Source organism: Athene noctua, chromosome 6 (assembly GCF_965140245.1).
Source record: "Athene noctua chromosome 6, bAthNoc1.hap1.1, whole genome shotgun sequence".
Taxonomy (NCBI): Eukaryota; Metazoa; Chordata; class Aves; order Strigiformes; family Strigidae; genus Athene; species Athene noctua.
The window spans coordinates 35,032,548-35,165,631 of record NC_134042.1 but is presented as its reverse complement, the minus strand read 5'-3'; the positions used below and the strand labels follow the sequence as shown (position 1 = coordinate 35,165,631).

The following is a 133,084-nucleotide window of genomic DNA, read 5'->3' as shown; positions in this document are numbered from 1 at the left end:
ACACTGTACAGAAGTACCTTGCACAGGTGAAGGGCACATGACACTTGTTTGCTCAGTGACACACAATTGCATTAAGGTTGCTTAAAATGCTGACATTACATCTGGGTGTTTGGCTCAGGGATCATATGAGTCATGCCACAGTTAAATTGGACTGAGAAGAGTTGAGGAGTTTTTAAGAAAAAGTCTCAGGTGCAGGTAAACAGGACTCTGCCAGAACTGCAGAATGATGAGACATTGAACTGTACCGATGCCCACCAAGAAGCCAAATGGGTGATCAGGGAGATACTGCACATGGACCATGGGGCCACTATTGGAATAAGAGCCACAAAATAAAGAGCGTGTTACCTTTTCTGAGAGATTTATATTAATTTGGTTCTCTGTAATGGTAATTTGCTACTGACAATAGCTTTCTCATATCTTCCAGACAGTTGTTGCACTGAGACCATCAACAGTAAAGAATCTTTGTCCTTCATTAACTTCTTATGCAAGCTTTAATTAGCCCACAGATCCTAGTAATAATAGTCTCAGGAGACTGATGTCTGAATGTACCAATAACCTCTGCAGTGAGCTGTACCATCCATCAGCAAATCCAGGAAAGTAAACTGATGTAAAAGTTTATACCAAGATCCCTTTTCCTCCTTCACAAGACAGTTGGAAAAGGGATTGAGGAAGCCTGTTTTCATTTTCCAGGCTCATCTTTTCCTTCACTAGCTTTTAATCACTATGAAACTTAGTTATTAATGTATTTGAAGTCAGACTCCGGCTATTTAGTTCTTTTGAGACAACATCGAGCACAAAAGATGCACTGTCTCCTCCTGCCTGTTTCTGTTACTGCTGTTACTGTGGTAATACTGTGCTGGAACCTGTGGTGTTGAGCACTATTAAACACTGACCATCAAAGCAGCATGCCCATAGCAGCTAGACAGCTGGTGAGATACACCCAGAGAGCAGAGTACAGGGACCATGGAAGCAGCACTACTCAGTATGACAAGAACTGATTCTAGCAGATGAGCAGTCCCAACTCCTAGACTGATAGCCCTGGTCCTTGGAAGATGCTTTGTTTGCCTTCATTACTGCATCTGCAAATTGGCCACTGAAGCTGCTGGAGCCCTGTGCAGATGCTGTGCTCTTCCCACAGGAAGCACATCTGAAAATCAGGTCTTCTGAATGCACAAAAATGCAGAAAATCTCCCCAATCTCCCCATGACCTTTAAATGGCACATTGTTTGTCAGGTAGCTGAAGGAAATGTTTCCTTGGAGTGGGATGAAGAGAGTGCTAAGTGTGTTTATTTTCTGTAACCATACACTTGGGTAGGTGTCTTAGCCCACAGTGCCAGTTTTCCAGCAGTCTCCCACGCCTCAAGGCATCCCTCCTGTAGTCAGAAAACCTGCCAGTATGTAGGTTCTAGAAAAGGAGTCCAGCAGTGTTCAGCAAACTAATCCTCCCAACCTGCAGGTATCATTTATATTATAGTGGCTGTTAGATGTCATAAACTTGGAAGAGCACCACCTTATGCTCTGAACTGTGGATGTACGCGTGATCCTTTATGCCAGCTCTCCTATTTCTAAAACTCTCATCAGATCACAAGTTAAAAATACTTGAAGTACCATGGCCTGTCTAATCGTCTGTGTGAGAAGCGAGTTCTCTGTTAGCACCACGCAACAATGAAATCTGCAGTGTCCTTATTTTAGTGTGCTTTCTGGTTCTCTGTAATACAGACACTAATGAACTGTAACCTGGGAAACCACTGAAAGTCTGTTGGCTTAGTGCATGTGAGAAGTTTGGCTAGATTAAGGTGTCTTTCAGAAAGGAAGCTGAAGAGATGTTTACCCCCCACAACCTCATGGTCTTAAGACTGTTCTTTTAAACTAGCAAAGTTTCTTGAAATTCATGGAGTTAAGTTTGTTGATTGTTTGTGGGTTGTTGTTTTTTTTTTTTTCCTACCTGCAATGAAACAACAACAAATGTCCGGAAGTGAAAGAATCTCTAGTTACCAAAATAACTTGTGAAAAGTGGGAAAAATGTATTTGCAAGACTGGGGTAAATAATATTTTGCACTTTGAGAATGGGATCATCATGCACAGATTTCTAAGCACTGCATATGTATCAGTTAAACCTCATACTATCCAATTAACATTACCCTTGCCTTATACAGGTAGCTGAATGACAGGGAGGGTAGAGGAGGGTAGGACATTCACTCAAACTCACACCATGAACTGGACTTGGACTAAGACTAAAAGTCCCAGACCTCTCCTTCTGGACCTCTGTCCATAAAAATGCTGCCCTCCTTCTGTAGCACTTCAGTAGCACTTCTCCACAAACACTTCTGCCCACTCAGCTCTCTCTCACCTTGGTCCTACTCAACACAGGTGCTTTCTGTAGGCACACTTGCCAGGAAACCTCTCTGGTTTGGACAAACTCTGCCTTTGATCCCTCTCCTCTCCCACTGTCTCATTCCAGCAATCAGCTGGAGAAGAAAATAAAGGGATAACAGGTGATGGTGGTGGCAGGAAAGTGCAAGGGCTTTGCTGTGACAACTCCCACAAAACATCTGCTGTCTACTGTGGCTGTCTGAGCTCATGCTCTTAGGACAGCAGCCCCTCTCTGCGTGGAACAAGATTTCACCAGATGCCGGTTCCTGCTTAAACACACCCAGCAGAACCTGGTGTACCAGGAAAAAGAGGGTGATGGAGGAAAAAAGTATGGCAGCACAGTACTCACTGGGATGTACGATTTAAAGCACAGGTCAAGAAGCAGCTCTGAACCAGTCTTCTCCACTGCAACCTGCCAGTTCCTGCTGACCACACTTTTCTTCATAGCTTTGCTTCAGTGACTTCTGATTCTCTCCTCCCTCCCTAATTGTTCCTCCTTTGCATCCTCTGCAGAAGCAGCCACCTGAGCACCCTTCCCAGAGCTGCACCCTTCATTGTCTACTCTCCATCAATAGTTGTTCCCTGGTAATCTCTCCAGTTACAAGCCAACTTGCTGTCTGTGTATAGGTATTTGGCAGATCTATGGCTCTACTCCATCTGAGCCGGTCTTTCACTTGCATGCAAATCTGTCTCTGTGGTATTTCCTTATACATATGTAATCTCTAACACAAAGTCAACAGGGCTACAGTCTGTCCCACCATGTCCCCTTCCTCTTCTCTAGCTCAGTTGGGATAACACTGCCATCTTCTCACCCCTGCCACTCTCTGTGTCTCATCTTCTGTCCCCATATCCAGGCAACATCTCAGCCTGACAGGTTGTTTTTATCAGTATCCCTGCTATCTACTTGTCTTGTTCAAAATCCTTCTATAAAATAATTTCCCTGTGCTGCTCCCTGGGTCCTTCACTTTCTTCTTCTCTCGCATTGCATATATGTTTTTTTCTTTCTCATTTTTTTCACTCCCCGCTCTTCAACCCTCCAGCCCATCCTCGCTCTTGTCTTGCAGCCATTCTCCCAGGGATCTAAACATGCTTCTAATCAGGCTGTGTGTCAGGAATTACTGATTCAGAGCCCTAACATGCATCATCTTTCTTTATCTTGTCCCTCACACAAGATAGATGCTCTATGAAGTTCCACAGACATGCTTATTTGCACTTTCAAATATTCCTTAAATTCTCTTTTGCCATTGTCACCAAAATGCTACCAGCCAGCTAGGCAACTGCTAGCTGGAGCCCCCTATCTCTGATACTAATAGATCCCGCATATTGCCATTTAGCTGTCTACATCCTGATGGAATGTCTTAGATGGCAAGCTTGGGGTGAGAGGCAGAATTTGCCTTTAAGTTCTGCGTTTGCAGCATACCTACTACACTGGGAACCGAGTCCATCATTCCTGAGTCTTTGGTGTTAAGGTGGAAATTACAGTAGCAGAATTGCCATAGGGAAAGCAAGCCTCAGGACTGACAACAGAGCAGTGGCATCCTGCCTTCCCTTCTTGCTGTTCATCCCTCACTATTCATTTCAGTACCTCTGTGATTCCGCACCTGCACATGTGCAGCCAGTGGAGCAGTATAAATTGTCACCATCTAGAAGTCTCCTAATTATAAGAGTAACATCACATGGCTTTCTGCCAGCCAAATAGTTGTAAGCTCTTCATATAGAAGAAGCTTTCACTTGAACTTAGCCGCCACAATCCAATTTGCTCAATTTCAGCAAGGTTTAAATTGTTCTTCCTGCTCTTTCTACACTAACAGCCTCAGAAGAGTATGTTAAGAAGATGTAGGAAAAGTGTCTGAGAGAGACTTTCAATTGGACATGTTAAAATCTTCCCCTCTTTGCCCCTAAAAATGTCCTGCCAAGAGAAAATTACTAGTTGCAGACACGTGTTTCTGTCATATCTATCAGCAACCAAGCTAAGCTGATTTGCAACCTTGGACGCTAACCATCACTCTACTTTCAGGTTGCTGAGGACTTGATATATAAACATGCTGGAAAGCTAGGATGCTCCCAAAATAGAATATGCTTTAGGATTCAGCATAGTTAAAGCAGAACATTAAGGTGAGAAAGCAAAGAGTTGATATCATATTTACAGTGGAGTGTAACAGCACGCTCCAAAGTCACCTGAATGTTGTATAAGAGAAGATCTCTTGTATTTATTGAAGACGAGGGGGTGGAGGGCGAGACAGAACTGAGTTAACTGGTTGTGCAAAGGACAGGAAAAAGATGTGCATTTTCCCCAGTTTGAAAGCTGTGCTATAGATATTAAATGGCTTCCTGAGCCTAAGCAGTCTTTATGTGTAATGAATATTTTCCTTTGATGTTTTTTCAGAACAAATAGTCAAGGCGCTGACCACTGTAAACCTCTTAAATTTCAAGTGCTATTTTTATGGCCTCTTTATGTTTGGAGTAACCTCACTTAAAGGATTACAGGGGTTACTTCATGTCTTTGTAGCCAAAGGCATTCTGGTAAAGATCAGATTGATCTGAAGTCGTTACCTTTAGCTTTGGTTGTTAATCATTCCCAAGACCTTTGTTCTTTGATTGTCACTAGGGAATCTTAAATGCAGGGTATGTTACTTAGAACCTGGTTTATCAGCAAGATGTTCATTATCAAATACAAGAAACATATCCCTGATATTATTAGGAAAAGTACCTGAAAGTAAATTTAAAACAATAGTTTTCACCTGATGATTCCCACAATGTTTTGCTGGTTTGGCTTTAGTGTTTGCAACTGTTTGATAGTAGAGGTATTTAAAAGGGAAGGCAAGTAGAGGGCTCTATTTTAGAAGGGATGAATGCTCTCTAAATAAAAGAATTCACAGTCCAGATTGAAGCATTTAGACAAACTAAACTCAAATGAACAGGTTAATATATTTGCCAGATAGAAATGATGCAGACACTTGCTGCTTTTGTATTAAATAGCATATCACAGCTGATCACTAGCAAACAGAAAACATGGTAGTGATTGATTTCTTGTACTAAATTGATCTTGATTGATCTTGTACTAAAGCTCTATACACCTTTTCAATGTAAAATGTAAAATTATGCAGAGTGTACTTTGAAAAGCACAGTCCAAGTGCCATGTCATGAGACTTTTAATAAAGAACTAATTAGTGTCTGTGTACAGTTCTGCCCTCTGTGAGACTGTGCCACAGTACCCTATTGTACCTGGGCCTGTTCAGTCATCAGCTGTCTGATATTCACCTTTTGCTGAATGCTTCAACCTTTTACTTTTGAAGAAGGATGCAAGATACCCAGTGCTGTTCTCATGTTGCCCAAGCCAAGGTGTGCATCCAGAGGAAGTCGTGGGTGGCAAAGGATGAGCATGATTATATAACATGTAATCTGGCACCCAGAAATGCTCATGTTCATCTGCCAAATCTATTTGTAGGCATTCTTCTTCTTGTGGGTGCTTCCTTCCATCCTAAGGGTCTCAGGTAAATTATTCCTTTAATACACTCCAGTTCAAACTGTTTGATCTGGGAAAAGAATTACACCAAGAAATTGCTCTCATATATTAAGTTATCTAGAGCAAAGATGCTCAATATTAGATTTGAATCAAATGACAAGTTCATCCTCTGCCTTCACATCCCATTACAAGAAAAGGTCACGGAATTACAGAATCACAGAATGGTTCAGGTTGGAAAGGACCTCTGGAGATCATCTGGTCTAACCCTCCTCTCAAGCAGAGCCACCTAGAGCTGGTTGCCCAGGACCATGTCTAGATGGCTTTTGAATATCTCCAAGGATGACGACTCCACAACCTCTCTGGGCAACCTGTGCCAGTGCTCAGTCACCCTCATAGCAAAAAAGTGTTTCCTGAGGTTCGGAGGGAACCTCCTGTGTTTCAGTTTGTGTCCGTTGCCTCTGGTCCTGTCACTGGGCACCACTGAAAAGAGCCTGGCTCCCTCTTATTTTACATCCTCCCTTCAGATATTTATACACATCGATAAGGTCCCCCCCGAGCCTTTTCAAGGCTAAACTGTCCCTGCGCCCTCAACCTCTCCTCATGGAAGAGATGCCCTAGTCCCTTAGTCATCTTAGTGGCCCTTCATTGGACTTTCTCCAGTACATGCATGTCTGTCTTACTGGGAAGCCAACAGCTGGGCATAGCACTGCATGCGTGGCCTCACCAGTGCTGAGTAGAGGGGAAGGATCACCTCCCTGGACCTGCTGGCAATACTTTGCCTAATATAGCCCCGGATACCGTCAGCCCTTTTGCTGCAAGGGCACATTGCTGGCTGCTATTCAACTTGGTGTTCCCCAGGACCTCCAGGTCCTTTTCTTCCAAGCTGCTTTTCAGCTGGGTGGCCCCCAGCATATATTGGTGCATGGGGTTGTTCCTCCCCAGGTGCAGGACCTTGCACTTCTTGTTGAACTGGATGAGGTTCCTGTAAGCCACCTTCTCCAGCCTGTCAAGGTCCCTCTGGATGACAGCATGACCCTCTGGTATATCAGCCACTCTTCCCAGTTTTGCTGAGGGTATACTCTGCCCCATCAGCCTCATTAATGATGTTAAATGGGATTGGACCCAATGCTGACCTCTTGGGTAAACCACCAGTTACTGGTCTCCAGCTTTGTTCCACTGATCACCACACTCTGGGCCAATTTTCAATCCACCTCACTGTCTACTTATTCAGCCCATACTTCATCAGCTTTTCTATGTTGATCTTCTGGGAAACAGTGTCAACAGCTGAAGCCAAGGTAGACAATATCCACTGCTCCTAACAATCATCTACCAATACAGTCATTTATTTCATAATAGAAGGTTATCAGGTTGCTCAAGCATGACTGCTCCCAATCACCTTCTTTCAGAGCAGCCTACCTATGGGATTAAAAACTATAACAACAGTATCAACATCCATCAGCAGCTTCTCAAATCTTGTCCAAGCTCAATTCAATTTTCCTTCAAAAGTATCAATAAAACACATTCCTTCATTAAGTATAGCTGGATCAGGCCCTTTAGCAAAGATGCTTCCTTTTCTTGCATTCAGTTCTGTTGTTACATCTTCCATGCCATTGCTATGTTTTCCACAAGACCCTTGTGAGCTATTCTAGTCTCAATGGCAAATATTTAACGAGAACATTTCTAAGCAGTCTTTCATTTGCTTAAGAGACTGTACCTTGGGTCAGTATATATTTTAGGTGGGTTTATCACCCAAGAGATGGAAGGGTTCCAGACTCATAGTTAAATATGTAATTAGGCAACTCTTAAAGCATGGTTATCCTTAATTCACCTTGGGGGTAAGGGATAGTTCTTAAATAAGAAGTGTTTTGAAGTCTGTAGCATTAAGATCGAGAGGTAGAAATAGGGTCTTTACAACCTATACCTTCAAAGGGACTGAACTCTGTGGGTTATTTATATACTTTTTTTGAAATATGATCTCTACGTAATGAACAAAAATCTCATTTTACAAGGCACTTGCTTCTTGTGTGGGTCTGAGATGTTTGTGCAATGGAAACATATACATGTCATGATAAGCTTTTCAGAAATCCCTGCTGGTAACATGAAGCAGTTGGGACTTCTACCTCATTGGCAAAGCAATCCACAGACTCAACATTAACATTCACTTTCTGAGAGCTAACCTTACTGGCAGCTCACCACAGAAACCAAATAAGTCCAGGTGAATGTAAACTCTTAACAATTTACTTCTGAGAAATGGACTTAGTCTGTCCTTGACCCAACTACAGCTATTACAGTGGTAGCTATTACTACCACTCTGATTTGTGGTTTTATCTTGCTGCTCATCTATTTAGTAGTATCTGAATGTCTTACAAAATATGCAAACACTAACAAAGTCCTGAGTGAATTTAAAACTCCCACTGACAGCATTTAGAACACTTCTCTGGCCTCCTTCGAGGACACAATGCTGGCTGCTCACTGCTCAAGAACCAAAATAATTTACTGCCTTTAAGTTTGAGTACAAGCTCTGTAGATCATTATAATCAGTCTCGAGTGTCCACCCAAACCATGTGAGAACACATAATAAGGACATTTTCTACCAGGTTTTTGTCAGATTTTATAATTTTAGAACTATTAAAATAGTGCCTTTGTACCAAAGATATCTGAGGCCTAATAAACACGGTTCTGATTTTAAAAAGACCAGAAGAAAAGTTTTCTTGTCTTTTAACTCACTGCTGAGGTCAGTAATTAGTCAGGTGTGAGACCTGAAGGAGTTTTGATAGTGCTTTTCTGTAGGGGATTCTGAGGCCATGCAATAAAAATGCTTGTTATTTTTACATAAATTTTTACATATGTAACCAGGATATATACACTGGTGCAATATTTGCATTGGCTATGGCAAAGTGAATCTCTTTGCAGAGCTGCCAGTGTCCTGCATGACTGGCTAATCTGAATGGTGGCTACAGCAGATGATGGTCTTCTGATGCTTCAGCTTTGTCTTGTGGATTTATTTTGTTCTTCCCTCCTCTTCTACCCTGCTCCTCTTTGCAGACTTGTGCATGTCAGAAATAGCCTTTGGGAGAGAACAGGCAGAAGCAGTCAGCAAAGGCTGATTCCCATGTTGAAGCTAATGCTAATGCAAGTGCCAGTCATTGCCTTCTTGCCTGGCATTCCAGATCAGCTGCACAATTTGAACAGTAAATTAAGTTGTTGAACTGTGGTCTGCCTTCCTCACAGCAGCCTCCTCTGGAGGAACAGTATCTTGTCCTAACTGGTCTGCAAAAAGGTAAAGTTTGGTGCCTGGAACATAGTTAACAACAGAAGCTTGGAGATAACTGGAGCTCTTTGTTTTAAAGCATAGGAGGAGTTCCAGAAATGTGGCCCTGGTATGTGGAAACCCCCAGGAAGTAAATGACCTGAGCACATGAACAAACTGACTGCTTGATTTTGGACTGGGCAGTGGTAAGTGAAAATCGTAATAAACACAAATGTTCCACAATGGATACCAAGAACTGGGTAATATATGCTTAGAATAGAAGTGAGTAAAATTCCGCTTAGTCTGCTGTTTACCCTCAGCTCCAGGAAAGTCTCTAGGGTGTAATTATTCAGGCCTTTCTTGTGTGAGCTGAATAGACTAAAGCTGCTCACACTCCCAGAGTGGGCGAAGATACCTGCATCTCTGCAGGGCAGGCCCTGTACTGCCCAGAGACTGAATGGGGCAGGGGCCAGGGGAAGCTGAGACACGCAGCACAGAGCAGGGCCAGCAAGCCCGCTCCGATAGCCACAGAGACTTGGCTTAACACTTTTTATTTAGTCAAAGCAATGCCTTTGCTGCTTATTAAATTGGTTAGAATTGATTGCTTTTACACAAAGTTATTGCTTTGATCTTAGGCTCAATACAAAGGAAATGAAAGAGGGAAACTGTTACTGTGAGATAAAATGAAACATTGGGCTCAATGAAAATGTGAAGGCTTCTTTTTTCTTGATGTTTGATTAGGGGTAACGTTTCAAATGAAGGTTCACACATAAACAGTTCATTGAGATTCTGTAAGATAGCCACTGTATCTCTTTAAATAATGAATTTAAATCTTGTTAGCTCTGCACTATCCAGGTCCTCAGTCTGTGTTTACAAGGTGGCACTGAAGAACAGAGAGACGGTCCCTGGTTTCGTCTACTGTAAGCAGTATGAGAACCAATGATTCCCCCACACCTCAATTCAAAACCCATTAGCTCTGCTTAGGTAGATGGGACTGCAGTACAGCCGTACACCCACACGGCCTTACTCTGCCTCTGATTCACCAAGTCCTCCCTATGGGCAGCCACATAGGAGTTCTCTGCTGCAGGTTTCCCATCTGTACTTTGGGGTAAAAGCATTTCCTTGTGTGGTGAGAATTAAATCACTGACATCCAAAAATAGCATTTAAGAGCTAATACAAATGATCTTTTTAACATATGAATAAAATTAGGGAGAAATTTATGTATACATATGTAATTAGTACATGGTTAGAAGGTGGACAGCATTGTCACAGGCTTCATATTATAGACGCAATTCCAGTCTCTAGAGGCCTCACTCTGCCATTTGATGCATATTTTCTGTTACAGCCTGAGGAGCAGTAAACATCATCCACAAGCTTCATGTGGATGTGTCAAAGAAATTTTCCGTCAACTGACACATGCAGATCAATAACAGAAGTTTTCAACCAAACAAGAGATGGAGAAGATGGAAGAGAAATATTACTCACATATGAATCAAATCTGTGTTTCCATAAGATAGCTGTAACTAACGCTCTGAGTATCAACTAAATATGCAGTGGGTCTAAGTTATATGCAGGCAAGGTACAGGCCAACAAAATAGATATAATTAAAGTATTTCAGCTGTGAAGTTTGAGTTCCAGCCTACTTCTGCCTTTCAGGATAATTCAACTTAAACAAAAGTATTCACCAAGTTAATGTCACAAAGGTTTCATTTTTCTCCCAAATTAGAAGAGAACAGAACACCCGTCTGAGCTACCATTTCAGAAGGGATGTGTTTGCTGATCCTTATGTAGCAACACATGCGCCTGATCAGAGTCAAGCAAAAGGGCATGATGACCCCAGAACAGGTACTTTTGCCATCAGGACAGGTTAGGGTGTAGGAAATATGACTGGATTAATTGGAAAAAATTAGCTGCATTACTGAGCACTGCACATTCCCAGAGGGAGGGATCAAGCCATACACAAAACCCAAGAACAAAGTTTTTAGTCAGATACATTACTGCTGAGAAAGTGATAGCAGAGATGGACCAACTGCTTGTGCTCATCTGATCAGTCACCAGTGACTGATCACCAGTGGCTGAAAAGTAATGTTGTTTGTGCCGGTTTTCACCCAATCTCTTTGGGTTTTTATGTAGAGAGAGACATCACTGCTGAAAGAACAGAAAACTCAATACTTTAAAATATATTTTATGAATTTTGTTAGTATCTGAATAATTGATGATTGCTAAAAAGACAACTTCAAAAATTAGTCTGAATAGGCTATAAGTAGCACCTGAGACTCTGGTTATTTATTCCAGTGATATCTGTTTTACTTCCAGCTCTTCATCACTCAGAGGAAACTCACAGAAAACATACACTTACTACTTCAACAAATGGTCTACAGTCGACAACTAAACTAGACTTAGGAACTTGGAACTAAGACATGAAGAAGTTAAAAAATCACCCAAAAACCCAAAACAAGCCTGCAAACAGCACAAGACTATATCCTCACCAGGCTTGGCTTCACAGCTGATCAAAGAAAGATGAATGGACTAAATGTATACCATGGGCAAACAGTCCAGTCACAAGAGGAGCCAGTTTGGCATAAACCGGTTCTACAGTTGTATTTTAAATGCTCTCCAAGGATGCTACCTCTAGTGGATTAGCCTTGGCCAGTGGTGACACTCCCACCCAGCTGCTCACTCTCCACCCTCATGCCTTCAACAGGATGGGGCAGAAAACAGGAAAAAAATAATTTAACAAAAAAGCTCATATGTTGAGATAAAGACAGGAAAGTAATTTAATAGTTACTGTCATGGGAAAACCAGATTTGAATTGGGGTAAGAAAGGGAAAATGGGCACAAAAATGGTCAAAAGGGATGGAACATCTCTCCAATGAATAAAGGCTGAGAGAGTTGGGGTTGTTCAGCCTGGAGAAGGCTCCAGGGAGACCTTATAGGAGCCTTTCAGTATATAAAAGGGGGTTTATAAGAAAGATGGAGAAAGGCTTTTTACCAGGACCTCTAGTGACAGGGCAAAGGGCAACAGTTTTAAACTAAAAGAGGGTAGATTTAGATTGGATATAAAGAAAAATTTTTTATTATAAGGTAGATAAGACACTGGAACAAGTTGTCCAAAGAAATTGTGGCTCCCCCCTCCCTGGTGGTGTTCAAGATCAGTTTGGATGGGACTTTGAGCAAACTGATCTAGTAGAAGGTGTCCCTGCCCATGACAGGGGGGTTGAACTAGACTATCTTTAAAGGTCCCTTCCAACCCAAACCACTCTGTGATTCTATGATTCTAAATTACCTAACTTGTTGCCAGTTAAAATAGATATTTAATTACTGATTTAGGTAGTGAGAAACAGAGACAGACATTAAACCAACACCCTTCTTGCCCCCTTTTCCAGACTCAACTTTACTGCTCCACTCTAGACCCTTCCCCTCACCCCGAACAGCACAGAGGAGTTTCTCTCTGCTGCTTCTTCCTTATCACACTTTTCCTCTCCCCAGCTTGGGTTACAGTGGTGGATATCTACTCCAGCACCATAGACCACCTTCTCCAACCTTGGTGTTCTGTTTACTGCTCCTTACACTTTTTGTTCCCTCCTCTTCTCTCTGGCATTTTTTGCCCTTTCTTAAATATGCTTTCACAAGGTGCCACCAGCCTGGCTGATGGGCTGAGCTGCGTTCTGCTGTGGGTCCATTTAAGAGCTGACTGGAACCAGCTGTGTCTAGCACAGGCACAGCCTCAGACTCTGCTCACAGAGGCCACTCATGCACCCACCACCTACCTCCTAGTATAAAAACCTTGCTATTTACATCCAATACACAACCAGAACAAGCCTCTGAGCAATCTGGTTTTCACAGCAGCACCATACGTGCTGCTATGAAGAAAATCAGCTCCATCCCAGCCAGACCCAGTACAGCCTGTCACATAAGCAAAGCTATTTTCCTGCTTGGGCCTACCAAAAGTAACTTTTGAAGGTATCTATCTGAAGGCAGTAACAGATGTAGAAAACTATGGAGGTTAGAAACTCCAAGGTTAAATCCCAGCCCTGATGATTGGGAACTGGGCAACAAATTGGCTTTGGTCCTTTCTGGGTCTTGTTCCTACATCACTCTGTATATGGAGTGCTAGTCATTACTGGATCTTTGTACAAATGGAATAAAACATCAGACAGTGGCATTTGCTTGCCCAGCAAAGGTTAGGGCAGAGGCTCTTGCAGGTAAGGCTCAAAAATGGTGACAGAACTGAGCAGGGAAAATAGATGAGTTTTGCTCAGCCTCATCCAGTGCATGCTGCACTGGTGGAAGGTAACCACCTAAACCCCCTGGTCCTCCCTAGGCCTCCCACTGGCAGGCTGCACTGCTGAAGCAGGTGGCTTTGGTACAATATTTTATCTACAGATGGGCTGTGTCTGCGTTACATAGGTAACCCTAATGTCCTATGAAAATGTCTGCTTGTTACAGTCCTTTCTGGCTTCCTTTGGGAGCTTGGAAAACTTTTAGCAATTAGTAAAACAAGTTCCCTAGAGCAGAAGGATGTGAATGTGCAAAATTCTAACTAAAAATTAATTTTAATTCTTCTTCGCAGGTGAAATGGATGGCTATCACTTTCTGTGCTCCTGGAGGATGCATTTCTGAAAAGAAGATAATTTTCTGAATTGTCTTAAAGGTTTGAAATAAATTGCTCCGTTTCAGGGTTTATTATAGTCTTGAGGCTCAGTAGGAAGTTGCTAGAACATTTGAGCAATTCTGATTAAAAATTTGAGTGAGCCTAGTGGAATTCAGATTCCAAATGAAAGTCACATAAACATTACTCTCCCTCAGCTTTTATGAAACAAGCAAAATAAGGGCATTGGCTTTTGCTTTGACATTACGGACTGCATTCAGAGGGAATGAACTGCTGCTCTATCTAGGCAATGAAGAGAGCAAGAAACATCCAAAGAGTGATTTGCTGAGCCTATCACTGGGCTGAGCAGAAATTCTTCTAGAGTCAGCTAAAAGATAATACTCAGCACAGAAATACAGGTGCGATCAAGGCTGTCTCGTATGGCCCTTCCCACTTGGTTCCCTTTAGATGAATGCTACATGCAAGGGAAGAAAAGGACAAGCCCGCCAGTACAAAACTAGAACAAAGAAAAGGCTTGCTCAGCATGTGGGCAAACAACCATATCCCCAAGTTGTAATCTAGTTCTTCTCATCAGTGGTTCCCTTCTGCAAGCATGATCACCCACTGTTGTATTTTGCAGACAAGGAAATGGAGTTACAAAGTTAAACTAGTTAAAGAAGGAACTTCACCACTGCCCAGCATTGCAAGGGCAAAGCCAGGAGCAAAGCATTAGCATTCAGTGACTTGCTGACAGGGCCTAACTCTGCATTCATTAGTTGGTAAGTCTCCATAATTATGAGCTGTTAGAGCCTAAGGCTAGTGGCTTACTACTGAAAATTTCAGACTTAAACCTCTTAGTGAGCCTCATGAAATACAGCCATTGGGTTTTGATAGGTTGTTCATGTCTGGTTTATTTGCAAGATCTGCCACCTGAGATTTCCTGTTAACTCCCCACACTGCAGACACACATACCCAACTCCTGCCAGTATTACCAGGTATACCTGAGCTTAGTGCACGAGCCTCTGACTTCACTAGCTGGTTTCAAAACACTGCAAATCTGAAGCAGTACATTATTTTTTCCCCTCTACTTTTATTGCACCACTTATATCTAGGTTCTAAAAATAACAATAGAAAACAGTAACCATTTGTTGCTAGTCAGTAACTACAGTTGTAAGGAGAACAAACCACAGAATTTACAGAGTACATGTCTAACCAAAAAGTACTTCCCATTTTCTATTTCTGTGGGGAAAAAGTCTTGCAGAGTTGCATGAAGGAAAATTATCAGAAATAACTGCCTTTTTTCTTTTTGGTATTTTGGGAGAGGCAGATATTCACACCTGTGGTCAAGTTCATTCATCCTAGCTTTGTTTTAGCTTTCAGTGACAGAGCTTGGAGAAGTGTTAAATGTGCAGAAGTTCCCACTGGGCACAAATTCTGCTGCATTTAACTCTGGTACCTAATAGTGTCAGGGAAAAAAAGAAGCCAAAACAGGCTTAGGCTGCCAACTTTCCCCAGAAGACCCAGCACAAAGGGGAGAGACATTCATCCAAGTGGAGTTGTCTACCTGATTTCAGGGTGTGTTTTGCTTCACTAAGATCTTTTAGACACCTAAAATAGGACATATGAATCATGTCACTTTTGCCCTAGACTATGGGCTGGAGACCTGGACAACTAGCACAGGTAAATCCCAACAGGCAATGGCTGTTTCAGCTTTCCCTTCACAGCATCGCTTTTTGTCTGCACCATCAGCTTGCATAAATCCCAAAATGACATTACTGTTGACTCAAAGAAGAGCCTTTGGCTAGTGCCTCTGTGCTGCAGATGGCTCTTCCCTATTGGTCTTAAACACCAGGAGCTTCCTCAGCTCCAGGTCTTACAGTCAGCACCCCCTGTCACCTGCCCTTTCCCCACAGAAGTACCTGACTCCAGCCCTCCAGGCTCCCTGCCTATATCTGTACTGCTAAATAACAACAGGACCAAGACTGAGGCCAAGTGACCCACAGTGGATCACATCCATGCTGCATAGACTTGGCCCTGCATGTCCTCTGGGGCCCATGTAATGTGTTGAGGCCTTAAGACATTAGTGGGACAGGGGATGGTGTTTAACTGAAAACGCCTGAAATCATGGGACTTAAATACACCATGTGATTTCAGCAGAGTGATAATTTTATAGCAAGTGCATGTGGAATATAATGCCATGTGGCATGGCATAAGGGCAAACAGGAGTGTTTGAGGAAGCAAGGCTTGCTGAGTGTGTCAGGGGACTGAGGAGGGAGTCAGATGCTGCACAGTGTCTTCCATCCTGCCTGTGAGGCATGGCCTCAGGAGCATCATCTCCCCTTAGCCACACAGACTGCCAACTGGCATAGCCCAGCCATGGCAGAGAGTAACCTGCCAACTAAGTGATATGGATAATTACTGTCTTAAGATCACTAATTACTAGCCACTAATTACTGGCTTAAGATCACTACTAGATATTGTTTTATTTAACTACATGGACACGTAGTCTTATACCCAAACACTTTCCTGGAAAAGGGCTGTATCTCATCAAGAGAGGGACTACCCCTAAAAGTGCAGATAACCTTGCTGTCCAAGAGCCCAAATCTCATGGATATTTTTTCCATTACTTTCTCCCTCCCTCAACTTCCTATCAGAAAAAAGTGGACAGCAGCAAAGCAGGGATGGGACGATTGATTCACTGCAGTCCATAGAGCATGGAAAGGGCAATAAGAGTCAGGAAAAAGCCTGTCCAGAAAACACTCCTACTGCTTTCAGAGGGGACTCAAAGAGCACACAGGAAATACTGCTCCAAACATTACTGTGAGTAACAAGAGCAGCCTCCAACACACAAAATTGGGTCCTGCGCTCTGTGATTCTGTTTTTAACCCTACTACAGATGCACAAAGGGCATGAGGCAGTAACCTGGATTCATCCCACCACACTTCAGACACGTAACTTGAGTAAAACAAGTTAGAAGCTCAGCAACCCTGGCTTCTACTGCTAATGAAGAGAAATGAGGCACAACTTTGTAAGACCCACCCAAAACCTCAATTAGATTAGTCATCTACAGTGGAGAATAATAAATCTAGAAGTGAAGGACTGATTTTGCAATTGAAATTATCTTTTCAGGTTGTTTTTCTGGGAAGGGTCATAGCTGAATGATGCAGAGGCAGCAAGCAGCATGCTGTACATAGCCCTACAAAGGAAACAGGCAGCAGCGAGGCTATTTAAAAAAAGTAAAGAAATTTATTACATTTTTTTTCCAGGAAAAATGTAAAAGGCAATCACAGAAAAGCAAGTGAAAGTTTCTTACACAATCCCTTTTTCCACAATCTGAAAAACTATTAGCGATTACAGGCAAGGAAGGCATTTACAAAACCCAGTGCTGTCTCTGTTAAAAAAAGCAGAAGTTACTGAATAGTGTTTGCAGAAAGTTTTGAGCCGTTCTTTATTTAAGAACAGGCCCACCTCAAAGCAAGGCTAAGTAGGTTGCTCTGTTGCAGGTCGTCACAGATTTCTTCACCTGGTGTCACTTATAAAAAGACCGAAAGAGGGTATTGGTATTAACTGAATAATATATGTGGATGTTCCCTGTCATCTTTTTGATACTGTTCTTACAAAAAGGTTTCTAGAAAACAACAGAAATCTTTTCAGAGGCCATCTTCACTCAAATGGGGCATTGACTAGCTCATGGCTGTGAGAACTATTAGTGACACACAATGTTTTGGGTGCAATGGCTTTTTAGGTTTTTCTTTTTCTCTGAATGCTCTCAACAGATTTGTGATGGATTAAAGAAATTATTTAAAAGATGATGGGGAAGAAGAATAAAACAATTACTTTCATTATCATAAATAATCTATCATTTGTTAGAAAAAATATCAAGCTACTAAATTTGTTTCAGAATTTATGGAAATGTCTTCAGGGTCTGTTAAAGGCTCTGTTCATCTATTCAAAGATTAGCTGCAGAAAATGTCCTTGTTTGAGATCAGCGATGCAAGACCTTCATCAACAGTGACGTCACAACTCAAGAAAGACAGGATTGTGTTTCTAGACAGCATTAGCTAAATGTGTCCTTTCACTCTAAATCACATATTTGATGAAAATACAAACATTAATATAAATTTCTCACTAAAGACTGAAGCTGACCTCATGGCTCTCTTACTCAGTTCCCCTACACTGGATCCTGGCTGCCAGTACCTGTGCACAGCTCCAGGAACACAAAGAAGTTGCAAACTTGTTTCAAGAAGCAGGTACACATTGTCTCTGCATGAAGAAACCTTCAGGTAGTGTTGAGAAGACAAACTCTCTGTGTGCTGTTAATGCCCAAGGCACACGCCCTGTAGGGAGAAAGAGCTTGCAGAAGGGCCCTGAGGAGATCAAACCAGCGTAAGCGTGCTGCTGGGAGGAATCACGAGCCAGGCCCAGTCAGAGCAGCGCGAAGGCTGCTGTAACACTTTCTGCGAGAACAGCAACACCCTGGGAATTACAAAAGCTGTGCTGGGCTCTCTTTATGCATGCTAGATTCCTCTATCAAGTACAACTCAGCCTGATGCCCAGGCCTTAGGTTTTTATCCTCTTAGGAAGCCTTGCTTTCTTACCTATAGAGGCACAGCACTTGCAGCGCTAGCTATATACAGCACAGGAGTGATGCTTTGGTAACATGCAAAGCTGCCACATGCCAGGAACTATCAAGACAAAAATATTCAGTGAAAAACCTGCAACCTTCAGAAATGCTGAAGGAAGGTCATTTGCAGCATCACTGCAATTTATGTTCAGTCCGATCTGAGGCCTCAGACCAGCTGCAGTACTGAGTACAAAGATTGAGGCTGGCCCAAAATTTTCTTTCAAAACATTTTTAAACAGCCAGTATACAATTTATAGGAAAGATTTATCTGATCTCAAGAGAAACTAGTGCATGTTTCAGCCAAATACTTTTCTGAGTAAAGCTCTTTTAAAAAAATATATTTTTCTTTGGAAAGCCAAAATATAGATAACTAGTGAAAAACTGACAGTTTCCTGGAGATCAGTTGCTGAAAATTAAAAAACCCATTGATTTTTATGAATATTATTTTTAATTAGCATCTTCCATGGAGGGAAAAGAAATTCTCACCATGTCTAAGTTGGCATTTTACCCAGCAGCCTTCTGGTCCTGTTCTTCCCCACTATAGCCCCTCTTTCTCTTCTCCTTCAACAGCTAAGATTGTCACATAAACTTGTAGAGTAGAGACCAGTAAGAGACTTAAGTGGGGGCTTTCCTCTGAGAAGCCATGTGTGACCAAAAGTAATACTGAAAATAGCAATAATAATGGGAAAAGAAAGAAAAATACTTGCTTTGGTCCATATTTCTCACATGCCTCTCTTAGCAGTCACTGCGCTAAACTTTCCTAGGCCATGTATCTATTTGCAGCTATAAACATTGCAGCTCCCCAGGTTCCTGGTGCATATATGTAGCTTCCATTTCTGTAATTACCATTTGCAGGATCTGTGAAGGCATTCTGGCACAGCTTCATCACTCAAAAGTGTAAGTACAGGGAACTTCAAGTACTTTTCAAGGATTCAAACAGTGAAAACTATAGGAAATAGGAAGGATTAAAAAATCTGCAACAGTCTAGTTAGCGGAGTCTAAAATATGCAGAAAGTTAAAAAGTGCCAGTGGGGCTAAATATTGTTCAAATGACAAAACACATGTAGAGCTACTTAACATAGTTTGGAGAACTACACCGATATTGGAAGAGCAATATAATAAAATACAACATGATCTTTTTACCTATGTTTCACGTGGATGAACAAGCAGATGGCTTATGAAACATCACACAAATCTCATGAGCTTTCAAGTGGTTAGTCTCTCTTTCAGCAGCATCTGCAGTATCACATCCTGACTGACGTCAGGTCCCCAGGGGCATGCCATTCCTTGATCCTTCTTTAGTAAAGCATCTTCCATCTGATACCAAACTGTAAAAGAAATGTGAACACTTTCCCAGTGAAGAGGAAAAATATTTGCTCATGACCTGGGTCTTGAAAAATTAAACCAAATCAATCCACCAAACCAAGCCCCCTCCCTCAAGAACAGGGTAAAAGACATGCAGGGTTAAAGACTGTTCCTGTTGAAAGCATTATGAGTTAGATCCATGGTATTGGAGACTACCCCCAGACAGTGATATTGAGGAGGGATAAAGCTCTAAAGCATAGCATCAGAGCAGTAACGTTTGGTACTACCTTCCCCACAGAATTCATTACCCAAGGTCCAAGACAAAGCTTAGCCATGAACATATTAATGATAATTTTTTCAGCAAGATTTTATCACCCTCCTTTTCCAAAGTCTTCATTTTTTTTCAATTGTCACTTTCTCTATCAAGGAGTGGAATAAAACCCAAAACTATCCTTTTCTGTCACTTAGAAAATAACTATATCTTTGAATGTACTTTTATTTAATTCTCATATATAGCACTACTAGAAGAATTACCTAGCTTAGTATTGGGAAGGTACTGTATTAAACTGCAAAGTGTTATTAAATCCACCCAATAGCAACAGTGGGATGAAATTCAGCAGTTCCCATTTCCAGTGGCAGAATGTCAAATGGAAACAAGCCAGCAAAGATCAAAGCTCATTTATGGTGATGAGGTTCCAGTTAAAGGATGTTGATGCTCAGCAGTGACGTGGCCTGGAAAGGTTTATGCAGCCACTCAGAACATAACTGAAGAAGACAGATAGCAAGCAGGGACTAGCAGGGGCTTTGGGGCACTGAAATTAATTTCCTTTACTTGATCATATGAGAATCAGGAGACCATCCTGTGACTTGTGAGCCAGATACACCACCCATCACTGAAAAATAGCAAACAATAATTCAGATCAACAAAAAACTGACTGAATCTGTATGTTTGAAAGTAATTGCTCACATGTTAGAGGGAACACACACACAAAGGACAGACTTGGAATAGCAAAGGTGAAAAAACAGAATTGCAAACTGCTGTTTAGCCCCTAGACTAAACACTTCTCAGTCACCAATATTATTGATAAATATTTTGACAGATCTTCAGTACAATAAATTTCAAAGGGGAGATAGCAAGCCCCTGTCATAAATATCAGATCAGCCAGAGCTCACAAATAAGGTAGCAGAGTCATTAAGTGATACTATAGGAAGCCAATGGATCCATTTCTGCACTCTTTGACAGCAATGGCAGAGCTGAGAGATTCCAACAACTGATTTTCGTGGGCACAAGAGGAGAGGTCCCTTGGTTGATCTGTACTGGGAACACTGCTCTAACCCTCCTTCCCCTTCTCTGTTTTCCTAGTAGAGGGAAAAAGGTGCAAAAGATTAAAAAAAAAAAAAAAGTCAAGCAGATATAACTGGATCCAGAGTGGAGGCTGGTGATGAGAACCTGCCGACAGAGGAGTTTTAAGACATCTATTAAAAAGGAGAGGAGGAGGCTAACAGAGAAGTAAAAGGAAGTTTGAGGTGTGAAAATTTCCATGTCTGTGTATTTATGTAGATTATATTAGCAGAATCTAAAAGGAAAGAGTGGAAGCTGGAAATTTCCGCACACATTTCAGAATATTGCACATTCCCAAACATTATACTGCGTGTGAGGTTTTGACACCTTTAGCATCTCTAGCAGGAAGGAAGTTTGCCACAAGTATTGGAATCTGCTGAAGATCCAGTCAACTGACTAAGAGCAAATGACAGCTGGTTTTCTTATTAAACATTATGTAAAACGTTAACACATAGGCCTGCCATGTTAAATCCTCCCTCGGGATACTTGGCCTCACATGTAAGCCTAAAGCAGCTTTTGCTGGAAGCAAATGAAGTTAGCAAATCTATCCTGCAACTATGTCCAGAAGCTAAAACACTAATGAGGCTCCAGCAGACATTGCAATCAGCTACAGCAATCATCTGGCTGCTTGGCCCCTCTTCCATTCAGGATATGTTTCAGCTGTAATAAATTTATGTGATTGGGAAAAAGGTGTCAGGGAAAGCTCAAGGGACTTGTCTGCAGCAGCATGTTTTCTGAAGGAAGAATCCTCCTGCACTGGTGATACAGCAAGGCGGTAGTATTGGGCTGCTTCCCATCACGCACAGGTCTCAAGCTGGCAGAGGAGGAGAGGGAAAGGGATAGCAATCCTAGGTGCTCAGAGGGTGAAAACAGCACTAGGAAACCCACCACACTGGAGAGGAAGAAAGTAGGAAGAATATCCCTGCTCATTCTTCAGAGTAGAGAAAAATACAGAGAGGTTAAAGCCAGGCATCAAGGGAGAGAACAGCAATGGAGGCACTGGGGAGGAAGGCACAGGTCTCTTCTGGGGAACACCCATAAACGGTCAGGACAACCTGCCCCAGACAACCTAGCACAAGCCTGTGGGGTCTCCAGTCATTCCTTTGACAAGTAGGGGGAATCTTACACCTATTCCTCCTTTGTTGCAACAGTGTTTATGTGGGGTCACAAACACTAGCCGCAGAGGTGGAAGAGAGGCTCACTACCCCCATCTGAAATCCCCATCTTAAACCGTAACAGTAAGAATATTAACTTGTGTATTTTTCATCAGCAGATCTCAAAACTTTTTACGGAAGGAAAATAACCACTTATTCTCAGTTCACAGATACAGGCATGAATTGGTAAGAGACTTTCTTAAAGCCAGACAGCAAGTGATGAGACAGTAGGAGAGCCCCGTTTGGGGACTGCCAGGCCTCCTTCCTCTTCAACAAGGGAGGAGACCACAACTCAAGAAAAGGCCCCCTCTTCTTCCACTTCTGTTCATATGACAGGTTGCATATTGGAAGTGGCCAAATGTAGCAATAGCAGAGCCAAATTAAGCACAAATTGGTTTTGATATCAAGGATACACCTTTTGCAGAGAACTCATACTACCGCTTCAGTGACCAAACATTTGAATGGAGTGGAACCAATTGGCAGTTGTCATGTGTTATTTGCAAGTGAATACACCAGATCTTTTACTGCACTGAGAAAACAAATAATCAGACCCCAAAATTCATGTACTTTCCCTTTAGAAAGAGCCACATTGTGTTGTTACATCAGCAATTGAAATATGACAGGGTGCTTGTGTTTATACTCAGAGAAGTCATATACAGATTCCATCTGTTCAACATTTGGAGCAAATTTGCAGTGATTACTCAGGCTGAAAATTGCTTTGGAGTTTTGTCTGCTGTTGTTTTATTTGAAATAAATCACTGATGTGGTGCCTCACTTCTGAACACAGACACGCATGTCAAGGCCAGAGGACAGCAGCTGAACTTTGGCTGTTCTGATTTGCAAGACATTCAGGTGTTGTTGACACTCACAGGGTAGTTTTCTCACAGGCTCTGGAGAGCTACTGCTGAGGTGAGGAATTAATTTCCTGGAGTTTTGTCTCTGTAAACGAAAACTCATTCCACTTTGGACAAAGTCCATCCCATATCATGGACTCTGGGACAGAGCCGTCATCAGTGAATGTCACATCAGAGTTGCAGCTGCATTGCTAAAAGTGGTTGCCCAGTAGCATGATAGAGGTATCAGCTAAACTAAGGTGCAGATGATCCCCAGCCATTCAAGCTCATCGGATCCAGATTTATATCCAAGCTTTGAAGCAGCAACCTCTCTCTGAACAGGACATAGCCAAGACTCTGGAGCTCAACAATATCAAGGAGAATTAAGAATCTTTGGCGTTCGCTCTGGCTTTGCTGATTGGGCTCTAAATCAGAGCAATAGAGAGATGAATTTCAAACTCGATCCTTGATATGGCCAAAGAGGAAACCACAAAGGAGAAAAACTAATTTCAGTCATTCAAACGTAGTTGAATATGCTCAGCTGCAACTTCAGGGAAAAATTAGAGAGAGGAAGAATTGAGATGATTGGATTTTGAGACAGAAACAACTCCTATTAAAGTACCAGATGTTCTACAGTAGTCACAAATAATAAGGGTTAAGCCCTATATCACCATTATCTAAACCTCCAGAATCATTGACTGATGGGAGGCTTTTTATGTGAAGGTAGGCTATTCTTCCAACTCTGCCTAGCTTGTGAGGTTGAGTGGAGTAAAGCAAGATTACTAGCTACCCCAGCTAACAAATTAATAGGATGAGAGAGCGAAAGCATGTGTTGCTCTGAGAATCAGGCTAACTATGTAGGTGGCAAAGAGATGGGAAATGGGTTGGAGGGAGTCAGCATGCATTAGAGCCCCTGCTCCTCTACAAAACTTGTTGACAATGGTACTGCAGCTAGGCAGCTTTGGAAGATGAACAGCTTGGCTGGTGGAAAAACCTGTTCTCTGGCCACCCACGCCATGGAAACTAGCAAGCAGTTGGCTTCAGATGGATAAAAGGTTATTCTGATGGATGAAATACACTCAACAATTAAGGGTAAAGTGGCAAAGTTAGGCATCGACTGAGCCCTAGCTAACACCCAGTGACTGCAGCATGACTTGTGAGACACTGACACCATGACACCATCTGTTTATGATTTATGCTGAACAGACTGCATATAGAAACAGATGGGAGGTGTCAGCTTTGATCAGAATTGTTATGCCGGTGATTCCGCAGCACGTTATATAGCCGAGAGCCTTTCTTTCCCACATACTTCTATAAAGAGAAAGGTATTCAAAGGAGCTCCATGTTACTCAGGGAATTATTCTTACTGAATACCCACTGGACAGAGTCCTAATGTTACACAGCTGGGACAGATCTTTATTATTGTACCAGATATGTTCAAGACAGTCACTTTGTCAAGTCAATGTTCCTAAAATAAGGTCCCAAAGTGTCTTTTTTGGGCTAGATCTCAAGGTCAAATCAGAAACGTTCTGAGACTGTGTTCAAGTTTGTTATGAATCTCAGGCACCACTCTCCTTTAGCACTGCCATGCTTGTTACTTCAATTCTCAACATTAGAAGGTTTCCTTTTAAAATTAAGTCATGAAAGCATAAAGTTAATTTTAAGTTTTTGTGACTTTAGAAAAAGCTGATAAATGTAATTCAGATTCAAAACAACAGAAATGCCCATTGGAAGATACCCCTGGACAGCTCTTGTCTAATCTCACTTGAAGTAGGATCATTTCCAACACTGAAACAGGTCAGCCATGGCTTTGTCTAGCTGGGGCTTGAAAGCCTTCAAATTTGGAGATAGCACAACCTCCCTGGACAGCACATTCAGAAGCCAAAATGCCGATATAAAAGAACCCAAATCATGTATTTGCCAAGCCCGATTTATGATTTTTAACATAAACACCTGGCATGGATACCTTCAAGAAGAATTTTCTAGCATAGATAATAGAACATAAGGCAAATTTTCTGTTATCACTGTCTATGGACTTTCCTGAAATCACACAGTTATTAGGAGACTCAAGTCAATAAATGTTTGATCAAAAAGAATGCTACATATGAAGGCAACTGTTAAAAACTAAACCAATTAAAAACTTGAGTATCATTTTTGTTGGAGTACAGAGGCTTTTTAATATTTCCAGTTAGCTAAACTGGAAAGCCACTGTTGTGAGAGGCTTTCAGTCAGTTCTCAGAAGTCTGGCAGACTTTTTTAACCCGATTTTCCAGAGGTGTTCTCCAGCAGCAGTGTGTTCAAAACTAATCTCACTTAAATAGCAGTTAACTATGTCCTGAAACAAACAGGGCATAAAACTACTGTGAGAAACCACACCAGTGGGCAGTACAGTGCAATAGTCTGCCATTGCTTTCCTAGTTTCTGATCAGGATTTTAATGGGTGAAAATAAGGTACAAATGTCACTGAGTGTCATGGGGCAGAACAGAAGCCCCCCATGTCCGCTCACACACTTACAAATCTGGGGTACTCCTACCACACCCAGTGGCACTGAATTTAGGTAAAATGAGCACAGGAGTAGGACAAGCCCTCTCATCCTATTTCCACTGATCTCTGAGAAGGTAAAATGTGGATATCAGTGTCTGAAACACTACACACCTTTTTGCCAGTCAGTGTAAACCAGTTTTCTCAAATGCCAAGGGACTCAGTTTATCACAAATTTTCCCAGACCCAGGGGGAAAAAACCCACTATAATTCCCAAATGCTAGTGGCTTCCCACAGTTTTCACTGCCTCACCTACCTGGTGAGGACTTATACTGAAAAATCACCTGCCAGATCAATCACATTAACTTGCCAGGGCAAGAACCAATTTTACTCAGTAAAGATGCAGAGCACAGGCTGGCCTGAAGGCACATGGATAAAATGGGAGCTGGGTCTGGTGGGGAACAACACTCAGTGAAACTGGCGAGGAGCTGATTTCTCAGGAGTCACCACAGTGAATGGTTTGCAACTCGGGACAGAGCCATGGGAAGCAGCTACTGACAGTTTCCCTGTATGTTTAGGGCAGAGAAGGAAGGCTGTGGCCTTTGGACAGGTGCCCTCCCTTTCTGCTGCTTCTGTTCTCAGTGCTGCTGCTGGATTGCTTCTCCCCTGCTCAGCCACCGGACTGGTTGTGCTGGCAAGCTTAGAAAAGAGTTACCCTTCAGTGATCTCACAGACACTCTTGAGATAGCTGGGTATGCACCCCGTTGGCAAGGGGGAGCAAAGCACCCTCCCATTCCTCCAGCATCATCCAGTTCTCTCAGTTCAGCTTTGCTGGGCCTATATGCAAGCATATAGACATAGCACAGTCCCTAGACACCCAACACAAGGATGGACAGAATTATGCTGCAAGAACTTTTCCCAGACTCATCTACACTTTACAGGTATCTTGCAGCGAGGTCAGCAGAGCAGGAACCTGACAGGGAGGGGTTTTAAACCTGGCTAAGTGTTCAAGTAGAGGGGAAATGCTTTCATTTCTTAACTTTCCCTTAAAATAATGTGCACGATCTGCTCTGGGAACACCTACCCAGTGAAAATCCCTCTGGAGGCTGCCTGCCAAAGCCTGTGAAAATCCCTTCTGGGAGCTGTGTCCGCTATTTCAGACACAGTCTGCTCATAGGAACATAAGTCTGCTGTCCTCACTGTTGAAGATTATTTGAGCTGGATTTAACGTGCCTAGGCACATCATTCTTAACTTGGCTCAGACAACCACCTGCTACTTCACGTGCATTTGTTGCTCAGTACAGATCTCTTAATAGAGTCACCCATCCTGCTGATAGCAAGCTGCACACTTACCTTTTCCCCGTTACCTAACAGTCTATGCATATAACTGGTGCTAGTGAAGAAGCCATTGCTCTCTGATCCGCCAGAGTATTTTACCTTGGGATCCTCTCCAGTTGCAGTATTATTTCAACACATCAGATCTGGGGTAGAGAATACCTGACATTTAGAAAAGAAAGTAATAGAGTATGGCACAACTACCTAAAAACATAATAGAGATGACACTTAGGGAAACTTAACAACATCTGCAGAAAGTTAGCTGAGTATCTCTACAGTTTACAAGAGAGTAGGTTTCTTTTACTGAACCTCTGTCTGGAAGTCCACACCAGAGACAAATTGTCTCCTGTGTTTCATTAGGGGGTCAAAAACACCTGAAGAAGGATTCTGAATTCTATAGGATATCTCTCTCCATTACTGTAATTCTTATAGTAAAGCAGTGAGGTGGGGGAGCAGAAATAAAACCCGTATTTTAGCACTTCTGCTGGCAACTTATTGAATTGTTTAAAACCAAAGGAATCCCTACATTTTTTTGGGACGTCAGAACATTGGCACACACAGACCTTTGTAAGATTTGGCATAAGACGACACTGTTTTCACTGGTACCCAGAGTACTGCATGCTGCCAGCCACTCCAAGCACACTGCCATTTCAACATCCTGCTGGCACCAACTCCACCTGCTGGGAATAACCTAACCCAGCTAAATTCAAGTTTCCTGAATGCAATTAGAGAACTCGAGTCTACTAACACCCTTGGCTATTCCTCAATATTATCTCCCAGAATCAACGAGTTCCTGGTGCTTTAAGGTTTCGTATCTTCCTGAATGAACTGAGCAGAAGTCAATCCTTGTTCTAATGCACCGTTTAACACTCTGTTCTTTATCCTTCACCTCTGTATCCATGTATATCAGAAAAATAAAAAAATGTGTCAAAAATATAAAGTTTATCCTATGGTCTCAGTTTTTAGATGATTTTAAACACAGAATCAATTCAAGCTCATTTAGTTTATCTAGTTTGATATAAATTAGATTAAATAATCGCAACAACTGGTTATTTGTAGCTCTCAGCCAAGGCTCCAGGAACACATTACAAGCATTAGGCATAATAATTCATGTTCACAATTCCCTGCTAAGGAATGATCAGGTACCCACACTACTATCACCTTCAGTACAAGTACTCAGCACAGAGGATTCCACATGATTATTCCAGTTCCGAATCCACTATTTATAAGGCTCAGAACTCTGAGTTGAAGCAAGCCTTCACAAGATATTTAGCTTCAGTTTGAAATTCCACCCAGTGGGGATACTACCCTGTCAACTACTATTACACTCAATTGTTAATTACCTTCACCGTTAACGTTTTGCATCTTACCTCCAGTGTAATTTCATTTCCAAGAGATGATGGCCTATTATCATCCCTTCAGCTGCCAAGCAAAGCACACTCTATTAGTGGAAGTGTCACAATGTGGATGTTTATCAGCTGAATAAATTATCACTTAACCTTCCCTTTAAGCTAGCCATATTTTTATCAGACTTGCATTCCTATTTTCCAATTGATAAAGAGAAAAAAGGGATATGGCTGAAATCTAAAAAAGGCAAGAGCAGAGTCAAGCATACCTTGCAGGATCTTGATACTCAAACCTCTGTCCCTGATACTAGTTTCTTCTAAGATCAAACAAACTGACATTTCTGCTTCTCTCCCAGTACTATTTAACAGCAACAGAACAAGTTGGTACGTGCTGGAAATTCCGAGCATACAGAGTGCAAGATGGTAGAAGAATACATCCATTATAAAAAAAAAAAAATTAAAAAGCTAGGAAACTGTTCACTCAGATGAACTAACACAAAGGTATATTGTGATTCAAAGGATAAGAAATAATAATAATGAATTTTACTGAATATTATTGTCAAATCAAATTTAATTATTTGTAGAAACAATGCTTTGATTCATCCGAGAATCAGCAGTAACATCTGCTGATTTAAATCATCCAGTGTGCTGAATCCACCATTTTCTAGGTGTGCTACAACATATTTGCTGAAATCAAACACATTCAATAATCGAAGTGTCTGGAAAATACCTAATTTTTTGTTCTGAGCTTTTCAAAATACCTTGAATGAACACTCAATGTTCACAGTTAAAATCAGACACAGGAAAGTTCATGTAATGCTGTGTTACTTAGTTCATGAAATTGCTGGCACTTTTCCTAATAATTTGGCTAACTGATTTTCCTAGTATATTTTTTTTGCAATAGACAGATTAAACTCATACTCTGAAGATACCATCAGAACACCTTCATTAGCATTCTGTATGATTCAGTTTTTCTTGTCACTATATACCACTGCAGTAGCTATGATGGCCTAACAACATCAGTGGTAAAATTTATTGGTAAAAGCAGAATTTTTTATTAGAAAACATGATGTATTTATAACAAAAAAGTTTATATTTTCAAAAGATATCACAATCTAATAAAAGAGCTGCTCTCTTTCTACCAAATTTTCAAAATGTCTTTAGTCAGTTTTTGATGATTCAAGTATCACAAAATTTCTTGCAAACATATTCCCCTCAGAACATTTCTACCTCTGTTTACATCAAACTTTGCCTTCAAAATGATATGCAAGTTCCTCTAATCTTATACTACCCTCAATGTGTTATGTTTCCTAGAAGATATAGGCTTTAAGTTTGACTCAATATTAGGAACGTTTATCTGCAGCTGTAGTGCTCTTTCATCAATGCTCAAGTTGTCACCCATTTACTATGTGAATGGAATGACTAGGGTTTTTTTTAATTTAAAAAACCCCCAAACAAACAAGCAAGCATGAAGTCACCAAGAGCAGCTTTAAAAATAAATTTCATTTTGATTAGTCTGTCACTTTTGGAAAGGCATTTCAGCTTTATGAAGGTGTGTCAGGTAATAATCTCAGATGTGGCAATCAACAGCAAGAACAACATTGATGCAGCACCTCACATATGCAGCAAAAGGGCTTTTTGGATTTTGTTCCAACAACTAAAATCTTCAGCCTTTTGCAGGAGCTGAACTGCTGTGTGGGTGAGCTCAGGACACAAAAGACTCAACAGCTGAAAGTGCACTTGAGTAAGATCTTCAACGAGCTTCTACAGGTTTCACATCAAGTCAGGACTATCCAGTTTATGGTTTCAGTGAGACTACTGTAGCAACACCTGCCATAGTGAAGTCTGTATTGCATCTCTTTCAGTGGGGGCATGAAATAATTATGTACACTGCTGGGACTTCTTCTGTCTCTGGAGTTTTATCAATACTGAGAAAATGTTGACAATTTGGTAATGAACTATTATCATTTGGGGAAAATGAGAGAGATATTGAAAGTAAACATCTGGCAAATGGAATTAAACATTCTCTTACCACACATTATACGTGCTCAAATCACTCAGAGTATCTGCTGCAGACCTGCTGCTCAGCATACATGTTTCCATCATGGGTTACAAATAGCATATATTAGCATTTATTCTGATGCAACTCTGATAACTCCTCTGAAATTATCTGCTTACCAGCCACTGCAATACTGCATCACATGTATGTCAAAATCCTAACATCCTGTGGCACTGGACATTTTTTCCTCCATACTTTTAAGCTCAAAATCCTTTCTCCTCTCTGCAATGCTCACCTAGTGACTTCCTTTTACAACTCCAGCACCAACTCCGCCCCCTAGAAAAGGGCCAAGATCTCGAACGTAATGAGTCATACTTCATGCCTGTGGAAGTTCTGTCATATTATTCATACCCTACCTACTAAAATCAGTCTGCAACAATGTATGAGGACGTAAGAACAGGCATTCATTGAAAAGACTTTAAAGCATCTATTTTTGCACCTGAGTATCAGATCAAATTCTTTCATACCATAAAGATAAAATTTTGCAGTCCTTCTCAAAGTTATGTTTATCAACTTCTGCTAGTTAAGTTGGAAAGGTATATGTAATTTTTTCAAACTGCTTTTTGCCAAGCAATGTGCTCAGTGAGTTTTAAGTTGGTTTATTCATGGAACTATCAAAGAAGTGAGTGGATACTTCATAAATTCTTAAAATCTCTCAAACAAACAATATAGAACAGAAAGCAGCAGATTTACATTTTTTTTCCCCTCCCATTTTTTGGAGGTAACCTACCTGATAATAAGCTTCCTTTAAACGTTAAAAGGTTATGTAATTCACTAACCAGCAAGGACTAAGCAGGATAAAACCAGACACTAATGATGGTTTGTTTGGGATTAATGATAAGAATTAGATTAGTTGAGGGCTTCCTGTATCTGCAGGGTTTCCCATCTCCCAACAAAAACTACAACTGCAAAAGACTAGTGCCACCTTTGGATGAAAATTAGTATTAGATCTCTCAGTCAGTCTGATCTGTTCCCTACAGACTGCTTTTTTTATTAGATATTTTGTCACACTCTCAGAAAGTTTAGTAAGATTTAATCTGAAAAGCCTTTTCTCCTTCTCTCCCTCACCTTCCTTCTTCCTTTTGCCTCCCATTCAACTTCAATTTTTAAGCAATAGAGTCCTTCCCTCTCCTCAGTGTTCACATGTTACCTCATCTCTTTGGAGTTCATCCTTGGAAAAGTATCAGAAAGTCTCCTATTCATCATCATAATATTTGATTAAGACCCATTTGTAAGCTATTTCTACAAGTTGTTAAGCATTTGAGGGGAAAAAAAAGGGGGGAGAAAAATTAGTGAAACTTTTAACCTAAGTTACGTAAAAGTTTACCTAAAAAACTTGGGGTAGGGAGGTGGAACATTTTCCAACATAGCCATTGCTCAGAGACTGACTGGTCACCAGTCTGATCATGAGATGGTGAGTGCACTTTTGCAGCACTTTGCCCCTACCCTCTTTCCTTCACCTTTAAACTGTCTTTACCTTGACCCAGGCATTTTGTTGCTTTGTTCTTATTATTCTTTTCCCCACCCCACTGGGGGAGGTGGTGAATAAGCAGCTGTGTGGGTGTTTAACTGCTGGCAGGGGTCAGCCCACCACACCAGGATTTTGAAAATTTCTGTCTCTGAGATAGGCACACAGAAGCATGCAGTCTCTTATTTCTTAAGGCAAAATGGTATAGCATTACTGACAATCAAATCTACATTCATGTTTGGTATTAACAAAGAGCAGACTGTAAGCTAAAATCCCGGAAAGAGGCAAATGATACCCTTTGCTAATTGGCTTTGGTTTTCCATCTCCATGTGGGTTTTATAATTACATGTAAGCTTCATTTCATTTCAAGGGCTCTGCTTTTATTTCCAGCAGTAGCACTTTCATTTCTAACAGTAGCACTTTTCTGTTTTTATTGGATGATCCCCTGGAGACCTTACATTATGAAAAAAAAAAAAAAGTGATCAACCAAACGCTTCGCCTCATATGTTCAGGCATACTTCTACAGCAAAATGAAACAGATGCCATTTAATCTACCACACACAGAGGCCAAGTGACAACATGAGAAAGATAGTCTGGAGTAAGTCAAATCAAAAGAAAGGCCTTTTCTTGATGATTTCCCAGTGCAACCAATTAAGTTCACTCCCTGCATACTACATGGTCTTGTTTTTCAATTTTTCATTTCTTTTTTTCCTAACAATTTCCCTTATCCCCTTAGGGATGGACAAGTGCCTGCCTTCTGATGAGGAAATGCTCTGACATCAATGCCCCTGTATGGCCATCCTAGTTTTAAAGCCTCTGCAAAGCTGAGGAAAGTTTGGCCAGCTGACTTTCTTTGCTCTCTACAAGTATCACCTACCACTTTAAGAGAAAATTCAGGCTCATCTGTAAAAAAATTCTTTCACACATCAACACATAATTGAAGTGATATCACTAATACCATGTGAGACACCACGTAACAATTTACTGGGGAAAGGGCTCATGTTCCCAGTTCTTATTACTGTTCTTCATCTCATCTACATGTTTGGCTCTAACATGAGTTGCAGTGAGATGTCTGCTCTGTCAGAGGCTATCCCTTTGAACTCAAACCTAATTTTAGTTCCCTGCTATAACAAGAGGAATCAGGGACAACAGTTATAGTCTAACCTTACTGTAACTCATCCATGTGGGTCCGCAGTGAACAATTCACTACATAGTCACTGTAATGAGGTTTGATAACTTGCTCCATCAGAATGAATACCTGATTTTAAAGTCTTGTGGAAAGAAAAGTAAGCAAAGAAATTAAGAGAGAAAACAATCCATTTACATGCTAAAAAAATAAAAAATCCACTTGTATACCATCATTATATTCACTTTGATCAGGCTAATTTTCATAAATAATTTTTTTTCTGTGATCATTATAAGCAGTTATATTTATGCTGCACTACCAATCTGCTGGTCTGTGAAGGCCACAGCTACACAATTTAATGCACGAGTGCCTATAACTCACCACTTGAGTCTAGGTCAGGTGACTATTAGGACAGCATATGCCAGAAGATTCCTGGAAGTCCTAACACACTGGGAAGATTTACAGAGTAGCTAGAAATCACATCTTGTATAACAGCATCTCTTGTATAACAGCATCTCTTCATCATGTTTTATTTATGTTAAAGTCAGTCAAGGAAGTGTATGTGCAACTCTCCTACTAACTCTTATGTCCCCCATTTCTATCCAAACAAATTCAGTATACATCCCAGAAGAACTTTGGATCTGCATGTCTGTGTATATTGAATAAAATGAAAGGAAAAAACAAAAGTAGATAAAAAACACAAAAACAAACAAAAAAAATGCTGCTCTCTCCTCAGTCCAAGCCCTGTTTCTCAGCTCATCTGAGACGTAAAGCCACCTTTGCACTTCCACCAACCCAAGGCCATATGAGCCCAGATTATACCCCAAGATAAAAATGAAGTTGAACAGCTTGAGACCGTGAAAGCTAGATTAAACCATTTAACATGTACTTCATCCCTGTTCTGCCAACATAAATGCAGCAGCAAGCAGGCCCTTTCTGTCAATACAACCCATTTATTTTATCACTAACCCAACCACAGGTCTGCAGTTCCTGTCCAGTTTGCTTACATTAAAGCTGACATTCACTCATACATCTTGATTACACCCAGCTTTAGTATCATGGTGGGACATACTCAGTGACTGACACCTGACCACATTAGTATTTACAGCAGCATGGACTATCATTAGTTGTTACCTTTATAACTGCAGCCAACTAGTCTTAAAAGCAATTACCTTGTACCCAAGTCAGAATTTTAATGCTGAACACAAAACTCAGCAGAGGGTGGAAAATGCAGCCAAAAAGCTGAGCAAACATTTGGCCAGAGGATCCAGCCCTGGCCTCCCAGACTTGCTAGTTTGAAACTTCAACTTCAGCAACAGAGAAAAACATCTGTAGATTCTCATCAGGTAATTCACCAGAGTATGTAGCTCACAACCCACAGACAATACTCTACTAGACATACAATATCTCAAGCCTAAGCATACACAATACCAAAATCATGAGCTTGTGACCGTATCACAGTATCAAAATTTCTGTATTACCTTGCCCAAAAAGCTCAACACCAGCCTCCCTAGCTAGGATGCTAATATAGGCAGAAGATAGTAGGCGGTCAGTGGGTCTTACCCCTCTTTTCTCTCCCTGACCGGGTAGAATTCTTCCCTTTCTTCAGCAGACTGCTAGAACTGATGCGACTGCTCTGCGATGAGAAAAGGTAAAGGAGGAATTTTGTTCCGACTGGGGGTGGGGGAGACTCTGTCACAGCCAGCACCATCTCACCTTGCAGTCCCCCTAGGACAGGCCCTGGCTTTCCAGCAGCCAGATTAATACCTCCCACCCCACATAAACAAACTCTCTCCCCTATCCACCACCCCAGGAAACCATTAGGCCTTTGTCCAACAAGTTTAATAATAGTAAAGCTGCAAAGGGTACAATACCAAAGACAAGCATCAGTACCACAAAAGAAGCAAGAGGTGTGTAGCTAAATATATTCCAATGTTTAACAATACAGTAGGCAATGCAATTCTAAAAGTCAGTAAGACACACTGTAATACAAATTTACACAGAAACACACCCTTATGTCTCAGGCTGTAAGCACTAGCTGAGAAAAAAAGATCTTTCTCTTGCAACTCTATCAGAAATCCAATGTCTCCCAAAACTTCAGTGCTACTTCTCAACTCTCGATGCTTTGTTCTGTTTACCCCAGACAGGATCACTCCATGTGCCTCCTCCAGAGCACATGGTGCACCGCAACACTCAGCTCAACAAGAGCAAAGAGAAAGTCACGACTGACACCATAAAGATGTTTGTTCCACATATGGTTGCAGCTCATACTTTGTCTGTTCCTAAATGACAAGTTTATCTGTCGCTTTGAAGCCAGCTGTCTCATGCCTGCCTAACCATACCACAAGCAACACAACTAACCCATCAGCAGTTTGGTTCCAAGAAATTCCACATTCCACGTAATTTACTTATTTGGTGAAAATACATACACTGAATAAGTATTTTTAAAGTGTCCATAGCAAACTGGATGTTTGATGAGGTCTGTAACACTGCTTATCAATCACTAATGGCTGACACCACTTTGAAAATTTACACAAGCCTGTAATTGACCCTCACACTCACCAGGTCAGTGGGTCTGAAGGGACCATCTCCAGGTGAGCAGTCATAGGCCCATCACAGGCAGAACAGACTGGGGACTCGGGGATGTTTTCTTAGTGTAATTTATTGCCAGTTAACACCAACTTCTTAACACTAATGGGGGGGGGGGGGGGGGGGGGGGGAGTGGAAGAGCATAAACACACCCATGAACACCTTTCTAGTCTCAAATTCTGGGTCAACAGCCACCTATGGTCAGCCTGGTCGGCCCATACCAACTCCCTGTTGAGGTGACAGACAAGGTGGATGGTGTGGTAACAGCCTTGCCTGCTGCTCTTCTTACTGTTTTTCCATTGCCACTGAACAGCTTTTGTGTCCCCAACCCAATGGTGCATTCACAGCCACTGTCCCTCTAGGGGATCCCCATCCTGGTGTGGGGTGCCCACATCCAATGTCCCTTGGGGGATGCCTCCTCTGGGGTGGGTCACCTTCTTCCAAGAGCAGTCATCCCCTCAGCATGGTGTCTCCAGTACCTCACAGCTGCCACTCTCGCTCAGACGTGTCAGTGCTGATGGCCATGGGCTTCCCACACTGGTGGAAGCCGGCTGGCACTGGCACGGGGCAGGTGATGGCTGCCTCCCCGCCAGGGCAGCCTGCAGCCCCCGCTGCCCAAACATTGCCCATTGCCATGCAGCAACAAGCTGCTCTGCATCACGCAGCTTAAAAGGGTTAGAGCCAAACTACTAAAAAAACAATAATCTCAGTCCACCCTTGCTCTTACACCACTGGATATGTCAAAATATTGAAATAATACTAAAATAGCACAGCACTAATACTTCAGCAGTCTTTGACATGCAATTGTGGAAAATCCTCTTGATTTACTTTGGATTTGTTTATCTGTTCAAGATTAGGAATATTTTCCCCCCTTGCAGATTTCCAATTCTTTTAGCATATATATCAAAACTGGACTGCTACTGCTATGCAAATTGTTTAATTCAGGTTTCTTTTTATAGCTGCTTTTGTTTCAGAGCCTTGCATAACTTGCTAAGGAACTCATGCTTTAAAAATATACATACTGAAAACAAAATAGCATTTTCTGCAGGACATTTCAAATACCTGTACAGAGGGGAGTTAAAGAAAAAATTATCATTACCCTTTTAAGTGGGGTATCAGTAGAGGCTTTTTAAGTTACTTGAAGACTATAGTGGAGGAGTTTGCTCAAACACAGCATGCAATTTCAAACACAAAAGTATCATTGGTTCTATTTATATATTTTCAAAAAAAAAAAAAAAGACTTTTTTCTGAGCACAGACATGCATATATCCTGCTTCTCCAAAGAAGCTTCTTTATGACCACAATGAGCTGCACCATTGATGTCCTGCTTTGAACTTCAAAGCTCCAGCCTCAGACCACCGAGGCACAACACGTGCCCTGAGCCCACAGGCACAGGCTTTGCGTTACAATGCTGTGGGTACTGCAGCACAGAACCTGAAACTGAGGAGATGAACGTGACAGGCAAGACATCACACCCAGACACGGCATACAGACAAATGAGTTGGATCTGTATGACAAAAGACTGTTCTTCGCTAACATTAGCCCATTAGCTAATTTTTATTTCTGGCCAACTGTAGGATTGGTATCACAACTGCCCTTTTTTTTTTCTTTTTGAATCAAAATTACTTTCACTTGCACTCGTTTATATTGGGATTTCTTTTGAAACACAGGAAAAGCACAGAGAAGGTGTTTGCACCGAAATTATTCAGTTACTTTCATCTGACTAGCAAAAGAACGTACTTTTCATCTCTGAACTACAATGCTTTCTACCATATTCTTTAATGACATAGCTAGTAGTAACTAGCAAAGAGGATACTGAAATTAGTTATTTCTACAGCTACTGGATATAATGAAGAAACATTCAAAAAATCTAGAACCTCCTTGATATTTTATCATTCAAAATGGCAAAAGAAGATTCCACACTTTCATTAGGAATGCCGTGTTCTGAAAAGAGTGCTGGTTTTAACCAGTTCTGCACATCAAATTTCACCAGAAGTCATGGAAAACAAGACAGTTTTTTCCTCAGTTATGTTCTTCAAGGCATTAAAGACTTTATGGTTCAAACACTGCATGACAGTCTTTGTAACTTCTACAGATTTTGTGACTAGATTTTTGGGATGTTTATTCCATGAATTGCACTGGTTTAATCAGACAGCAAGGTTAAACAAGCAGCAATGCAGAGGCAGACAACTTCCATTAGACTAATATCCTATTTCTTGACTGAAGAATTCAAATTGGGAACAGCCTTGCCCTACACAGGCATCCATACCTCCCTGAAGAACAGCAACTTCTCTCTCAATAAACAGCCAATACACCACAAGTGTTACAAGATAACCCCCAAGCTTTCTGAGCTACTGATACTCTACACCCTAATTTAGGCTAGATTTCAGAACTGCCACTTCCACAAACTGAAAAGTTTAGAAAAGTGGAAACAATAAAGCATTGTTGGTTGAGTAAAAGAGTTCACAGAAAACACAAAAAAAGCAGAGCTGCTGAGCATCCTAAAGGAACCAAAGAGATGTCTGAAAAAGCCAGAATGTATGGAACTGTAATCTGCAGTAAGAAATTCAAGTGTGTTGCTTTAACATACTCTTCTCTTGAGCTTATTCCCCCTACTAAAAAGAACCCAACAACATTTAAGTCAACCAACCATCCATCCACTGTATCCACAAGTGAACTCCCCCTAAGGGGAAAAAAATGCACAAAGAACTCAGGAGACCTGGTGCAGCTGATACCAAGGGAAAAATCTCAGGTTCTCATGTTCTGAATTACATCCTCCAGTTTCCATAGGCAGCATGGGAACACTAGGCTCCTATTCACCTAAATGACAAACCTGGTGTTAGTAAAACTAACTGCTCTTCTCACAGACTGTAGCAGAGCAAAGAGTGGAAGACTTGTACAGATTCAGTGTAGAAAAAAGACCCTGTGCTTAAGAAAACAGTTATGCTGAAGCACAGACTTACACACATAAATCATAAATAGGGTGAAGCTGAAGATCCAGAAAGTAATTCTTAGGCATATTCCACAGAAGTATAATTAGATGACCAAGTAGGAATCTGCCTGTCTTCACCACTTGCTTCTTTTCCCCCTTGTCTTCGCTGAAGCACACCATTTTGTCAGCATAGATATATATGCAATCAGACTAGACATTAAAGGTGCCTTGCTAGCTAAATCTCAGCTGCTTGCATAGAGTCCTAAGCTAGTTATCAACTCCAGGGCTACAAATTTGCTAGACAACGATAAAAGAGAGCCTGGAGTCAAAGCCAAGCAGGTGACTTGACAGTTTTCAAAATTATGTAAATAATGCTGTACTTCAGTAGTTGCCAGTCACACAAAGGAAGCCAAAGCTCTCTGCAATAAGAAGTGTGCTGGAAATGCTGATAGGAGAGAGACTTTATACTTGTACATACATCAGCAAGCAGCAGACTTTAAAAATGCAATACCCTGTTCAGAGATTTCCATGCATCTGCCCTTTTAGAGCCACAATACGCAGAATATGTGGCAGAGCGCTTGCAATAAGAAATCAAGGCTTACAGAATCATACATTTAGGAAATTAGTATTGTTTTAAATACAGTTTTAGAAAGCTCAAAGGATTTTTAAAAAAGTCAGTATCATAATGAAAAGTCATTGAATACCAGGAATATTTAGGAGCCCAACTATAAAAATTCCCTTTAATATCAGATTTCATAGAATTATATAACATGCCATTGAACTATCTAATGAATTATTAAGCAGTAGAACAGTATGATCAATACAATAAAACAATAAGCAGAAATAAATATTGTTCGGTCCAACAAGTTACACACAAAGCTGTGTATTCAAAACCTTACACACCAATGCTTTGACCAGTGGCAGTGAATGAAGTGCTGCATGTATTAAAAGCTTATGAATAGACAAGAAATAAGAGTCTTGTAACCTTGTTGTTGGTGTCAACCCAGTATCAGCTAATAAGGCATAAGCTGCCAGGAATACTGTGCTGTTTTGGGCTGGGCTAGAGTTAATTTTCTTCCTAGTAGCTAGTATGGGGTTACATTTTGGATTTGTGCTGAAAATAGCGTGGATAATACAGGCATGTTTTAGTTACTGCTGAGCAGTGCTGACAGAGTCAAGGCTTTTTCTGCTTCCCACCCCACCAGAGAGTAGCCTGGGGGTGCACAGCCAGGACAGCTGACCCCCAACTGACCAAAGGGATATCCCAGACCCTGTGGTGTCATGCTCAGCATATAAAGCTGGGGGAAGAAGGAGGAAGGGGGTGGATGTTCAGAGTAATGGTGTTTGTCTTCCCAAGTAACTGCTACTTGTGATGGATCCCTGCTTTCCTGGAGATGGCTGAGCACCTGCCTGTCCATGGGAAGTGGTGAATGAATCCTTTGTTTTACTTTGCTTGCATGCATAGCTTTTGCTTTATCTATTAAACTGTCTTATCTCAACCCATGAGTTTTCTCACTTTTACTCTTCCAATTCTCTCCCCCATCCCAGCAGAGGGGAGTGAGCAAGCAGCTGTGTGGGGCTTAGTTGCTGGCTGGGCTTAAACCATGACAAATACCCATGATTTACCTTCAGAGCTCTATTCCATTCATGCTATCAATACCAAGCCTCATTCTAGCTTCACTCACCATGAGACTGTACAAAATTTAACTTTTAACCCTGGTGCCCCTAACCCTGTCCTTAGCCATAACCTAAAGTATAAATCAAATATGCTAAACCACCCAGTACAGAACATTCCATAGACCACTGGCAGCCATCAAACCTAGACCTGCAAACCCTGCTGCATGATCCATAAAGAAATCTAACTCTTTCTGATGCCATTCATAATCCTAACCTAATCTTATACTGGAGAAAAACATACCATTCTTTTCTTCTGACATGATAGGTTTACAGACACTGCCAGTAAAACTCTCCAGTTCCCCTCCCAAATCTTAAACTCATGCCTAATTCTATGGGGAACAGTTGACATCTATAACGCTCTCAAGCAAAGCAGAACATCCTCTCCCAGAATGGTCATCACCGTTCTGGTTCTTTCTTCTTACCTTCCATGTTGCCTAAAGCTCTTTCTTCACTCCTTCCATACATTATTTCCAAACCAAGAAATATCAAGGCAGATATCCTTCCCCTGTGTCAAGGAGATGGTTAGTTTCTTTAGGCAGCTCAACTTTAAAGTATTTCCCTATAGCTAGAAAGGTTATTTTAGAAAAAGTTCAAAATTGTTAGATCACATATTCTAACAAGCAAAGGAAAATTCTATTCACAGATCAAATAATTAACTTTATAATTTGGAAGCTATTTCTTTCTTACAAAACAATCAGCTAAACAGTCCTGCAAATGTAGGAGTAGAATTACCAGAAGTGTGAAGCACTCAAGTTATATACCTAAGAGTACAGAACTATTGACTAATATATATACAGCTCACACAGTGCAGTCTCTAGCTGGTTTTGAGATCATGCACACAGGCATTAGAAAAATAACCTTCAATTTTGTATTTTAAAAAAACTGCATAAATTACCCATTTCTGTATATCTGCTTAAAGGCATTCATTTTTATATACAAATAGCAGCTAGACTACTAGTAAAACATTCCATCTTTCCAACCAGTTCCTTGAACACAAAGCTGATGACTTCATTCACTATATTCTAACACCTCACTTACCAATGCAGTCTTTTTAAAGCTGGCTTTTCACAACAAGCTATCAGTTATGACATAAAACTTATGCACATACGAAATTAAGACCAGGTGTCTCAACAGACCAAAGACAATGCACAATGCTGCAGGAAATAGTTACTAATATATCATGGCATGACTTTATGGCTTTTTCACAATAAAGTTGTTAAAACAGTAAGAAGAGGCTACACAGAATGAACAAACAGGTGCAGTTTTTCAGGATGAGGCTGTCATGCAGGTATTCTACATCTATTCTGTTTGGAAGGTATGGACTACATACATGATTTTGACTTTTTCCAGTTTAACATTTCTTTTTCTTTTTGCCTGTCCCTATAAGAACCAGAAGAATTTAACATAAGTTAATATTTTAACAGTCCCCTCCCCAACCAATGGGAGCCATAGACTATGGGCTACTCAAACCCCATTTTAAGAAGTCAAGAATTAATGAAAACAATGGCCAAAAGTAATTAAAATCCTATTTCACACAAGAACAAAAGTAATATTTTGACACTTCTGGGAGAGAAATCAGAACTATGAACAGTTGTTACTGAATTTCTATGATGATAGATAGTACAGTCTTCTATGATAGATACAACAATGTTAACTATTCCAAGTTATCGATACACAGGAACACAAAAGCTGCACTGAAGAACTGTTGCCATCAACTCCATGAGGAAGCAGATTAGGATCATGGTTTGCAATAGCAGAGTGGTTTTTGACTGCAACAGAAACTAAATTTAGATCCAGTTACATAAAAAATACTAATAGCCTTAACACTTTTAATCAGCATAAGAGGTTTAGAGATACACAAATGATTTAAAGTCTGTTGACTAGTTTTATACTGCATTTGCAATATTGTGCATTAGTAAAATCAGGGAGATTATAAAAGAAATACTGAAGCATAATAAAATTACATAAAACATGAAAAGCAGGCTATACAGAGTGACTCCAAACTTGGTATTAATAGAAATATTATCAGAATACATCAAGAACATAATTTCTGTATAAATTTCTGCAGCATGGGGCCAAACCTACTCAGGTAATGCAACACTAGTACCTGGTAGGTTCAGAAAACAGGTTGGATTCTTTATAAATGCAGTATTAACTCGTGTGGTCCTACAAAGGGCAAAAACCAACACACTATCTTCATACTGTTGCACATCGCTGATCCATGACTAGTACAACAGCACAAAGCAATCTGGCAGACTTTCAAATGCCAGGTCTGGCATGGTGACGGGCAATATGCTCTGCCAGCTGTGCAACTCCTTCAGGAGCTGCAAAACAGCAAAAAAATAATTCCCTGATGATTTTTAAAGATAGTTCATTATTATGGCTTACAGAGCACCTGCCAATAATTCATGAAGTATTGATCACATCATGCTCAGGGTTTTTTCTCCATAGCAGCTAAACAAGTTTCCTGAAAACAACAGAAGACACCACAATATTGTCCTAATGCAATTAATTACTTGGATAAGCCAAAACTGTTGCCCCAAGCATGTAGTAAAATTGCTAAATAGGCGACAGTGTTATCATATGTCCCACCTCCCACTTTTTTATGTGTTGTATACCACGAAAAAGTTTTCAGGTTCACACCTGGAAGCATATGCAACTGGTCAGCTAGCTAAATGTGGGTAATTTTATTTTTTTTTTCTTGCACAATGTCATCAAAAAGTATTCCTTAAACGCCTGTTTCTATCACTGTGTACTAGCAGGTACAGAAATTAAACAGCTGACCGTTAGTCCTACTGAATTTTAGTGACGATTAAGTTCTATCCACATTCCCTTCTTTTAAGGATCTTCCAAAATCCTCTTGTACAATTTTTCTGTACAATTGAGTGTTACTACTGAAAAGTCATACTACCTACCCCCTTCAGAATTATTCCTGAGAAACACTGATAGTAACAGCTGAGATAAGCATACTATAAAACTTAACCAGATGTATTTAAAAGAGGGAAAAGAAAAAAAAGAAAAAAAAAAGACTAACTTCAAAGCAATTACTGTAAATTATACCTTAAGGCAAGTATTATCCCTGATACCTGGTCAGACACTTCTGAAGCCAACTCTTCCAAAACCTGGAGAGGAAGCAGGAGTTCCTCCACATTAGATCAACTGCAATGGTTTTACATAGAACTAGCACTTCAAAAGACCCCAAACAATAAAAGGCTAGCTTTCGATTTCTAAGCTATTTAACATTTTTTCTTCACATGAACTCATTCTCAGTGATCTAAGCTGGCTTGCTCTAGATTGGAGTTCTTGTTCTGATTTACACAGCTGTAAAGCAGTCTAGAAAATAACTGTGCTCTGCATCACATTATGGTTTAGAACTGGTGGGACAACTAAACCAGACTCCTTGCAGACAAGGCAACTGAATTAAGCAGCAAGTCTAAGAAGGTATCAGTGAAACCACCAGCTTGAGAAACTAATCACTCCAAGTGTTGTTGCTTAATAATTGTGTTGCTAAGAGTTCATTCTTCCTCACTGACACCTAAATACGCCTATAAACTGATTAGCCACAAAGGAAAAAACAATTTTGGTTGTACCTAAAAAAATTCTTTAATACATTGGAGATGGAACAGTTACTTAGCTGCAAAAGTTCTGACAATGTTACTTGACATTAAATATTATGTTTTCTACATATTTTCCACATTCTTAAATACCAGCAAGGGCACCATAGCCACTATCACATGATAAACTCTTTCCATTGATTTCCCCGTGTAATTTTACAAGAACTGGTATTAACCTTGGGATGAGTTGGACAGAAAGTTTGTGGGGTTTTTTTTTGGTTTTTTTTTTTTTTAACCAGAATTACCATCATTGAAAATTTCTTTAGAACTGTTTGTCCTAAGTACCTTCTAGGGAATTTTTAAGCACTTCAGAAAAACTGCACTGAAAATGAGAAATATTCAAGAAAAGTTTACACAACTGAAAGAATTTGCTTGTTATCAAAATTTGTGAATACCAGATTGCAGTAACAAACTATACTTTTTGGCAGATGCTTAGCTCATTATCATTCAGCTGCTGAACCAAAGATCCAGCTTGCATCACCGAAGAGGATTATGTAACAACAGGCAGGTTATTACTGCTTATAGCTCATATTGTTGCTTCTTCATAGTGCTTTGAGTTTCTATGTATCCTTTTCCAGGGAAACAGCTACAGGCCTTATTAGAAGTTTTACACAAAAATACAGTTTTTTCCTTTTTTTTTTTTTTTACTTCCTATCAAAGTGGTAATATATAATCTATAATCTATAATCTATCAAGACAACTAAAATTCAAAGTGCACTGCATGAAACAGTCTAGCTCTTCCACATCTTTGTATCTTCCATATTTATCAAACTTCCATATTCTCACTACGCGTAAGAAAACACAACTGTCAGTTAACAGGTATTTTAAATACTACTACTATATTTCTCTTCTACCACTGTAAGCAAGGATTACTGAGCTGAAAGGAGTTATCAGTTCACTTACCACTGAACTGCAACCACTCTTCAGAACTTCTTTGCCAGAAACACTAAGACACCTTTTAGGACAAGGAATTAAGAAATTTACTAATGTAATTAAAGTAATTTAGGTTGATCCAAAACAACACACACTCTCATCCCTTGGTTAATACTGGTCAAGCAGCGTGATGTACACTAACAGTTCACAACATGTACTGCTTATGATGCAGGGGAGACACAATTTTAGACCACCCAAAACATTAAATGTTTTCCCTGCTGGCAAACTTCTTAGATTATTTTCTACAAATGCTTGTGTTATTATAATGGAAGCTTTCAACTTCACTAGAAGGAATAAAAGCACTCTTTTTTATAAGATGAATTCCACTCACATCAACTTTGGCTAACTACCCAGTTCTGTACTTGCAGGAAACAAGCCACATAACAGAGTCCCATTTAGAAAATAAAATCTAGGAATGCAAACTTTGATCTGTTTCATATCACTTTTCCAATCAGAAAGTGTCTCAGAGAAGATAAGACTTAAGACTAAAGTATTTTTAAAAATAAATTTCAACAGGCAATTTTAAAGATTCTTTAATCTAGTGTCATTATCCTGCTTTGAACTACCATCGGTTCCTCATAGTTTTCAGATGAAGACCTAAAATTCTGTTTACTGGCCACATTTCTTTAAGATATTTGACTGCAAGTTCATCTTCCCCAGCACCACCTTTCTAAAACTATGAAAACATCTGTAAAAGCCATAAAACAGAATATTATGGAACATTGAGATCCTTACAGTAAAGATTTCTTTAGCTAAAGTGTCCAAAAATTTTAGTGGTGTATGTGTTTTCCCCAGACAGTACCTTCCCCTTTCCCAACTGAAATGTATCAATACGTGTCATGCTTTATTGAAGAAATCTTGATTCACCACCATGTAAATGGTTTGGAGTACAATAATCTATAACAGTTATTTAGATCAGGGATGGTAGGGTGTCTCTTTGCTTGTTTATTCCAAATGAATGGTGTTTAACTGCAATTAAAAGCTAGTACAGACACAGAATTCCTACCTTCCCAAGAAAGTATTTTACCAGCAAATAGGCCTCAAATGCTCCCAGGAGACTGTTACTCTGACTTGAACATAGGGCATACTACCATTCCATTAACAGTGTTATTTCGAGAAGTGGATCTGGTTAAGTCTAAATATTGTTCAGGGAAGAAGAGGAAAGATTTCCAGCTTCACCTCACCTCCAGTACATACTGTCAAAGTAAAATGACTAAAAATGAGACTGTTACCCACATAAAGTTATTTAACTTCAGGGTAAAGCTACGTTTAGACAATGGGACCAGCTTAATTCTAGAATTTTTTTTTTTATTATTTAAGTACAGAGTTGTTCTTCTACACTCCCTTACTCTTTTGAAACATGTCTTCATATTCTACTACACAGGCACAGAAAGTAGAGAATACAAAAGCTAGGGTTTACCCACAAATACTTTGGGGGTGGGGGAAGGCAAGTTCCCGACTTTCCTGTGTCTCTACACCCCTTTAGCTCTTCTTAGTTGAGGAATCTGAATTATCCAAGACCCGTAGGAGGAAATGTTTTTAAATGGTCAGCAACTAGGTTTGACTTGAAGTTAATGTTCTTGCCCTCAAGAGCAATAGAGCAAAGAGTAAGAAATGGTACTCCTTATCAAATTTGTACTGCTAATGGAGAAAATGCAAAGTCAGACAATACAGTTTACAGTCCATGGCAGCACTGACATTTTGTGGAGGTAAAGGGAAATGAATCTTTCGTTTCAGATACAAACAAGAACCAGATTAGTAATGCTGAAAATTACACAGAGAAGTTCAATTACTGTTTAAAGCTAACCACAGCTAAGAACAAAAAACCCAACCACCCCTGCCCTTCTCCAACAAACCTCTAATAAAAACAAACAATAATTTATCAGAGAACTGATAGCAGACTAAGCAAAATTAATGGGAATTTGCTTCATTCCACATTGTTTACAGGTAATGAATGCATAGCCAAGGAGCACACCTGCCCCACAGCGCAGCTGCTGCCTGTTTACTACAGATGTTCCACATCCCCCTTCATCCCTCTCACTACCAGAACTGACCACAAACTCAGGCTTCCCCCAGTCCCAGCACTCAGACAACTCCTATCACTTTGCACATCAGCTTTCTAGGTCTGATTTCAAGCCACAGTAATGCTGAATGCACTACAAAAGAACAGTTAGATGCTTTGCTTATACTTGAGCCTTTTCCTTTATGATGGCACTAATTTTGGGTTCTCTTTTTTAATCAGAACACAGGAACTAAGTGATTAATTAGTGACATTAAACTTCTGTTACATTTAGCTGAATTTGCATCAATAGGTTAAAAAAACACCCAACAAATCTAATAGAAAGATTTATGATCACACTGTCTTGTTTTTACCCCTTTCTTTAAAAATAGTACTGTTTTTGTTTGACTTCCTATGGGATTTCATCTTTATTTTTATATTTAATGCAGGCATGTGTGATCTCTGTCCACCCAAGGCCCTCAAGTTAGAAGTCCTAAGGCCAATATGATTATGTACAAAGTAACTCATTTTATAAAACTTCATTAGTATCAGCAACAATAGCAATACAGTAGTATTCACCAACAAGCATCCAGTATCATATAGATTTACATAGCATCACTACAAAACCAGAGCATTTCTATGCAGCTGTCTGCCAATATAATGGAAAATAAACATTTTTCTATACTGTTAAAAAACCCCCAATGTGTTGAGCCATTCAGCCATTCGTAGCCAAGATTTTCTTTGTGTAACAAAATACATTCTCACTTAGCATTTTCAATTTTTTTTTACACTTTTAGTATATAGTTCTAGCAGGTTTTGGTTTTTAACACGGTCTTCAGTTTTAAGTTACTATTTTAAACAGAATAAATAATCTGAAGATCAGATAGAAAACTATTTGTCAAGAATGAATTGCAAAGTAAATTATCTTTCCATTGACAGCCCACAGGGCTATTTTTTCCACTTTTTGAAAAGGTTTTATTTAAACATACACACAGAGAGCACATATTACATTGCTGTTGTATGTAAAAACAAGCAAGCAACCCTCCACTGCCAAAGCTGGTGGTTCATATGTGGACAGGAAAAAAAAAGATTAAATAAACTCTCAAGAGGCCCTTTGTTTGCATAAATTAATTTGAGAAATTAAGATGTCCAAAACTGTGCTAATCTTCACCTAAAAAGTAAAATCAATTCCTAGCATCAGCAGCTACAATAAGTCCCATTGTCAACTAGAATGAAAAATGGCACAAAACATGCAACTAGAATGAAAGATGGCACAAAAGCACAAAATGAACTCAAATTTCAAGACAAGATCTTCCTGAACTTAGCTCATGGCACTCTGGACAGAGAAACGCATGGATAATGGCTTTAGACTTTGAAAGTATTAAAATCAGAACTCAGGAGAGATTTTTATAGTTGGCATAATTTTGCAAAAGCTAGAAGTTACAAATTCTGTAAATTACTATAGAAGTTACTCTGAAGCACACAATTACTGGATTTTAAACTGCCTGTCAATATTATCCAGTCTTCTTGGAGTACCTTTCCAAAGTAATTTTTTGATCCTGCAGATTAATACTTTATATAGAATATGAAATGCTGTTCTGGAACAAATCAGTAAGATGAAGCAGATACAACGTTAACATGCAGTCAGATTAACACTGGGGGAAAGTTTAGGTAGTCTAGCTTTAAGTGCACTATTAAAAATGTACTTTAACTAACTTCCATTGCAAAAAAAAAAAAAAAAGGCTCAATACTGTTCCCTAAGTAGAAGTTATTTAAAAAAAACCCCATACAACCCAAACCCAAACAGAACAAAACCAAAGAAGCCCACAATTCTCTATCTAATCTTATTTTAGAACAGAATCATGACTTTTATATACTTGTACTCTTTGGCAGGGAATCTATGAAACCAAAACATGTCCTGACAAATTGAGCCTTTCCTGAGAAGGGTTCATAGTCACTAATTAATTCACAAAGTATTATGTAGGAGACAGCAAGTCATAATGGTTTGAAAGTCAACAACATGGAATGTACCAACATATTTATGAAGAATGACAATAGCAGTTATTTACATGTTCAGGGTAGTTAATTGTTCTTTATGAATTGGGTTTCCCCTGTATAAATTAGAAAACTACAAAAAGTCAAAATTGGGAGGAATTCCCATTGTCTTTAAAAGTTCAAGTAAATCCATCTTTGCAGCACTCTTCTTAGACAATAGCGTATTGCTCATATAAAAGGTCTCTTATCCTATAGAAGTCCTGACAGAGACAGCCTTCCAATCCAATGCGCCCTGTTTCAGTCTGAAACAAAAGACATGTTTCAATTTGTTATCTTTACACTAATGAGAAAATTTAGAATATTATTTACCAAAGAGTTTAAGACACAGAACACCTACCCTGCGAACAGCCACCAGATTGTTGCATACAAGCACTCCTCCTACAAACTCAGCTTGTATACCTTCTCGCAAGAGAACTTGCTTGAAGTCAGACAGTCTTGGCTCATTCATAAACACAGACTGATGTCCAAGAACCTTTAAATGATACAGACAATTTGAACACTTCTGCTACTTAATACGTTCCATTTTTCCAAAGATCTCATCACTGTGCTGGCAGCAGTGTGGCCTAAACTACAGGACTATAAATGAGAAGATTGGTTCTATTTCTGTTTACCTGCACCAAGACATTTCAGGATAGGAAGGCCTTAGAAGTCATCTGTCAAGTAAAGGACAAGTTTTATTGAAAATAAATGGAAAGCTGCCATTGGAGATCCCTCTTCCAAGCCATGTTATGCCAGGGACAGAGCTGCAGTAAGCTGTACTGCTGATTAGTACATAGTTCTATAACAGCTGTCATGAATCTGAACAGACTTTAGAGTTGTCTCCACATTTATCTAGGTCCTAGAACAGACTACATTTAGGACTGTGCAACAGTATCTTAAAAAGCAATTCTGGGACTGGAAGGCATTGTAATCATTCAATGAAAAGATAAAATAATATCTACTTACATGCAAATTATTTTTAGAGTAAAGATGAATTTATAGAAAAAGATTAATGAACTCTCAAATCACTGCTATAGAAGTAGAGATGTATAAATTTCAAAGATCTATATCTCGAGTATATGAAGTATTTTCCATAGCATCAACAAAACATAACAAAATCCAAGACTGACTAAACACCAACTAATTTCCAAACCTGCAAGTACTAACTACAAATATGAAACGTACTAACTAAAATCTTATCTTCATAAATAGATAGTACTGTATGCTAGGCACTGTTAGTGGATGCAAGATCATTCTTGCTAAAAGCATAAAATCTAAACAAAGAACAGTACCAGATTTAACAAAGAGAAAACCAAATCTGAAAATCAGTTTCAGTTAGGCTTTCTTTAAAGTAAGATAAGAGTATCAACCTCTAAGCACTAGAAAAAGACAAATGAATACAGAACTCTTAAAAAACGATGTCCAGATCAGCATAATTTCTGTACCTCATGAGGTGGCAGAGGTTCCAAAGTAGGAATGATCTCACTCTCCTCACACATCTCCTTGTCATCATCACCGAAGAGGCTTTTCATGGCCTTCTGTTGTGCAATAACACTAGAGTCTGAAGAAGGCACATCCACTTGCATCTCTAAGTCTTCATCTTCCCTCAGCTCTCCCTCTTCCAAAATAACTCCAGTATCCACTTTTGAAACCCGCATGTCCAGAACACCATCTATCCACGCCAGCTCAGCATCCTTGGCTTTACAGAACTGAAGGGAGCTGACAAGAGAATCTTTTAACCTGACCTGGGTTGCACAAAAATAAAAGCACTATTAGTTCGATGGAAAACACAAAGATCTTACTTCAGGCTTTAAAAATTATCAGTTTTCCTTTCACTGTCTCTCCACATAGGTTTGATTCCTACTCTTTTGGGGAAGGCAAGGAGGGAATTGGTATCAGCAAGGCAAGATGTTCTATACTTTCAAAACATAATTTGTATAACCCTCATGTCACTACTCAACCTAAAAAGCAGCAGAGATCAGGGGTTTTTTGCCTTGCTAAAAATAAAAAAAGAATCTATATGACTACAAACTTGAGTTAAACTTACAGCCAGTGTAATCAATTCCTTTTAAAACATCAGAAAGCCTTTTTGCAGCCAAGGAGTTCCTCAGTTGGCCTTAGTAAATTTAAGGAAAATTTTTATAGACACATTTAAGTTACTGAACAGGAGTTCCAAATTTCAACCCTCCACAAAAACTGTAACTAATATTTTACTGTAAGAAGGGAGTCGTAAACACCGTTTTCAAAGTGGCCATAACATTACCTTATCCTGATTCCTCTGGTGCATCCCAGGACTTTAACCCATTAAATAAAGCCCTACTCTGGAAGACTGTTATCCAGATGAGATTGTGCATGACCCCCACAGCAGAATCAAGGCTGCAACTGTATGAAGGATACTGCAACCAAGTATCCACTTGCAGCACTTTCCACTCAAAAGACACTGGGATTCTAAAGTCCCACGCACATCTATTATTATATTTTCTAATTCAGTGTCTCCAGTGTACTTCACCTGTTCAGAAAGCTTCAAACAGAAAAACAAACTGAAGCTATGCAGTAGCCTGAATCTCCCCCTTATACTAAAAAAAAAAAATTGAAATTCAATACCATTACAATTCGATTCAGATATTTTGTGAAAAAAAAAATCATAATTGTGTCATTTCTTAAAACACTAACAATCCTCATATCTTAAAAAAAACCCACACAAAACCCCCAAAACCAAAAATCCCAACAGCCAACAAACTAAACACTGAAAACACTGCTGCTTTAAGACTTTCAGAACTTTATCATTTTGAATAACAAGAACTTTCCACCTCCTACAGGGTAGCAGATTTTTCTCTGGAAAGAAGCAAGAGTACTTCTTTCAACAATTCTACTGATGTTTTGCTATTAGATTTAAAATGACAGAAGGAATATAGGACTAATGCCTGAAGTGCATTTGAGAGACTTTCCTCTGAACAACTTCAAAAGTTGAATTGGAACCACACACAATTTTCACATACTTCACATAAGTTATTCAAGTTTTCTTATTTAGAGCTTAACCACGAAATTACATGCAATATGTTAACACAGTGCAACACATCATAACCTCACTTTCCAAGAGCCATCACGTTAACTTTTTTTTGGGGGGTAGGGGTATATTGTTTATTTATTTTTAATATTAACTTGCTCCTAACTTTACATGTTCATTCTCAGGTACTACATAGGTACAAAGGATCTTTTTTTTTTTTTTCACCCATCCGTGCTCTCTAAGGCTCCCTTTTAGATTCCAAAAAGAATCCCAAATCACAAGTAGCATACAGTGGTACTCTAAATATAGGCATTATAAATCTATTAAGATCTGAGTAAAGGAAACTGATGCTCCTATGGACACGAATGTCACTTTTTGTACTACAGGTAAAAACACTGATCTCATGTTTAAGCTTTAAATATTTCTTATGAATAACCATAAGAAGAATGCTTACCCAGAAGACAGAAAAACGCTACTAATGTCTTTCTCACACAAAACCAGTGTATGCATAGGTAGTATTGTCTCTCCTCTCCCAAAGAATGGAGGGCCAGATTAGAGTGCCAACACAGCTCTACTACAGTTCACAGCAGTTACATTCCAGTACCTTACCTGGTAAATGTGAGTTTCACTGGTTGCATCTACAGTTTCATGCAGTTTTGGCATGTAAACTTTAATATCTTTTCCACCAAAAGCTCTGCAACATTCCGCAAGGTCCTGACTGGCCTCAGGTGGTCCATGGACAATGATCAATTGTCTTGGCTTCATTTGGTTAATAATTTTTTTAATTGAGTCCCCATCTGAGCGTCCTTCATAGTCAATGTATGTAACTCTGGCTCTAAGTTTGAATAAAACCCACAAGAATAACATTTTTTTTAGTTTAAAATATTAAACTTTTGAGTGCTCCATTTAAAAATTGAAAATTTTGAAATAATTCTACATCAGCAAAAGCTGTCAGCACAATGTATATTGTGGTTCAGTGAAACACAGAACTATCAAATATCAGCATATACATGCAACGCTATAAATTCCCAAAATTCACTTACACAGTTATCCAAAACATGAGCTAAGCATATCTGAATAAGTTGTTCTTTTAACAAAATACATGTACATTTGGGTATCTATGCTAACATATTATTGCATTGTTTGTTCTTTCACTTGTCTCCATCAGGGAACAAATTATGAATTTCTTAAGAGTGGCGAACCATAAGATTCTGTACTGTGCTCCCAGAAAGGCTAGTAAAATGCTAACTTAGATAGCTGGGGGGGGGGGAGGAAAGGGAAAAAAAAAAAGGGAAAAAAAAAAAAAAATCAAGCCCTTTCCCAGTTTCTTAATTCCAAGCTATCCCTTTACACAATTTGCACCATACCTATACCACCATCCTAGCAGAACTGACAAGAACAAGTCCACTCACTTTATTTCCATGGATTCTGTTGCAGAAATACATTTGGTAGGAACATCTGATAAATCCTGGTCCATAGGCTCTTCTCCATTTGTCAAACCAGATTCTAATTTGCTTTTTTCTTCTTCTGTTGCTTGAAGCTCTGGAACTAGAAAATCCTCAGGTCTAAAGAATGAAAGGCAGTTTGCTTTTAATAGTCTTACTGAAAAAACAAAGCACTACATAATATAAAAACAGGCAATGTTGACTATTACTGAGATGTTTCATAATTGTTACTGCCAACAATTTTATTACACTTGCCTTCAATGTTTCCATATTTGAACAGAGCTCATTTAGAAAATGTCACCTTCCTAACTGAAAAAAAGAACTTTGTCTCGGGAAATACTAGCAAATTAAGGTCCTATACAGATAGGACAAACATCACTAGGATTTTTCTAGGATGACCAATGTTCTACCCCCTCATTAAAAGTTTATCAAAATTATGTGTAATTTAAAGCAGAAAAAAAGTCAGATTAAAAATAAGTCTGGCATGAAACCACATCCTAAGAGGTGTGAACACAGGCCAAGGATCAGCATTTTGCATCTTCAATCCTATCATAAGCTTCCTGTGAGCCTTAGTGCAAACTGTCCTAACTGTTCAAAAGTTACAGCAGTTGGAAGAGTATATAACAGTTGTGCAAGAGACAGAATGATCGTTTTTATTTTTCTATTCTTGAATTATTTCATAGCTACTACATGCAAATATGCATTACCACCACATACTTAATAATCTCGCCATATTCATCCCACTTAATTCTTTCTTCAGGGGCTGGAAACATTGGATAAGATTTCTTTGCCTGTTTGAAGAAGCTTCCTTTTCGGCTTCCTTCACCTTTCATCATCAAATCATGTTTGGTCTTATGTACAGTTGGCTGATCAATATCCTCTTCAGCATCACTCTCATCACTGGAATCAATATCTGCCCTGAAATGACATTCAAAAAAAACTAGCACTTCCTTTTATTCTTCAAGTTTAATGTTACATAAACACACTGAATGGAAAATAACAGTTGACATAACACTAAGCAACAACAAGGGCAGTTTATGTATCTGAGAAAGAGCTCACAGTCAAATAGCAGATGAAACAGGTCTATGATAACAACAGATTAAAAGACAGACATTCCCAATTTCTCAGTGTCCTCAGATAAATCTATCAAAACTATGATTTTCATTTATCCCTGTAAATGGTTGAAGCAGCAGAATGATCACAGAGAATTTCAACTCCGAGCATAACAGCAGAATGCAAGAGCAGCCAATATACTCACTCTTTAGACTGTTCTAACTTCTTAGCTGCTTCTTTCTTTAACTTCTCCTTTTCTAGGTATTCTTCAAGTTCTTTTCCTTCCAATTTGACACGTTTTCTCAACTGCAGATAGAAATAAAATGAATGTTATTAGCTGATGTGATTTAAATACTTTTCCTGTATGCTGCTGACAAGAATATTTGTGTTTAAGTACCAAGGTTAAGTACAAGTTCTATGTCACATACAAGACAAGATTATGCAAACATATCCCCATGACAATGTTACCAATTAGTAGAGTCTAAACAGCATTTCTAAAAGTATTTGTAAAGCCAATTGATTTTAATATTTCTTAAAAAATCATCACAAAATACCTCTCCAATAAATGAATGCAAATACTCTGAGATGAGCAGCATTTTTTTTTCATTTTTGTGTCACTAACATCAAACCAAGAAAACCTGGAAAAGTCATCCTAGGAGGCAAAACAATGGTAAGTTTTGTTTCTTGTTTTCTGAAAATCAAATTGTAGTATAGGTCACTTAGACTATTACTAGAATTCAGATTTACTCACATACTGTAATTCAATGCTTCCAATCCAATCTAAAACTAAAATAAAGCTGCATCAGGATTGAAATTATCACTGTGATCACAGTGGACTCCCATAAATTAACAATGCTTGCCAGAGAGAAGTAGACACAGGTATATAAATTATTGAAAATAATTTAAAAGCATGAATAACAATTGTGTTTTAATTCCTAGCTTTCTCTTATGTTTCTAATTCTGGCAGGATATATTATACTAATTCGACCTGATTCTCCTCTCATCTAAAACCAGAGTATTTTCCAGCAAGAACAATCCATTATATATTGCAATCTGTATGCCACTCACAAGCAGAATTTCTTCTATTATAACAAAATCACAAAAGAAAGCATTGTCAAAAGATAAGTATTTAAAAGCAACTTCATGCTCATCTCTGTGGAGTACTAATTTTGCCACAATACCAAAAAGCTTTCTGTAGTTCCTAACGTGAGATCTATTTTTATGTAAGTTTATTCACAATTGGTTAAACATGCAACCTACCATTTTCAGATGTCCCTCTGCTGCTAGAAGTGCTTTCAGTAGATCAAAAAGGAAACTAAGTTGACATTCTCCCAAATGGCCCACAATAAAAAAAAACCAACACTTTGAGATATATAGATGACTCTTACCTCAATATCTATAACTTTTTCAGAAGGATTATCAATCAGGAACCGTGCTAATGTTCCAGGTGTAGTGCGGTAAGTTAAAATTATAGAGTTTTTGGAATCCTGGCACCATTGAATGAAAAGATCTCTAGAAAACCCACACTCTAAGTCAGGTTGACTGGCAAGAACAACTTTCGGACTAGGCACTCGAGCCAGATCAGACAGACTATGACATAAGGAGAGATGGCGGAACTGGAAAGGATTGTTTCTCTTGTCTTCAAAGCACCTCATCAACTTGTCACTCATCCATTCAACCTAAAACATGTATTAAGAAAGTTATCTGTAAGAAAACAATTTCTATAATAACGTACAAATCTGATATGAAATATAGGATGCAATACACGTGATTACATCAATGTTTCTTAGCAAGTGTAGAAATAATGCTGAGCGTAACCAACAGAAACAAGTAGTTTAAGTCCTCTTTTTTTAACAACTATAAACCATGCTAACATGTGGGAGACATCGGCCTGTCAGCCTTACACAGCCTCTGAGAAACAGGTAGGCTTTGAAGAAAAACAGGCCTTGAAAGATAGATAAGAAGCTGCTGAGTTGTGCCAAGGCGGCAGGGAAAAACAACAGACAGCTGCAACACTGAACTGTGGAAAAGTACTAAACTGTGAGAAGTTACCACCGCGTGAACAAGAAAGTGACTGGTCTGCACAGTGCGTGTTAGAGTGGTCTTATGCTGATAGGAGAAAAGGTTGATAGCTATCTAATTGCTGATTTGCTAATTATGAAGAGCTTTGGTGAGAGCCTAAGTATGTACTATTGTAATAATAAAGGGTCTTTCCTTCTGTACTTCAATGAAGAGTCCATGCCTCAGTTGCCACACTAACAGGTGATAAAAACAGAAATTACTATCAAAAAACATGCCCATAGCCATGACTGGACTGTGTGTTACTTGATTGAAAGATCTGAGACACAAACATGCACCATACGGTAAGGACAATACCCAGTATTTAGCCATTTTTTACTGTTAAAAAGAAAAACAAGATCCTTTTGCATACATGTTCCATCACCCTCTTCATAATTGCATTTTAAAATCCAAACCAACCTGTGATTTAGAGAACTCCACTACATTGTAGCTGACGTTATTCAGAAGCGCTAGAGAGTAGACTCCTAATCCTGCATCTTTTGTTCTCCAGATCTGATCAAGAAGTTGAGCAAGTTCCAGAACTCTGCCTGCTGTATCCACGGCTATCAGTACATTTCCATCACCTCGTAACGTCTCCAAAACATTAGCTAAGAATTAAAAACAAACCAAAAAATCAACTTACACTTTGAACTAAAAAGAGAATGTTCATGTCTTGTTTTTTTTTTAAACTTCAAAAAAGATCCCAAACCACATTTCCACCAAAATTAGTTTTCTTGGTAGCTCTGAAGATCTCACTGCCCTGATACGACTTTTTCTTTCTTTCTCTTTATTTAAAAAAGAAACAAAAATCACACACCCCCCCTCCCAAACAGTGAAATGGCATTTAAAAACGCATGTGCTGAGGAAGGTAATTTAAAAATCCCTTAAGAGATTAACTGATACGGGGTAAAATACACTGCTTTCAAATATGGTTCATTGTTTACAGGAAAATATTTAATCCATAGGATCAGTACCATCAGAAAAGAGTAATTTAAAATTTGTTAAATTTTAGTAAAGGTTCTTAGTTTGGATGCTGATCAATTTCTCATAGAAAAACAATTTACTGTGGCTAATACAATACATTACTGCTACTTTCAAGCCCAAACAGAATACATACTCAGTAGCTGTTCATCCCTTTGCTTCCTCCTGGGTTGTACATAAGTAGCATTAAATGAATCTGTAATAAGCAATGAAGGCCTGCTCAACATTTCCAAGGAACATCCATTCAGATGGCTGCGGAAAAAAGGCAAAAATCTCACTTTTCGCATTTCTATTTTATAAGAAAAAAATGTAACAGCAAGTTTCCAAATGTTTGCATGTACAGAAATCAAACCCCTTAGCAGCTGAATATTTTCTGCTTCAAACTTACAAATAAAACCGAGGGGAGAGAAGATACCCAGAGCTAATGCTTGTTTCAAATTAATTAATCTGAATGCAAGTGAAATTAGAAGTCTTAGAGCTGGAAAGGCATTGCTACTTCCATACCTGCTTATCACACACTATATGATGCACACCTAAAAAAAAAAGTATTTTGCTATGTTGAACTTACATCTCCCTCTTGTGGTTGAAATCAACGGCATAAACAATTTCTTCCTCTCCATCCTTGACAATCTTCCAAATTGTGCCTCCTATCATGTGGCCAGCTGGCAATGGTGTGATCGACAAACCATGCCCTTTGCCTACAAAAGTTTTCAATATTTTAGTTATGTTATATGTATTCAAACCCATTACTCTGCAAAAGAGATAGTAATTCTAAACAAATGAATGCCCAAATTATTACTGGGGAAAAAAACCCACAAATGAAGTATGACAAATCAGTAACCTATCTGTCCTTCCCATCTAACCAGTTACTTCAAAGTATTTTGCAATTCACTTCTATTTTGCCTCCAAAAGAAGAAAGTGATCACTTCTTCCCTCCACCTCCCACTAGTACTCAGAGGCACTGCAAAGCTGCTGTAACTATAAACCTAAACGACAGTAAATTATATAACAAACATCACATGAAAGCAAGTACACTGGCTAAAGGTAAACCCCTCTCTCTGGGGCAACACAAAATGTTTAGTATGTCATTCATCGTCCAGGTATTTCCAAAACCACACATAAATTACACAAACTGGAAGTTTTCCCGAATGGCAAACATGCAAATCAAATAATAACAGGAAAGGTGTTCATGTGCTGCAGTCATGGGTGATGGATCTTTTCAGCAACCGGTGCCTTTTTTTTTAATGCACTGTTGTTCCTCATCATTGGTGCTAGCCTGTACCTTTGTCAGAGCAAAACTAGACCACCCATGACCATTACTCACTGACTTTGCTGTATGCCACTAACCTGAACAGAAACACACAGCTTTTAATTATTAAAACATACATTATCTTTCTAAATGCACCCAGCAATTCTTTTAGAACATGAAAAAAGTAGGGTGTTTTAAAACTGCTCACTAAAATTACTTTTAACATGCAAAAGGCAACACAGACATAGCTTTGCTTTGCTACAAATATCTTGAAAAAGTATCAGCAGCCTTTCAAGGATGTTATCCCACTTCTATTTTCAAAATTACAGGGCAAGTATTTTGGGAAGTAGCATTCAGGAACTGGGAGATACTGCACCTCAGAGACAAGCTGCTGGTGATCAGCTTGGATGTGTTTTTGTTGAAGAACAGTGTTTCCATTTCATTCTAACCTTTAAATTCAACAAGAGTGAAAAACTGCTGATTCTCCGGATGCCACAGTACCTAGCAATAAGCTACACTGAGTATCATTCAGTCAGTGAAGACCACCTTATTAAATCACCCACATGCTGTAACTTAATCTCTGCAACCTATCCACACTCTAGAAAGCTTTCCTTTGTGTTACCAGCTACTGAAGAGTTCTGAGGTACCTACCACTAGGCATGGGTAAGTAAATGCTTTGGAGAGACACGAGCAAATTCCAAAAAAAGTTACAAAAACACAAAAGAGAAACAAATGTCTAAATATGCTTTGGCATGACCTCCCCCTCATTAAGCAGAAATTCTACCCATTTCCACGTATAATTACTGAGTAAAACATTCAGCTGATACAAGGCTACTGAATTTAGCCCTGCAAAATGCACAAAATTTACTCCCTTTCAAAAAAGTTACTTTTAATTACTCTGTTGCCTTTCACTGAAAGTCATTTATTGAAACTCTGGTGACAACTTTACCTTTCAAGTTCACAATTTGAGAAAACTTCAGCTGTTGTATCTTATCAAAGGCTGCATCTACATCATCCAATGTAAAGAGCGTGAAATCTTCAGTATTATGGCGGGACTAAAACAAAAGTACAGAGCATTCAAGAACCTGAGCACTCTACTGTATCAGAGATACTGTGTATGAAAGTATCAACTTAAATATACCTGGTAGAGATCATACATAAACATCTGTCCCATTTTATATACAGGAATAGTTGCGTAAATGGCACAATTCAACCCCATTTTTCCAACTGCATATGGAAGAGCACCAAGGTGTAGAGGGTCAGGATGAGAAAGAAGAACAGCATCAACTTGGTGTACATGTCTACAAAAAGAGAGGCAACAGAAGTTGGTGAAAATACAGAGTATACAGCACCATACAGAACTATTATGGCTATTTTGAGAATATATACACAGTCTGAATGCCAAACAAGAAAACTTAAGTCCTTCCAGGTTTAGAACAAAGTTTTTAAAATCATAATTAAAAGTTACAATTATTTCCAAACATTCAAGTACTTAAAAATGCAAGTCACATCAGGAAACATAATTTCAAGGTCTGGGAGACATAGGTTTTGCATCAAATTCCTAATTAGGAAGACCTTAATATATACTTGGACACCAGAAAGTACATTAACTGAGCGGCCAAAAATGTAATTGCCAGTGCTACAAATTGTTTATACATCTAAAAACCTTAAACAGACTACAACTTTTCTTCTGATGAGAAGGACTAAGTAGTAGGACCAAAGACACAACAATCCCTAAATACTTAAAACACAAAAAGTCAAATATATCATTTAAGAAAAGCAGCACATAAATTTTGGAGGTTTTATTCCTTTTAAAAACAGAAGGTTTTTTTCTTCTTAAGTACTGCATAAAATAAGAACTAATGCTAAAAAGCTACTACCTATGCTAACTGAAAAACTTGAGGGCAGAAAACATACGCAACAAGCTAAAATACAAGTTAGGTTGAAAACTTTTTGTTCCCTCACACAGGAACTGGGGCACACACGTTTTTCTTGATGGCTATTATTAAAAAAGGGATCTCACCTAATTGCTTCTCAGATAAGACACTCGACAAATTTTAGAAGTTATCCATAGAACATAATAATCCTCAGTTAAAAGACTTCAAACACTACAAAAGTGTGTCAATGCCAGAAAAGTCAATCTATAAAAATAGCATCACAAAGCTGCGTTTCTTTCAGGAATTTCCATGTTTCAGTCCTAACCTTGTAATTAATGCTTGCATCAGCAAAGCTCCTTACTAAAAACCTGCAGATGTTCAGTATTAAAGTCTAGACAGGTCTATTTCTTTGCAGGGCTAGGATAACTAACAGAAGCTGTTTTCCTGACTGATAGTCTATTCAACTTGAAACAAGAAGCAGTTGAACCACTTTGCATCCAGCCTACATACACTAAGGATTCTTTCACTTAAAACTTAGTTAACATTAGTTTAGAGCCAAGGTCAGTCTCCCACAAACTGTACTCTAGGTCATGTTTATAAAAAAAGCAAAACATCCAAGCCAAAATAAACATGGAACAGTTTTGAGAATTACAGTTAATAGATGTAATTCATTAGACTCACAAGAAAAAAATCCAAATTTTTACTAGAAATGTTTCAGGAGCATAGTTCCCTTCATATAAAACATACTTCAAGCAACAACAGAGTATAATTTTTGATTTAACACCACCATACACATATCGTTGCACAGTATTTTGAAAACTTTCATAAAAGGACAAGACCTATTAAAAAAAAGTGTACAAACTGAACTACTTACTTTCTCAGAGAATCAATAATATCCATAGAAAAGTTTTCATCCCAACCACAATCCAAAAGAAAGCGAAACTCATCTACTTGCAACAGATAGCAAAGGGCAGATTCCTCCTGCACCCCTGAAAGCGTAGTCAACTTGATAATCGATGTCATTTTCCTCTCCACGTGTTTAATCTTCAACAGTACTAATCTGAATGAGGGATTAAAATGTTTCATTTACTATTTCAAAGGAAAAGTCTATTAATTTAGATCTAACCATACATTTCTAAGAATACACAGGGTAACGGTTGTGAATACTGTTCAATACGGCTACCGAGTATCAGTTAAGTCTCAGATAATAACTTTTGATGGTTGTAGGTCTTTCGTTGTTAGGAAAACGGGTTTCTATATAGTTTAAAAAAAATCACTAGGAGCAGTGCAGTTAAAGGCAGCTCCGAACCGGGGGCGCATCCAGGGACATAGCGCTAAGAGGGCGGCGACCCCTCAAGCCCAGCGAGCGCCTGAGCGCAGCTCAGCTCAGCACGGGGCGGGGCGGGCCGGCGGCCCCGCACGGAGGCGCCGGGCCCCTCCGCCGAGACAGCGGCCATGCTCGGATGAGCTGAGCCTCGCCCCGCCGGCCGGGCCCGGTGTTAACGGGGAGAGTCCCGCGCCCACCCGAGTCCCGAGAAGAAAAGGAGGAAGAGAGGGGCGAGCTCGGCGAGGACAAACCGATCGCTTCACGCCTCAGCACCGGGCCGGGCCCGGCTCCCCCCGGGGCAGAGGGGGACACCGGGCAGCGAGCGCTGGCGCTGCCCCCCGAAGAGCGCCGCCGCTCCCGCTACCTGCCTCACGGGCCGCCACGCGCCGGCCTCCCTCAAGCCCCCCGGGCCGCGCGCCCGCCACCCCCGCCCCGCGCAGCGCCCTCCACCATCTTGCGGGAGGCGGGGAGGAGGAGGAGCAGGAGGAGGAGGGAAGGTGAAAGGGTAACGGGCGGCACCACCGCGGGGCCGCCGGGGGTGAGGGCCCGCCCCCCCTTTTCCTGCGCAGCCGGTGGGCTCGTCCGGCCTGTTCGCGGCGCCCGGTGCCCTTGGTGTGGCCGCTGCGCGGGGCCCGGCGGCGGCGAGGAGCGGTAACGGTGGGGGCTCGCGCGGGGGGCGGGAGCAGCCGAGAGGGCGTTTCCGTGGTACCGGCGTTACCCTTCCCCGGGAGTGCCTCGCCCTATCCCCTAGCCCTTCGGCCGGGACACGGGGCCGGGGGACCGGGCGCGAGCGCCCCTCAGCCGCGGGGCTTTATGGCGCTCTCGCCCCTGCGGGCACGGCCGTGCGGAGGACGGGCGGGGGTCCCAGGCAGGCCGGGGGCAGCCTTTCTCCGCGCCCGGCGGAGCCGGGACGCTGGCAGGGCCCTCCCGTGGGTCGGTACGCTGAGGGCCGGCCGGAGCCGCCACGGCGTCCGGGAGAGGACAGCGCCTCCCGCCGCGCCCCTCGCCCCGCCTCAGGTGTGTGGTGAGCCGCCGGCCCGCCGCGGCTGTCAGGGGAACGGCGCTGTTGGTGGCTGTCCTCTCATTTCTTTGTAGTTTCGAGCTCGCAGCTATATGACTTCCTTGGTGTCTCATACGGCTCCAGCAAGATGCTAATCCGGAAGGCTTTGGTTCCGTCGGAAAAAACTCGCTGGATTTTTGAAATGTCCTTTCTTCCTTAGCTCTCAGTTCCCCGCTGATCGTACATCTTTCAGTCTTGTTATAGATAATAAAGCATCCATCTACTGGAGTTAAGGTTACAAATGCATTTGTAATGTTTTGCAGAACAGCGAACTTCTGTATTGGGTTACTTTATGGGTAAATTACTCTAGAACATTTAAACAGAACTATTTCACCAGGAGTATCTTAAAAGAGATGCTCTGTTTCCCTCCCATTTTAGGATAATTTCCCAGAGCCAGGAGTTAGTTAGGATTATTGCTAGGAAACCTGTGTATGGATTTGAGAACATTCATGTGTCTCATAGTGTTTAATGGCCCTTACGTTTATTATGGGGTTGTAGGATCCTAGTAAGTGAAGTTAAAGGTGCCAGATGTGCAACAGTTTCCATGTACATATTTATCAGTAACTCTTATCTGTTACGCTCTTCTTTCTAGCAGCCATGGTGAATTTCGCCCAAGCTGTGCGCGATCACTGGGTTCACATCCTTGTTCCCTTAGGATTTGTGATTGGATGCTATTTGGACAGAAAGAATGATGAAAAACTATCTGCCTTCAGAAACAAGAGCTTATTATATAGAAGGTCTGCTTTGTGATTCTTCTTAATATATATATACTTATTTTGCAAAGTGCTGCTCTGTTCTTTTCGAGAGTCTTAAGTATGCAAAAAAAATCAGTAATGTTGTCAAAATGTTAAAGGGAAGAAAGCCTTTAAAATTTCAGCAGGCATTCATGAAGGGATTTAGGTCACTAATGCCATCTGAAAATTGGATCTTTAGGAGCAATTTTAGTCATGAAAGAAAGGATCATTAATTGCTGTCAAGTTCTTAGTCATGAAATGTGGAAACCATTATTTTACCTCTCCAGAATTTCAGCAGGAAACAGTGTCTTTGAATTTGAATTTTCAGCTTTTCAGTGGTTTACAGCAAACTTCTGCCTTAAATTTAAAATGAACATAGAACTTTTTAACTAAATACTTTTATAAATCTGTGTAACTTAAAAATAACCAAGTTTTTGAAAATAAACGCAACATTTACATTGGCAACTGCTCTATCTTCACTGAAGGACGTGATTATATACAGTGATCAGTTTGGGCTTTCTGGCTGACTTCTCAGGGAGAGTTTAGATAATTTAATGCATTGCATTGCTTCATGACAGTTCTTCTAATTCCATATTAGACCATAGGGTTAACGAAACAACAGAAAAAAAGAATCATGTTGCATAGGATGGACTGATAGTAGGAATGTTATTATCAGCTTGCAGGTGGATATTTTTTTACTCTGGTCTCACCTAAATTAATTCTGAGAAAGAAGATAAGCTTCCGATATCATCCACCCCACTGTTACATTAGTACTTTTCTTACTGCCGTTGCTGGTGAAGTTGGACTGGTATTCAGCATATTGCAAAAATACCCTCTGCTTTCACACTTAGTTCTCTTCCCACTAAAATAATGAGGGTTTGATTTTAAAAGAAGTAGAATTTTTCCTTTTGGATTCCATTACGTAAAAAGTCTGTTAAGTCCTTAGAGGTCAGCTGTTTTGTGCTTCCATTTAAATGAATGGGAGTTACGAAGACAAAATCCCTTGAAGCTTTGGACAGAGAAGAGGAAGCTTATCAGTATTGAAAGATTTTTAACTGACAATGATTGCAAGGAAAGTTAAATTTATATTTAAGTCTCAAAATTAAGGTATTGTAGAATAAATAATTACATTTATTAGTTATTATTTTACAAAAATTACCCTAATTTTACTTTCCTCTATTTTTTCTTTCCACACAGAGAGTTGAAGCCTGGTGAAGAAACTACATGGAAATAAAGGCTGCTGATAAAATGGAAAATACTCTCATTTAGTTCATCTTATCTCACATGTTGAAAGAATAGGGTTATGGTTTTTATCTTGAGAAAATATGTGAAGCTGCAGAAAAGGACAACAGCAGTTAATCAGTGCTAGTTTAATTTCCAGTCTTACTTTTTGGAAGATGATTTTATTACATGACTAATACATGTCCAGGAATGCCATTAGTCCCTAAGTGTTGAGGAACTTTTGTCTCCAGAAGTCATATTCTGGAGGGGGGAGGAAGAATTATGTAATAAAGAAAAACTATGCAAAAATAATTTATGTTGTATCTGTATGTGTGGAATTGATGTATTTAAAGCTGATGTATGAAGTAGCCTTCAAAGCAGTACTTAACATAGACCCCAAACGTGGTCGATGGTGGTTGTATTTTTTAACGGAATCTGAGTAAGTTTCTTTCCAGGTTTCCTCTGTAGATTTGTCCGGCGCGGCAGCAAGCAGAGTCCTGTGGCGCGGGGACGCGGTGGGAGAGCCGGAGGGTGGCAGGGACGGGCAGCTGGTGAGGACAGGAGGGGAACGGGCGCTGCTGGACGCTGGCCGCGCTCTATGATGTAGAGGCCTTTCCGAGGGAACGGGCAATCGCGTTGCTCCAGAGTCGGTGCCGTTAAGGTGGGAAGGGCGGCCGGGCCGTCCGTTTGTTCCGCGCCCTGCGCGGCGCTCGCGGAGGCTGGCGGCGGGTCGCGCTGGCGGCCTCCGCCCCGGCGGCCTCCGCGCCGGCAGGGGGCGCCGTCACGGCGGCCAGCCCTCGCGCCGGCCTCCTGCGGGCGGCCTGGCCACGCGGGCGGCCTGCGCGGATTGGCTCCGGCGGGTCCTCGAGCAAGGGGAGGTTTGATTGGCGGGGAGGTCACGTGAGGCGGAGGCTGCTGGCCTCCGATAATAAACATGGAGTCGATCTTTCACGAGCGGGTGAGTGACGGGCTGGGTTTCGCTTCTTGTGGCGGCTGGCCGGTGGAGGAGGAGGAGGAGGAGGAGGAGGAGGAAAATTGGGTCGTCGGTTGGCCGTCCGGGCCAGGAGTGCGTTTCCTGAGGAGCTGGCCGGAGCAGCGGCCGGCTCTCCCGTCCCTGCGCTGGTCCCGAGGCAGCCCCCTGTCCCCCCGGGGAACGCTTAGCCCGTGCCCTGCTCGGCCGGGACGCGCTGCCTCTCCCCGGCATCGTTCCGGTGGCAGGATGAGGCAGCGGCTCGGCTTCCTCTGCTTTGGGGGTGTCCTGGGGCCCTCTCGCTCGGCGATGCCGGTGCCTGTGGCCCGGCCCAGCTCGGCTCTGCGAGGCCTGCGGGCTCTGCGGGGAAAGGGAGCGTTACTGGGGATCAGAGGGTCAGGGCTGAGCCTCAGCGTTTGCTCTCGCACGGTGACTGCTTTTCTTGGGCCTTTAGGAATAGACCTCGAGGATGAGAAGGCGCAAGCTGCAGCTGCTTGTCTTTCCTGAAAGAGAACTCGCACGGCTGAGAAATGAGCATGAGCAGCGGCAGGGCAGGGCTGTTTCTGTGCGCTCAGGCCGACTAGGCTGGGGTGGTGTAACGAGTAGGGGAAGGGGGAGCTGTTAAGGAAATCCTAATTCGTGTACTGTGCTTCTGTGTGCTCAACTGTGTTTCCTGTTTTGGAGAACAAATGTTTCTATGAACTACTGTGACTTATCCAGGTTCCCGAATATGAGATATTTATACCTTAATGCTAATCTTTAATTGTCTTTTAGAATTGTCTTGTTTTATGTACTTTCATGCAATGTCTCTGCACTTATGTTAAGATAACACTAGTTTTTATACAATTCTTGTTGGTTTAATTAGCAAATAAAGCAAGATAGCTGTATATAACTTTTTTTAAAAAAGAGTTACTGTTCTGAAATCCATAGAACTTGACGAGTGTTTTTTCAAACCAGGTTTGGGTTGTAAAACTTGGCAAGCGTTGTAGTGTTAAACAGCTGTTTCTTAGAGGAGGAGTGTTGGATTTCGGCCATTATGCTACAGTGACCTTGAGTTCCAGTCTAGATTCGAAAATTAGTTCAAAACAAGTGTACATTTCTCTTATCTGGCCTAGCCTATCACATACTACATGATAACTTTTTTTATTACTAAGTTGCTTTCTAGTTAAGTAACAAAATTTGGATGAAATTAAAGTGACAGCTTTTTATTTCAGATGTTCCAATAAAAAGGCATGAAAAACATGGTATTTATGAAAGAAATTTAACAAAACAAAGACTGAAGCCATGTGACATTCTTAACAGGAGAATGACAGTTGCAGAAAGTAGGGCTTAGGGAGACACTATCTTGGAAGTTGGTCCTTTCTTTGGTAAGATACAAGTGGTTGAAAACACTGAAAACAGGGCAGCAGTTTATATCAGGATAGCTTTCAACAAGGAGATTTCAGAATGTGGAATGATGCAGGATTCTCTGCCCCCCCCCCCCCCCTTAAATTGTTGTCTGTTAAAAACTGTAAGATCAGTTTTCTCTTCTGCATTTTGCACTTAATATGTACAAATTTTGCATATGAAAAGTAGTGGTTATTACTTTAAGATAAAACTGTACAAACACAGAAAGGTCATTTTAGTGAAGTTAAGATTTAAGCATGTAATACAGCTAATTTTCAAAAGTATTTTAATATCTCTTTGTTTCTAAATTAGTTTCATGTAATTCTGATGGAGAAACCTGTGATTCTTGAGCAGGTTCTTCTGTTATAGTTTTATCATGTGAACAGCAGCAGGGATGTGGTCCCAAAGGGACAGGAGCTGGCGTTTAGTCTTGAGTTTCTTGTCGTGGGAAGGACATGAGCTGGAGGAGGCTTCTGGATTCCTTTGAACCTGGCTGTACAGCCAGTCTAGCTTTAATAACTCATTGCTCAATTGAGTGATGAAGCCCTAGGAAGATTCTGTAATCTGGGGTAAAGGGAATTTTTGAGACTCCTCCTGTAAAGGAGATCATGGGAGACTTGAGTGTATGATTTGTATGAGGATTTCATAGAAGTTTAAAGAATATTCCACCAAGGCATGCTCTTGTATTAGTTTCTGTGGGTTTGGCAGGAGGGAGGTGTGCTCTTTATTGTTGTTGAAGAGTTTTAGTTTTAATAGAATGCATTCACATTAGAGTTCTTAATGTAAATAAAAATGAGGACTGATTAAAACAAAAAAGCAGGATTTTAAGACTGATGTTGATCTTGTCTTGCACTTGCAATTTGGCTATTTGTGAAGAAACATTGCTTTCCATGAGGAACTAATTTGGTTGTTTTGATTTTTATATTTTTTTTTAGATATTTTTAAAGTTCTGCTACAAAATCATGACTGACACTTATAGTTTACTCATTTTTAATTTGGATTGACAGTCTAAAAATGCATATCTAATATGCTGGATATGTTTTCCATTTAAATGGTTTATTAACACAAAATAGTTTCATTGTTTAGTATCCTGAATATTTTGTCATCTCATCATTGTCATCAAGATTTTAGAACCAGTAGTATTAGCTTCTTTTACTTAGTTCCTATACACAAATTTCATGTGGAAAATCACTTTCTCGGCAATAAACAAGTCATTTATAACCTGAACTGAGTAACCTAAAATGTAGATGTATATTTTTAATCTCTCCAGAGTCCCAATGGTCTGCTTTTCTTTAGCCACATGTGGAGAGCAGATTACCAATGGCCATACCTGGCAGGGAAGAAAAGCTAAAAAAGAACTAGAGCAGAAAACATTTTTACTTGGAAGTAGAGATCTAAACCATTTCATTTTCATGTGGTAGTGATTTGGAAGAGGACAGAATCCATTTTCCTGATGGTTGTGGAGTCGTGTGATTTGAACAGGCCACTGGCAATATTTACAGTGTTTTCAAAAATAATATTTTTACATGACATTTATTTCCATTGAGGAAATGAAGTAGTATGTGTGTTGGCTTTTCTTCCCCATCAAATGGATGGGAGGGTTGTATTCTGTAACTTACAGTGTAATACATCTGAACAATATATGGCATTCTGGGTGAGTGGGGAGGGCAGGAAGTTTGCCAGAATGAAATGGTTGAGTTATTTTACACAGTAAAACATTAACATGATTTTTTGTTGTTGTTGTCTTTGATATTTTTTTCTCTTCCAATGTTAGCAAGAAGGCTCATTGTGTGCTCAGCACTGTCTGAATAATTTACTACAAGGGGAATACTTTAGCCCTGTTGAGTTATCCTCTATTGCACAGCAATTGGATGAGGAAGAAAGAATGAGAATGGCAGAGGGAGGAGTGTCTAGTGAAGAATATAGAACATTTTTACAGGTAAAATCATCTTAATTGAGGTTGCTTGATGTTTGTCTGAAATCTAATATTGTATAGCACAGACCTGCTATTGCATAGCTAGAGAAGGTTAATTTCCTAATGCTAAAACTTAAATTTGTAGGCCTTTTCACACATCTTAAATTTGGCATTTTCAGATGTTACTAGTTGCTTCATAATACTGCAAAAAAGTAGTAACATTTCAGATGTTACTAGTTGCTTCATAATACTATAAAAAGCTACATTATCTTCATTTTACAGGTAGGAAGGTTAGGCATGGTGAGGAGGAGGATCAGCAGTTTGCCTTTTGTTTTTGTAAGTCAGTGGCAGAGATAGGAACAGAAGTTCACATCCCTGTCTGTCCTTTAAGCACTAAGCATTTTTCATGTAAAGGTTTGACTTCTTAATTAATAAGCTTATTTGGGCACTGTAGCCTTACAGACTGGGACATAATGAGTTGTTGCTTTAAATATGTGCAGCTGTATTTATTTTCAAAACTGAATTATTTCTGACCTTTTATGCTTACACCATTTTTTCCCTTTTCTCCCTCCCATTCTCACACTGAGCAGCAGCCTTCTGTAAATATGGATGATAGTGGATTCTTCTCAATTCAAGTAAGCATGGCTCTTATACTGACAGAATTTATTTATGCACTGTATGTTCTCTCATTTAAATGGCATCAAGCTTTTTTCATCTAAGTTTCCAGTTTATACCTTTAATGGGGTTAAGTGCTGAACTTTTAAATCTTTGGAGCATTTTGCATTAAGAGCAGTGACTTGCAGTTCTTCAGTTCATGGGCCCTTAAACACATAGTAGAAGCATGGACTCCTGAACTGTGAAATGACACCTGCTGGCAATAAGCTTGATTTCTAAATTGCTTCTTCTCAGCACTTCAGGTATAGATCTTAGCTCCCTAGACTACAGGTGAAAAAGCAGACTTGAGATTGTTTTCTCAAATTATAGACTGTAAATCCCTTGGCAGTGGTTACAGGGTTATCTCAGTGATCTGCAGAATGGAAAAAGCTGCAATATCTGCATTCCAGTTTTTGTAACACTCCAGACACTTTAGAAATGTTTTTTTCTTTTTATTTTTTAACATAACGGAGAAGTAATTAATAATAAATACCTAAACCAGAACAACAACAAAAGGTATTGAACACCAAATTGGGGCTTGTGTATATACTAAAGCTGTAGGTAATGCTTTGCACCTTTGACTGTCTCCCAAGCTTTCAGAGGTGCTCATCAGTGTTCCAGAATCCCTCGAGAGCCTCTCTTCCTGTGGCAGGACAGGGCTGTTTTTCTATTCAGTGAAAAAATATTAACAGTTTGGCATTTCTTGTGTCCCTGATTGTGCTGCTTTGATATTGAAGCTGAAAAAAATTCTTCCTCATGTTCTACTAGTTTTGTCCTGTCATTGCTTTGCTTGCTACATAGTTGGCTTGCTGAAAGGAAGATGAACTGTTAATTTAAAACTTTATACCATTATTTCAGATAGCTTTAAAGGGTTATTAAAAAGAGTGTGTGCTAATGTACCTGACTGATCCTGTGACCATCCAGTAGCTACTGTGGGGAAGGATGACATTGTATTTGTGGGGGAAGGGAGGGCAGAGCGGTACATTGAGAGCAGAGATGACAGTTTGTGAAGTGTCTGTGGGAGGTGAAGTTACAGCTTTGTCTGGGGGAGTAATCTTATTAACACATCTCAGTTAAATCCTAATTTTGTTACTTCCCCTTAGATATGGTGTGTGTGTTATGTTTGCATGTAGATTCATGACAGCTGCATTTTGAATAATGTGATTCCTAGGTTTACTAGCCATGTTTTGAAATCACAAGTTTTATGAAAACAGTGTAATTGTTTATAGCAGCTAAGATGGTTGCATTGCTTAAATTTAGATTTGACTATTTTGACTCATGAAAAGTGCTATTTTTTGACAGGTTATAAGCAATGCCTTGAAAGTTTGGGGTTTAGAACTAATCCTCTTCAACAGCCCAGAGTATCAGAGGCTTGGGATCGACCCTATGTAAGATGTTTTTTTCGTAGCACCCTGCTTTCATTTTACAGAAAAATAATGCTCTTAATCTGTGATTTAAACATTTCTTTAAAATTACTATTTCAAGCTCTGTTGCATTCTGATATTTTTATTATCCCCTCTGTTTTAATTTTTTTCCTGTCGGGGCTGTTTATGAGCAACTGTCCTCTGTGCCTTCATGATATCTTAGTATCTGTGGCATCACAAATATATGGAGATTTCAGTAATGTTGACAACTTCCTAAATGTTATAAAAGCAGTATGAGTACTCTGTAACATCAACAGTTGTATTGCTGAAATTTTATTATATAAGGTTAAATTAGTGGTAGCAAAGAACTTAAAAATTAATATGCACTCCAATATTAGAGTATTTAATTTTATCTATACCTTTTGTTTTTCTTTTTACAGAAATGAAAAATCATTTATTTGTAATTATAAGGAACACTGGTTTACAGTTCGAAAGTTAGGAAAACAGGTGACATTGTCTTTTTTTATTTAAAAATTGACTTCAGAATGGGGGTGGAGGAGTGGTTGCGAGCAGACCATGTGTTGGCCTTTTGCAAGCTTTTGCTGCAGTTTGCTTTAATAATATCCCATATTAAAAAAAAACACAAACAAACAACAACTAAATGTTTGTTCTATCACAGAAATGCCAGACAGCTTTTTATGAATGTTAGCCTGGGGAAAGACCCTAGGATCAATTCCCTAGTGAACCTGGCCTTGGAAGCTGCAGCTCTGGTAGAGTCTGTGTGACGTCTTAAGCTCTTTTCTTTCTTTTCTGCATGAAAAATAGCAGAAAAATTGTACAGGGGGGTGCAGAGGGGTGGGAGTCCTAGAGAAGGATTAAGATCCCTATAGAATGCAAATTTATTTTAATGCATTAAATTATTTACATTGTAAAAATAATTTTGCTCATTTAAATGGACCATAGGTATAGAAAAAAGTTCAAATTTCAAATGTGTTAATATTTATGATTGCTAGTTTTGAAGAGTGTCCATCAGGATAAGATTGGGGAAAGTAGAATCACAAGCTTGCACTATTTTAGAAAACTTTCTGAAAGTTGTATTACAAGCAGGAAATAGTTATTAAAGGTAAGGGATGGCTATACAAGTATATGGTGTGTATATATATATATAATAACTCAAGTCACATCCATGTCTCTTGTAACACCATTGCAGTGTTTTATTTCAGTAGCCAATTATTGTTTTGGATCATACTGCATAAACTTTTATAAACATAAAGTGGTTTGGTGGTTTTCAGGGTTTTTTTGGTCATAGAAAATGTTCATTAAATAAGTGTTTAGATTCTACAGTAGTGGACAGGAGTCTCTTTTACACCAGTTGCAAAATGAATCAAACAGGGTTATCTATGTTGTCATCCAGATTTAAAAAAAAAAAAAAAAAATAATTTCCCCTGCGAGAAAACAAACTAAACTCTGTTGTTCTGCTTTAGTTTAAAAGTATGGCTAATGTTTACAGGCAATTTTTTTTATGTTTGATACTGAAAAGGCTGAATAGTCTCTTAAAAGTACAGGAATGTTCCTTATTATATGTTGAGTGAAATTTTGTGAGATAGCATTCTATCCCAAAATGTTCTAAGTTGAAGGGGGATTGTCTTTTGTCTGTACACATGGCTTTTAACCACATGAAGACAACACTAGGTGTCTGTTATCTAGGGAGTAATGAGAAGATAGACAAAATTTGACTTAGAATTGACCTGCTTTTCTTCTGTTAAAGCAAAATTACCAACCTTCCTCCTCTGTATTCCCTTTTAAAAGTTTGTCTGTAATCTGCCATATTTGTTTATGTAACTTTATATTCCCTGCTCCTGCACTGTTGGTCCACTTACCCTTGCCTAGTGGCAAAGGGTGTTTTTGACAAATTAAATGACTGAATGACAGAATGGTAGATAGTCACCTGTATTCCAGGTGAATTACAGCATGGGCCCGACTGCAGATATATGATTGCATATATGGAAGTTTGGGTAGATAAATGCATTTTTGTGAGAATGGAGATAGAATTCTCCTGCTATCTGAAATGGTGCTTCCTGGTTAAAATTGGGTAATACTTAATGAGTACGGTATAAAAAAGGTTCTTCATATTGATTACAATATATATGGGGACTTAAAGGTATAATATTTTGTCTTCCATGTTGAATATATTTTATCTCTAGAAAAAGTGTTATAAATGACTAGTTGTCTTCAGGGGACTAGAAGTGATCTGTGTGTATTTATCTCAAGTGTCCCCTATTGCAGTATTATGCTGTAATATCAGCATATTCAATTGGAGTTAACTTTTCTTAATTTTTAAATTTTAAAAATTATTTCAGAGGGAAGTAAACAATAGTTTTCAGCATCACCAGCTATTAAATGAAGAATGTTTAATGAAAGATTTTCATGGAAAGAATTCAAGTTCTGTTTCTTAATTTATGAAGGGTTTCTTCCTTCATTAGTATCTGAACAGATTTAAAACTAGATCAAGCAAAATTTTAGAATCATGTCTGAAATAAATCAAAATATAATGGTAGAAGAATTATCTGTTTTAATCTGTTTGCCTGGTACTAGTGCTCAGTAATGGGAGAGAGCAGCAGTAATTTCCCTACTCCACATCTGTTAGCTGAAGAGTATTTGAAGGGTAACCTTTAGCAGTATAGGTATTGTGCTTCAAAAGAGTTCTAATTTGATAATTTATTTTACTAGATTTATTCAGATATTCCATCATAGAAAATTACCACAATGTACAGAAATGGATTACCAAGTAATCTTTATGCTAATTTGTTCTCTCAAACCTTTTTTTTCTTAATTACAGTGGTTTAACTTGAACTCTCTCTTGATGGGTCCAGAACTAATATCAGATACATATCTTGCACTTTTCTTGGCTCAATTACAACAGGAAGGTAATAGTAACTTGCAGATGTTAAATCTCATTAATTAAAAGTAGGTAATAATCATTATTTATTAGAACTTATGTATTCAGTTAACTACCCTCAGTTTTATGATTGAAATAGTGAAATAATCCAAGTCCTTATAATGAAAGGTAGAGCCTTACATTGTAATAAATTGCACATCCTTGTGTTCCATACGGTGTGCATTTTAGAGTGTTTGTGCATGCACCTTAATGCTGTAGACTTACGATTTCTTTTTCTCAGGTTATTCCATATTTGTAGTAAAAGGTGACCTGCCAGACTGTGAGGCTGATCAGCTTTTGCAGATGATTCGGGTACAGCAGATGCAGCGACCAAAACTAATTGGAGAAGAGACAGCACAGTCAAGAGATCAGAGGTAAGGTAAATAGAGATTTTGTTTTAATAATGGTCAATATGATCTGTTTCCATGAGTAATGCCTACATGGAGACAACCCCCTTAAGTAATTATAAGTACCTTCAGTGCAGTACACTTATTACCATTGCACACAGTAAAAACAAGTTGGTGGAATACAAATGCTGTATTTTTAAGTGGGCAAAATCTGCCTTAATAGGCAATCTTTCCATGTGCATAAGCACTGTATAGTGCAGAATTTTAAGTTCATGACCACAATATTTTTCTAATTAGAGTAAAATGGGTTAGCAAATCTTATCAAACTGTGGTTAATAGTAATCAATCTATAATTAAGATTGTCTTGTGCATTCTGTCATAAGTAAAAAAAAAAAAGAAACTAGTATCTGAATTCTGCATCATATAAATCACACATCATTCCCTTTTGGAGTAATTTCACTGTAAATTTTGTGGTGCTGCTCTGTTGTGATGCATCCTGCTAATATAAAACATTCTTGAAAGCATATGAAGTACTATTACTGCAATAATTTTATCATGTTTTCGTAGTGAATAAGTTGCATACTGATAAAAAGGCTTAAGGCTTTTCAGATTAATTCATTATTATTTCTTCCTCTCTGTAAAGGTATACTGGAGTTGTAAATTGATGGAATGAAAACAAACTATTTGGCAGTAATATGGAAAGTGTGTATAGTTTACAGAGAATCTGTGGCTCTAGTGTGGTCATCAAAGCTTCCTAAAAAGGAGACCACATGCACTATTTTCTGCTGGTATAAGTGTTTAAACAGCACCAGGCTTGAACAAGATATATTATTGCTCTTTCTAGACTTACTGGTTTTGAAGTTTTTCACATTGAACAGTTTCTTATCGACATGTGCATGGGTTTAGAGTTGCAGTATTTTCATTTTTTACAGCTGCAAGCTCTGTCTCGTAGAAATGAAAATATTTGTTTATATAGCAGATTTTTCACAACAGAAATGTTTTTTCCAAAGTTAAAAAAAGAGTAGAGTTAAATCAGGAGAAGATATTTACTTCAGATCTTAGAGTAAAAGTTAATACCATTGCAGTCTGAATTCTGCCATAAATGTATGAATTTCACAGACTACCCAGAAGTGATGTGGACCAAGCAATAGAAGTTAACCATCCTTTTGATGGAACAGGCATGTTAGATGAAGATGAAGAGAATTTTCAGAGAGCCCTGGCTCTAAGTAGGCAGGAAATTGATATGGAAGATGAAGAAGCTGATCTTCGCAGAGCCATTCAACTCAGCATGCAAGGTACAGTGCTCATTTAAATTTCTCTTACAGTGTTCATGTTGCTTATGCTTTGGTCTGAAATCAGTTTCAGTCAGACACTTTTTCCAGCATGTGTCAACCTCTAAAAGATGGGCTTTGATTCGTAGAAGGACAATCCAGAACTCCCTGTAGCTATCTCCTTTCTGCTTTTTGAAAAGTTGTAACTTTCCTGTTAGCATTGATCATTAGCAAGCAAGAAAATTGGCAAAGGGTGGCAGGAGGGAAGGGAAACAGTCATAAGGTGAGGAGAGATAGTATCAAGTGAAGTTAGCCTATGTGCTTAGTTCTCTGACAAGTCCCTTTCTTCCTCTCCAGTTTGAAGACATTTTCTTAAGCTATATTTAATTTACTGACTTCATTTTACTGTAATTAGTAGGATATGGCATGTTCTGGTTTTAGGTAGTCGTCGAAGTGAGTTCTCGGACTCATTACCACAGAACGTTCCTCAGTTGCCTCACACCAGTCAGACAGACTCCCTTTCTTCAGAAGAACTGCGAAGGAGAAGACAAGCATATTTTGAAAAGTAAAGTAGTTGATAGAAAACTGCACGTGGAAGTACATGTCATATTTTTCAGTGCTTTTGGGGTGTGGATGAGTTTCTGGCTGAGCTCCAGCTTAACTCTTCTCTCTTGACAGGTTTTCCTAACAGTACCTGAATTTTGCTATTCCCAGGTGGTTCCTACGAAGAAGCCTGTAAATAAGAGGGGATCTGTTAGTAATGCAACATCAGACTTACGAAGAAAGAAAACATATATGTTCTAGAAGTATTTAAAATTAAAACCTCTTAAATTTCTGTAATTACTTTCCAGAAGAAAAGTATTTTATCTCCAAGACTTAGCTGCTGGTAATGATGCCTCTAATGTGCATCACATGAAAGCATTTTATCTTATGTTGCTGTTCTGGAGCACCTTCTTAATATACTGTTGGGGTATTGTAGCTTTTCCTTATCTCTGTCTCCTAGTGATGGAGGAAATAAAGACCAGGGAGAAATGCTGTGGATGGGAGGAGTTAGACTTTGCATGAGAGGATAAGAATGCAAAACATCCGAATTCTGTGAAAACAGTAATGTGGCTTGGAGTATAATGTTGGGAAGATAGGTGTCTGAAGGTTAGCAGGGTGATGTGATTGAGATTTTAGGTGCAGAGGTGTTACTGTACCAAACAGCTTCTACTTCGCACTCTTGCCCTTCCTTACAATGAAATAAACGATACAGATCTCATACTGATGTTGATCTTACTCTCTTACAAATTTATAACACTTTCAGGCAGCAACAACAGCTACAGCAGCAAGATCAGATCCCGAACCTACATGATAAGCCAACTCTAAGCTCAAGCACTCCAGAAGCTGACCCAGGTGTTTTTTTAAACTTCCTTTCAGCACTGAAATATTTGGTTTTTCCAGCTTTGTATTGTGCTGTTTCCTAACTTGCCTTGTCTGCCTATTTCCTCACTCCAGTAGCCATTTGGCCATTGCTCTCTTTGGCAATGAAGGAAAGGATGACTTTCTTGAAAAGCCTGTTCTGCTTTGAACGTCAGTATCTTCTTTCAAAGTGAAGAGCATTAATATTAGACCATTTTAGTTATGGCTTTTCTTTTTGTTATTTTTGTTTGGCTTGAGCATTATAAATTGTAATCTTAGGGATTTGTACCAACAATTTGTTTTCTAAATGACTTTTAAAATTGTATGACAGTGTAATAAACTTGGAGTAATAGCTGCCAAAATTACTGGAACCAGTTTTCAGTAGAGCATAAGCTTGTAGGTCTTGCCAGTATTAGGTATTGGTGATCCAAAATGAATGTATATTACTTGTTATAAAGTCACTGTTGTGAATGGAAAGCAAAGTGCAAAATGTTCACTGATTTTTAAAAACCAAAAACCCAATTTTGGGTGTGGGGTGGAAATGAGACAAAAGAAACATTGAAAGCATTTACCTACAGTTGAGAACTAGCTTTGTGCCTTTATTACAACTTATATGCATTTATTTTCTTTAGGAGGTGATATGAGTGAAGAAGATATGCTTCAAGCAGCCATGAATATGTCTCTGGAATCTGTTAGAAATCACTTGAACACAGAAGAGGAGAAATGACATATCTTCTTTTGTTTTTTCTTCTCTTATTGTCAAAACACTAAGTCTTCATTATAATTTTACTGTGTGGATGTTGCACAAGCAGGGTTCATTTCAGAGTTCTGGAAGCAGGAATGAGGGGGGGCTGGATGTCAGGGTTTAGAGGGAATCTGCAAATACAAAAAAAGATTGCACTAATTTAGAAAACTACTACAGAACATTTGTTCATAAGAGTAGCTGCGTTAAAATTAAACTATTCACTTGAACAAAGTTTAGACACGTGTAGCAGCTGTACCTTGCAATTAAAAAGCGATTTTATATTGTTTTGAATTCCATAGAAAATACAGAAGGTGCTGACAAGAGCATCAAATGATTTCCTTCAGTACTAATGGAAAAGTAGATACAAGTAATAAGTTGTACTCATAAATGACTAAATTCTTTATAAGAAATCACTTAAAATGGGAAAAGGAATTCTGTTTATCTTAGATAATTTATTTTGTGATTGTTTGTTCTGAATTACTTAATAACAACTTTTTGATCCTGCTGTCCACTTTTGAAATGACCCATTCTGCAGGAGAAACATGAATCCATAAATTTCATACTTTGCAATTAAAGAGAAAATCTTCAGTGTATTGTTGATTCTAATGAATCTTTTGAAGATTCTGAATCTTTCAGTGACTTCTGACACTTTCTGGTTTTGCTTTCAGTTCCAACTCTAAAATTTTCAGATCCATGTTTAAAGTAGGATTTTTGCATTGCCTTTTGGCAGATAACTCGCTGCTTTTGATTTTTTTAAATTTGTTTTCTTGTGCTCTTTCTAGTTATGCCACACATTACTGTAAAAGCAGCATATAATCAGTTGAGTTAAACAGGTTTTCTTTTCTACCTCTTCTGGAGTCTTTTTACTTCTTCAAGCCCAACCCTACATTCTGGTCTTTCACTATGAGAGAGCTGTAACTGAGTAGGAGAAAGGAGGAGGGGATTTAGGTGCCATAAAGTCAGTGCCACACACATAAGGTGCATTCCTGCAGTCTGAAATGACCCCTTGTGCAAATAGCTCCTTTAAGAATGAATATTTATGTATGTGTGGATGTTCTTTCTGAAGTGCTTTTTATGAGTGTCTGTCAGAATGTTGCAGCTTTTTCAGGAATGGCCTTTATTCATGCACCTTACAATTTTTTACCATGCTGTTTCTGATCCTGAGAAAATTGGGGAGCAAAGTATGTGAGATGTCTTACAACCAATAGCATAAGCTATTTGCTTTGATATCCAGGATGAATGTGTAACAGGGTGACCAAGCCTAACTTTCAGCTTCAGTGCAAGAATTGAGATGTTTCATTTTCCTAAATGGTGCTTGAAATACAAATTCTGTTTACATATAAATTATATGGAAATATGTTATAGATATAGGGTATGTAAGCTGTTGTCCACTTAATGCATTAACAGTTAGCACAGGCACTCTAAGAATCTTTTGAAGATAACCCCAAGTTTCTTTATCAAAATATTCTGAAGTTATTTCATTGCACAATAGAAACATTTAATTAAAATTAGCATGAAATGAATGGTAGCTAGATGGAAATACACATTCAGCATTACCTAGTACTGTACATGAAAGGGCTTTTACCTCTCAGTAAAGATTTGTTTACAGCAATGGTTTCTTGATATAGTGTAGTATATTATTAGATTATACATAATTGGGCTAAATTCTGTTTTCCTTACCTGTGTACTGAATTTCCACCAATGTCACCACTACTGGTATGTGTAAGACAGTATGGATTTTGACATGAAACAGCACTATTTTTAAAAACTGATTTTAAATTTTGTCTTTTTTAAATAATCCTGTCATGCACACATTATAATTAATATTTGTAATGTCTCTAATACAGCTAAACAGTGGCTTAAAAAGTCCATATGTGCATATGCCATTTTGAAATGCTGTGTTTTTCAGGATATAAATTTCTGCTTTCAGTTAAAAATTTATATGAAACTGAAAACAGGAAAGGAATCTCTAAAGCACTGAATTATTTCTTTGCTCATCTGTAAATTATCCACAGCTTTAATTTCCCTTATTTTGTTGTGCCATAAACTGATTCTGAAATAAGACTCATTTTTATAAGTAGGTATAGGCTGGCAATTTGATACCAGTACTTGGAACTTGGACCTTTTATCGTCTATTATAAGAATATAATAAAAATGTATTATTTCTATAGCTATATAGTGTAGCAGCCCTATGTTAAAAAAAAAATGCCTAGCTCATTGAATTGCGTTAACTGTAACCCATGACAATTACATGTTTTTATCATCACTAAAGCATGGAGGTTTGCATTTGAACTTCCACGTGAGTCTGTAAGTTACTTCATCACCCAAGTGTTTTAATATGTAAGGAATATAAAGTAACAGTGCCTGAAAAGCACAAATGTGTCAGTCATCACAGGGCTAACCTTATTCCTTTCTCTGTAGAAACATTGTCGCTTTACAAATACCAATTTGATTTTCAGAGGAATGTCAAGTTTAATGAAATAGGCATATCTGCCTAGTCAAGCAGTTAAGAGGTAGCAATTTAAGCTACGTATGTTAATTGCACCAAAGGGAAAGACTAATGCTAATTGCTGACAGTACATAGTTTATAACCCAGACCTAAAGTTCAAAACGTGTGGACCTGACAAGCTGTCAATAAAAAACTGATCTCATTTTTTGTTGTGCATTCTTTCAGCGATAAACAGTTTTCAACGTGGCTGAACTATGCTCATTAAGGCATTTTCTAATTTAGAGCCTATTTCTAGTGTTATCTAGTCTGTCAAACTGAAGGGTTTTTTTCCCACGTTGTAGCTTTAGGCCAAAGTCCACTGTAAAGGAGTAATTACAGTATGATATTTGAGGGAATTCCAGACTTATTCATCCAATAGATTTTTACAGTCTTCCTCACAGTGTGCAGTCCGTGTGATGTAATTTGTGTTTTTCTGCCTATAGAAATCAAAGGGTAGGGGGATTGAGGGATATTTACATTAAATATCTTCAAAAATTAGTTCTGTATGTATAATTCTGTAAACTGCTTTCATGGTCTTGTAATGAGGGCAGGAATAAATCTTGTAGTGCAGTCATGCTTGATTAGGCACAGCAGATAAAAATATGAGCTATTCAAATGCTTACATTTTTCTGGGCTTGAAACTAATCTGATACAATACTGTCTTACTTTCCAACATTTGGGCTCCTTGTGCCATTAAACTTCAGCAAGTTTAAATGTAATTTTCAGCTAAGGTACCTACTGTTTTTCATACTTTGCAGACTACTTACAAAGGATCAATACAAAGTTAAATCTCCAATGTGTTTTAATGTTGGTCTGTTGTTTCTATTACAAATCTATAAAATTGTGAGTTTAAAATGGGTTTTGTACGTGTGTAGTAAACAGTTTTATCTCAAATACTATCATTTGCAAGCTTCTTTGTTTAATCACAGAACTGACAATTAGGCTGTTAAAAATGAACCAGAATGTGTTACAATTCTAAAATGTCTGTGAAATTTTCTAGAATTTAGTTGTTGTTTCAAATAATGATGAAAATGTACAAATGGTGGCCTTCTTACTGAGAAATACAGGGAATTGGATTGTAGAACTGTGGAACTTGTAGTTACAAAGAAGTATTGTACAATTCATGTTATCAGTATGTACTTTTAAAGGAATTGGAAAAAAAATCCAAAGAAAAGAATCGAAGTAGGAATTTTTTTAACAACTTAAATATAAAATCATGTTGCTCACTTGATAAACCATTGCTGTCTTGCCTAAAACAAACTTAATTTCTGGGAAATCTTCATAGTTACTCACAAGAAAGTCTGAACAGGTAATGCATATATACCCATTCCCCACATACACATGATAAGTCATTCAAGAACAGTGCTCGATACATTCAAAGTGGCCTGGTCCAAATATTCATTTCTCTAGTTTCAAATTACTAGCTGCTTTGTGTTGTGTCCCGGTTTGCATCTTAAAAGCATGAGCTGTTCTGCAATAAACTTTTTTTAACCTGCATATGCTCATTTTGCCTTATTTGCATTTCAGACATGGAGGGAATGCTTTAGTATTTCACCTGCCATAGTCACTTCTTTCCCCAACTACAGTTCTTCAGAATGTTAAAGTACATGTGACTTTTCAACTGCTTTTACCAAATCAAAATGTTTCTACCTTATTTTCTTGGTTAAGAAAAGCAAATAATTGTTACTACACTTTTTTTAAAATCCCTTCCCCCAGTATAGCCACTGTGTGAATTCAGGTGTTTGAACAGAAAGGGATGTAATAGTTAAATGCCACTGTGCAAAAAGAAAAAAAAAAAAAAGGATAAAAACCTTGATATTGTCTTTAAAGCATGGAAGCATTGATAAAATTTTATTTTTTGCTACATGAAACCTTGTGTACAAAACAGTATAGAGTTGGGATTTTGTAAGGGAATAATTTTTTTCATTTCTTGCTTAAATAGTTGTGTATTTTAGAAATAATTTTCAGTAATAGATTTTTTTGTCTTGAGACTGCTTTCAGTATCATGTCTTTAGCTCTGGATTCCTATATAATTTTTGTCTATTTTGTGTATATAAAGCAGAGAATACTGTAAAGATTAACAAAAGGAAAGCTGAAATGCTTTGTCACTGTTTTGATTAGAAAATGGCAGTGCTGTTTGATATTTTGAAAATGCTCTCCAAATAGGCACGAATCTATATGGTTGTATTTGATATAACTTTTTTAAATAAATATGATTATAGCTTCTAATGTTTCTCTCTTGACCTGAGTGTTTGCATGTGTGTGTTCCCTTCTATGTGGATTGGGCACAGAATTACCAAACGTGAAAATCAGATAATATCCATGGGCTTTTCACCCGATGTTGTATATATATGTTAGTAACAAGGTAATTTTCTGTTATATGTAACTTAATTTTTTGTCATCTCTGACGTCTTTTTATCTCATGCTTGAAAATTAAAGACACTCCCATTAGGAAAAAAGTGCTGATTATGTTACATCTTTAAAAATTGTATGCTTTCTAACTTTAAAATAAGTTAATATTCTCTGTTTTGCTACCAGAACACACATTCTTTTTGTGACACAATGAACTTTTTGTGCTTAGTAAATCCACAGAGTAGACTGGATCATGTCTGTGTATTTTACTCAACAGTAGATGAAGCCAGTCAGCTAAAAAATGAGTTGTAATCTAAATAGTTTCTAGTTTTTCAGGAGTAGAAAGTGGGGAAAAAATGCCCTCTATGCTACTTCACTGACTTCTTGATTTACTTGGTATTATAAAATGAACCACAATAGGAGACATTTTTATAATCTCTAAATACTTTTAAGTCTGGAGGACTTCACTGATCTTACTTGGAAAATGTTAAGACATAAAAATGAATTAATCAAACATTGTTGGAAAAGATGTCACATCTTTTATCTCCAGTGGACTAATAGAGTTTCCTTGCCAGAGCTCTGCAAAACACCATTGGGGAAGCAACAAGCAGGTTTTTTCATGGCCTTCTGGTAATGTTTGTCAGTTTGTAATTCCAGAGCATATGTTTTGTGCCTGCTGCATTCTCTCTAAAAATGTCAAGATTTCACCTGTGAAATGCTCTCCTCAGCTTCATTTCACCATCCATGTGGTGCTTTTATCTTTTTATGTAGTTACTAATTTGAAGCTAGCAATGAGCTAGCTGCCCTGCATTTTATTTCCAGTATTGACAGCATTTTATATTGGTATTGTTCTGTTCTAATACTGCCTTTTCTGTACTTGACTTGATCAAAATTGAAAATAATTGGACCAGAGTTGGGGTCGTGGCTAGAAATTCTGCCAAGCATCCATCCATCACATTTACATCCAAAGCAGAGGGGCCTAGTATTTCAGGACCTTGCATATTGTTTAAAACCACACAGTCGAATACCAAACATCTCTTTTCTTGTAGCAGTTGGGCACTGTCTCTTGTTGATGACACACGACCCAAGTATGTGACGTAAATAGGGTGGGGTTCACGTTAATCCCAGGGCGTTACCGGCCCGGCCGCGCCCCCCACCTCCCCGGATGCTCCACCACTATCCCGGCGTCCTCAGCCGCCGCGTACACGTCATCGCCGCCGCGGGGGCGCTCTAGCCGGCTGCGGCCGCTGTCGGTGGTGTTTCGGGAGGGAGTGTTATGGCGACCGTCGAGGTGGCAGAGGCTGGAGCCGCCGGGAGGAGCCCCTGAGCCGGGTCGTGCCGGGGGGATGCCCGCGGCAGTGGCGGAAGGGTCGCCGAGACCGGTCTGCTGAGCCCGCAGCAGAAGCCTTGACCGTCCCTACCGAGGAGAGGGGAGGAGGACGCCACCCCTTCGCCTTGCCGGAGCCGGCTGCCAGCTGCGGGGGCCGCCCGGCGCGGGGCCCTCTGAGCGGCGGCGATGGCGTCGTGGTTGGGCGGGCTGGGCTCGGGGCTGGGTCAGTCCCTGGGGCAGGTGGGGGGCAGCCTGTCTTCGCTCACCGGACAGATCTCCAGCTTCACCAAGGACATCCTGCTGGAGGGCGCGGAGGAAGTGGGCGGTAAGGGGGTTGAGGCGCCGGGCCGGCCGGGGGGGTAACGCGTGCCGGGGCTGTCTGTGGGCAGTGCGTCCCTGCTGGGGCGGGCCTGGGGTCCTGAGGGAGCTTTTCCTCCGGCTGCTGGTTTCCTCAAGGATCAGCAGCGCCGGGGGCTGCGCTGCGCGCACCTGCTGGCCGCCGTGAGGGGGCTGAACCGTCCCGCTAACCGCAGTTTGGTGCCTTTCGGGAGAGCTGCTGGCTTTGTTTTCGTTTTTATTCCGCCCCTGTGACCTTAGGATCTGGAGAATAAACAAACATATTCCTAGGCTGTAATAGCAGAGGTAAACCTGTTCTTAAGTTTATTCGGAAGTTTCAGGATTGCGTGAAGCGTTGTGTTGATCAGTAATGAAAGCACACAAACCACGCTCTTCTTCCATTCTGTTTGTTTAGTTTATCTAAAACCTCTTTTGATAAACTGCTTTTAGAGTGGTTTCATAAAAATCCACAGTAGTAGTAGTACAGAGGTTTTTTCCCACTGGTGTGATCTAAGTCTGACGTGTCACAGGCAAAGGTCCAGTGTTGCTGATAGGTTTCTTACTTGTATTTCAGTTAGGCCCAGAGAAACTTGTCGAGTTCAACCAGTCTCCTACAGCCAAGCAGGTGAACATGGCCCTTGTTTTATAGAGATTAGGAACTAGGATGATTTCTATTTAAAACAGCTGAAATAAAAAAACCATAAAACATCAGATATTCAGTGAAGTAATAGTGTATTTATTCTAGACTAGTTTTTTCTTTATGTTTTTAATAATGTTTTTTTGTTGCACGTTTTTGAATAAAATGTGTTTTTTCTAGTAAAGTAGTTGCATAACATGGCAATAAATATCAGTAGGTTAATATCACTAGTATTGTTTACCGTCTTAAAACTGAAACATTAAAAAAAATGAGTATTCTCAAAATGGTGTTAAGAATAGCAACCACAAAGGACAGATAAGACTTTGCAATACTAAAATGTGAAATTAAACAATTCTACTTTGTAATTTCACAACTATGACATATTGTGAAAGTGGTGTATAAACTTGTTGGCGAATTGATACTACTGGTCTCATGGGTGGGTTTTTTTGCTATACAGGTAAAATGCTTGGAAGAGATAAATTTGTTTTGTTAACTGCAAAGTTACCTTTTTTTACTTTTCTGAAAGACTTGTTTAAAATTGTTTTAAATTCCAAAATCCATATTAGTTTCGTTTGGAAACATATTTTAAGCTGCTAAACTGTGTAGTCATCGAGTGTGTTTGTTTTGCCTTTGTAAAAGATAAGTCAAGATTCCGATTCACACACTTGTGCTTTTAGTTTGTACAAGAGAGATGTGCTGATGTTCAGTTGTTGCTTCCAGGTGTACTTGACTGCTAGATACTGCTGTGAACAACTGTTTCATAAAGATTTTCAGAGTAATACATTTTTATGGGTTACTAGGCTTTAGGGTGAAAAAAATCTAGTGACACCTTAAGTATTCTTCCGTAAAGACCTTTAAATACTATGTGGCCTAAAGAATGCTTTTTGGGCAGTTCCTTGCATTCCATTTTTTATTTCCTATTTTTCTATTGTTTCCTCATGTTCAGTATTATCCCTTACATTCACTGCTTTGACTGCCATCTGAACTGAAGGTGGTGTTTGTGGATTACAGACTTTAACATCTTCAGTTTAGCAGTTTTCATGGGTAGATTGTTGCCTCTGCTGTACTTAAGCTGCATGAGTTTTAAACAGCACATAGGAAATGATGAAATACAGTATTTACTTGAAAATTATATTTATTTCAAGTTTTGAAAAATTGTCAAGGTTGCTTTATAAGTCAATTCAGGATAATTTCTCATTAATAAAAGGAAATGTGGTATTTCTATCCATTACAAGGGGGACATGGGATAAGTAAACATAGACTATTTGAGGAAGGTTGATCATTGAAGGAAGAGTCCAGGGTCAGAATTATGTGGGTTTTGTATTAGATAAACTGGTATATAGACTGTGTCACCTCTGTAAATGGAAATGAATCTTACGGAGTTTTAATGCCTTTATGTGGGGGGCAGGGTTGGTGTTTTATTGTGTGGGTTTTGTTGGGTTTGTGTGTGTGTGTGTGTTTTTCTGAAATTTAGTCACTGTTGTGTGTATTTTACGGAACTAATTCTTGTTTTGAAACTTAGCTTGAGATCACTGAGAAACACACAAGTGTCATGTCAGAGGCAAAGTCCTAAAAGAAAACCATATTCAGTGACATGAAATAGCCAAGCAAAAACTTTTAATTTCCCTTATTTTAAAGCTTAAATCCATACTTTTCTGTTAGTTTTGTGATCTGACTTAAAGCCTAGATAAGAGAGAACTAAATTAGTTTCAGAAAGGCTCTCTGGTATGAAAAGTAATTCTGACAGTGTTCTGATAAAAGCAGCTTTTGATATTTACCTAGGGATGAACACTGAAGCAGTCTAAAGTAAGATACTTATTAATACTGTGGTCTTAACTGATATCTGCTTAACAGATTAACAGTAGTTTAATAAAATTGAAAATTTTCCCTTTCTTTCAGATGCAGCAACAGAACTCCACATGTCCAATTCTAGACTCAGAGAAATAGAAAGTATTAATGCAGCACAAAAGTTTGAAGTAAGAATTTTTGGAACACTACTGTAATTAAAAGCAATATTGCACTGAAGTTGCTTGTTCCTGGGTAAATCTTGAAACACGGGTGGCAGTGGTGTTAGAATGTGGCTCTTTTTTTTGTGACAAATTGCCATCATGGTTAGGAGGGTACATTTGTTTATTGGAGTATGCATGTGGTACAAGTTTCCATCTTTTGCTGACTGCTGCATCCTGCGACTGTTCCTACCTATTATGTAGACTTGGAATGCAGCATTAGACTTCGTTCTGAAAAGTTTGCAGAGGGAAAAATCTTTGTAAATTTTCATAAATGTTATCTGGTACAAAGATTTATAATTGTTTTATAGTGTTTTGTATATGACCACAAATAAAGGCAGATCTGGAATGCCTGGTTATGCTGGACAGCATGTCTTTTTGTCAGCCTTCCACCAATAGAGTGTACATGTCCCCTGATGCATTTCTCTGACTGTGTGGCCTTACTGTATGGTCATTGTGACATAGCTATGGATGCTCATGTTCTTCCAAAACTGCTTAGAAATCCCATGTGCCCTCATGGAAAGTGACTTTGTGTACTTTTACAAAGGACTTGTTGGTCTTGGGACTTCACGTATGGCTTTAAACCAATGACTTGATTGCCTTCAGCCCTCAAGAGCACTGAGAAGTTAAGATAGTATTTTGGATAAGTAAAAAAACTTGTTTTTCTAAACTCTTTCCATTTGCAATTGGCCAATGTCAGATTTGTGCTCTGTGACTGTTCTTAAATTCCACCTGTGGATCATGTTAAGAGGTAATTTAGTCCTGATTTTTTCTCCTTGACATTTACCCCTGGTCATCACCAACCTTTTTGTGAAAGTGAAATAGAGTCCATGCCATATAAAAATGAAAAGCTTGGATGTGAATGTGATTTTGGGCCACACTTTGAAGTTACTGTGTGGTATGAGTGAAGGGACATGAGAAATGTGTACACTTTAATTGATTACTGTTCAGCAGACTTACACTTTTCTAATTTGTAAGAACTGCTCTGAATTTACCAACATTCACTTCTCATTTTTGCTAGAATGAAAGACTGAAAAAGATTTGTAGTGATTTAGAAGAAAAGCATGAAGCAGCAGAGCTTCAAATAAAGCAGTTATCTATAGAGTACCGAAATCAGCTTCAACAGAAAGAGGTAGGATACAGAGTAAAATATTTGAGTAAGTATATCCAATAAACTTACATATTATGCTGTTTAATCTCTTTGTTATAGTATCTGTGCTTCTTCAGTGGAAGTATTGGTCACAGTTATGGTTTCTTGGTTTATTAATGGAGACACTGAGAGACTAAGACATCTATTTCGTTGGATCATGTATTATGAGCAGAGCTGCCAGGAGATAGTTGAGACAAAAAAAACCTGGGAATGTCATGCATATATCGGAATTTCTGTTGCTTCTGGAATCACTGTGAGAAAGGACACTTAAACTGCTTTGTATTTCTGATTCAGTTATCTTTAAGGAAGGCAACAGGACCAAATGCTCATTTGAAGTGTCTGTAGATACAATTATTTATCTTAACATATAGAATTAAAAGGAACAGAACTAACTTTCATAATTTGAGAAGTGTCCCTTTGTGATGGAAACATCAGCCTTATAATCTACTGCATAACATGAGATTTCATAGCCTTTTAAATGAAGAAAGTTGCCAATATGCCTAGAATTACACAAAAGGAGTTTTCTTTCTGCTTTATTTGTAATTGCATGTGGGAACTAGAGGAAGCAGAATTTTGAGATGTATGGAATTCTGTTTATTAAATGCAGTAACAGTTGTTATGACAAAATTGCATGCAGTTAATTTTTGTTTGGCTGGTTCACATAAGGCCACAAGGGGTAAGGTAGAGTGTATTTTGATATTCTTATTGAAACAGTGCATTTCATTCTGTATATTTAGGTGGAAATCAGCCATCTAAAAGCTAGACAGAATGCACTACAGGAACAACTGCAGAAAGTACAGACAGCTGCTCAGTCAGCACAGTTAAGAGCTGGTGTTTTGCCACCAGCTGCTACATCAGCTACCTATGTTCCAGTGGTCAGGCATTCCTCAGAATTTGAAGGAGATGACATGGATTTTGGAGATATAATCTGGTCACAACAAGAAATAAACAGATTGTCCAATGAAGTTTCTACGCTTGAATCTGAGGTTGACCACTGGAAGCAGATTGCACTGGTGAGTGCTTCCCCTCTATCACACCCTCCCCTCTTCTCTCGAAATTAGTGTTTTCATTGCATCGGGAGTTTTTGGAGTGTGTCTTTTGAAAGTTCATGCTGTACAATTTCTAGAAGCAACATGATTTGACAGAAAAGCTGAAACCTAATTATCTTTTCGGCATTTTCTTGCTGTCACATGGCTAGGGACACATTCAGTGACTAATTTCCAGATGCTTTTTTGTGATGCTTTTATGCATGATTTGTCAAGTTAGGAAAAGGGTTTAATAAACTTTCACCTAGAATACTACTTCAGGGTTTCATTCTTCTGCAGCCCTTCAAAAAATACTTCTTTCTTGCTGTGATAGTGATTATTTTTGACAGCACAATACTGTTCAAAGTGATAGTTGGACACATGCATACTGTTTTTACTTACTCTTCTCTTTGTCCATCAAATGTCAGTTGTAATTCATGGTCTGCTGAGATAAGAAAAAACATAATCTTTGAAGCTCTTGTTGATGTGTGTCGTCATTTTTCAAGCTATAGCCTGATTTCAGAGGTTTACTTTTCCCATGTGGAAATATTAAAGTAAAATTAAGTAACCCTGGTTTGTCTTATTATGTGCAGTAATACTCCCTACTCCAAACTTTTACACATTTGCACATACTAGTAAAAAAGTCCATGGAAAATTAAAATGTTTCCATTAAAATGTCTTTCTTTTTGATTAAAATTACTGCAGATTTGAATTTTACTTCACATTAACTTTGTTGTTTTCTGCTTTTGAGTATCAATAGAGGAAGCACTTACATGAAAAATACATGCATTTATCACAGTTTTCATATGGGTATGTAATTTTTCTTTTCTCAGTCTTCCAAAGTGCAAGGGACAAATGATGCTGAACAAAGTGAAATATGCAAACTGCAAAATACTGTTAAGGTAAGGCAACAACTTTGACAAACTAGTCTTCTCTTCTGCTTTATTCTTGATAGTTTTGCATATGGTCACGTGACTTGTAAATGTAGTTAAAATATTTACAGCACTAGCACATTTTCTCTATTAAAAACACATGTGGGCATGTAAGAGCACAGGAACATTTCAGTCAGCAGTACAATATTTAAAAGCAGTCAGTTATTCTGAGAAAGGATATTTTTATGATTTGGTGAATATAGTACATAAGCTTAAAAGAATGGCATCATTATTTATGAGGGCAAATAGCTTTCAGAAGCTGTTGATGACTTAGGAGACTGAATTTTAGATACACAAAATAATTTCTTCTCCCTTCTCAGAAACATTTTTCTTTTTTTCATTGAAGATGCAGAATACAGATTTGCATGTCATCCTTGAAAGTTACTAGAAATATGTCTTAGTGTATCCACTTCATATGAAAGAGTTGTAGTCTCTCCACATTGGTTTAATATTTGCTGTTGTGTAGAGCGTATTGTTTGTGTAAATGTATTTTTAAAAAGAATGTATTTTAACATGTTTAAGAAACCCAGACCAACAAAAGCCAAGAAACTTAACCTCTACTGTGAGAAATCCTTTAATAAAACCTTTTAATTTTACTAGGGTTTTTTTTTTCTTTCTTTTCTATTTTTTCTTTCTTAAGCTTCTGTACTGTACATTACCATTCTGTTTCTCTGATGATATTTTTAGGAGCTTAAACAACATTTAAGTCAAGAGATAGATGAACATCAGCATGAACTTTCAGTACTGCAGGATGCCCACAGACAAAAGCTAGTGGAGATAAGTCGTCGACACCGGGAAGAGCTGAGTGAATATGAAGAACGAATTGAAGAACTTGAGAATCAGTTACAACAAGGTCTTTATTACCACATTTTCTTTTTTATTTCATGTAGCGTGAACTTCAGTTAAAGCATCAAATATGTATGTAACAGTGTAATAGATATCAGATACTTGTATTCACTGTGGTTGCCTTGAATGCTGCTTATCCATATGGATATTCTATTTACATAAGCTTTCTGCTGCCGATGATCATGTCTTTGGTTTAGACTTATCTCCCTCTGTCAGGAGAAGGGATGGAAGAAGAGACTTTCAAGCAAAAGATCTACAGTGCTGACTTTGGTTAATACTGCAAACAATCTCTTTTGCTTTTTAGGTGGTGTGAGCACTGATGCCATGGATGACTCTAAAATTAGTGAACAGAAAAAAAGTGCTCAGAGTCTAGAAGCAGGAAAAGTAGAAGAGTTGCAGGTTGTGAAGGACCTAGAGGATAAAATAGGAATATTAAGTCACAAATTGTCTGCTGCCAAAGAAGAAAACAAAATTCTTCTGAAAGAGCAAGAATTGGCAAAGGTAGAAAAAATCCAAATAATGCAAGAATATGAAAATCTTAAATCTGACTTTAGTATGCTTCAGAGTTCTGTTGCAGAGCAAGATGCTCTCCAGAAAGAACAGGAGAAGAACCTCCAATCAAAGGCATCGCTACCAGAAGATGTTGTCAGACTACAGCAAGCACTGTTAGGTACAAAGATCATGATTTTTTAAGAATTTTTTTATTTTTAGTATATCTTCACAGGTTTTTCACTTTTAATGGTCAGAATTTATTTTAAGAATCTGTAACTGAATGTGAGAATATGTACCTTTTAGAAGTTGCTGCTTTAGAAAAGTGTTGTCCATTGAGGTAAGGCTAAGCAGAAAAGGAGACATGATTAGGAGCAGGAGTGATTATCATAGCGGTTTCATGGTTAGGTGAATAATCGTGTCTGCCAACTGTTTAATAGGTATGTCTTTCTTCAAAAGTAAGTAAGCCTCAACAGAAGTTTTTTGTTTAAATTTTAAAACCACACTTTCTGTGTGTAAAGGCAGTCTGTTGCTGATAATCTTCTTAAGCACTGAAACATACCTGTCAAGAAGTGTATCTGTATGTAGAAAGTCTTTTAATATTGCATAACGATACACTGTAGTACCAAAGTCCTCCTGATGTGTACTCAGTTGTAAAAGTAATACTCTACTTTGTGGTGGTGATTGGTGCATTTGAATCTTACAGCACTGATGCTTATCATCACAAAATACTGTGAAACTATTCCCTTCTGAGTAACAGAGTTCTGTTGGGGCAAGGTGGGAGAATGATTTGTTTTTATTGTTGTTTGGAAAGTAGTAAAATTGTGTATTTTTTTTGTTTTCCTTTATAGAAGCAGAAAATGAAATAGCAAGACTTTCAAGTTTAAATCAGGTAAAGCAATTTCTAAATTAGGCCAACAAAAAAGTTGATAACAGTAGTAACTGATGGAAAACACGCGTTCTTGCACTATATGTTTTTTTGAGCATTCACACTTCTACAAAAATAACCTTGTAATAAGGAAATAATTGTAGGTTAATTCTGTAATTACAGATAGGAACGATACATTTTGGCTTATGAAAATCCACAGCATACTCGGTTAAAGAAAAGTAGTGGGGTTCCATATATCCCCTTGCTACTTAGGTTGCTCTAACATACATTTTTAATGTATAAATAGTATATTCTGTAAAATTTGTCATTTTTCACCTCTTCAGCATGTTTCAGTTTTGATAGTTATCAGTTGTAAAATATCTCTCTTCCATGTAGTACTCTAATAATACTACATTTCACCTTACTGATGAAGTTAAGCAGTGGAACATGCACTTTCTCTAGAAAACCTTTTGTCAAGGGTGACTCAGTCCTTTATAAACTCAGGTTTGACAGATTTGGCTTAGTTTACTTTGTACCCAGTAGTATGTTTCAGCTGGGGTCTTTTGTGTTTTGCATTCATTCAGTAGTTTTCATGTCATTTTCATAAGGATGTTATTCAGGTGTCCTTGATTAAAACTTCCTGTCTCACTATGCAGCCTACTGCATGTTCAGGCTATCTCTTGGACATATAATAGTTTATCCCAGCTGTGGATCCATATCTCAGAGGTGGCTTTAACTTTGGTTCTCAGACCATGTTTTTTTGTGCAGAAGTTTGTAAATTGCACTCCTAGTGATGAGAAGATAAATGTGTACCTATGAATGGTAGAAACAAACACTTCACAATAAAGAATTTTTAACTGGGGTAATATTCATGTAGGCTTAGATATTGTAACATAAAAATGCATGCTTTGCTTTTAATTGCTGAGGGGAAAAAAGAAACTATTTCAAATCTAAACAGTTTATAAATTTCAGCAAGAAAAAAGTCTAATATTTAGAATTTCTTTTTAACTTGAGGGAATTGAGAAGGAACTGACAAGTGCACAACATAAAAATGAGAATATTCTTTCTGCGTGTACTGAGGATCAGAATTCAGAATTAAGTCAGTTAAGACAAGATTTGGAAAGGAAAGAACATGAATTAAATGAAAGTATTGCTGAAAGAGAAACATTAATAGCAGAGTTGGAAGAACTAGACAAGCAGAATCAAGAAGCTACTCAGGTAATAAACATTGCACCTAATTATTGAACTGCTAAAATAAATGTTTAGGTTTGTGTGCATGTGTGTTTATCTTTTAAGTTGATCTCTGAACATAAATAGCAGGGAAGTATAAGTTATCTTCTGAAGCTTAAAAAGAAAATTGTGACCAATGTGTCTCTGTATCTACAGTCTCAATGCAAAATTCTGAAGTGCAAGAAACCCGCTTGTTACAGATAAATAATATGGCATGTCAGCTGTCCTTAAGGGATGTTATTTTTCAAAGTCCAGTTAAATACTACCTGATTTTTCACTTGCAAGACTTTCGACGTTTTTTTATCTTGCTTATATTTTCACCTCTGTCTTATGACAGTATGCATAACATGAATGATTTTTTAAAAAAATCTTTTCTTTTCCTTTCATTATTTTTAATTATGTTGGCTAATTAAGTTATTTCATTACATGTTCTTCATAATATAAGCATTTGTGGAGTGATAGAGGTCACTTGATTATATATAATCAAAATAGAATTATACTTTTTTTCACTGTTCTGGTATATTTGACCTGTAAAGATACAGTTGGAAGCCATGTGTTTTCAATATGTTTACTTTATGGAATTGACCATTTAAAATTTTTTCCTATGAAATGAATCCCATCAAGTGTGTTTAAAAATAATCTCAAATGAGAAATGGAAAACAGAATATACAGATAGGCGTTCACTTCTGTAATTTGTTATTTTAAATTTAGTGCCTCCCTGTTTTTAAGTCATGGGTGTTGGCTGCACACCCTGACAAATTCTGACAGTTCTTTTTCTTAGGTAGTTCTTTTTTTGTTCCTTTTTTTAGGTAGTCAGGGTTCTTTTGGTGGAGATGGTGTTCTTTTTTTTGGTGAAATGTAATCTATCCCTATTTGGTATTTGGTTTTCATTAATTTAGCATTGCCTAGTTGATACTACTTGCCAGCTTAGGTTGGCATTTAGGAAACGTTTTTGTTTCCTCTCTTTTTTTTTTTTTTAATTTTTATTTTTTGTTCATAGGATTAAAAATAATGAAATGCGTAGTTCAGGTGGTTCTCCTCTCCTAGTGAATTCTTGTTTGTCTTCATTTCAGCATATGATTACACTGAAGGAACAGCTGTCAAAACAACACACAGAAACTGATAGTATCATCAAACAGCTGAAATCTGACATAGATTTTGAAAGAAAGAAAGTGTCAGAATTAGAAATTGAGAAGATGGAAACTATGAAGGAGTTAGATAGTCAGAAAGAAAAACTAAGCAAATGTTCGCATGCATTTAATGATTTGCATACAAGTAAGCAGCAGCTTCAAGATAATATTAAAGATCTTCAGGAACAATTAAGGAAATCCCAGGACTGTAATTTGCATAATGAAAAAGAAATCGGAGACTTGCAGCAGAGACTAAAAGAAAGAGAGGAGGAACTTTCTGTATCCTTGAGCAAGTTAACAGATAAAAGTAACCAGGAATCTAACTACACTTGTCAAGATCTGATTCTGAAAGAAAGAGAAGTAGAAATTTCAAAATTACAAAATGACATTTCAGAAAATAAACAACTAAATGAAGACTTAGAGAAATCTCTGTCTGATCTCAGAACAGAAAATGGAAAGCTGGTATCAGCCATTGAAGAACTAAAACAGGAGTTAAGTGATGCTATTTCTGAGAAAAAAAAAGTTTACTTGGAAAAAGACACTGTTGTGGAGGCTTTGAAAATGGAAAAAAGACAGTTAGAGAGTGAATTAAACCTGACAGAGAAGAGGCTTTTGGAACAAGCGCATAAGTATAAGCAAACTATTGAGGAATTATCAAATGCACGTAGTATGGATACCACTGCATTGCAGCTTGAACATGAGCGCCTAGTTAAACTCAACCAGGAGAAAGACTTTAAGATTGCTGAACTTAAAAGGAGCATTGAGCAGATGGAAATTGACCATCAAGAAACAAAAGAGATGTTGACTACTAGCTTAGGAGGACAAAAGCAGTTGACAGAACTCATAAAAGAAAAGGAGGTATTTATTGAAAAGTTTAAAAATCAAGCCTTACAGGTGAAGCAAGAACTTGAGGAATATATGAAGGTTTCAAAAAAGCAGGATGTCTTAAAACAGAACTTAGAGGAAAAAGACAGAAGTCTTGCAGTCATGAAGGAAGAAAATAATCATTTGAAAGAAGAAATTGAACGCCTTAAGGATCAACAAAGTAGATCTACACCTGTGGTTGAGCCTAAAACTCTAGATATTATCATTGAACTTGAAAGTGAGGTAACACAGTTAAAAGTGATAAAGAATAATCTTGAAGAAGAAATAGAAGTTCACAAAAAAACAATAGAAGATCAGAATCAAACAACAATGCAACTTCAGCAGTCCTTGCAGGAGCAAAGAAAGGAAATAGATGAGTCTAAGTTTCAGTGTGAGCAAATGAATGTCACACATGAAAGACTTTCCTTAGAAAAAGATGAGGAAATCAAAAATTTGCAGAAAACAATTGAACAAATTAAAACTCAATTGCACAAAGAGAGACAGATTATTCAGACTGACTCTTCTGATCTTTTTCAGGAAACCAAAGTTCAGACTCTTAATGGAGAAAATGGAAATGAAAAACATGACTTATCCAAAGCCGAAATTGAAAGACTGGTAGAAGGTATCAAAGAAAGGGAGATGGAGATTAAGCTTCTAAACGAAAAGAATGTTTCTCTAAGTCAGCAAATTGATCAGTTGTCTAAGGATGAAGTTGGCAAACTTACTCGGATCATTCAAGAGAAGGATTTAGAAATACAAGCTCTCAATGCTAGAGTTTCCTCAGCTTCCTATAGGCAGGATGTTCTTTGTCTTCAGCAGCAGCTGCAAGCTTATGTTATAGAAAGAGAACAAGTACTAGCAGTTCTAAGTGAAAAGACAAGAGAAAATAGTCAGTTAAAAACAGAGTATCGTAATATCATGGATATGGTTGCTGCTAAAGAAGCAGCTTTGGTAAGGTTGCAAGAGGAGAATCAAAAGTTATTTAATAGATCTGAAAACAGCAGTCAAGACATGTCTAGAGAAACTATTCAGAATTTATCTCGTATTATTCGAGAAAAAGATATTGAAATAGATGCTCTAAGTCAAAAATGCCAAACCTTATTGACTGTCTTGCAGACATCCAGTACAGGTGCAGATAACGGGTCAGGAGGTGTTAACAGTAACCAGTTTGAGGAACTTCTACAAGAACGTGATAAACTAAAACAGCAAGTAAAGAAGATGGAAGAGTGGAAGCAGCAAGTAATAACCACAGTTCAGAACATGCAGCATGAGTCGGCTCACCTCCAAGAAGAGCTACACAAGCTTCAAGCACAAATTTCAGTTGAAAGCGATAGTAATTCAAAGTTGCAGGTAGATTATAATGGCTTGATTCAGAGTTACGAACAGAATGAGAAAAAGCTGAAAAGTTTTAGTCAGGAATTAGTACAGGTTCAACACAGCATAGGACAGCTTCATAACACCAAGGATCTTCTCCTGAGTAAACTTGATTTGGTAACACCATCTGTGGCAGCAGCTTCCACCATTTCACAGCTTTCAGGCATTCAGTACAGGGCTCCTGAAGTACACAGTGATGAGTGTAAACTCCTTCAAAAGGAGTTGGAACAACTGAAAAAATCGTTGGAAGAAAAAGATTCAACTATTAGGACTCTTCAGGAAAACAATCAAAGATTATCTGATTCTGTGGCTACAGCATCAGAGATTGAAAGAAAGAGTCAAGAGGGGACTGAGTCAGAGATGCGGCAAATCAAAGAAAGACATGATGTCTTACAGAAATCACTTAGGGAAAAAGACATATTAATTAAATCTAAAAGTGATCAATTACTTTCTGTAAGTGAAAATCTTAGTAACAAAGAAAATGAAAATGAGCTTTTGAAGCAAGCTGTGACTAATCTTAAAGAAAGAAATTTAATTTTAGAAATGGATATTCGAAAACTTAAAGAAGAAAATGAAAACATAGTTGCAAGTTGTAGGGAAAAAGAAACAGAATTCCGAGCACTTCAGGAGACTAACATGCAATTTTCAATGATGCTGAAAGAGAAAGAGTTCGAGTCTCACTCAATGAAGGAAAAAGCTCTTGCTTTTGAGAAGCTGTTGAAAGAAAAAGAACAGGTATGTGTATTTGTATTTATTAATATATTTTAAAATTAGTGACATGGTAATGCACTTTTGTGTATATGTAGCCATCAGGTGTTTGCCTGAAATCCATTTGTGACTCCTTACTGCATTACATGATAATAAAAATTAAGAAATTAAAAGTCAGCAGGTGAGTGGTTTACAATATTATCTGATAATTGTGGAGGCATAAGCTAAATTTTTCAGCTGCTTTATATTTTGTTTTGGCCCTGTTGTTCATTAAGTGCCCTATATTATTTTTACTGTGTCGTTCTCAAACTTCTGCAGAGTTGTCCAGCAGGACTAATTTTCCATTGTGCTTTCCTCTAGTGTTTGTCATTCCAATGTAATTGCTTCACAACATCCCTATGAGATAAATGGGTTTAGGTATCTTGCTTTTATGGCTGGAGAAACTCCACTGCAGAAGAAAAAAGAAGTTTGAACAAGCTAAATCAATGGTTTCTTCTCTACAATTTGACATATAGAAAAATAGATACTTCTTTCAAAAACATATGTTCAGAAAAAAGTTGCAATAGCTTATTAATTATTACATATGTAATTTGAGGAAGAATCTTTTTTAGAAGACCAAAGAATTACCTGATATCTTTGATACACAGGTCAACAGCAAGTTGTATGATCTGCTGCTGCTGGAGTTCACAACGTGTGAATTACAATTTCTCTTTGAGAAACAAGTGTTAAGTAGAGTCTTCCTGTAGTTTTGAGGAACACTTGAGAGCAGACCTCCAGGACGTAGATATTTTTGGTTTGCTTTGTAGGCTCTGAAAGTGACTGTGTCCTAGTGGGCAGTCTTTTCTGGTAATCAGTTCCAAATAGGTAACTTACTTTCTTCCCTCTGTACTGTCCAGGTACCCATTCTCTTCATCTTGGTAGTTCTGGTCACCGTTATTCAGTCTTCTTTTACAGTTGTATGCCTCCATGCATACTGTTCTTGTTGTCCCTGTTGAATTTAGCGTCCCTTTTTATTTTCCAAAATCAAGTGTTGCCAATTATCAGACTGGTATTTCTGCAAACCATTGCTAAATAACTTGGCATTAATTTTTTTCCCCTGCTATGAGAATATTAAAAAAAAATAATGGAATCATAGAGTGGTTTGGGTTGGAAGGGACCTTAAAGATCATCCAGTTCCATCCTCTCTGCCATGGGCAGGGACACGTTCCACTAGACCAGGTTGCTCGAAGCCCCGTCCAGCCTGGCCTGGAACACTGCCAGGGAGGGGGCAGCCACAGCTTCTCTGGGCAGCCTGTTCCACTGTCTCACCACCCTGACACCTTTTTCAAGCATTTTCAAACTACCAACTAAATCTGCGATGTAATGTATTTGGAAAAGCAAAATATGAATTACACTTAACAATATGTGGCTTTTAAATTTGCATTTTGAAGTCTCAACTTTGACATAATTATGTGAAAGACTAGGATTGGGGGGGAGGGGAGAGAAGTTTGACTCTGGACAGGTGGTCAGCTCTGCTCGCAGTAGAGGCTTCCCTATCCTGTTCTAAAGAAATACGATAGAATTACAATGAGAAGATTTACTGTCTCAAAGTACAGTTACATTGTGAAAAATAGCTTTGAATTACCATTGGTACTTTTTCTGTTCGTCAGTCTTGTCCACATAGAATATACTAATACTTTACAAATTCACACTCTTAGTATTTTGGGTTTTTTTTATTCTAACTTGTGGAGATCTGCATTGTTGGGCTAAGTTCTCTGTGTTGCATGTCTTTGGCCTGCAGTCTTTCACTCACTGGTGCTTTAGGCTTTCAGTTTCACAAGCATGGATCGTTCGTCTGGACATTTTTCTTTCACAGTTCCTGTTACGCACTTTGTGTTTGCCATGGAGAACTAGGAAGAATAGCTTTCAAACAATTTTGTATTCTCTGTGTGTGTCAAAAGACAACACGACATAGAAAGAGAAGGTTTGCCTGCAGGGTTAAGGTTTTACTGCAAAAAGAATTTTACTATATTCTGTTTGATTAATAAAAATAAATAATTGAAGCTTGTAAGTATTAGTGATAAAAACAAAGATTGGTTTATTTTTATCCAGCGTATTCAATAAAAGTAGCTGCTTTCCAAACAGCATATGAGATAAAAGTTAAAGAGCGTGCTGGAAAATTTTAAATACTGAAAATGCACTCACGTGTACGTGTGAATTCTGTGTATGTGACGTACACTTCTCCTTTATATGCTAATGTAAAGTTGTAGTAAAGTGCACGTAAGTGGGAACATTTACTCGTTGAAATTTGATGTGCAAATGTGATGGACAGTGCTGTGATTCACTGAAGGCTAATCATTGGGTGGGAGGTCACCTTATGGTCTGTTTGCAAAGATTTGTTCATGTGTTTAGTCTTCTGAAGTTCAGACAAGTTGGCCTACCTAGGCTAATGCTTTACATGTGCATTGCCTAATAAATGAGTATCACAGAGAAGAGATTCCAAACACTGGAGGAAAAGTGAAATTTTCAAGTATTAAAGATGTGTGACACACTACGTATGTAATACATATCTCTCATCTAAAGATAGGTAGGTATCTGTTTGTTCACAACAGTCAATTGTCTTTTAGCAATAACTTTTACTTAGTCTTGTAATATGTGAGTGAAACTTCAATATAATACTTTCCCTCAATTTTTTTTTGTGCTATAGGTCCACAGGTGTCCTGCCGTTTTCCTTGTCAGATCAGTATTGTCTTTACATTCACCTGGGCAAAGACTGTGTCTCCTCTGCTAAAACTGTTTGCCCCATTTGAAATGCTTGTTTGTGTCTTCAACAGGGCAAGACTGGAGAATTGAATCAACTGTTACATGAAGTTAAATCAATGCAGGAAAAGGCTGTTACTTTTCAGCAAGAGAGAGACCAAGTCATGGTAGCACTTAAGCAGAAGCAAATGGAGAGCAGTGCCCTGCAGAGTGAGGTACACCGCCAAATAATTTACAGTTGCAAGAAATGAAGAAGAATAAAAATTCTATCTGTAATATTTTCTGGATTATTTTTGCTAGCAGTCACTTGTAAAAAACATTTATAATTCATACGCATGCAGTATGCTACAATGGGTATGTTTTATGTTGGATTAAATTATTTTTATGGAAGGTGATAGTATGAGCAACTTAAGGTATGTTCTACACAGATACAGCATTTGCGTGAGAAAGAGCAGCGCCTAAATCAGGAACTGGAGAGGTTACGTAATCACCTTTTAGAAATGGAAGACTCCTACACGCGAGAAGCTTTAGCTGCAGAAGACAGAGAGGTCAAGCTAAGAAAGAAAGTTTTGATTTTGGAAGAAAAACTCTTGTCCTCATCTACTGCAGTGGAGAATGCCAGGTAGTCTTTTACTTTATATAGCAGTAGCATTGGCTGTAAATATCACAGTTAGCTAGACTGGTACTGATGGCTTTATTTTACTGAATTACCATTCTATAATATGCTAAGCACTTAAGAAGACAAGAAGATATGACCTTTTGTTACTCTAAATCAGGAAGGTGAATTGAAATACATTTGGTCACTGTTGAGAACTTAAGAATTTGTCCCTATAGTAACAACTATTGAAATCCCAGGTCTTTGACAGTGCTTAGAACTGGAAACAACAAAAATCCCTCAACCCATCAATTTAGTTCTCTGTCAAATGAAAAAGATGGGTTTAACTTACTTTTAAGTCAAGGCGCCATTCAGTTTGAAAAATCTTATTTTATGCACTTGAGTACACAGATGTGACTGTTCTGTTTTGTTAATTGCTTTCAAAACCAAGTATGCATCCTTACTTTATACCTGATACCATGTGAAGTATACGCTGCTGTAAGCTTTTTCCTTTTTAATGTACATATGTTTATAAAACAAGATGTGTTGAAGTTCTCAAGGGTAGCAGAATCTGGGAGGCTAGAGCCAATTGTGGCTTTTTATTTATTTGTCATAATCACATTTTTCAGCCAGAACAATGAAAATCTAAGTATTAAAATTACTCAGTACCTATCTTGACTGCTTTAATATTGTTTTATTTAAAGGAACGTTGGTTACTTTGGGCAAAAGAATTCTCTTTTCATCATATTATATTTGTCCAAATGAACAAGTGTTTTAATAAAAAAAAAAATATGTAGCTGCAGTCTTTCTTTTTTCTTTAAGTGCCAAAGATTCTGCTCTTAATGTTCTCAGCAAACAGATTTCTGAGTTGAGCAGAACTTGTGAATAATTTTGGAGAAAGAAGAGTTGGGAGAAGGTTGTGTAAAAACTGTTAGAATGTTTCTTAATTCTTCATCGAACTTGTCAAATACCTTTCAATAAATACTGCCTATTTCCCAGCTGATATGCACTCTAAAAAGGCTGGCATAGGAGTAAATCACGTTCATAGTATTTTTGCATAATGTGAGGCTAAATGGGGCAGTCAGTGGTCAGTATGGAGCAAGATATACTGAGTTCCTGGAGACTGACTTTAAAAGTAAAAATTATTAGAAAGGCCTATTGATGCATGTAGTAATTGAAGCAATTAGCAAGATACTGGTATTTTTATGGTAAAGATACTGTTACAATAATGAACAACAAAGATTAGTTTCATCTCTTTCTAGTGCCAAAATTTTATTACCAGACATTTAAAATCTCTTGTTAGGTTGGAGTTTTTTTGGGGTTGTTGGGGTTTTTTTTAAGAGGAATTAGGAAAAAAAAAAAATCCTTTTATTAATTGAGCTGAGAAATTAAAGGTGGGCTGTTTTTGCTGCAATTTGCATCACTCCGTGATGACTTCTGTTATTGTCTTCCTAAATAATGTCTTTTATTTTCATTAAGTCATCAAGCTAGTCTGCAGGTTGAATCTTTGCAAGAGCAATTAAACCTGGTATCCAAGCAGAGAGATGAAACCGTGCTACAGCTCACCATCTCCCAGGACCAAGTGAAGCAGTATGCATTGTCACTGGCCAACCTGCAGATGGTACTAGAGCAATTCCAACAAGGTAAGTTTTGTCAAGAAATAGCTAGGACTGCAACAAGTGTTTTCCAGCTGACATAGTTACTACATTCTAGTGCTTTTTAAATGTTAGTTACCTGGTTTCCATTTTGATAGCTTGAATTTCAGATCTATTGTCTTTTTAAAAACTTACAAAAACAATTCTGGCCCTATGAAAACTGATGGTCTATATCCTATTTATGAAGTTTGAATTCCACCTCTACCTCATGAAGACCAGATATGATAATGCTGAGATTTTGTAATTGCGGATCCCAGAAACCGAATCAAGACTCTTTTTTGGTTTGTATTTTTAACCCTTTAGAAGAAAAAGCTATGTATTCAGCAGAGCTGGAGAAACACCAAAAACAGACTGCAGAATGGAGGAAAAAAGCAGAAAACTTAGAAGAAAAAGTTGTATCACTTCAGGTGGGCTGAATAATGAATTTGAACTGTATGAAACTGAATGCAAATTCTCAACTGAATTTTTTATTTCTAACTGCTGTGTTAAGTGTTACTGTCCAAGAATACATAAAGATATGTAATTATTCTCTTTTCCTTGGAAGAGAGGGGGGCAGTAAAACATCAGCAAAGTAGCATTCCTCTGCTGACCGTTGTTTTTCTGGGGATGTTTACAATCCACTTATTCTAAATAACAAGTGATTGAAGTCTCTATATCTGTTATGTTTAATCTGTGTTGCATTAGCGTAACTGTGGTGAACTACCTTGCTTTTCTTTTTGTTCCTTTCCTGCCCTCTATTTAGGAAAGTTTAGGAGAGGCAAATGCTGCACTGGATGCAGCATCAAGACTTACTGAGCAGCTTGACATCAAAGAGGAGCAGATTGAAGAGCTTAAGAAGGAAGGTAACTGGTTTTTTTTATTTCTGCTTAAAACACTTCAGGCATCTGAGGAGGTAGTGTAGTATTCCTGGAAATGTCATCTCTTGTGAGGAAAAGAGTAATTCTATGCCACCTTTTGAGGACTTGTTTATAAAGCAAATTTGAAAAAGTAATTTTACCTTCTGTTAAGATCTGGAATCTTTCTTACACAAAAGCCTTGTGGTAGTTGGGGGTGGGGGATTCCCCCCTAAATACCAAAGTCCTTGATTTAGCCTTGTGTCTTTTTAAAAAGTTTGTGAAATACTGATTGTTACCAGATTTTCCAAAGTAAGTAACTGCCATATTTGACATAGACAACGAGGTAGGAAGAAAGGGTGTGCTGTTGGTAAGAGATGTAGAGGGAACAGCTCTTGCACAGATGTGAGACTGTCTGAAGAGATTATGTGGAAGGTCTTGGACACATCTTTACATAGTATATTTAGATCTCATTTCAAACAAGCTTTCTGATTGCTCATTTAGAATGATACCTTTCATACTGTTCTCAGCTTTAATACTGTAATATTTGATGAATGTCAGTACTTTGGATTTGAAGACAAAACTTGTTCAGATGGTAGTGAAGTTTGCTTGAAGAAACAGTTTTGAAAAGGAAGAATATTTACAGTGAGGGTGGTCAAAAATTGGAATAGGTTGCCTGGAGATGTGGAGTGTCCTACCATGGAGATACTCAAAACCCAACTAGCTGTGGTCCAGGGCAGCCTGCTATAGGTGACACCTGCTTGTACAGAGGGGTTGGACTAGAGGATCTAGAGGTCCCTTCTAACATAGAAGTTTCTCTGACTGTGGTTCTGTGAATGTTCTGGGCTGTGGTTTGGGGTTATTTTCCTCTTTCTGACATCACTAAAACATGAGTTCTATAAGAGATTCATAGCCTTCTCTTTCATAAATACACTTAACAGTAAAACCATAGAAAAGCCTAAAAAGGCAGAATAATCTTTTAGTAAAAACTGATACCATTTCAATGTACTTGGTTTATGGCCTCATGCTATTTAGTCTAATCAAATGGAAAAAAATGAAGGGTAATTTCTATACAGTGTAGTTGAGTATCAAACATCAGTAAGATTTGTAAGCTCAGAGACTCACTTGAAGGTGACAAAATAGCTGTATGAGTAACATAAGGTCACTTTTTTTTTTTTCATTTCTGCATTAATACTACCTTTCACGAGAAAGATGTCATAGCATTAGCTAAAGCAGGATTTAAGACTAGTAATAATTTTGCTGGATTTCTGTACTTAGATGTCAGCCCTAACATGTAATTTTACCTGTAATGTTTTGTTGAACGAAGAGGGAAAGTTACTTCTGTGTATCTAGTTGCATGACAGTTCTGACATGGGTTAACTTATTAACAGTACCAACTACAAAGGGAATATTGGGCTTTTTTTCTTTTTTTTTGTTGTCTTCATCTGCCTTGTTCTCCATTTTTCCAACTGAGTCCTACTTTCTCTTTCCCTCTTTATTTCTGTGGGTCACCATATTTTGATAGCATTCTCTGTTATGGTCAGGCTTTCACTGAGCACATGGAATAAATCTAAAATCAGAGGAAAACTTCTGATCGGTCCCTGAATCGGCTCTAAAAAGGGAGCTTGAAGAGCAGAGGTCTGCTCACTCTCTGTGGTTACTTAACAGCTGTAACTTTCTGTTTTTTCCCCCATGTCCCTGGGAAATTTTTGGATGAATGCCTTTAAGGCTTGCTGGGGGAAGACTTTGAACATCATCTCTGCTGGATGCAGTGGTAACTTGCTCTGAACATATACAACTAATTGCTGCTGTTCAGTTTTAAATTATAATTTGACTTACTGTTGAGATAAATAATATTTTCTTAAAATATACTTGATTATGATCAGATACTCGTGGAAAGTAATTTGAAAGTCTTCATGATTTCAGCAAGAACTCTACAGAAAAAGTTACGACTTTTCTACTACATAATTGAATGTAGATTTAGTTGTGTCTAAGTGCAATTTGGCATCCAAGTAGGCGTCATACAAGGGCTCCCTGAATTTTACAAGCTAAATTAAATTTCTAGCAGCTACCTGAATGTCCAACTAAATACTGATTAGTTTTTTGAATTGACTGATCCATATATCACTGTCTCACTACAGACATTCACTGCAAGTTTTTAAACACCCTGGACTGAATTTAACTTTGGCATAAGCAAATATGACACTGGGGAGCTTTTCATTACTGTTTAATTTTGATTGCATACTTTGCATATGAAAGCAGGAGGACTTTGAACTTTGAGAGAAAACTGAATATCTGTATTTTATCAAGCTATGTTGTATTGGCAAGCAATGTACTTGTTAAAAAAATTTAAAAGGGTTTGTTGCATAAAGGAAACAACACTTTAATGTTGTAGAATAAATCATAATTTTATTGCAAAAAAAGACCACTCCATTTTCTCTATCTACACAAGAAAACATACAATGTCTTACTGAAAATTGGCCAAATACATTCCCAGACACAGTTTTGTTGGCCAAATCTTTTGAAGGATTTCTTTATGGATTTTTTTAGCAGGAGAACTGATTTTAATGGAAAAGTGTAAGATGTACCAGACATAGTTTTCTGTATTGCCATAAATGGTTAACAAATTACTGGAGACTGTTGTAAATGTCTGGTTTAGAGCAGTCCATGCTGAATTTTGGCTCAGGTCTTCTTTGTTATTCAGTCTTTTCATACACAAAGTCCTTTTCAACTGTAAGATTCTATTTTAGGAGGAAATATTCAATTTAAAAAACATGGTTAATGATAGAGTAGTATAGTCACTGTGGATGGAATATAGCTCTGTAGTTGTCTTTAAAAGTTGATTCTCTTTAATGTAAAATATTTTTGCCCGGAAAAAATAGAACACTACAGTAACATTTAAATTATTAATACATTTGTTTTAAAATTAATCATGTGAATAAAAATTGAAAAGGAAACTCTCTATTGTCTTGCTTTGTAGAGGAATAGCAACAGCATGAGATTTACTTGAAACTTATTTTTGGATGCTGCTGGTTTCTTTGTGTCATTAGTAGTTTAACTTCTTTAATTCCCTTTTACTCTGTGGAGACCCAAATAAAAACTCAACTTCCACATATGCTCCTACAACTGTTAGCATTCCTTAATTATACTGCAAATATTTTCCTTCAAGTGTTGGGGTCCTATATAAGCAGATTTACAAAGTATCATAATTTTAAATTTAAACCTTGAAACTATGGATTAATTTTTCTGTGCCTTCATGCTGGTGTTTTGGGAGAGAGGAGTGCTGAAGAGCAGTCACATTATTGGAATGGATTTCAGTGCATGTGGATGTAGTTGTCAGAAGATAAATGGGCAAGAGTGAATATAATAATATCATGCCATAGCTCCTTTTAATGAAATGGACTACTACATTTGTAGCTCCCTCATTAAATACTCAGATGTCATGAGGCTCAGGTGTGCAGGTAGTAGATAAATCATTGATTAAGGTCAGGAATTTTGGAAAGCTGAAAAGTTATAGGACTAGTGAACACAGAATTTAAACTCCTCTCTTAATCTTCTAATAGTTTCTGGTTTGGGTTTGTGGAGAGGAAAAATAGGATCCTTTGTGCAGGCCAAGAATGACATTATTGGTGTTAAAATCTGTAGATAAACCAATTTCATTACAGCCATACAGAACAGTATCAGAACCCGGAGTCAGCGTGCGAAAAAAGGCAGAAAATCTTTGTAGTGACGGCGCACTCCTAGACAACCTCTGGTTTATGGTAGCTGTGGAATTTAATCTCTGCCATTTTTAATTGAATGTTTGTATTCTCAAAAGTATGGGGAATCTTGCATAAATCTCTGCAGAGCCTTTTTTGCCAGTATACTGAATCATCAAACACAGCACTGGCTCTAGGATGCATTAGTGTGTCCCATGTGCTGTTTCAAGAGCATGCATTGGTTAGCAGGAGCAGGAAAGGGCCAAACAGAAGAGGCCCACAACAAGTTTACTGATGTTGCTCTGCTGGCCAGTAATTCTCCCGGGAGACTGGAGAACTCTTAAGTACTTCAAGGCTTTAGCAACCTCATAGGTAGAGTATGCAGAGGAGCTGGGTTTAGGAGATATTTGTGATTAGGTACTGAGATCAAAAGACCTGATACCAACATACAGTTTGTTCAGATTATGAAAAAGATTGCCACCACAGGGCTGTAGACCTTGAACAAGAGTTTCTTTCTACCTCTGTATTCTACTTGTTCCAGAATTATGTTCCAGAAATTTTAGCTTATGATTTCAAATAATAATCACATACTAAGTTGACACATTTTATTAAAAATCAAACTGATTTTTATTTTTGAAAAAGCACTATTAATATCTTTTTATTTTAAAATGTGTGTAATAAGTTTTGCAACAAAGATGCAAAGTTTCAATTTTTGTTTAATTGCTGTGACATAACATTTTATAGGTGAGATCAGAAGAGAAATGTTAGAAGATGTACAAAATAAACTAATGAATTTTATGAACAGCACAGAAGGAAAAGTGGACAAGTAAGTCTTTATTGAAAGACTGGGTATACATTTTTGGCTTTTATTCCTCACAGTGTACGGATGTGTTACTAACAGTTGCAAGAGTAGTGCAGAACTGGGCTTTTATATGTGATCTTGTAATTATACTTTCACTATTTTGACATTTTTCAGTTGCTTTGGTTGTAAATAATAACTGATTAGTAGAACTGGTGTGTATGTAAATTTGGATTACTGGTATTAAGTAGAAGCACACTTCAATAGCATGAGCTCTGCAATTGGAGATGAGGGTTCTTAATAAATGTTATATGTCTAAGGTGTGAACTTTCATGTAGCTACCATCACCTGGATATTGTGTAATCTCTCTTTCTTGGTCTTTTTTCTTTCTTTTTTTTTTTTTTTTTTTCTTCTCTTTACCCATTAGAACTGAAACAAAGATAGGCAAATGGTATTTCTTGTCCCATTCCTTATGTCTTGATTTGGGACTGCACATAAGTATCTGTTTAAATACTCTCCTGAGTCAAGATCTTAGAATAAACATTTTATCTGATTGTAGTACTTGCATCAAAACCTGGTCATGTAAAATTCAGTTTCACCATACTACATGCAATATTTCTAATACTATCCAAATTGACACTTGCTGTATATGTTATAACTTTGTAGGTAAAGGAAATTGGTGAAGTTACCCTTCTAGTTCCTTGTATTAGATTTGTTTATTTGGATTATTGTAGATTAGGCAAGAGTATGAGGAATAAATGCATCAATATTACAGTATCAGCTGTTACGTAAGACCAAGTTATATAACAAACTTCCTTTGTTCTGCAGGGTCCTGATGAGAAATCTCTTTGTTGGACATTTTCATACTCCAAAAAATAAACGTCCTGAAGTGTTAAGGTTAATGGGAAGTATATTGGGAATAAAAAAGGAAGAACTAGATCAGGTAATACTTTGCAGAAAACTAGATTTCCTTATTTTATTTGCAGTATCCTTACCTGAAAATAGAACGACTTGCTGCTAGACTAAATGTGACTGTCCCTGTAATTTTTGTGGGGGAAGTATGTGTTTTGTTCTCTCATGTGAATTCACTCTAAATGGAGGACATGCTGATCTTAATGGAAACTTCTGATAACATTATTTTAATACAATGGATCTCATTTTGCTGAGGAATGCTAATGTAGCAAGGAAGGGATTTAACTCTGTGCTGTTGTGTATAATAGCTTTAATATTTCAGTTGTAGAAAAGTAAGACAGTTTTATATGTACCACTAGGTACTGTGAAGAATGCAGGGTTTATTTTTCAATAAAGAACTAGGTTTTTAGACTGCTAGTCTTTGGGAGGCAGAGAATAAGGTTTTGACAGTAATTAAAGTTTTTATTGATCTGTAGGATTCCCACATAGTTATGGTGAATAAATATAGTGAGCAGTTTTGCAGTTTCTTTTACCTCCTGCTTTATTTTTTGTTTCCTAACTTCTTTTTTTAAAAAAAATATTTTCTAGTTACTGTCTGAAGACCAAAGAGGAGTTACGAGATGGGTGACTGGCTGGCTTGGTGGAGGAGCTGGGTCAAAGAGTGTCCCTAGTACACCTTTGAGGCCAACTCATCAGAACATTTTTAATAGTGTAAGAAGTAATTGTGCATTCTCTATGTTTGAGTGGAAGAAACGGGACAGTTGCATATTAATGCTGATGTTTAGCTCCTCAGCATATTGAGCTTCATTTCCTGATGCTAGTGTATCTTACATTATTTGTTGGTTTTGTGCAACTGCTTTGGCATAAGGTTTTTTCCTGCACTAAGTAAGTGTGTAGGCATTAATGAAAATTATACAATACTGTTAGGCTAATACAGAAATCCAATTACTGTTCTGCTGCTTCCTGGGATCACTGACTTCTTACTGGACTTTATCTTGTAACCTGACATTGCCGGGGGTTAAATACATGTGGGAGTCTGGAATTCTGCAATACTCAACAGCACAGAAGACCGTGACATCGTATTTTGATGACTATGTTCCCATATGTCCTTTAAGTTTCATTTGAAAAGCTTTCTCAGCTGTTGCAGCTAGTGCCTCTTATGTACAGCATATAAAGTTAGTATTTTACACTTTCAAATACTGTAAGGCAGCAGTTACCATAACATGGTCCATGGGATCAGTTAACCTATGGAACTTTCCATTTTGCAGACCAGTAAATAATGCACTCAAGGATAGAGCATTGAGGGATTGGTCTTTTTGGATTAACTTTGGTTTTTTGCTCATTGAGCTAGAAAAGCATGTTGAGAATTGATTCCTGTAAATTATCTTGAACTGTAGGGATTGAGTTTTGCACACTAAAATAATGCAGGCACTTAGGCCACCAGAGGATTGTAGTCTGATTTAACTACAGACATAAAAGAGGAAAATGAATGCTTTTGTATCTATAGTGCAGGCGTTAAAAAGCAAATTTTATCTTGTGATGCTACTGACACCTTAATCATTCCTATGCTTCCTTTTTTCCAAGACTTTTTGTAAAATAAGCAAACAGTGGGTTTTAAGAGAAACAGTTTAAGTTTTATGTGTTTCTGGAAGAGTGATTTGCTTGTGCATGGACACAGGAAATGGTGTCATGTCAGTAGCAGCATGGGATTCTTGAAACAGCTGGCTTAAATCAGTAATGGAACCATGGTGGAAGTATATGTTATCTTGAGTTTATCAGTTTCACATAAATACCACATATTGAGACAACAAAAAACTGTGTATTTTGAAAATAAGTTCCATTGTCACTCACTAAGGACTACTTAATACCAAGTACTAAGTACTTAGTACTATGTACCACTACAAAATTTTTTGGAGGCTTTTGACAGCTTTGTTTTTTGTGTGTATGTATGTATTTTTAACTTTCATACTTTTCAACAGAGCATCAGTAAAATATCATAACTAGTAGCCTCTTGTAGTCTTTTTCAGAATTGTTTGTGAAATTCCTCGAAACAGAATCTTGCCCAAGCCTTCCTCCACCCAAGCTCTCTGTTCATGATATGAAGCCTTTAGGAGCAACGGGAACTGGTAAAACTAGCAGTACTCCATCCAACAGTCAAATGCAAGGTAACATTTGAAGGAAAGTTTTCATCTTTACACAAAACATAAATAAAGGAAGAATTTTCAAGGGGATTTCAGTGATTCTGTGCTTCCTCACTTGTGAACTACGAATTTGATTTCTTCCCTCTATTTCCTAATTTCTCTTCTCTTTTTTTCTTCCCCCACTTCTCCTTTCCACTGCATCTATACCCCACTTCCTAAAATCTCAATACAGAAGAGTAGGGGAACCAAATTCCCTGGAATTTGGAAAGGCTTTAACAGCACTGTTAGAGCCAAACAGATGCTGTGCAGACAACTCCATATGGTATATCAGTGAACCCAGCCCTGATTTTCAACATCCCTGTCGATCAGCTTGGGTCTCACTGAGTGAAGAATGCAAGTTTTACCAACCTTGTAGTGCCTCTCTGGTATGTAAAACCTGGTTGCTCAGAGAGGACTGAAGTAAAATCAGTTAAGTATATATGGCCTGATTTGAAACCTCTGTAAGCTGTGCATGAGTGTTAACTTCGATTTTTCTAAGGCAAAGTACAATTATGCTTAGGTTATGCATGTTGAAATTAATGCACTTTTGTCTAAGTAATGTAAGATCCAAATCTTCAGTTTAACTGATCCAGTTTTTACTTAATTTTTGTACGTGTATTTAAGGCTTACCTTAATACAGTCCTGACGATTTGAAGAAGCTTATTTTGATTGAAACTTCCACCTGTAAACTCAAAGAAAAAACAACAAGCAACCCCAAACCCCTATGTATTATATAGATCTACTAAGAGATATATGTGATTAAAAAAATCCTCTTTCCATTCGCCTAAAGTAGTTGGATATTACAAATGTCTACTGCGAAATACCAGTTTATCTCTGGAAGCAGGATTAATTATTTTTTTTAATAAAGCCAAATTAAATGTAATTTTTCTTTTCTTCCTTGTAGTGTACAATAATATAATAGGTGAAGTACCTATTTTATTTGGCAAACTATTTCCTTGTCTGAAGGAACTAAATTCTTGGTTCCTTTTATCCATTCAGGAGCTAAACTGCTGGCTTGTAAAGCTAGACACCCATTATCTATATCCTTTTAATTGTTTGGGTGCTTGTAAGGTTTTCTTGTTCCTATAAATAAACCATATGGTAGCATTTAATTTCTGGACCCAAATGTTGGTGTAATGTTCACACAGGAATGCATTTGTGAGAATTAGGATGTTTACATAATGAAAGACCTTTTTTAAAACAAATGTGAATAAAATCACGTATCCGAATCATTAGCATGATATAGAAATGTCAGTTTAGTTTCTGCTCTGCATCTGATGTAGGAACCTTGAGAACAGGTTACATCTGGAGCTGAGTGAGGGTTTGATGGGGGAAGGTGAGGAAGGGCAAGTTGATTGTTAGATTTTTAAAAAATAGTTTATAAAAACTAAAATTTTGTTGGAATTTGACTAATGAGTGAACATTGAGTTTTGTCTCAAGACTAATTGTGGCTTGCTGTCCGTGATACTTATTTACAGGGGTTTTCTTGGGGCTGACCCTGGGGAAGCTGTGCCAGTACACCATGGGGTGGGAAAACTACCTGTGTCCTGCCTTGTAGTGCCTGAAGTGAACCTGTTGATGTTGCCTGTCAGAGTTGTATAGAATCTTTTGTGCAGCCTGAGATGTTACTGAATTTGAGCTGCCAGCAAGTACAGTGTGGTTGGCAGGTCCTGGTAGTGCCCTGATCTTTTAAGTCAGTCTTGTAACTGGTGGCCTGAAGTGCAAACATAGGAATTGTTCAGCAAAAGAAACAGTGGCAGATGAGATCCAAGATGAGAGAAGACAGAATGAAAGTCTTTGATAGCATCTACAGTCCATGGCAAGAAGATAGGATTTTTATGTTGCAAAAGTATTAAGCAATTTTAGAACTTGTTTGTGAACAAATGCTGTAAAATTGGGTAAACTTACAAATGGTTTCTAACAAAGGTTTTCTGTTGTTGGGTTTTGGGTTTTTTTGTTGTTTTTCTTTTTTCTTACATTTCAGATTCTGCAGTCTCAGGAGTGAGCAGAAGACCAGATACAAGTCCATTTTTAGCACCTCGATCTGCAGCAGTGCCTCTCATAACACCTGCCAGTAGTTCTGGACATCTGCTTATGAAACCTATTTCTGATGCGTTGCCTACTTTTACACCACTGCCAGTGTCCCCTGATGCTAGTGCTGGTGCTGTACTAAAAGACCTCCTAAAACAGTAAATGATCGTGTATCAGTATGATGATAGTAGCACTTTAAGGAAGATGCTAACACTATGCTGTATATAATTTACCACAATGAGGCCTTCTGTAAAAAGTCATGTACTTGTTTGCAATTGTACCTTGCTTTTCTTTTAATTACGAACTAACCTGTTCTTTGGAAATTCTAAAGGTGGCATGAATAACTGCCTTCTTTGTAGCAGGCATTCATTTTGGGTGTTGGTTAAATGTTAAACTGAGAAAAAGAAAATCTGTCTAGTTACTAGATTGTCATAAGACAAATAGCAGAATTTTTAAACCTCAGTTATACTCTGAGTTGTTTCAGTTATTCCTAGACAGCATTAACTCTTTAGTATTGAGATCCATTTTTACATTAAAACGATCTGCCATTGGCAGTGGGTCTTCAAGAACCAGAACTTAAAAACAAAAATTTTAAAAATCTCCAGCCTCAAAAATTATCTTATTTGAGGTGTTCAATTAATGACACAAAGTCCAAAGAATAAGACTATGAGCGTATGGGAGTGTAATTATTGAGCAGCTGCAGTCTTCCCACACACGATTTATGACATTTACTTAATGTACACTAGGACGTGTATCTCTTATTTACAGGATTGGTCACATTTGGGGGCAATTTGAGACACGTTAATCTCTTTTTGTGCAATAATTTATTTTTTTTTTCCCCCTCAGACCAGTAGCTGCTTTCAGCAGTCAAACCCCATGAGCACTAAGGAGTTAACTGTGGAAGTGAGTGCTTAGTTTTCTGGAGGCATCTGTGTAATGAAGAGTGGGTAACTGAGCAAAAGATAGGTTCACATATATAAAGATACTGTACTGTATGGTCTAAGATGTATATTTGAGAGACTTTTTATCTTGCAGGATTTTGTAGATCCAAATACAGGCTTAAAGTTTGAACACATGTATAGACTTTAAAGGGAAGATGCTTAATTATCTCAAATGTGTAAATAGGTCTTTGTAAAACCAAGACCAAAGTCAATTACTCTGTAAATTTTGCTGTGATAACTTGTACACTTTCTTTGTCAGGTAGAGAATGAAGTTGAATACTAAAGCATAAAAGTAATCTTGCAAAAGTCATCTTCATAGTCAATCTGAGATGAAACATCTTCAGTTTGAAGTGTATAATTCCTAAATCTTTTTATATGCTATTCGTTGTTAAGTCAGTGTTAAGATAACTTGTGCAAGTTCTATATTAGAACTGTCAACCTTCTCATTTTCATTAAAATCCTGGATTAAATTGTTGTAAGAGTTATATTTAAATAAAATAAATTACTGAAACTTGTACAGTGTCAACCAAAATAACGCAAGAGATATTTGCATTTATTTATGTAGAGGTCAAATAGTGAATTTCTTTTGTTGCCTTGAAATCTAAAAGAGTATTTTTAATTACTGTATTTACCTTAAGAATTCCTTGAGTCCCTTTTCTCCAGTATGTTAATGTTTCATTGAAGACTTCTGCAAATTTTGAAGTTGATAGACTATATAGAATTTGTTTATAATGGAGTAAAAAAAATAAAATAAAAAGTAATTAATCTGGCAGCTTGCTTTCTGAAAGGATAGCAGCCACACATACTATACCAAAGTAAATTCTGCATTACGTAATAAATGTAATGAGAATTTGAAATTACCTCTGCTGAGAACATTTAAATTTGGTACTTCCTATGTACATCATTTAAACTGGACTGGAATAGGTACCTGTTTTTTCTATAACAAATATAAAGAAAACTGAAATCAAATGGCTTCTGTGCAGTCTCTCTTGTTCTTGTAGTAATGTCTATTTACGGATATATAGCTGCTTTAGAATAAAGTTGCCTTTTGTTGAGCCGAAGCAGAAGGAATCGTTTTAAGTTTTTAAAAACTATGTGACACACATTATAAATTAAAAACGGACTGATGCTGCTCACTATCCTCTGAATATACTAACTGAGCAGATCTTAACTTCTCTGTGCTAAGTTTTTCTTTAATTGCAGAAAACTTAGTATGTACATGTTTCTCTTCCAGGAAGCTTTATAAATGCCAATAAAGTAAGCCGATAAATAGTAAGATGATTTGTTTGTGCATGCTGTAGATCAGCTTCATTTATACAGTAAGCTGTGAGTTTGCGGAGGGGAAATCCCAAACCAAGCAAAGGTTTTGAAGAACTTCAAAGTTCCTCATTAAGCTACTTTGGAGAAAAGAAAATCCTCTACAGGAGAGATAAGACGCTTCTCTCCTTAAGTCCTAGGAGTTCTGTTGAACTATGGAGAAAATCCCCACGGCTTGTGTTTTTGTTCTAGGACTTACTCCACAACTACATTGGTGGAGTTTGTTGCTTTGTTAGAAATCAAATGTGCTTTGTGTTCCAGGCAGTATTTTTCCACTGAAAAGCGTAGAACAAATCATTGCCTTGTTTCTCTGTTTTGCAGACTCTTACGAACGTTCAAGACTTGTTTTTATTAAAAGATTAGCGGATATATTTTTTCCTCTAATTTTTCTTCTGTGTTTACTTTGTGCTTGATAACTGTTTCATATATATTTACCTTACCAGTTTCCCACATGTGAGTATGTGACTCATGTAGTCTATCCTGTTAATTGTGTGAGTCTTTCACAGAGCAGTGGGGCAGGGGAGAAAATTCTCTGGAATTTATGAGCAGGTACAGTAGTTGAACATTTTTGTTCATTTATCTTAATTGTTCTCTTTCACCTTGCTATTGCAAGGTAAAAAAAGAGTATGGTCCTATATTTTGGTCTAACAAACTGTTATCTTTAGTGGTAAGGTAACAGAATTTTAGTAATGAATTAATTTTGCTAACTTGATATAAGAGGGAAAAATAAGGGTTAGGATTTTCTGTTCACTTTAATTTTTTTTGCTGTTCTGTGCTCATTCTGCATTCTGTACAAAGAGAAGGAAGTAACAGGTTGATCTTTCTGTTACTGTAAAAGAATACAGTTTGGTTTGTTGTTTGTTTTTTTTCTAAACTAAACTCTCCCAGCACTGAACCAGTTAGTCACAGCAATATATTTTGTCACATCAGAGTGACCAGTATAGAATTTCTTTTTTACCAAATACCCATTCTCAGCCTGCATTTTATTATTGCTTCTTATTCATGTTCTTGACCCAAGAACAAAATAGTTTTATTACTATTTTTCATAAACAGTAATAAGGTAGGCTACCTGGAAAATATATATATAGCAGTGACTGATTGATAAAGCGGAAGAGACACAATGGAAGATGCTTACCTTGGAAGTATTTCACATTATCACATACCTCATGAAAGCTTTACAATTTTAAGTGTTGATGTCTTCTTCCTGCCAGTTTTGATGACTTAATTGCCACATTGTCATGTAAAAGTTCAAGAATAATTTTATCAACTCGTTTAATCAGACATACTTACAAACTTGACACCACATCCTCCCAAACACTCTTAGTTCGGGAGCAGATTTAACTAGAATAAAACTCTTTTTTTGTCACCTACTTGAAGAAAAAATACAAGGATATTTTTACTATGGAGAGACATTAGTATACTGTAGAAATAGCAGGGATAACAGCCTTGTGCATGCTTTGAGAGAAGTCTAATTTATCTAGATATTCAAACCAAGGTAGTCTTTGTGTCAATATACTTTTGTCAGTGTTTAAAATAAATAATATACGTATATGTATATAGACACATGACAGTGCTAGCAGTAAGGCTTGAGGAATTAAAAACATTGTATGTATTTGGTTTATTTTGGCTCTTTTTTTCCCCTTCCAGTAGATTTAATAGTTTGTTGCCTTGAGTAGTTGTCTTTAGGTGGAAATCTTCTGATTAGTTAGCTTTCTTAGAAAATAATACATAAGACTTACAAGCTTACAATTTCTGTTCTATTGTGTTGTGCATTATATACTGCTGAATTTATTTGCAGCACTGCAAGGCTTAAATATGGAAAACAGCCTTCAATAAAAAAGTAAAGGAATAGACAGCTGCTGGCATTTTATTTAAAAGAAAAAATAATTTGTACATGGCATGTTGTTTACAGCAGTAGAAACAATGAGTCTTGGGCTGTTGTATTCATATGAAGCTTACAGAAGAGTATGGCATTCTAAATTTCAGTATCTGGAAGCATCACCTACCTAACACTGAAATACGGTTTGTAGCAAGTAGTCATTAAAGCATGTTATCAGTGTAAGTTTGCAAGAGATGTGCCTGTTCGCTGGTTGTGTTAGATCTGTTGAAAGGCTAATTTGGAGAAATTTATTCCAAAGTGGGAGTTCATCCATGTTACTAAAACTCTCAAACATTTTGCCCAGCAGAAGAAAATTATATCAAGTGATTCAAGGCCTATTTTCCTTGTAGGGAGTAACAATTGGAAGACAACTGTTAATTTTTTCATACATAAAAAAGAGGGCGTTTATCATTCAGTAAGTGACCATATTACATAATTTGGGGTCATTCTGTGCCTTTTTACTGAGATTGTGGTACTGCTGGTTAAATCTAATTTCTTCTTAAATATTCACAGATGTTGTACGTCATCCTTGAGCACTGATAATGAATTAATCTTTCTCTGTTCTTGTGTTGAGATAGCCATTAAACAGCTGCTCACAGATTAGATTTTAAAATTAATATTGCTGTCACTCAAATTTATGGCAGTCTGTGCCAGACCGCCTTTGAAAAGGTTAAACTTTTTTGATCTGTGATGGTCAGGTAACAAATGTGAATATCCACAATAACACCAAAAAACATTTCCTAGTCCTCTTAAGCAGACTGATAACAACCCTTTTTCTCTATTTGTAGCCATTTTGATTTGAGTTCTTTTATGCCTGATGTTGGGTTTGGTTTGGTTGGGATTTTTTGGATTGTTCTCATTGGGAACCATACACAAATGTTTCCCCCTTTGAGGAAAGATGGTGCAGCTCTCTTGCTACTCATAGTTCCAGCTATGTGGAATGTTACACCCAGAGAGAAAGTGCCCCTTTTCTTAAGTCTGCTTCTGCCTCTTGTGTTTCATTCTCATTACCACAGCAATAATTTCTTCCAGTGTGAGTGTACACTATTTAGAGTTCCTCCTATAACTATAAATTCTTGTGAATGTTCTAGTACTACAGCTTGGATGACTCTTCTGGTTGCAGAAGCTGAGCATGTATGGTATTAGATCGCCTAACTAGCGATAGGAATGTCTTTCAAATGTTTGCATGTAGTTGTGGAGTTTGCAGCTGAAACTGCAGCGACATGTTGAATTGCTAACAGAGATGCAGATTTACACCAAGTCAAAAGTTTAAGGTAAAATAAGAGGGAGGATGGCACATCACAGATGTGATGCCATCTCTTGCCATCTTTCTGTTGTCATTTATTAGGTGAACTAGAAAAATACAGCAGTCAAGAAAAACATGACTCTAGTAGCGTGATCCCTTGTTCTTGAGTGAAGGGAGAAAATAAATTAATCTGATAAATTCTATACATGTTGATCAAATTTAACATTGATTACTCTGACAAATTCAAAACTGCTCATTATGCTCATAAGATGAAAGAATAATTCCTATTTTAAAGACACAGTCTCTGTTGGTAGGGTTTGGAGCTTTGTCACATTTTAGAAAAGGTATAACTCATCACCTCAAGCTTGAAGGAACTTCACTGAATACACAAATGAGGAAACTTCACAGCTAAGGTTATGCCTTCAAGACCATTCAGCTACATGCCAGTTGAGCTGAGCTCCAGAAACTGGCAGCAGCTAGATAATTGCATTTCCATCAGACAGTTTCTGGTCACCAATGGTAGTAGCTGCACAAAGCTCTGCAGCAGTGCTCCATTGTGCCAGAATTTTGCTCTGAACTGATAAAAAAAGGAAAATATGTCTGTGGCCTCTTATTCAACCATAGCAGCTGTGGCTTGACCTTTGTTTCCTTATCTAAGATCACAGAGAGAGGATCCCTTGGATCCTTGTGCTTTGATTTATACTGGGAGGGACCATTTTCTTAAGTGACTGGCAGACTTTGGATCATACTGCACATAACTAGTTTCCTAACCATCAATCTGCTGTCAAATATTAGGAGTATAAACATCTTACCCTCCGAATTATGTAGGAATGAGTGTAATTTTTTTTTTTTTTCTACAATCCTAAAACCTGAAAGATCTCAGATTGTGGTTCTAATGTTCAGTCAGCTAGAAGAGACCTAGGAAAGAAGCTTGTGTGTACACAGGAGTCCTCAATCATCTAGCATAGCATGTTTTAACGAAGTTCAGTTTTGTTTTGGCAAGACCCGGCCTATTTTAGGACTTACACCCTCTGCTCTCACAGAACATGCGAAGAATATATTCCCAAATTCTTTTATGTATTTTTATGGTTAACTGGCAAGTACATGCAGAGTCAGTGGCAACAGACGAGTTAACACTGGCAAAAAGTGGGAGCAGATTCCCTGTCTGAAGACACCTTAATGCACAATAGTGAAACCCATCTATAATGTTCCTACAGAGCGTGTATTTGAATAGGTCAATCACATATGTCTTTTAGGGCCTGTATGCTGCTTGTGTGAGTTCAACTTTAACCTAGTTTGCTGAAAAAAGGAGATTGTGTGCCTTTCCTGCAAGTGGACGAGAAGATGAAATGCATTTGCTAACATCCACACCCCTTTTACTGAAGTGTAACTAAAATGTGCATTTAATAGCAGAAAATTTAAAGTTGATTATATTTTCTGAAGAAAGAGGTGTTTTTCATCACCAAGACTAGGAAATATCTTTCTGAATGTACTTTGCCATTTGTGAGTATCCTGACAAAACCAAAAACTACTCATATCGTTTGGTGTGTGCAATGTGAGTGTTGTCTCCCTACAAATTCCCACAACAGTCATAAAAATGAATATTTAAAAAAGGAGAATTTCACTTTGCTCCTGCTGAAGTGTGTGAGACAGGCTGTGGTCTGGGCATCCCCAGAGAAATACAACTGGAGACTAAGAACTTGCTTTTTAACAGCCCCAACAATATGCCTTAGGCTTTGAGAAGACCATTCTTTCACCAAGAAAGCGGTGTTGCAGTTTAGTCTCTGTATTTCATGTGGCTGTTGAATTTGTCAGCAGCAGAGAGTTCTGCCTGTGTACTAGGTGGGAATTGTATGAATGAATGAAATAAATTTTATACAATGTTTGACAGAGAATAGACCAGAAATCCTAATTTCCCATGGCTCAATCTAGTTTTCAATGCTTGCATTAAACTTTTGTTTTAGTGAGAGAACTATTTAAGTCTGTGGGAAAAGTGGAAAGATACTATAATATTTGAGTTATGGTCAACTATTATTAAAGGTTTTTGTCAATGATTGACAGAATGGAATTTAGAAGCCCTGTCATGACATTTCAACAAGCACTGATGGACTACAGTCCATGGTATTGGGGAAACAAACTACTTATGCCTAATTTTTGTGTTTGTTAACAAAGTGAGCAAGTCTGACCTTTGCTGCACCAACAACCTAGAATGTTGTTTTGTCTCTGTTACTGTCTCTGTACAGTCAACCACTATCACAAAGATAAGGGGAATCCTGGCAGTACTCCTGTGTGGTTAACCCTAAGGTTTTCATTTGCAACATCAGATGCTGCCTGTGTTTCCCCCCCAGTGAATTTCAAGATGAATTGATCATGACCAGGTTTGGGGCACACCAAAAGAGGTTTTACAGATTTAAGGCATCTAGGAACTTTTTTTTTATGTCATTATGAAATCGTAACTATTAGCTATCACTGTAGCACAGCCACTTTGCATCTAATGTTTATTGATAGAATAATTAATAGTCCCAGAGGTCAGAGAAAAGAAGCACATAGCATACTCAAAATGGTTCATCATTTGGCAGCTTTCTGTGAAGGCTATTCTATCAGGTGAGCACATCTGGATGATTGATCTTGACCTGGTAAAAGCAGACCAGTGGTAGCTCCGGACTCCGTAGCATAGGAAGCACTGCTAAAGTCAACCCTCTGAGAACAGGAAGCCAAGACTTATAATGCTTCAAATCTAAACTTTGTAAATTGGAGTAGGGAGCTGTGGTGGTTTAGGACCTGAGATGACGTTGCTGTTGTCCCTCCCCCACCCTCGGACCGGACCAGGCAGGGAGTGAGATACAAACATGGGGGTTGAGATAAGGAAAAATTTAATACAACACTAGCAATAACAACAACAATAAACAGTAATAACAGTAAACAGGACAAAAGATATACAGAGATATACCGCAAAAGACACACCAGCCCCGTCGTGGGTGCTCTCAGGGACAAAAGCAACAAACAAACTGTCCCTGGTATCAAATAACCAGCTGGAGCTCCCTCCCCACTGCTGGGGAAACTGAACCCTATCCTAGCTGAACCAGGACAGCAGCTAAGGACATGCCAACATTTTGAGAATTTGACCTTCCAATGCGCCCCAGAGAGACAGAAGCCTATGCTAAGTTTGGTAGAGGCAGCTGGGTTTATACAGCTAAATAAAGATACCCTGATTTATATAACTTAGATACCCTGAATCCATGTGGTTCCTGAACAGTAAGTATACTATTGTCAATAATAATATAATATTTACCCTAAGCAACAAAGTGACTACTGGATGTAAATAGTGTAAAAGTAAGAGGTAGTAGCAGATTTGAGCAAATAAGGTGAGCTGGATAAGAATATTAGTTCCTAAATGGGAACATGTATAAAGATGAAAACTGCAAACATTATTTCTCAGGAGAATAGTAGTGAATATGAGAATGATCCCAAACTTTTGGATGCAGGTGTCTTGAAAAACTGAATATAGGAAGTGAAATAAAGGATTCAGCATTCAGCTAGTCATTGGGGGAGTCAACCACAGGAAATGTTGGTTGTAAAATTAACCTTTATGTAAAAATGTTTCTCTGTCTCCTGCTGCAGTTTTTTCTTTTGCTTTAAGATATTAAAGTACTTGAGCAACACTTTTGTTTGTAGTAAAAGGGTGTTTTCAGAACTACTAGCAAATCATGGAGTTCATTTTTGATCTTTCATATGTTTCAGTTTACATGCCGTACCATGGATCCAACACTAAATTGTACCAGGAGTAAAAATATAGTAAAGAAAGTAGCTTGAATGGTAGACTGGAGCACTAAAAAATATCATCAAAACTGAAACTTTTTCTGGAAATAGAATTGGAAAATACTTAGACTGCACTTTGCTCTGTACACTCAAGTAGCAGATGCCAATAAAAATGAAGGCAAACAGAAGACTGCCTTATTTTTGACAATAGGCACAAGAACAGATGTGTTTAACAGTTTTCAGTTAACTTAGAGGAGGCTTATTATGAAACTACAAAAATTTGAGGAGTACAGGGTTCTAAAGAAAACGGATGAGTCATAACTAGACTTGCCAGATCTGCCTGGACCCAAACCCAGACTCTGAATAGCAGACTGTCTGCAGAGTACTCTGGATCAAGGACCTATGGAGTGTCACCTGCAGACAGAGATCTTGTAGATGGTACCTATATCTTCACTGGACTACTGCCACAATGACAACCATGCTGTGCTGCCTAGAACTTTCCTACTTGGGCTGGGGAGTCAGGGAGTCCTCAGCCCTCTGGCTGCGACATTCTTCTCCTGAACTCAATCAGTGGCTCCAGTTTCCTTGTACTGGTACTTTTAATAGTCAGATGCTCTGTAGGCAACCTGAAGCTTGCACTGCCCTGGCCAAATGCGACCAGTAAATCTAGTTACATTACAGAAAAGATTTCCATTAGAAACTAAAATGTGAATTAAATGTGAATTGATCAAAACCTGAAAGGCCAGCCTTCCAGTTCTACAGGTTGTTGTGGTTTAAGCCCAGAGGACAACTGAGCACCACACAGCCACTGGCTCACTCCTTTCCCATCAGGGATGGGGAGGACAAAATAAAGAAAAATTCTAGGGAATTGACACAAGGTCAGGGAGGGATGACTCACCCATTATGGTCACAGGAGAAATACAGACTTTATTAGGAAAGAAAAGGAACATCAATTTAATTTCAGCATCACCACCAACACTTAATTTACCAGTCAGAGTAGGACACTGAGAAATACAACCACATCTTAAAAACACCTTCCCCTCACCCCTTCCTTCTTCCTGGTCTCAGTTTTGCTCCTGATTTCTATACCTCCTCCTCCCCACTGGTGAAGAGGGCAGGCAATAGGGTCTGTGATCAGTTCATCACACATTGTTTCTGTTGTCGCTTCCTCCTAAGGGGGAGGGCTTCTCACACTCTTCTCCTGCCCCAGTGTGGGGTCCCTCCCATGGGAAACAGTCTTCCATGAACTGCTCCAGTGTGGGTCCTTCCCACAGGCTGCAGCTCTTCACGAACTGCTCCAGCATGGGTACCTTCTTCAGGCTGCAGTCCTCCAAGCAATAGACTGCTCCAGCACAGGCTTCCCGCAGAGTCCTTGCCTTCTTCGGGCACAGTCACTGGCTCCGGCACAGGGCCCTCCATGGGCTCCAGGTGGCATCTGCTCCACTGATGCCCTCCATCGGCTGCGAGGGCACAGCCTGCCCTCTCACCACAGGCGGCAGAGGGGCTCTCTGGTTTGGTGCACCTCCCCCTCTCCTTTCTTCCACTGACCTCGGTGTTTGCAGAGGTATTTCCCTCACAACTTCTCCTCCTCTCAAATTCCCCTTCTTAAATACATTATCACAGAGGCACTGTCACTAATTGGCTTTGCCTTGGCCAGAGGCGGGTCTGACTTGGAGCCAGAGGAGCTTTGAAAAACTTCTCACAGGAGCCACCTCTGCAGCCCTTTCCTCCACTACCAAAACCCGGCCACACACAAACCCAACACAAAGGCATAACCAAAACCCTGGTCGAGAGGTTAAACTTCGACTGAATTGAGCCTGTAACTCACAGGAATAAGGTTACGTGTACTGTCACAGTGATGTAGTCTTGACGTTGTGCTTGGCACTGAGCCTAACAGCTGCCTATGGTACTGAGGCATCTATGACTGCTACTAAAAGTAGACTACAGAGGAGAAGAGATGAGCTTGGTGTTGAGAAGTTCCACTTTAAAAAGCAGTTGGACTCTACCTTCTTGGGTCCGTCCCTCTTCCCCAGTCTTCTAGAGGTATCTTAGCAGACCTCCTAATGGCACATTCCACTGCCAAGACCTCTGGCACACCTAAATCAGCCTCAGTGCCCGCTTCATGGCCCCTTTATTGGGCTGCCAAGGGTGACTGCAAAAACTGTAGATGAAATCCTAGACTTAGAAATAATCAACAGCTATTATACCCAAATCCCCAAGTTTTTTTCTGGGAAAATTTCATGCATTTTATTTACAGGTGCCAGTTAGGAGACAGCTGGATCCAGTTTCAGTTGCATGGAGTAACACAGTAGATGTAAAAATAAATTCGTGTACCGTGGGTCAGAGCTAATTTTCTGAGATATGTAGTTGTTAAAGGTAATGTCCAAGAAAATCTATGCCTAAAAGGCCAATACTAAGTCTCCTGTGCTGTGCTACTGATTTGCCTGATATAGTGGATTTACTGTTCTGTACTTTACTAAGCATTATATGGAAACCTATTAAATACAGTATCTTATTGGTACCTTCTATTCTTCTAGTACTAAGGCAATTTTGTGAGTGGTCACACGATAAATAATTCAGCTCTTACATACCTTCACATTTAATTCAGTTACAACATTGAATTTCTAAATGTCAAGTGAGTTCTGATTAATTGTTACTCTTAATTTTCTTGATTTGTTCTACAACCTCTTCTGCTGACACTTCAGTTTTAGGCAGATTCTCCCAGCTATGATCTCTTTTTTAAATTTCATTATAGGAACCTCTTGAAGTTCATGCAGATGAAGAAGAATCCCTTAATTTTCTAGTGTGTTCTTATCTTTTCTAAGCACTATTTTTATACCTTGTTCATTTGTTGGCTTTGCAGACTATTTGGCTGTTTTCCTGCTCTTGGTGTGTCTGAAAAATAATTTATTATTAGCTTTTATGCTTCTTACTATTTGTTTCTCAAACTTTCTTGGCCTGCTTTTCTGTTTTTCACATTTAACCTGTCAGAGTTTCTATTCCTTTATTTTTTTCATCTGGCACAACTGAGCTTCTTAATTTTTTCTCTGAAACACTGGACAAAATGGGGACTGCTTTACCAGGCTCTGGCTGTGGGCTTTGTTGGCAGTACAAGTGCATCTGCTGGGAGAAGGGTCCCATGCCATGGATTTTTCACATGGCTGCTAGAGATTCTGGTCCTCCACAGCACCCAAATGGACCAGAGCCCCTGGAAACTGTCAGGCTGCTTCTGCAGGGAGAATTCCTGGTACTGCTCAGCTCCTTCTGTTGTGACAATCAGTGCAAGCCAAAGCAAAGGCCAGCAGATTAAAAAAAAAAAAAAAGAAATCTCTGCTGTAATCTGCATTCTTTTGCAAGACTTTATAAGCACTGTAGTGCACATACAGCAGAGCTAACAAACAGAAGTAGCATCCCCTGCTCCCTGGAGCTGTTACCTATAGCACTCTGAATTGCTTCCTTATAGCAACCCTCACTACTGCAGAGCAGTGAATAATGAGTCTGAAAACGAATACCACACATAATTTTTATCATCCAGTTTCTTAGCCAATTTATTCTCAAACAGCATGGTTAACTTACAAAACCCCAAAAGTGAACAGGTAAATTGGGAAATGGTGTAGTCCGTGCTATGGGAATAAGTAAATTAGCTGTGGTTTTTAAATAGAAGAAATGTTTTAAAATGTCTTCTGGGGTTAGTAAAGCAGTTGAGTAAGTGAAAAACAGTCAAAATTATCCCTCTTCTCACATGGAAACTTTCTGCTACTCCTATATTTGTCTAACACATACCCTTGGAAATCATAAGATAAGGAAAAGATCCAAAAATGTAGGCATCTTTGGTGATTGTTTTATTGGAAAAAGAAACCAGAAGTCTTTGCTTGTATGTGCACCTATAAGAGTGAAACATGGTTAAAAATGGAATGTTTTCCACCACTTGGAAAGAAGGAAGCTCTGGAAGAGCGGGCTGATGCCAAATATTTTTCTACTCTGGATTCATCAGCAGGGTTCTGGCAGGTGCCCTTACAAAAATAGTGCAGATACTTGTGAACATTTAAACATCCCCATCGAGAGATGGTATTTCCACAGACTTGTTTGGGTTTGCTTAGGACCAGAAGTGTTTTAATGGAAAATGCAGAATATCCTTGATGCTAGAGAGGGCAATCTTTTATTCTGGATAAAAATGAAGTGAATTGCCCAAGCAGACTAAAAGAAATATATTTTTAAAAAAGAAAAAAAAAGAGGGGGGGGGGGGAATGCTCAACTAAGTCTGGAAAAAAGAAACCACCAGAAAACCCACCCAAAATGTAAATTCCATCTGATGGAAACGTAACTGGAGAGGAGGAAGCACAGGTGAAGCTGACTAGCACACATGCCCCAGCACACAGGGAACTTTGCCACCTTAACTTGGGTGAACTACTGTCTCTAGTTGACTGCTCTAATGTGCCGCCTGATGATATTGTGCCAGATGTACCCAGTTGTGTATGGTGTGATGCACAAGTTAGTAAAGAACTCGAGAAACTGCAAAAGACACTGCAATCTTGAGGCATTTAAGCATAAAATAGATTGGTCATGATTATTTCTCAGGGAGGTTTTAGTACATAATTCTCTCTGGTCATAATTGAAGATCAATGGTTTATGTATCCCAGACACTTGCAAAGACTGAATGTTGACTTGCTCAAATAGTGAAACAGACTTTAGTCTTGGTCCAGAAGTATTAAGTGTTTTACATCTTTATTTATGGAAGGTCATTCTTAGTTGAAATTGGCCATAAAGGATTTACGCTTGTTATTAAAGGGGGCTAGTAAACATCTTGTCACAAGATTAAAGAGCATTATTTTCAACCACACAGTCTAGAGCATTTGGCTGGAGTACTGTGTTCAGCTCTGGGGCCCCAGTGTAAGAAGAAAGTGGCCCTGTTGGAGTGAGTCCAGAGGAGGCCACGAAGATGATCAGGAGACTGGAGCACCTCATCCTATGAAGACAGGTTGAGAGAGTTGGAGTTGTTCAGCCTGGAGAAGAAAAGGCTATGAGGAGACCTCATTACGGCTTTCCAGTACCTAAAGGGGGCTACAGGAAAGATGGGGAGGGACGTTTTACAAGGGCATGTAGTGATAGGACAAGGGGTATGTTTTTAACTGAAAGAGGGTAGGTTTAGATCAGATGTAAGGAAGAAGTTCTTCACTGTAAAGAATACATACTTCACATACTTAAAAATTTCACTTTTCCTCCAGTGTTTGGAATCTCTTCTCTGTGATACTCATTTATTAGGCAATGCACATGTAAAGCATTAGCCTAGGTAGGTCAACTTGTCTGAACTTCAGAAGACTAAACACATGAACAAATCTTTGCAAACAGACCATAAGATGACCTACCACCCAAAGATTAGCCTTCAGTGAATCACAGCACTGTCCATCACATTTGCACATCAAATTTCAACGAGTAAATGTTCCCACTTACGTGCACTTTACTACAACTTTACATTAGCATATAAAGGAGAAGTGTATGTAAGTTACACAGAATTCACACGTACACGCGAGTGCATTTTCCAGTATTTAAAATTTTCCAGCACGCTCTTTACCTTTTGTCTCATATGTTGTTTGGAAAGCAGCTACTTTTATTGAATACGCTGGATAAAAATAAACCAATCTTTGTTTTTATCACTAATACTTACAAGCTTCAATTATTTATTTTTATTAATCAAACAGAATATAGTAAAATTCTTTTTGCAGTAAAACCTTAACCCTGCAGGCAAACCTTCTCTTTCTATGTCGTGTTGTCTTTTGACACACACAGAGAATACAAAATTGTTTGAAAGCTATTCTTCCTAGTTCTCCATGGCAAACACAAAGCACGTAACAGGAACTGTGAAAGAAAAATGTCCAGACGAACGATCCATGCTTGTGAAACTGAAAGCCTAAAGCACCAGTGAGTGAAAGACTGCAGGCCAAAGACGTGCAACACAGAGAACTTAGCCCAACAATGCAGATCTCCACAAGTTAGAAAAAAAAAAACCCAAAATACTAAGAGTGTGAATTTGTAAAGTATTAGTATATTCTATATGGGCAAGACTGACGAACAGAAAAAGTACCAATGGTAATTCAAAGCTATTTTTCACAATGTAACTGTACTTTGAGACAGTAAATCTTCTCATTGTAATTCTATCGTATTTCTTTAGAACAGGATAGGGAAACCTCTACTGCGAGCAGAGCTGACCACCTGTCCAGAGTCAAACTTCTCTCCCCTCCCCCCCAATCCTAGTCTTTCACATAATTATGTCAAAGTTGAGACTTCAAAATGCAAATTTAAAAGCCACATATTGTTAAGTGTAATTCATATTTTGCTTTTCCAAATATATTACATTGCAGATTTAGTTGGTAGTTTGAAAATGCTTGAAAAAGGTGTCAGGGTGGTGAGACAGTGGAACAGGCTGCCCAGAGAAGCTGTGGCTGCCCCCTCCCTGGCAGTGTTCCAGGCCAGGCTGGACGGGGCTTCGAGCAACCTGGTCTAGTGGAAGGTGTCCCTGCCCATGGCAGGGGGGTTGGAACTGGATGATCTTTAAGGTCCCTTCCAACCCAAACCATCCTATGATTCTATGATTTGACAAAAATGCAGAGAAAAGACCACAGCCTGGCTTATGGACCTTACAAAATCTTACAAAATATACAAAACCGAACTAAAATATCTGTCTAGCTTCAGATGTGAAAATGTGAAATGCAGTTACCAAGCTATGCTCAAGGATGAGATTCAATGGAAAGAAAGTAAAAGCATTAACAGTGACTGCGGCACCATGTTCTCAGATATTCACAACTCAAGGGGGAGGTGTGAGTTCTCAAGGAGATCTTTTGTCTTTGGGTACAGGATTATATTCTATACATTTTGTACAGGAAAATAGTTTTAAAAGCACAAATTCTGGTCATCTGGAGATTGAAAAATCATGAAGAATGTTGTATACTTCTGCAATTTAATAGTAATAGGAAGAGACCTGCTGAGAGTTGTCACATGCACCAAAAATGCTGTGAAAGAGTCTGTATTGTTCCTGGGAAAGTTCTAAAAAGCTTTTAGTTTTCTTGCTCACCTTACTTTTGTTGGAAAAAAAAAACCCAACCCTGAACCATACTGAATTAATCTGTCAAGAATATTATTTTTTGGCCCAGGCAGCCTTCCTAGACCTTCCTAGGAAACACTACAGCTAAACAGGTGATGACGAAAATCAAACTTGACTTTACTAAAGGTAATATACTTCAAATAGTTTTGTCTTACAGCAGATGCAGTTCATTGGATGTAAATTTAAGCTGTTTGTGTTTCCATATGTATGTGCTAAATTCCGCTATTCCTCATTTAATCGAATTATTAATATGTTTTCAAAACAATAAAGTGGAATCAAATACTAATCCATGTTTAGTGTTGTTACATTTCAGAATGGATCTAGTGGTGCCTGGGTTTTCCACTGGTAGTTTTTTTCCTGGAAGAAATTGTGCTGTTAGAAACTGGTATCAGATTGATCACAGACCTGTAAAGATAGTAACATCTATAAGATGTAAAGTTAGATAAAGTAAAACAAAACCTTTAAATTATGTGGCCCATCTCATAGGGTACTCAGACCATCTGCTACAACATTACAATGGCACTCTGCTTACTGCTCTTGAGAAGCAGTGATATGGTCTGTGGTATTGTCATCCCAAAGGAACATATGCTTCAGAAAGATGGGTGATATCCCCATACAGGAGGGAAGGAAAGGATGATGTATTGGTTCTTTTTTCCATGGATATCTCACACACCATATTGAGGCAACTGAGCCCCAAGAGGCAGCAGCACAACAGGAACTGTTACATTTTCTCCTTCCTAAAAACAGTAGTATGAGCTGCAGATCAGCACAACATGACATCTCAGAGACTCTACGTTCCCAGTACATTTTAGCTAGCACTAGTGATGTTTTTACAATTACATATTATGTTAATTTTCACTGTTAATTCTTGCTTGTGTTATGTTTGGCTGGGAAAGGAAAATATGTGTGGGATTGTGCTTTTGAGCTTCTGGCCTGAGCCATCTGGAATGGGTTATTGCATCATTCATGTTATGAGATGGCAATTACGATTCAGATACTGAATGAAGCAGACCCCAGCTGATAATGTAAGGCAGTCCATCTTGGAAAAAGGAGAGGGAACCCGCCCCAAACACCAAGAGTTTGCAATTGAGATTCTTTCCTGGGAGGTGGAAGAAACAAACCCTATTCTTTTTCAGGGAGAATTAGGGTCTGAGACCAAGTTTCCCATGTGCTTCTTCATACTGCTATGTACTTCAAATCACTGCCTGTCATGTGTTATATCAATGGGTGAAATATCAAAAGCATGCTTATTTGGCAGTCTCCAAGAACACTTAGATCAATCTTCACAGTCAGGAAAAAGCCCAACTTGTGAATCTCAAGGAGCTCAGTGTCTATCAAAATGCAATTGTTCCTGCAAATGCCCAGCAGTTGTGTTCTAAAAGCATTACCAGTTTTGCTGGTAGAAAATTTGGTTCCATAAGGTTTGGTAGGAACAAAATGGATGTTTTAAGCATCTAAAACTTGGACATATAGGACCTTAAAGTGTCAGTTACTGGCAAATTCCTTTAGTGAATTCAGGTCTGAATGGCTGTGTAAAAGATGACACTTAGAATGACTTTGGGCTCGCACACCTACCACCATAAGATTTGACTCTGCTCCCAGAGTTTGACAATGTCCTTGAGAATGTTCAGTGCGGGTGAGCTTTAAAAAATGACAAGAACGTCTAAGAAGAGTGTTTGACAGATGTAGTTCTGGCAAACTCTATGTATAATATCAGAATTAAAAAACAAGATGACATGTAAAAGTTAGGAGATAAGGACTTGTTTTTGTGAGGCAGATTTTTTTGTTAGGAGTGCTGATTGCAATTAACTCCTCTTGAGTTCCCTGACCTATATACAGCTTTTGTCTTTGCATTCAGAAGTCATTAGACTATGTTCTCCAATGCTGAGGGTCCCTGTTAACACACCATTGTGCATTATCTGCAGGAGCATGGCGCAGTTCATACATTTGGTTGTCTCATCCAAGGACAGTAGGGTTAAGGTTACACAACATAGTTTATGTGCTCCTTATGATTATATATTACACAGCTTTCAAAATCCAAGTCTTAAACGTAGTTAGAGATACAGTTTCAACCTTTGATATGCACAAAGAAAACTTTTAAGAACATGCCCAGTTACTTAATAGCGCCCCATTTTATACTGGGGACTGTTCTGAACCTCCTGATGAATACAAAGAAAATGTCAAGGTAATCTAAATAAAGTAGTGGATTTTATAACATGGGGGGATAGCTGAGACCATTGAAGTGAGAGTGCTGCTAGACCTGAAGTTTAGCTGCCATCTTAAGTATAAATGGTGAAGTTGTCAGCACATGGTGTTGAAAGATATATTGAATTGTCCCTGTTTTTATAGGGTGTACAAAAGGTGTTTTATGTAGCACAACCATCTTCTTTATGCAACTCTTAATATCAAAGAGAGTTATGAGAAGGGTGTGGCTGCATCTCATTATTTTGTTGCTGATGGTAGTTACAGAAAGGTACTGCAGAAATTCCACTCAGCCATAACATCAAATCCTTTTATTTAGGAAAAAAAAAGTCGCCACTCTGTAAACTAGCCCAAGTTGTGGTTTGGTACACTTTTTATATTCTGGGTTTTTATCCACTCCAGCTGTCAGATGGAGACAGGAATAATCAAAACATTTGTACAGTGTTCCTTCTTAAGTAAGCCCCTTAGGTGGTCAGGTCTGGACTCACCTCCTGTCTCAAGCACTGGAGCACATCTGCCAGTTGGCTGATGAATCAGAAATCTTTAGGCTGAGCCAGTTCTTTGGGAACAGACTGGTGCTGCACTCGTATGGTGATTCTGGCATGTCTACAGTGATTTTGCCATGTGATGGTGAGAAAAAGTCAGTGGATCAGCAAGTGAAGTATCAACAAGTATATGAACAGGCTTTTCATCTACATGAATGGATGCTCAGAGTATGTGCTTTGCTGTAGAACTGTTTCTTATAGTTTCAGTAGATCTTCTTACACCTAACATATAGTAAGCACTGCTACTTTTAGACTTGTTAGCACTGCTACTTTTAGACTTGGTAGCTTTCCAGATCATTGAGTGTATTGAGAAACACTGGCCTTATGGAGTAATGGTAATACTCACTGTTAACCTTTTGCCACTGTCATGGTTTGAGCCAGAGGGCAACTGAGCACCATGCAGCTGCTCACTCTCCCCTTCCGCCCCAGAGTTGGGAAGGAGAAAATAAAAGGCCCAGGAAATTGAGACAAGGTCAGAGAGGGATGATCTTATCCATTATGGCACAGGCAAAAGATAGACTCGTTAGGGGAAGAAAAAAAGAACACAAATTTAAGAGAGAGACTAAAAACAACAACATGTAACAGACAGAGTAGGACCATGAGAAGCATTACCACATCTTGAAAACTTTCCCCCATCCCTCCGTTCCTCCCAGGCTCAGCTTTGCTCCCGCGATCTCTACCTCCTCTCCCTCAGCAGAGCAGGGGGCAGGGAATGGGGGGTGCAGTCAGTCCTGCTGCTTCTTCCACCTCAGTGGGGGAAATTTCTGGCATTCCTCCCCTGTTCCAGCGCAGTCCCCCTCTCACAGGAGACAGTCCTCCACAAACCAGCTCCGACATGAGTCACTCCCACAGGTGTGTGGGTCACCCCCGCGTGTCGCAGCCCTCCCAGCACCAGCCTACAGCAGCGGGGCCTTCTTCAGGTGTAATCACTGGTTCCATGTGGGGCCCCCCCACAGGCTGCAAATCAGCATCTGCTCCACCAGTGACCCCCATGGGTGGTGGGGGGTGGCCCTGCCATCTCACCGCGGGATACAGGGCAGTCTGCTCTGGTACACTTCCCCCCTTCTCCTTTCTTCCACTCACCTCGGTGTTGGCACAGATGTTCTTCTTGCAACTTCTCCTCACAACTCCCCCAACTCCTCCCAGGTTTCCCTTCTTAAATACATTATCACAGAGGCATAGCTAATCAGCGTGGCCTTGGTGCAAAGACGGGTCTGACTTGGAGCCAGGGGAGCTTTGAGACACATCTCACAGGGCCACTGCTGTAGCCCCCTCCCCTGCTACCAAACCCACCCCACTCACCCAAACCAGGACAGCCTCAATGAAAATTTTCCCAGTCTTTTCTTTCTATCA

General features: G+C 38.6%; 4 protein-coding genes across 11 annotated transcripts; 3 read left to right on the top strand and 1 right to left on the bottom strand.

Moving 5' to 3' along the window:
- Positions 1–47,026: 47,026 nt before the first annotated feature.
- On the bottom strand, positions 47,027–63,173 carry CPSF2 (cleavage and polyadenylation specific factor 2). 4 transcript variants are annotated; one of them, XM_074908564.1, is made up of 15 exons: positions 62,240–63,173; positions 61,078–61,263; positions 59,468–59,627; positions 59,276–59,381; positions 57,646–57,775; positions 57,214–57,329; positions 56,517–56,704; positions 55,427–55,717; positions 54,244–54,344; positions 53,703–53,903; positions 52,953–53,105; positions 52,150–52,375; positions 49,979–50,278; positions 48,892–49,026; positions 47,027–48,796 (listed from the first exon to the last, which is right to left on the bottom strand). In XM_074908564.1, exons 2-15 carry the CDS (start codon positions 61,224–61,226, stop codon positions 48,704–48,706), a joined length of 2,349 nt encoding a protein of 782 aa, XP_074764665.1. In that variant the 5' UTR covers positions 61,227–61,263; positions 62,240–63,173; the 3' UTR covers positions 47,027–48,703. The 4 variants fall into 4 exon arrangements, with proteins under 4 accessions (XP_074764665.1, XP_074764661.1, XP_074764664.1 ...); XM_074908560.1 differs by lacking the exon at positions 62,240–63,173 and adding an exon at positions 61,899–61,996; XM_074908563.1 differs by lacking the exon at positions 62,240–63,173 and adding an exon at positions 61,895–61,989.
- NDUFB1 (NADH:ubiquinone oxidoreductase subunit B1) lies at positions 62,039–64,857 on the top strand. 3 transcript variants are annotated; one of them, XM_074908565.1, is made up of 3 exons: positions 62,039–62,181; positions 63,183–63,327; positions 64,522–64,857. In XM_074908565.1, the coding sequence occupies exons 2-3, from the start codon at positions 63,188–63,190 to the stop codon at positions 64,556–64,558; spliced, it is 177 nt and encodes a 58-aa protein (XP_074764666.1). In that variant the 5' UTR covers positions 62,039–62,181; positions 63,183–63,187; the 3' UTR covers positions 64,559–64,857. The 3 variants fall into 3 exon arrangements, with proteins under 3 accessions (XP_074764666.1, XP_074764667.1, XP_074764668.1); XM_074908566.1 differs by having other exon boundaries at positions 62,053–62,181; positions 63,186–63,327; XM_074908567.1 differs by having other exon boundaries at positions 62,114–62,187.
- A 576-nt stretch (positions 64,858–65,433) lies between these two features.
- On the top strand, positions 65,434–82,603 carry ATXN3 (ataxin 3). 2 transcript variants are annotated; one of them, XM_074908558.1, is made up of 12 exons: positions 65,434–65,503; positions 68,676–68,840; positions 69,407–69,451; positions 70,773–70,858; positions 71,275–71,341; positions 73,674–73,761; positions 74,014–74,146; positions 75,239–75,414; positions 75,832–75,955; positions 76,697–76,785; positions 76,888–76,962; positions 77,424–82,603. In XM_074908558.1, exons 1-12 carry the CDS (start codon positions 65,480–65,482, stop codon positions 77,516–77,518), a joined length of 1,167 nt encoding a protein of 388 aa, XP_074764659.1. In that variant the 5' UTR covers positions 65,434–65,479; the 3' UTR covers positions 77,519–82,603. The 2 variants fall into 2 exon arrangements, with proteins under 2 accessions (XP_074764659.1, XP_074764660.1); XM_074908559.1 differs by lacking the exon at positions 76,888–76,962.
- A 1,037-nt stretch (positions 82,604–83,640) lies between these two features.
- On the top strand, positions 83,641–115,419 carry TRIP11 (thyroid hormone receptor interactor 11). 2 transcript variants are annotated; one of them, XM_074908556.1, is made up of 20 exons: positions 83,641–84,031; positions 86,579–86,655; positions 87,707–87,817; positions 88,573–88,848; positions 89,694–89,762; positions 90,480–90,645; positions 90,943–91,308; positions 91,979–92,019; positions 93,010–93,213; positions 94,299–97,328; positions 100,115–100,255; positions 100,469–100,662; positions 102,115–102,278; positions 102,594–102,697; positions 103,033–103,132; positions 107,566–107,647; positions 108,449–108,563; positions 109,121–109,243; positions 110,550–110,697; positions 112,697–115,419. In XM_074908556.1, the coding sequence occupies exons 1-20, from the start codon at positions 83,893–83,895 to the stop codon at positions 112,903–112,905; spliced, it is 5,859 nt and encodes a 1,952-aa protein (XP_074764657.1). In that variant the 5' UTR covers positions 83,641–83,892; the 3' UTR covers positions 112,906–115,419. The 2 variants fall into 2 exon arrangements, with proteins under 2 accessions (XP_074764657.1, XP_074764658.1); XM_074908557.1 differs by lacking the exon at positions 93,010–93,213.
- Positions 115,420–133,084: the final 17,665 nt, after the last annotated feature.

Excerpts from the sequence above, each read along its gene's own strand:
- CPSF2 (XM_074908564.1), bottom strand. The coding sequence starts at position 61,226 with ATGACATCGATTATCAAGTTGACTACGCTTTCAGGGGTGCAGGAGGAA. Across the intron at positions 57,330-57,645 it reads TTCAACCACAAGAGGGAGAT|CCATCTGAATGGATGTTCCT; the intron begins GTAAGTTCAACA and ends TTTTTTCCGCAG. Across the intron at positions 48,797-48,891 it reads ATCTGGTGGCTGTTCGCAGG|ACTGAAACAGGGCGCATTGG; the intron begins GTAGGTGTTCTG and ends CTTTTGTTTCAG.
- TRIP11 (XM_074908556.1), top strand. The coding sequence starts at position 83,893 with ATGGCGTCGTGGTTGGGCGGGCTGGGCTCGGGGCTGGGTCAGTCCCTG. Across the intron at positions 102,698-103,032 it reads AAAAAGTTGTATCACTTCAG|GAAAGTTTAGGAGAGGCAAA; the intron begins GTGGGCTGAATA and ends CCCTCTATTTAG. Across the intron at positions 108,564-109,120 it reads AAAAGGAAGAACTAGATCAG|TTACTGTCTGAAGACCAAAG; the intron begins GTAATACTTTGC and ends AATATTTTCTAG.
- ATXN3 (XM_074908558.1), top strand. The coding sequence starts at position 65,480 with ATGGAGTCGATCTTTCACGAGCGG. Across the intron at positions 71,342-73,673 it reads TTCGAAAGTTAGGAAAACAG|TGGTTTAACTTGAACTCTCT; the intron begins GTGACATTGTCT and ends TCTTAATTACAG. Across the intron at positions 75,956-76,696 it reads AGACAAGCATATTTTGAAAA|GCAGCAACAACAGCTACAGC; the intron begins GTAAAGTAGTTG and ends TAACACTTTCAG.
- NDUFB1 (XM_074908565.1), top strand. The coding sequence starts at position 63,188 with ATGGTGAATTTCGCCCAAGCTGTGCGCGATCACTGGGTTCACATCCTT. Across the intron at positions 63,328-64,521 it reads AAGAGCTTATTATATAGAAG|AGAGTTGAAGCCTGGTGAAG; the intron begins GTCTGCTTTGTG and ends CTTTCCACACAG.